At 41.8% G+C, this 101,711-nt stretch overlaps 1 protein-coding gene across 1 annotated transcript; it reads left to right on the plus strand.

Moving 5' to 3' along the window:
* Positions 1 to 2,587: 2,587 nt before the first annotated feature.
* Positions 2,588 to 95,988, plus strand: nell2a (neural EGFL like 2a). The gene is made up of 20 exons (XM_085778703.1): positions 2,588 to 3,011; positions 3,276 to 3,404; positions 13,922 to 14,072; positions 15,910 to 16,083; positions 19,217 to 19,313; positions 23,080 to 23,152; positions 24,494 to 24,576; positions 24,840 to 24,968; positions 28,456 to 28,558; positions 30,975 to 31,066; positions 32,721 to 32,826; positions 34,031 to 34,159; positions 53,611 to 53,736; positions 65,112 to 65,234; positions 66,717 to 66,812; positions 82,057 to 82,197; positions 83,612 to 83,805; positions 87,293 to 87,469; positions 92,010 to 92,234; positions 95,183 to 95,988. Exons 1-20 carry the CDS (start codon positions 2,960 to 2,962, stop codon positions 95,222 to 95,224), a joined length of 2,442 nt encoding a protein of 813 aa, XP_085634829.1. The 5' UTR covers positions 2,588 to 2,959; the 3' UTR covers positions 95,225 to 95,988.
* Positions 95,989 to 101,711: the final 5,723 nt, after the last annotated feature.

Here is a 101,711-nt window from a genome sequence, read left to right on the forward strand (position 1 = left end):
ACATGTACAGTAGCATTGTTGTCATGAGAGTAAGCCACTGCTGTGGCTGTCGAAGCAGCACATGATATGAGGATGTGGGGATTCCTAGGGCAGGTGAGCTGTGAACTGCTCTCCCAAGTGCAAAAGCACCTCAGGGTTGATCTGTCCATTCTCTGATATTCTGGCAAGGGCTTTTGTTTGATGCCCCAAAACACCAGTTAGGCTTTGGCTGCTGCATTGGAACATGACGTAATTTTCCCCCCTCTGATTCGCACTGATATCAAAGCAGGGTGATTCCGCATCAGCCAAAAAAAAGAGAGCAAGTTGTCTTGTCCTCCTGTTTCATCACACTATCATGTGTGTCCAGGATCCCTGGACAATTTCTCTGTGAGAAACAAACCACTTATACCCACAGAAACAGGGTTAAAGCAGGCCACTCGGGCAGAGGAGAGTACCTGTGGGTTCTTCATATTGAGGCTTGTGTTTCTCTTTGGAAATCAATTGAAACCATCGGGTGACCGTGCCTGGAAATAAAGGGGATTGGCCTCCGCTAATAGAATAATGGTGACAACAGCTCATATCTCTGGTTCTCTCACAGGGAACTCTCTGACTGATAGCTGGGCCTTGTTGACTTGTTGGGGAATTCTGGACTTATTCCAGGCAATGCGCCACAGCCTTATATCGACCCCCCTTCATATCACACACCTCTGCAGATTGCAGCTGATAGCTGGATGTCCCAAGCCCCGGCCAAGAACCTGAACCTGATCCCCCCTGTGTCTCCCCTGTATCCGTACAAAGTGGCTTCCTTCACCCTGTAACTTTCCACTTGGATTTTTTCCTTGCTGTTTATTTGTTCTGGTAACACTTTACAATAAGGGTCTCTTAATTAACGTTAGTTAGTACATTATTAAAGCAGAAGTAAGTGATATATTTGTGTTAATATAAGTCTTAAATAGTTATATCTTCCGACAGCAATCACTTACATAGAGTGTTTGGACCGAAACACAGGTCTCTCAGTCACTCTGCTCTGCTCTGAGCCGAAGAGAAAACATTTCTCGTATCCTACAGTTTTTATCCAATGAGGAGAGAGAACGGCATGCAGGGCTGTGTGTGCAGCCCGTAACTCGTGTTTTTCCGACCTGTGAAGTTGTACCAGTTCGATCTGGTACGAGTTCACGGGTCGGAAGTTACGAGTGGCCGTTATAGTGACTTTCACAGGTAAAACAGGTCGGAAAAACACGAGTGGGTTGCCTGGAACGCTACAAAGTCGTAAGTTGTGACTTGAAGCTGTAATTTACGGTTTCAAAAGCCTGCCTGGAACGCAGCATTAGCCAAAACGACCGGATCGCTTACTTCTGCTTTAAGCATTTGTTTACAGATATATTAACAATCATTATTATGTATTAGTTAGGAAACACATTAATTAATGTATTAGTAAGCAGTAGTGTTCTGTGTATATGTGTATGTGTGTTCTGTTTTGTTTTTATTGTTCTATGGACCGCCGCTGTGTCCGTAATAAAGTATTGAATTGAATTGAATGTTTACTATATAAATGATTAAGTCATAATAAAAGTTGAATAATAATTAGTTATCATTATGTATGCATTACTCAACATTAATTAACACATTAGTTTATATATTAATGTTTAATAATGTACTAACGTTAATTAAGGGACCCTTATTGTAAAGTCTTTCCCAGGGTCCTCCAATTTTCTCTCTTCTCTCTTCAATTGAAAAAAAAAGTTAAAGGGGACATGTTATGGAAATATCACTTTTTGAAGACTCTTTAACATATATTTGGGTGTTTATCTTGCCTTCAGGCCCCCGGAATGTGAGGATTGACAAATAAATCTGTAATGTGCAGACTTCCTAGGTTGAAATCCATGTGGTTTTACGAGCTGTTCCCTCAGTTATCGTCTAGTGCTGTAACTAGGATTCAAATTTGCATAATACCACCCCTACCTGGGACCGGTAGAAGGGGTGGGGCGGGGCAAGCAGTGGTTAATTTGCATTTGGGACAGACACTGAAACCAGCCAGGGCTGTTTTGAGAGTATGAAAAGAGCTGTGATGTTTGATCCTTGGGGTAGCATGTCACAGATATGTCTTTCAGACCCCAGGGAACTATTTAATTTGTGGAAATGAGGCATAATATGTCTCCTTTAAAAAAAAACAAAAAAACCTCAATTGCATATTTATCATATCCCATAGGAAACATCATTATTGTAATGTGTATTCATGTGGACAAACAGCTTATCTTAAGATGCTGTGAATCACTGAGTCTGTTTCATCAAATTAAATAGTTTCCAGGAGAATTCTGTGAAATCTGATAAATTTCCAGGCCCATTCTAACATGAATATTTTTCCCCCCATCATGGATTAATGCACACTGTGGACATTTTTCTTTCTTGGCAATAGGCGTGGTTGCAATCAATACCGGTGGGTTATTTTGAATCCATCACGGCTATTCTCGTCTCGGGCCACGAGGGGGCTTCATCGTGCCTCTTTCCCTCCCTCCCTCCCTCCCTCTCTCGCTCCTCGACAGGTCTTCCTGCTCTCCCCTCCTCTCTCTCTCTCTCTCCTCTCTTCTCTCCTCCTTCAGCAGCAGGCGGCTCTCATTCACTCTGCTGAGAGGAGCGTCTAGTGGAGCCGGAGAAGCAGCTTTCGCTTTGTGCAGCCTCCCGTTTACCCACCTGTGCCGCGATCGGTGCCGATGGAGCAGACCGCGCGTTACATGGACTAATTTCTTCACTGTTCCATCTTTTTTCCTCCCCACTCTCCCACCACTCCTCTATCCGGATTTTTGCTTTCAGCATCATTTTTTTGGGCATCCAAAGTTGTGATGATGCCTCCGCTCAACATTTGGGATTGGTAATAGCCTCCTGCGCGAGGGTGACAACATCATTCGCGTGCGACTGAACAGTATTGAATCTGGGAAGTGGACAAAACATGGACTAATTTTTTTTTATATATACATTCACCATGGGATTATTACAGCTATTTCTGGTTCTCAGCATATTTTGCGCCTCCTCAGGTAGGACACAGGGCTGTCAATGATGATACTCTAACCATATCTTGCATCATAAGATGAGATACAGTATTAAATTGTATGTTTTGTATGATTTGCCACCAAATATAATCACACCTTCTTAATTAATCAGCTTGTACATTGTAGCCTACACAGTACACTAACCCCCCCTCCCTTCCCACTGACATCAGCAGAGATATCTTACAGCATCACAGGTAACCTTCCCCTGCTCCGTACAGTGACAATAATGTTTTTGTGTTTGCATATTAGTTTTAGGTTTTGGGATTGACCCTGCCCTGCGCATCAGCGTGTTTGATGAACTAACACTTGGAGAAGGCTTTGATGGAGTTACTCAGGTCCAGGGCTTCCACAGCGAGTCTAGAGCTTTCCACTTCCAAGGTACAGTAACACACACACACACATGCACACTCCTAATATATTTGTTCAGATGAGATAAGAGATAAATGTGTTGTTCTATGTGAAGCAATGTTGAGTAAACTGCTTCTAATGAAAACCGACCCACACAAACATAGCTGTGCTTTGTTTGTTTTTGTTTTATCAACTTGGAGGAGTGGATGAACAGGATGCAGTGCTGTAATCCACGGACCTGCTGTTCTAGTGAGATGCCCAACACTGAGTTTTTTTTTTTTTTTTTTCTGAAAATGTCAGATCATCTGATAATGCTGTAGCCTGCATGCCTGTATATGGCTCTCTCACTGTCCATAGCACACAACAGCGCGAGGGACCGCCGGTGGAGAGCGGATTCTCAGCTCTCCTTCGTAACGGGACTGAGCTCGGGGGGGCCCTCAGACTGCCACCTGCCTGAACAATAGGCTGTGTTGGGTCCTCTTGAAGAAGTGGGGTGAGCAGGGCGAAGCAGAGGGGGGGAGACGGGTGAATCATGCAAAAGAATCATAGAAAGACTGAGCATAATCAGATTAGGCAGGGACAAAACCCGGCGTTCACGGAGATGTATGATGTCAGTCTGGAGGGTGAATGGCCCCCCCTGCTAGACTATACCCCATGGTGATCCTCTGGAGTGTGCACCCAGTTTGAACATTTTTCCTCTCGCCAAAAAATATGAATGGGTCAGAGAAGTGAATCAGATGTCCCTGTTGTCAGTTGTTAGGCAGTGATTAGGCTAAATATGTTATCTATGGCATTTAGCAAAATGGCACTGTGCAAAATGGAGTTGTCAAAGCTGCTTGACTTTACTTCTATAGGCTCTGTTTTGCCAGTGTTACATCTTTGTCATTTTGATGTCAGATACTTATTACAGTCCAAAATGAAACTGTTAACAGTCCCATCACAGGGGTGGAGATGTCTATCATAACCAAGCCAAAAGTAGCAACAGAGGGGAAATTGCCTTTGGCTCCCAGATCAGTGGCAAACACCAAAAGACGTGGCATCATTCAGATCTTCACAAGGAGGATCTCAACACGGATCACATAATGTACCAAAGTGACGGCGTTGTTTTGGAACAGAGAGACGGCGCAATAATTTGTCGACATTTCCCTCCTCCTTGCTGATATCTTCTAATCTCCCCGCACAGCCGCTGAGACAGCAGCACTTCTGCATGGAGCAGCAACTCCAGCATCTCTGTGTGCTGTGAATGCAGGCCATTTGATGTCCTCTGTGTAGACAACACTCAGAAGTGCTTTACCTAGGTAGGTAGTGGGAGGGAGGGAGAGAGAGAGGGCGAGAGAGAGACCACAAGGAAGAGTTAGATGTAGAGAGAGAGAGAGAATAGGAGCAACAAAGACAGTTACAGAAAGAAGCGCCTACAGCTTTTATCATGAAATGAAAAAACATGACGGTTCGGCGGCTGGCACCCCTCCGTCATTACTCTCTGTTATTCCTCTGCATTACCTTTACTAAGTACATTCAGTTACGCAGGCGGAGCAGGCAGCATGTTATTTATGGCGGCGCTCGCCTCCATCCTTCATTTGGGATGTCTATGTTAAGTCAATGATGTTGGGTGAGGGGGAGGCAGGGAGCGGCGTATATACCGGCAAAGCAGACCTGGGCCTCTGCTTGTTTGTGATCAGAAATAGACAGGGGAGGGAGGAGGGGTGGGGGTGGGGGTGGGGGGGGCTAGGCACATACAGTACTGCACAGAGAGTGAGGAGAAGAAGATAGAAGCAGAGATAGAAATAATAATAATAAAAAAAAAAACAGGAAGAAAGAAAGAAACAGGGAGCAGAGCTGTCTGCCAGCTGTTTGATAGACTGCGCCGATTCCACATGTGCAAGTCGCTCGGCTGGGCTGGGACCAGCAGACAGGCCCACGGTGACATTCCGACGCTCATTAGATAGCAGGCAGAACATATCCATGGCTGTCCCCTCCACTGCCTGCCCGCCCGAAGGGATGGTTGTTATCGCTGGGTGCTGGGTGGAGGCAGGAGGAGAGGGGGGGGGGGGTATATACTGTAGAAGAAGGAGCAGGGAGAAGAGTGTAATTCATATTATGGGAATGTGTGTATGTGCACGTGTGTGTCTGTGTGGGGATAAGCAATTGTGGTGTGCACATTGCTGCTCACTCTATCTGCCAAAACATGTTGTTTTTTGTGTCTGAGAAAGAGGAGAGCAGCGTGCAGGGGAGGGATTGCTGTTTAGCGCACCCCTGCTGATGCTTTTGAAGGTAGCTGTCAATGCTACATTGCATGGCATTAGGAGAGGTGGACCTCAGGGACAGGCATAATAGAGGAGGGGGAGAGGGGGGGGGAGAAAAGCCCCGGGGCTGTGCTCCTCCTCCTACGTCCCCGTGGCAGGTGATGCTAAGCCACGCCGCAAAAAAATCACGGCATCATCATTAGCACTCACCCCCCCCACACTTTTTTAATATCGAGACATTAAGATATCTATCTGTCTCCGCTGTATAAACAAGCACAGGGGCCACACCCAGAAGTACTCCCTTCCCCCAACACACACACATACACACAAGCACCAACACTCTCCCTCTCCGGCTACAAGCTACAAGGACCAAACTCATTCTAAGTGCAAACAACACAATTGATAGAAGCATCCTTTCAACTGCAGCGCAAGACTCCCCTGTAATTGTATCTCTGTGTGTGTGTGTATGTGTGCGTTTTGTGTGTGTGAATCCTGCCTGTCTCAGAGGCATGTTCTTGCTCAGACTGTTTGAACACTGCCAGTGAGGTGTTTCTCTGTATGTTGTGGTGATTATGTCCCAGACTGCAGCGACACTGAAGTGTAACAGGATGGAAGAGACTCATTTATAATAGAGCAAAGCTTTGTGTGTGTGTGTGTGTCTGCTTTTGTGAGTAGAGGAAGACAGAAGGATGGCGTGTGTGAACGTTGTCCTGCATTAATGTATGTGTAGGTTATAGTTACAAGTTTCTTACTTGTAACCAGGAGTTCATGCGCTACCATGCGAGGATGTAATGCGATGGGTGAAGAGGGCAGCTTGGCCTCACCGCTGTAGAGCCCGAATCGCCTTGTTGTTTACTTCCGGGTAGAAAACCAGCACGTCACTATATCACCGTTTAGACTAATCTGATGTTTGAAAAGTTCATAAAACCAATGACTAGACAAACATTACTATTTATTTGTGCACATTTTTGTAATTAGTCATGGTTATCATAGATTAGCCGGGCCGTTACCTGTTTAACTTTAATAACTCAGTGACTCAATAAACAGTCCATGAATAAATACTTTCTCCAGCGGATATCTTACATCTTAGTTACAACATGATTGAGCTAACTGGAGTGTCCGACAACGGGAGGGTTTTAACAGCTGATGTTAGCTTAGCTACCACCGTTAGCTGTCCATGTCAGCCTTTCTAGGCACAGTGATTCCCTAAAACTGAATAAATACCACACATAGCTACACAAAACACACACAGAGAAATAGTAATGCTTCCTTAATCATTTCAGATTTGTCTAAATGGTGATAGGACGTGAAAAATATGATAGCTAAACTCTCGTTCGTTACTACTGTTCTCATTCAAATTACGTTCTGGTTTTCTACCCAGAAGTAGTTGTAAACAACAAGGCGATTCGGTCTATTTGGTGAGCTGTTGTCTGTTCTCTCTGCTGGGTTGTATCGAGCAGGTTCAGAGGGTTTCATTCTGGAGCTAACCCCACACTTATAGGAAAGACAAGAAAGCGAAATGGAAATTTACCAGGATCAATACAGCAATTAACACTGACAATAGAGCTTAGTGCGACAGTCATTCTAAAACTTCTGTGCTTCCTTTATGCTGTGGATAATAGCATGGAGCAAAAAATCATACTTTACTGTTTGTTTTCCTTGCAGTTCATGTTGCATCATGCGGGTGCAAATCTCCCATGATAGAAAAACTCAAAGCGATATCTGAAAGAGAGAGAAAGGCTAGTGTCATGCAAATAAATACATATAAACTACATAGAGTGGATAAATATTCTGCCAGTGGGGTAAAACGGGGGAAAAAATAGTTGATTTTTAAAAAACCAGCACAAAAATTTAGCCTTGACCCTGGCTATAAATTGTTAAAAAGGTTTAAAATATTAATGTTATAGATTTGCACCTCCGTAAAATGGGGTAACTTGCAAGAGAGAGATGGATGTTGAAAATGGAAGCAGCAAAAACTGAGATATCCCAGTCTTTAGTCATTATTATCCACAAACAGCTTGGGCTGCTTCCCATAATGCTAGCTGCCTGGAAGAGCCCTATATAATTTTCAATTTACCAACCACCAATTTGTCACAAAGGTTCTGTCTAGACTTCTCCTCATCTGTTTCATATTCACATGAAAAAATAAATTGACCTGAACTTGTAAAACTAGTGCAGATCTAAGCATTTTTGTATTTGAATATAAGCAATCTCAAAAAAGTCAAGTTTAAAGTGCTCAATGTATTTTCTTCAGTTCAACATGGTTTAGGAGTTCCCATTTATACCCTGATGATGAAGGCCATACTGTTATGTCCAAATGTATGTTAAAAGCAATATTGGTTCATCCTTTCTGTACTGGCAACAAAGAGCTTCCTCCCTAAAGTGATTTCAAGATAATAGATATAAACAGAGAGATCATTTGGGCTTCATTCCAAAGTAAGACTTTTTAGTATCTTTATGCATCTACATATGATGTTTCCTTAGTCAACCACCACAACACAAAGCAAAATTTGGTACTAATTAGATTTTAATTTGAAAAATACCCAGCTGATTCATCTAACTAAGACTGCAGAGGTAACACATTAGTTTAGAACAGTGGACTTGTTTGCACAGAAAGAGGACAGACAGCAGAGTTGGTCCCCTGTCACTTGCATTATGACAGTTATGTTCCACATAAAGGCATATGTGTGCTGTAATAGGATAGACTTGAAAAACTGGAACCAAATCACATTGATTTTGTTGCAGTTATATACTATAACAAATATTACTTCTAAAAACCTAACTCCTATTTCAAGAGAATGTTTGCCAGTTTACATGCTGAAATATTTGTACTGTGTAAGATCTTTTTAATTATGATTCTGGACTTGTCCCAGCAGTATTTTATGGTCAGCCCTCCTTCCATATGTCCATCCCAGGCTTGTGAACGTGTTATCTCAGCAGCACCTTGATGAAATTTCTTCCAATTTGGCACCAACATTCAATTGAACTGAAGAATGATTCGATTTTGCCGGGCAGAGGTTAAAGGTCAAGGTCATAGTGACCTCGCCCTCTTGTGAATGCAATATATCAGGAACACCAAGGTGGAATTTCATTTTATCTAGCACAAAAATTCACTCAGACCCCATGATGAACTGATTACAATCTGATGGTCAAAGGTCACTTTTGACTCACAAAACATGTATTTGGTCACAACACATATATTCATATGCTGATTATGACATTGTTAAACGTCTAATCAGACATAATGGTAAGTCTGTGACATCTGTGGCATTTTGTATCTAAATTCTAAATGATCAAAGGTCAACATCACTGTGACCATCATAATGATCAGCAAAAACACATCTGGTTATAATGCAACGCTGGGACTCTGAGACAATTGTGCTTAAAGGGATAGTTCAACATTTTGGCAAATTGGCCCATTGGAATGTGCAGGTCACAACTCGTCCACGAGAGCATTTTGGCATTGTTGGATTGTGTATTTGTTGAGTTTGATGAGGGAAACCAAGAAATCCCATTAGCCTCCGTAGCGTAGCTCTGAGCAGCTCACAGCTCTGCTCCACCGTTCTAAAAATAGCTTGCACCGACAATTATAGATAACCTACTGTTATAACTATAGGGATTATAGCAATGGGCCAATTTGCCAAAATGTATGTAAACGATCCCTTTAAACTTGTTGTAACCTGTTTAGTTGGTGGAGACATACAACCACTAGTTTGATAAGAATGAGACTCAGTGATAGACAAAATAAATTGAAGGAATATTTGTGGGTGGTCTTGTGATGGATCTTTGAATGACATCACATTTTTCTGTTTTAACAACCTACAAACAAATATACAAGGCAGGTGACAGACACTTGAAATAATTAGCACCAGCTAATCCAGTCCACCTGGATTTAATGTCTAAATATAGGATTATCCCATTTCCTTCAGCATGTACTTTTGCATCTGTCGCATTGCCCCAAAACTTCCCCAGCCTTTTTCCAAACTGTTGACTGACATTATCCCCAGCCCCATGTGGTCAAGGTCTGTTTTGCTCGCTGCCTTCTGAGGCGAGGCTGATCCCACGTTCCACACAGGAGCACCGGTGACCATGGAGAGAGAGAGAGATATTTCTATCCCCCCAGGGCTGTTATACAGTTGGGCGGCTGGAAGGCTGTCATTAGCTCTGTGTATGTGTGAATGTCAGACAGGCGGTCACTGAGGAGGAGATCTGAGAATTGGGGGAGAAATTGCTGGCCAAAGCAGTCCTGGAGGTGCCCTTGGCTCAGTTTAGTATTTGTTCCAGGAGAGTGGAGACACAGTGGGGGGAGACGGGGCGGCGAATGCAGATTGACTGAGTGCAGTGGAATATTCAGGAGGTGTAAAGAGCAGCTTTTGGGGGTCGGTTTGTGTGTATGTGTATGTGGGTGTATATTTGTGTGCATACATCTTCATGGTAGCCCATGCCTATGAATATCTCTGCAGCCATCTCCCTCTTTGTATTGACTTACATGGAGCTGTGGACTTGCCAAGATGTTTGTGTTATAGAGTCTGTGTGTTTGTAGGTGTATTCCTATACACCTGTTTGTGCATGTGTTCTCACACTCGTATGTGTGTGCGAGTGTGTTGACAGTAATGAAAGGTTTTGTGTTTGCTGCCAGTGGAGAGTTTATCATTACTCTAATCCCTCTGGAGCGATATTCTCTTGCCTATCCCTCCCACACGTGTGCCTCTCTGCTCATGCCAGCAAATAAAATGTGTTGTTTGAAATATGCTCTGTCATTTTTTAAAATAGAAAACATTGTGCAATAGGAGAACGGCACAGTTTTTACTCAGTGTGTCGTAATATTGTGTTCTTTCCTCTGCTGATTGGATCACAGTGTTTATTCTGACCCCTCTTGGCTCTTTGTGCTTATTGCATCCCATGGCTCGCTCACTCTTCACCGGCGGAAAGATAGCTTCACTTATTTGCAAAATGTTGTTGAAGAGTTTGTTGCAGAGACGTAGGAGGTGTTATTTTGTTCTGGCAATCCACAAGAGACCAAAGAATAAAAGTCCTGATTATTCACATACAAAAGTAGCTATGATCTTCTCATCTCGTATCAGTTATGCTGTTTTTAGGCACAGCTTCCTCTGGGAAATAATTAAATTAGAAACCAAAAAAATGTAATGAGCAGAAAATATGAACTCCACTATGTTCCCTTTTGCTGCAAAAAGGGGGAAATTATCTCTTTCCAGTACAAAACTCCCATTCTGTAAATACAGGTGGAAGTGAAAGCGGTGTGTGAGAAAAGGATTGTGTCAAAGCTGGGTGTATCTGGACTCTCAAGCTTTGCTGCAGGGCACCTGCTCTAAATGCTAAATGTGTGAGCAAGCGACTGGTGCAGCACTATATAGCTACCTATATACCTCCACCAGAATGCAGTGATGGGAGAGAGTTGGTGGTGGTGGTGGTGGGAGGAGGGGGGATTACAGCTGTGTTTGTACTAAGGGTCAGACAAAATAAGACCACATTAGGCAGTTTAAGATTAGAAACGAAGCTGAGGGATGGAAATCGTGGCCGGAGTGTAACCATTAAAGCACAGCGTATCCAGAAGATAAGATTAGGCTGTAGCCCAAAGCTGCGCTTCCTAGGGATGCTGTTGAGCCTGAGGCTTTTGAAGAGCTTTAGTCAGCTGATACAACTTTGTATGTCTCAAAAACACACTTTTTTTTCTCACAATCAGCCGGTGCTCATATCCTGTAAACAACGTGGTTCCACCGTGTTATTGTGCTGAAAAGTGCGCTGATTACAATTTTATGCTGGGTCATCATTTCCAAACCATTTTGTGTCAGTATCTCACATCATAGTGGTAGTTAGGAGCAGGTGGCTGCCCCATCCGGGCGCCTGCCAATAGATAATCGACCAAAGGCCCCCCCTCAGCAGGGCCACATTGATTTGGCAGGGAGGAAAGCTGGCCCTCTCTCCACACAGCGCCAACGCTTTTTCATGTATGTTTTAGTGAACTCAAGAGATGTTCCTGCTATAGCTGCCTTAATCTTGGTTTGAGTGGCTTTTGAAGAGAGATCATCACACTTTTCATAAGGACGACTCCACGGACCGGTCTCATCACTCCATCCGTACGAGAAGATGCCTCCGCCCTCCAATCCCCCACAGTCCCATTTGAAGGCAGCCCCCTTCCCCTCAGAGCAGAAAGGCTGGTGATGAGAGTCATCCACTCATAGATCAAAGGCTCATGGCTGCCAAGCGCTGGAGCAGCCCAGTGGTAGTGGTTCCTCAGTCGTCCTCACCATCCCCCCTCCCCCTTCGCCTCATCAACCTTCTCTCAGTGTGGACCCCGCCCTGACACCTGCTCCCACTGCGCTCATTTTGCCCATGATTGAAATGTCAGCGTATTTTGTTCAACACATGGCACGGCCATAGACAGACCAACACATAGGCTATTGTCATAGAAATCATAAATCCAGTAGGAAATTATAATCTGGATAAACATTATTAAAAAAAAGTATATAAAAAGACAATTAGTTATAAATTTAGCTGCAATTCAGTCATTTGGATCAAAGCAGGACTAATTTCCAATGGCGGTGATTTGGATTTGGTTATTAAGTGGGATCTGTTGATGACAGCAGATTACTGCAAGGCAGAACTCCTGTTGCAGTCATTGGACCATCTGTCCCACCTCAGCCAATGACACTGGAATGATACCGCACTGGCAAATGCAAAATGCATGAGACGGTGCCTCGTGCATCTCTTCTGCTGGGCAACAAATCGAGTGAGCAATTTTGTTTAGACAGAAATGACTCAAAATACGTCCCTGATGGGCTTAAAAGCCCACATCAGGAGGAGGCTAATGCTAGCCGGTAAGTGCCCTGCTGAAAGTTTCAGAGGAGCAGTATATAAAAAAAAAGCAGGCCTCTGTTTAGACTGAGCATGCTGTCATTGTGCGGTCTGTGAGCGGTGAGTTCATCAGTCTTCGTCATGCTGTTGCTCGCTGTTTCATGTTGCATTGTGTTAATTGGCTTCTCCCACCAGCTGGAAGTAATGTTAATACACTGAGGAAAAGCCACCACGCTAGCTTCCTGGAGCGCTTAAATGTACCAGGGCATTTGCATGCATCCCATAGCTGGAAGTGAACTCTTTGATGTGATTGCTTCTGAGAAACGTCATCATTTATTGATGCTTCCATTAAAGTAGCATAGACGTCTGCGTGGAGTTGGCGAAGAGGAAGGGGGCCACACCGGTGGGAACAGGAGCTAGCTTACAAGCTAACTACACAGAAAATGCCCCACACCGACAGCACCATTAGCCTCTCACTCCCTCTCCCCAAATCTGCAGGTTCACGTCTGTATAGTCCTACTCAAGGCCGAGAAGAAACAGGTTGATCCATTGATCTGCGAGTTTTGTTTTAATGTGAACGACCTGACCTCATCTTCAAAGCACCGAAGCTTCAAAATGGCCGCCAGCTAAGTTTCCTAATACCTTAATCTGTCAGAGAGCCTCCTCGTCATCTCAAGGTGTCTTGATGTGACACAAACCTTTATCACTTTGACATCAAAATTAAGTTTTAAAAACGGAGCAAAATAAAATTACACTTGCACCTTCCTAATGTGTTGGTGAAATAGCAACACAGTTTGAAGCACCGTGAAATATGTTGATGTTGTATATAAACAGCCAGGAAACATTTTTACAGGAAATATGAAACATTTTCTTAAAATATTTTTTTCTTACCAGTAAGCATGTTTAGTGGGTTTAGTGTTAATTTTACATTTATGAATTCAAATTCGTCCAGAGAGTGAAGACATCAAATATTTAGAGCATATGCCCTGTGAAATCCCAACCGAATGCTCCGTAGTTTTGTACAGCAAATTCTTCTGTTTAATGACTTGTATCCCTAAAATGTCAGTTCTGCATTTCATTTCAGCTGCAGCATATTTTAACATCTCACAGTTAAATTGTTGTGTGTAATTAGAAGTATTATATCTGCCATTACATCTGTCATTGTTTTCATTTCCAGACATGCTATGCTTAAATAAAGCAAAGCCGACGGTGCTTGTTTACCAAGACAAGGAAATAATTAAGTCTGATGAAAATAGATCTTGTTGAAGAGATTGATAAGGAGATGAAATGTATATTTGTGTCCATATAAAGTTGCAATCTGTTTAAATATTGTTGTCTTATGTAATTACATATGATTGATGTTTAGTTTGTTACAATTTAACACAAATGATTGATTCTATCTTTTTCATCGACAGAAGACTCGGTCTTGACGAGTGAGCTGGCGTTTACTGCTGTTACTGATGATGTGATATTTATGTTTTCATTCAGGATCCTCCAGGGAAGTGAAGGCTCCTGTTGAGGTCTCCCAGCAAATGGTGCAGAAGCTGAGAGGCAAGAATGAGTTTACCGTGCTGGCGACGCTCAAACAGGATCATCTCAACTCTGGGGTCATCCTCTCCATCCATCAGTCTGAGCACAGGTACCATGTGTTCACACCGTGTTATGTTCAGGATATGTTTTTTTTAATGCACAGGATGAGGATATATCAGGTCATTTCAAATACAATATTTTTTTAATTTACACTTTATATATATGCAGAACAGAAATGCATACAGGAAAAAAACAAAAAGGAATCACTGATACATAGTAGATTTGACAAGTGCCTTTTTTGTAAACATAATATTGTGAAGTTAATTTTGACATGCGTGTTTTTAGCAGCGCAGCACGAAATGTCACACGGAGTGCAGTGAAGCTGTTAAACCATAAAGAAGACGTTTTGTTTTTAATTTCATCCTGCTGCCCGTTTTGTTGCTTCAGCAGTCTGTGATGTGTTGATTGAAACCCGAATATTTGTATTTGATGAGCACTGTAGATGCTTTACATGGCAGCAAACAAAGCAAATCACCCCTGTATGCCAATGTATTATTCACAGTCCATCAACGATCCAAACATTGAGTCTGTAATCGTGGATCGAAAACTAACGACGCCCTATCCGCAGTTAGCATGCTAATGTTTTCCATTAGTTTGTGGTAGCTGAGCCGTTGGATGATCAGAACAGCAATCTGAATTCCACATAATGCGTTGATTGAACAGTTTGTACATTAAAGTCAGTTCTGAGAAGAGAGCTCATAGGGTTGTTAATGACTTTCCCCGCCGCTGATTAGCTTTCCCAGCCATTCATATGCAACTAAGCAGCACTGCATGGTTTCATTTGGAGACATGGCGAGGGCTAATTCAGCGTCAGAAGTGTTAGAAGGTGCATTTATAGAACGGGGATGAATGTGCATGCATGGCTGGGCGAGAGTAAATCTATTAGATGTGGTTTGCAGATAAGTCAGTTCCATCGCTTCACTTGCAAGTGTGGTTTTTTTTTTCTTCTTTTGAATATTTTTTCCGGCAAATGACTTTAGTTTAAATATGTCTTTAAAGGCAGAGGTGATGAGTGTGTATCAGCAGCTCTATCCATTAGTGTCACTATGCTGGGGTGAGCCTCAGTGGTGTGGAGAAGAGGATTCTCCCAGAATACTAATACTCCAATGTAAAGAGCTGAACCTCCACATGTGTGCCATTGTTGTGCGTTGCTGATGTTGCACTTAACAGCTATATAGTACCATTATGCTTGACTACCGATGTGATTAAATTCTAAATGGTGTTGCAAACCTGGGGAGATGTGTGTGAGTGCACAGCTTGGAAATGAGTGACACGTTTACCTCTCAGCGCTGTTGCCAAGAGGAGCCCCGACTTCAGACACTTTGGTGATGCGTGTGAGAACAGAAATAAGAATTCACTTCCAGTAATGAGACTTAAAATGCATCAAGGGTGTGCTATACAATGTAAGGAAAGTACATTCTCAGAGAGGCTGTCTGGTTTAAAGGGGAACTATGCAAGTCCGCTCGCTTTTCCGCTGTTTTGTTTACGCTCCTCTCGACCATGTGCATTTGTTTACAACAAAGCCGGCAAAAAATCAATAAATGGAGCGGTGGATAACGTTACATAACATATACGATGTGTGTGTTTGTGTAGTCTTGACCGTTATGAACAAAAGATTACGGGTTACGGAGCAAGTTTGTGTCGCGGTGTGCATAGACGAGGGCTGGGACACCGGGGCGGCGGCCAGGTACTACACTGATGTTGCAAAGTTGGTTTTCAGCCGTGAGATGCCAGGTGAAGCCTCCGTTGTCACTCCTAACAAGTCACAAGTCATGTAGTTAACTTATCACAATTACTCCAGAGCTTTTTAATGAAGGTAAAAATGTAGCATCGCCACGGGAGAAATCCTGCTTAGTTCCTCTTTAACCGCTGCTTGCATCCTGCAGGTTCCTGGAGCTGGAGAGCAGCGGCCAGCGCAGCGAGGTGCGTCTTCACTATCGCACCAAAGGCCAGCAGGCCCACACCGAGGTGTTCCCCTACAGCCTGGCCGACGACCAGTGGCACAAGGTCTCGGTGGCCGTCAGCGCCTCTCATGTCATACTACACGTTGACTGCAACAGGTAAGACGTCGCCACTTTGCTGTACGTGCATGAGACAAAGAGGAACTTTGCAGTTTTACACTTCAAAGTCTGTTTCGCAGGTTTTAGGAGAAATTCTGCACATGTGAAAGAAGTTTGATAAAGCCTTATTAGGCTCTGAGGGGAGCTGTGTGAGTTCTGATAATTTGCCACGAGTGATGTCACTCTAGTCGGCATCCTGTGGGGCTGGAGAGTACGATGCGATAATTCGAAAACAGAGAGAGGAATTTGGGAGCATGCAGTCTGGAAGAAATGAGGTTGCCAGACATCTGTGGCTGCTGCTCCTCGCCTCTGTATGAGGCAAAAGGCCTGGAACACACTGGATGCTTGGCTGCGCCGCTGTGGAGAATCACACCTGTGTGTTCACACTGGACGTGTCTCTGCTGCTGCTGCTGCTGCTGCTGCTGCTGCTGCTGCTGCTGCTGCTGCTGCTGCAGAGGCTCTGTCTGTTACATAGAGTTTGTAGGTTACTGGAATGTGGGATTTATCTGCATTGTGAATACATTTTTGATCCATTTTCTGACAGGAAATGTCAGTCAAGTGCTGCGTCTCCACACGCAGAAGCTGCAGTGGTTAAAAAAAAAAAATCTATAATATTATTTTTATCTGTGACAGATTCAGATTCAGTCTAGACATAGAAAACCATAGTGTTAGCTGTCAGTTGCTGCTGTGATGTGATGACTGTTCTTGCATCCACTGTGTTCCTGGCCTACTGGCTGGAGGCTGCATTAGGTGCTACTGTATTAACATATCACACCTGAATCTCTGACCAATCTGCCGTTGCACAAGATGCATTGTGGGTAATGTAAGTGCTGGTTTCTGATAAGGAAGAAGAATGTGTGGAATAAAAAAGCATATCTGTAGTTCTGCTCCGATGTATGTGGGAGAAACCTGGTGATGGGGGAGGTTGTCCAGTTTCATCTGTGAATACAACAGAAAAAAACAGCTACGATCTGCTCCTGTGTTTCAAAAAATAAGTATTCAGGGATGCACCAGACTGATATCAGTCATGACATGACCAAATAATGCTGATATCATCATAGATTCACATTCACATCTATTTAACCATGGCAACCCGTCAACTTAGTTTTCTAATACCACAGCGTTACCTTATATGACCTTACATAAATGCTTCCTGTGCGTCACACAGTGAGGGATGCACATGTCAGATTTGGGCAAAATGGAGCATTAGTGTTGGATCAGTGCTATTTATTGGCAGATATACTGAATCGTGGTATTGAATCATCATCAGAAGAGAAAAGGCTGGATTTATAGTTGAACCTGTCAAATGTGTTATTATTATATCCGTCACATCTATTTTCATGAAACTATCCTTGCTCAACAAGTAAGAAAAGTTAGAGATGGAAAAAGAGACGATACAGCAGCACTGTCATCTTCAAAAGGTTTTAGACTCACTCATGCAGATAGACAGAGAATGAAAATGTGAGCTTATTTTTGGTAACTTTTAATTGAATGTGAGTGTTTGTTGGTGGGAAGGAGTTTAGGGGTCAGGTCCAGTCAGACCAGCAGTCCATCAGAGTGATTCAACCTGCCTTCATTACCCTCCTCTCAGTCAGTTTAATGAGGGTTGGGGGGCTCCCCTCCTTTGGTGAACTGGCCTTTCCTTCAGCGATTAAATAAATAAAAATGAAAAATATTTCCATCAGATCACAGCTGAACCGTCAGTAACTAACGTACCCGAAAGCGGAGGGAGAAAAGTAACAGCAGAAAGAAGCGAGGAACAGCATGCGCACTCGTGTGGGAAAGCGAGAGAGTGTTTGTGTGGACTGAAAAACAAAACTCAATTTGGTAATTACTCTGTGTAATTTAGTGTATTGCTGCTGTTTAGCACTTAAGTGCACGGAATGACACTGCAGACTGTGGCCCCCGCTGACGGCAGCTCGGGTCGCTGCACCCAAATTATACATGCATCTGCTGTACGACAGGGGCGTCGCTGTGTATGTGCTGGGATCTTCCTTGGCACAGTGAATGAGGCAGACGGCGACACCGTGTGCATCGCAGAGAGCATGTGGATATCTATACCCACCTCAGTGAAAGAGTTAACAGGGGGATTTAACAGGGCAAAGCCTGCAGGGTGTGTGTGTGTATGGGAGGGGAGCTGTAAAACTAGCATTAGAAAACAGTAACATGACAGCATATACACACATCTCTCTGCATCAGACAGGGCTTGATTCAATTTAAAGAGGATCTATGCAAGTCTGGTCGCTTTTCCTCTGTTTTGCTAACCCTCCTCTCGACCATGTGCATTTGTTTACAAGGCAGCCAGCCAGAAATCAATCAATAGAGCTGTAAATAATGTCATATATCTTATACAATGTTAGGATGTGTATATTTGTGTAGGTTTATCTGTCATAAATAGGAGATTACGGGTTACGTGGTGCATTTGTGTCACAGTGTGCAGACGAGAGCTGGGACACCAGGGCAGTTGTTTTTCAGCCAAGAGATGCTAGGTGGAAGGCAGAGAGCCTCCATTCTCCCTGAAACAAGTTACATGTCATTTATTAAACCATCACAATTACTCCAAAGCTATTTAATTAAGGTAAAACTGTAGCAAAGCTAAGCTAACAAATCCTGCATAGTTCCTCTTTAAGGTTGTTCACAGGTTGCATTATTCTAATGACAGACTGTCTGAATTAATTAGGAGATGTCAATATTCTCCTGTTCATTTGGGACACATGTTTTGGTCATGTCCATCTTTGTTTGGTTTCTGGTCTTCAATCTTCCAATCACTCACAGCGATACCTGGCAAAATACCGCTGCCTGACCCTTTGATAGCTATCTACGGTGTAGTTAGTGATGAGCTAAAGTTGTCCCGCCACATGCCCGCCGTCTGCTGATACTACTGAACTGGAAGGGGAGGAACCCTGCCTTCTTTCTTTCTTTCTTTCTTTCTTTCTTTCTTATTTCTTATGCCAGAGGTCCAGAGTGTTGGTGTTATGGCCATAATGGTCAATGCTGGATGGGGGGGCAGGGTTCACACCTTTTGTAAGAAATGCATAACCAATCATATCAATGTTTTTGATATGGAAAAATTATAAATAAAGATAAACAATAACATGCATGGATTCCTAAAACTATTTTCTGTGTGTTGCAGGATCTATGAGCGGGTGGTGGAGGTGCCCTACATGGACATACCTGAGGATGCCTCCTTCTGGCTGGGACAGAGAAATGCTGCTCATGGCTTCTTCAAGGTTAGCATGGCCTGCCATCTGCGATATCGGCTAAGCAGCGGATGATTCTGAGTGGCAGGATGAAGTCATGGCTCTCAGCTGTTGCACCGGCTTTTTTTCCTCCACACTCAATCTTGTTTTAAACTGTATCCTCTTCCTCTTTGTTTTGGCTTGTTTGGTTTTATTTATTATAGCTGCTGGATTTAATTGTGTGCATTTCTCATGGATTACCATTTTAATTCGAGGGGTTTGCTCTGCCTATCCTAAGAATTGACTTTTTTTTTTACTGTGTGTCATTGTTGCTTCCTCTCCCTTCGTCTGCAGCTAAGCCCAGTGCAATTATCTCAGCAACCCCCTCAACGCTGATTTCGGAGAAATCATTAAATAGCCTCTGGACTATGCTCATTAAACTTAGTATATAGCTTTGTTTATCAGACAGGGAGACATATATCGCTGCTCCCAGACTGAACCCAGCTCCAAAAAATTTCCCACCTGGGGAGACACGTTGGGGCAAAATGTCAGCTTACCGGCAGCTAGAACTGTTTTAATCAGTCTGGCTCTGTGTTTGATGGTGTGTTGGTGTTTGTGCACGTGTGTGTGTGTGTGTGTGTGTGTGTGTGTGTGTGTGTGAGAATGAGTGTGTGTGTGTGTGGGGGAGGCTGTTAATGCTTTACACATTGTGTCCTGGCTGTTGAATTTCCTCTGTGTTAATTGGTAGATGAAAGAAGCCTCGGAGGTCACCCTACTAATCTTGTCACGTAGCAGCATCTCTCCTCGCCGCTCTGTGAAGCCTTGATTAGTGGCGAGGAAGGCACGTCTCCTTTTCAAACACACGCCTTCATCAGCACACGCACGCTCAAACACACACACACAGAAACAGTCCGTGTGCGCGCGTGTACGTGGGTGTCAGCTGTAGAATATCACGGCCGTAGCAGCGATAGTAAAAGACTTGAGTCAGAATAAATGCATCTGCACCTGCATATCTCAAGATATATGCACGGTTTACACACTTCAGAGATAAATCTGTTGTGTGTAACACATCTAGTGACACCATTTCTTATTAGAGATATGTTAGCCTATTTGTAGTAGATTGCTATGGTAATGTGGCAAATGTAACTTAAAAGGCTGGAAGAAAAACTACTGTTAATTTGGGTAATCCCAAATGCAACAAGATTCCGGGGCTGTTGAAACATGCAAATCAGTTTTTACTCCACAGTTAGATTTCATTCTCATGTTAGTTTTCTTTCTTTTTTTTTTAGCCTGGCAGGATATCTGTATGATATCTATATAACTGCGTCTGAAATGATTCTGTCGCCAACTGTTTTCCCCACAAATTCACGTTTCCTGCACGGATGAGGCAGCTGTCGACGTCCCGCTGCACACATGCTGCAGTAAACAGAGTCTCTGACACGGAGGAGTCACTTTTTGGAAATTCTAAATGTACCTCTGTATTTCTTTCTTTTTCTTTTCACTCGCCAGAAGGTGCAAAGCAAAGTCTGACAACTGGCTGTTTAGATAGCGCTGCGTTACAACACAGGCTCTGCTCAAAGGCACTAAAATAAAGAATAGGTTTTTCCATTTCTAATCCTTCATCCCTGTCTTGAAATTTCAGTTCAATCTCTCATCACATTCTATAATACGATTATCATTTTTTGACGATTTTAAATATTGTTTGAACTGAGGAACAGGATGTACATATACACACATACTATATCTAACCATCTATCACCGATCATATAAATCTATACATCACTTGGCCATTACCTAATAGTAGGACATCTTAAAGGGAGACACTAGAGGTGAATAGGGAAAAAAAAATTAACTAACAGATATCACCATGAAACTTAACAAGTTTATCACTTACATTAAGACAAATATTTTTTTTAATTACAAGTTTTGTCAACTTTTATGTTTAAATGTGTAAATGAGGCAATATCTGATGAAATATGTGCTATTTTGCATACATTTCCAGAACCGAAATCTGAACAATGGATAAAGCCCCTTTCAAAACTCTTGTTTTATTTTGTTGACATATTAGAGTCAGAAGTTTCTACAGAGGGGGGTTTGGATATCTCTTTTATCACTCTGTAAATGAGAAAATACTGTCACCAGCCCTAAAAAATGTAATTTTGCCCTGTTTTTAGGGACAAAACGTTGTATAAATCAATCTAACCCTCTGTAAAAACCTTCAGAATATAGAAAGGGATCAAACTGGAAGGTTTGGTATCTCTAAGTGTTGCTGAAGTGGAGATTTCGGGCCCAGATTATGAGGAAAAACTCATTTTGAGAAAACGGCCTTTAAAGACTTGTACTGTAAAATTCCATAGATTGTTAATGTAAATCGTACTTTTACGATTGGTTGCAGATACGGAGGAAACAACAATTTTTGGAGCCTACATCATTGTGAAAGAGCTTTACAATGATACCTGACATGACATGTGTCAGACAACAGGCACAGCAAAGTGTCACAGTACCATGTTAACTTTTTGTAAATTTAGGAGAAATCTACTGACGATAGAAGACAAAATGAAGTAAAAGAAAACACCTTAATGTGGATTTTCTACCATTTCTTTCCACTTTTCTGAAAGAATACATGTTCAGGAAGAAAAATAGCCCAAAATCTCAAAATTGATCAGTGCATGAAAAAACAGTGTGTTTGCCTTTAGTGTCTCGCCATAAGAAGTGGGTTCATTGATATCAGTGATGTCCATGTACTGTATATAGCTGGACTGAGGTCTGATTTATTCAATTAGATAATTGATGGCTCTCAATGTGTCTTCAGCTCGGTATCAAGCCACAGTCGCCTAAAAGTAGCTGAATCTCACCTCTACATTTCACTTCACTCTGAAATATCTGACATTACTGAAAACAAATAACTATTCTCTGACTTAAATCACATTTGTTTTAAAAGTTAACAGCGCAGGTGAAGTTTGCGGCGGCTGCAGATATGTGTATAGTCTTATGTTTCAGCTACAAGTTTGATCGACACAGCTCTATCTGCCTCCATTTCAGCGCGTCGCCATGAAAAATCAGCACATCATTACCGCAGGATTTTAAATTTATGGCCGGTAAATTGAAGTGGCAGGACAATTTAAAAAACAATTTCTCCTAAGTTGCACCGCTCCACTTCTGTATGGGAAATAATGCACTCAAGGAATGAAATGGGGCCGGGTTACCATGGCGACGGAGCATCCGTGTGTATGTGTACACGTGTGTGTGTGTTTGTGTGTGTGTTTGTGTGTGTGTTCGGGGTTTGGACACAGGACGAAAGGCTACCAATTGGGACTTATGAATCAAATTGAATCTGTATCTCCTGTTTATGCCTATCAGAGGAGATTGGAAGCAAAAATAAAAATTCCATCTACTACTAAAACCCCCACATCACTAGTTCACTTAACGTCCTGCTGGTGCCCGGTTATGAGATGATTCATCTGAATCACAGCCGGTGAGATGTATTACCTCAGAACTAACTTCCCTGTCTCTCACTCCCTACTTAGAAAAATACATTTTCTCTCAATTGGACGGCGGTTTCACGGAGTTCAGTTTTTATGATTGCAGCAGTGACTCCCAGGCTTCTCATAATCAGGGTTGTTGATTTTTGTGCTTGCATGTCCTGCCTACGCCCGGGTTTGCATGTTATCTGGCGTGGAAAATGTACGACGTGTGCGCTCAAGACGCCGCCGCCGCCCCTCTGGGTCCTCATGTTAACATGCTTCACCTCATCTCTGCTCTCTGTTAGTTATTATTCTCCCTGATCAGAAAGTTTGCTGTGTGTCTGTGTGTTCAGGGGGTGATGCAGGACGTGGAGATCGTGGTGATGCCACAGGGTTACATCTCACAGTGTCCAGACCTGAACAGAAGTGAGTGAAATCCTACTTAACACACTGAAGAAGCTGTTTGGTTACGTTTAAATGACAACATTTTGATATTTGATTGCACTGATTTGTTTTTCTATTTAAACGCTTCAGACACTACACTCAGTGAAGTAAAACAGCGGTCCTTCAGTGAAACTCTGGATAATAACGTTTTTGCTAAATCAATAAATCAGTAAAAGTCCTTGAAGAGAGTTTCTTTTGAATTCACACATAAAACTCTAACATCAGTGCACAAATCCTCTTTCATCTGTGTTAATATAATACTATGTGGCAGCAGGTTGAACTTCACTCATATGAAGAAAATAATTTATGTCCCTCACTTAATTAACTTATCTTTAAAGGGATAGTTTAACATTTTGGCAAATTGGCCCATTACCATAACCCCTATAGTTATAGCAGTAGGTTCGTTACCTTTAATTGTCGGTGCAAGCTATTTTTAGAATGGCGGAGCAGAGCCACGAGCTGCTCAGAGCTACGCTACGGAGGCTCATGGGATTTCTTGGTTTCCTTCAACAAACTCATCAAATACACAATCCAACAACTCCAAAACGCTCTGGTGGTCAAGTTGTGACCTGCACATTCACCACGTTATGAGATAGTAACGGAACGTTACAAGACAGAGTTGTCTTCAAGGCAAATGCAGAGACTGCTTGCCGAAAAACTGCCCCCGATGGGAACGCATTGTGGTTTTGCATGAATTTACCTCGTAGCGTAGCTCTAAGCAGCTCACGGCTCTGCTCCGCCGTTCTAAAAATAGCTTGCACCGACAATTAAAGATAACAAATGTACTCCTAACACTATAGGGATTATGGCAATGGGCCAATTTGCCAAAATGTTGAACTATCCCTTTATACCCTTCAGACACTAAACAGCTGTCCTTCAGTGAAACTTTGGATAATAACGTTTTTGCAAAATCAATCAATCAAGTCCTTGAAGAGAGTTTCTTTTTTCACACACAAACTCTAACATCAGTGCACAAATCCTCTTTCATCTGTGTTAATATAATACTATGTGGCAGCAGGTTGAACTTCACACATATGAAGAAAATGATTCATGTCCCTCACTTAATTAACTTATCTTAAAGAGGTGATCTTTAAGACTCTTGGAGTTGGCGAACATGATGATGCTGTTGCTATTTTTGCAATTTAGTTACTTACCAGTAAAGTGATGAATATTTTTTCTTTATGATGGTACATTATTCTTTATGTTTATTGGAGTTTTTTCCATCTACTATTCAAACTGCATGATAAAAAATACATTTTTTAAGATTGTTGGTTATATCGCAAATTTGAAGTAAATGACAGTTGATTGTGTCTTGTTTCCCAGCATGCCCAACTTGCAACGACTTCCATGGACTTGTGCAGAAAATCATGGAGCTGCAGGACATCCTCGCTAAAACATCCAGCAAGGTAGTGTGACAGAGTGTAAACTGTGCTGTTTTGACATTTAATCAACAATTCCAGTGTTATTTAAAAAGAACACATTTGTTAACATGAATCCCAGCAGGCGTGTTGATGTGAGACATCAGCTATTGTTGTAGTTACATGTGTATAGGTGCTCAGACTTTCTTGCTGCCACTGGTTTCCTTACGTGTGAAGATATAGACACACACAGAAGCTCACTCTTGTCTTCTCCTCGTCTTGTCTTTTGTTTTTTGTGGGGGGGTGAGCAGCTGTCCAGGGCGGAGGAGAAGATGAATGGGCTGGATGGCTGCTATTGTGAGAGAACCTGCAGCGTCAAGGGGGTCGTCTACAGGGAGGACGAAGGCTGGACAGATGGCTGCAGGAACTGCACATGCACGGTGGGGCTTCACACACGGGTGTGCGACGGTGTCTGTGTGTGTGTGTGTGTGTGTGCGCGCGCACTAGGCTCGGGTGTGCATGTTAGAGTAATAAAGACCAAGGGAGGGCATTCAGTTTTAATTAAATGTGTGTATGTGTGTGTTTCTCTCTGTATGTGTGTGTCTGTGTGAACACTCTGAACCTGAAATGATGTTCTCGTCATACTGCATGTGTGTGTGCAGTTGTATGTCCACAGGCATGTGGATATGTCATAAAATAAATACTGCCCTACAAAGGCAAAGTGCAGTATCTGTAAAAATGCCATACTGAGAAAAACAGCTTTTTGTGTTTTTCATTGTCAGGTTTAAGCATCAAATTATGAATAACTACCAAGTCTATAATTGATTAGATAAAGTTGGACTGAATTAAATGTATTTTGTAGTTTGTCTTTCTGATCATTTTGCCTTGGTTTTGGTTCAGATACTGCATTTTGCCTTGGTTTTACTCCAATGGAATTATAGAGTAAATTCTAGAATGTAGGGAGTACAGTTACTCTTTGCAGATACTGCACTTTGCCTTGGCTTCACAGTGCTTTTTTGATGGACAGCAAAATAAAAAGCCCAATAACTCTGGAAATTTTAGTAGTACCAATATCAAATTCTACCAGATTGAAGAGAATATGCCACACTTTTGATTGGTCAAAAAAAAAAAAATGAAAAAATGCAGATACTGCACTTTCCCTTTGTAGGGCAGAATAGGTGTGTGTACAGACATGTTTTTGTCTGTGTGTGTATGTGTGAGTGTTAGAGAAAGAGAAGGGAAAAAATCCACTTCACTGCGCCTGTATCGCAGTATGTTCACATTTGTCTGCATGTCTCCGGTTGTGTGTGTGTGTCTACAACATGTACACACACATCCATTGCTTCCATTGTCAGTTTTGCTTTTTGTGTTCATCAAGTGTGTGAAGGCTGGGGTGGGGGTGGGGGGGGTGTGTGTGGGTGTGAGTGTATGGGTGGGGTGGAGGTGCAGAGTGGAGTATGAGGGCCTCCATTGTCGACAGCTTGTATTCTCATTATTTCCTTGCATTAGGAGAAGGTTGCCCCAGTTACCCGAGAGAACAGATCCTGTATTGAAACCTCCACAGTGCTCAGGATTAGACGCATCAACAACAGTGCTTAGTGATGCTCGATTCTTCCAAGGATCTACTTTGTGCTGCATAAACTGTAAATAATCGCACAAAAAAAAGAGAATTAGAAGCAATCGGCGATCGGGAGCTGGTACGCCCTGTCAACGTCCTCAGCTGTGGAACAGGAAAACTCATACGCTGCTACCAAAGCTCTCCAACCAGCCAATGAGATGCCATCGCGCACCGCTACCCAGAAAAAAAAAAAGAAAGAAATCACATATCTCTCAGTGCACCGCACCTAATTGCTCTTGACAGATGATAATTATCATCAGGGATTTGTTCTGCCCACTATGCCCACATCCTATGAAATCGCTCCATTCGCCCTGAACAGTGTGTTGCCATTCCTGGGATGCAATTAAGGAATTAGTTGGGATATGTTCCTTACCGTATGTGTGGCAATTAGCCGTGACCTTTAAAATGCAAAGGTCGAGCATTAAGATGTTATCAATTATGTGTATCAGCTTCATAGATGTTGCTGTCACAGAGCTTTCATCCGTGGAAGCAATGTTAATTACATGCACAGCTGGGGAGAAGGAGATAGCATTTGAATGTATTATATATAGGTGTTGGTGTTGAAATCTACTGCAGGTGATGGGTAGATTTACAACAGTGGCTTCTGACATTTAAATGAGTAAACACTCACTCTCTCTCCCAGGATGTTTAATAACTGCAGCTGAGGAGTGGCGGATAGGCAGGGGGCAAATATTTGTACAGAGGGGCCTTGACACTCATAATGGAAATGTTAAGACTAAAATCAACTCATTCTCACCATTGACAATTTAATAAAACAGTAGTACTGATGTTGGTCCAAAATAAAATAAAAAAGTTCTCAAGAAGCAGTGTCTCCAGAGAAGAGATGCAGCTAATGGTAGGATTACACAGACTACCTTATTTTCCAATTTATAACTGCAATCACTTGACGGCCAGTCAACGCTGAACTGTGTGTCACCTAACTCAATTTCACCACCTACGTACAGCAAAGATTTTCCACGTCGGTCCACTTAGCGATGACAAAAACAAGGGCAAAGAGTCGACAGCCACTCGAATGTAAAATGGAACTCGTGGTTGAATTGTACTGAATCATGATCTTTTAAAACCACTGGTCACTTTATCAACCTGCCTTTATACTCAGTAAACTCATGTACTGTATGTAGTGCAGAATACCTTCTTGGCAACATTTTTTTAATCTTAACTCAAGGCTATTTTCTGGGTCTTTCACCAGCATCTTGTGGTCTTCCTTTTGGTTGTTTAATTTTTCTTTTAGATATTTTTGGGTGTTTTTTTGCCTTTATTTAATAGGACAGTGTAGAGAGACAGGAAAGCAGGACTGGGGAAATGACATGCGCTACAGATCGTCAAATCTGTCGAACCTGTGATCAGTGCTTCAGGGATATGCCAACAAGACATCGACTCTCGAACCACTTGACCACTGAGCACCCCCTTGATTGTTAAAGGGATAGTTCAACATTTTGGCAAATGGGCCCATTGCCATAATCCCTATAGTTTTAGCAGTAGGTTCGTTACCTTTATTTGTTGGTGCAATCTATTTTTAGAATGGCGGAGCAGAATCGTGAGGCAAATGCAGAGACTGCTTGTCTATAAACTGCCCTCGACAGGAACCCACATAAGTGGTTTTGCATGAATTTACCTTGACAACATCTCCGTCTCATCATGTTCCATTATTATCTCATAGCGTGGTGAATGTGTAGGTCAAAACTTGTCCATGAGAGCGTTTTGGAGTTGTTGGATTGTGTATTTGATGAGTTTGATGAGGGAACCCAAGAAATCCCATTAGCCTCCGTAACGTAGCTCTGAGCAGCTCGCCGCTCGGCTCGGCCATTCTAAAAAATTGCTTGCACTGACAATTAAAGGTAACAAACCTACTGCTAAGACTATAGGGATTATGGCAATGGGCCAATTTGCCAAAATGTTGAACTATCCCTTTGAAATTTTAATGGTTGAGAGAGCATAAAAGTGTTTTACTCTATTGCTTATGTCAAATTATAAGGAGGTTTACTACTCAAAGCGATTGTGTGTGTGTGTGTGTGTGTGTGTGTGTGTGGGGGGGGGGGGCTGACACAATCGTATCTCACTTAGATCAGTATTAATGTATATTGGCCAGTAAGCTGAAGTGCATAAATGCCAAAGCTCCATCCTCTCATTATCCTCTCAGATACTTATAAGTGTATTTTTCTACCGTTAAATCTTATTGTCATAAGGTTTAATTACCTAATGTAAGCTATTAGTGTAATATCTGTCCAGGATCGGCCTGACTGAAGCAGTTTGCCTTTAAACAACTCATGTTTGCATCTCTCCACCAGAATGGCACGGTGCTGTGTGAGGCCATCTCCTGCCCTCCCCCTCAGTGCCCGGCGGGCACAGCGCCTGCCTACGTGAAGGGGGCCTGCTGCAAGGAGTGCCAGCGTAAGTGGAGCACCCCTTGACCCCATCGCCCTCCCACACTCACGCAATCACGGACACAATTGTACACAAACAACGTCCACAAACCTCCACTACCATCACCAGATTTAGAGCCGCACATCACGCCTCCACAAGGGCTGTCTAACAATTGACCAGGGCTCCGCTGTGTTGCTAAGCTACCTCCTAACATGCCTCTTGAGATGGGTCCGTCCTTTTGCATATACATGCGGCCGATCAATTATTCACTAGCTGGCTTCAAAACACAGATGGCCACCAGTCACACAGACATGAGCCAGTAGATCTGCGACGGCTGCGTGTGATGTAAAGTGGTTCCTGCTTCTGATGAACGCGGCTGAGGGAACAGCGAGGAGGAGGAGGGGAAAAAAAGAGGTGGTGAACGCCTGAGATGACGCACGCTCTCACATGACGAGTGTCTTCTTAAGTGTCTATTTGAAACTTTTGAATTCTGGCTGGATAAATAATGCTGTTTAATCCTGTATCTACACAGAGGTTCTGTTATTTCTTTCTTTTTTTATGTTTTGTTTCAAAAATGACTCCGAGTTCAGCAATGAACTCTTATTAGCCTCCTCACCGCAGCGCTCTGCATCTCATATTCTCTCAATTTCCCTCCCAATAAAAATGGATTTCAGAGGACATTAGCTTTTCTCACCCCGACATTCTTCAGATATTAACCCAAATGAGATGCGATGTATGCTTTTAAAATGCAGAAAGAGCTGCCTGTCGGTGTTTAGAACAAAATCTAGTATGCAGGAGATTTATTATCTGGGCTCTGTGTTTTTAATAGTCGGATGTTCTCAACCTTACAGAGGGTTACGCACCATGTGAATGATAAAAAAACTGCAGCAGACTTTACGTGCGCATAGTATTTCTCTGCAAATTTAACTCCACATCTTGTGTGCGAGCTGACTCCGCTCGAGAACTTTCTCACCACACACTCCCACACACTGCTGCCGTTGCTCCTGCTTCCCATGCGAAGCAAATAATAGAGGAGATTTAACTCTTTATCAGAGGGGAAACCATTAGTCCTGGATTGTAATCAGCTCGCGTCGGCATCATTTCCACTGACCCGTGGGTCAGGGATGCTGCACAAGGGGTTTAGGAAATGCGCTGCTGTGTTACACAAATATAAACACGTAGCAGGTAATCCCCTTAAACTCAACACCCCCGTGCTCACTTATCTCAACGAGGTAGACAAACACACAGCTAATTACGCATGCTCTGGCTTTGGAGAGAAGAGTGCCGCAAGTTTCCCTACTACAAAGACATGATTCGCTCTCCAAATTAAAGCCTTATCTTGCAGCACAGGACCTTGCAGGGAGGAGTTCCAAGTCTGCTTCTTTTTTTCTTTTTTTGATGGTCTGTCAAGTAGAACGTCAAATGGCTGTTTTCTGAAGTCCTTCACTTTCATGATGCGCTGCTTTGTGATAGGGCCTGAGCTGCGGTGTCAATCATCTCTCCTCCTGGTATCAGTCTGAATCTGTCTGACCCCACCTGCTCATCAAACACACACACTTTCTGCCCACGTGATCATTTTTGCAGCAGCAGCAGCAGCAGCACAAACCAGGTCTCTGCCTGCTCTCTTTACATGTTAATTATTGCATCACTTTCTCAGTAGCATTGCTTAATTGGGTTTGATATGCTTGATTTGGTTTGACTCAATTCACCTGAGGACTTCAGAAAAGAAGAAAAAAAGCTGGAAATAATAAGGACAGATTGTATCATACAACTGGACTGTTATATAAGAGCACTGGTGTTTGTCCACAACCTGCAGGCAGCAGGATTAAAATACATGTAATGATTTCAGTTAATTGACTGTTAGGTTGAAAAAATGTTTTTGATGAAGGCAAATCAATTATCTAGTGATTGTTTGGGTCAGAAAACACATCATTCATTTGCTTTTCTTTGTTTCTGGTTATTTGTTAATTGAATGCATTTGGATTCCCGACATTACGAGACGCATTAGCTGCTACTCTATGATTCATTACTGTATTTAGTTGAGTATTGGTAGATAAAGTTTGTTTTTTTAACACCAGAGAATGAAACATTTTCTCTGTTATTCAGAGAAGAAACATTTTCTCTTATTTCAGCTCCAATAAAACTCATCACAAAGTTGTAATTTTTAAAATAAAGACAAATAAATAGAGGTTTAACACACCAGGAATTACTTCAGTAACAGATCAAAGTTAAATATCTTACAAATCTGAAAAGTCTCAGAGCAACACATCATTTCAGATGTGCACACGATGGTTTATTCTGGGATAATGCATTAAAGATAAGCTACTGTATAGTCGGTACAGAAAACAAACAGATCCTTATGCAGACCAAGATACAGAAAGAAATACATTTCTCAGTTTGCTTCCATGCGTATATATCTGTCTTTTCTGTGTTTTCCTACCAGCTGTCTGCCTGTTCGGCGGTAGAGAGCTGGTGGAGGGGGATCAGAAGGCTGTGCGCGACTCCTCTGGCAGGTGTCTGCTGTTTGAATGCAGGGTAAGTCGTGTCAACACACACACACACACACACACACACGTAGAGACTTGAAACGCGCTTAAATGCTTTTATTCAAAAGGGTTTTTTAACCAGAGCCCTCACCAGAACGAGTCGACACAATGTAATGTAACCGAACCCTTCGGCTCTGTTCATTTCCATGTCGTGTCGCAGCGCCTGACAGCTCGCTAAATACTCATTCCCCCCCTCGCAGGATAAATCAAGCCCCCATGAGCCAGAGTGCGAAATTGTCCACTCCAACTGAATTTCATTGATCTGACTTGCCATTGTTTTCTTTGTAATCTAAATAAATTGGCCGAATCCTTCTAATTAAGTTTACATTCGGAGGCCAGGAGCGGCACACTCGTCAATCACGGGATGCCGTGGCCATTCTTCAGCACCAATCATCAGATACCACACTGGTCCCAAATCAGATTCATTTCCCAATTATTCATAGTATTTGCTTTTGTCTGCATGGCGCAGCAGATGGGTGGGCCGCTACACTTTTGGGAGTAATTCACTTGATGACATTATGCCAGGCAGGCCCAATCAATCACAGAAAAATGATTTGAAGTTTTAATCACCCAACTCTATCATATCAACCTCGGCTTCCTCCATGAATTCTGCAAAGCTCCATTAGAATCTGCGGTTTCAGACAGCTGTCTGGCTTGCTTGCCCACACCTGGCCCATCTGTAGTCCCAGTTTACTGACTGGCAGTCCCAGGCAGATCAAAGAAACGGGGACGCGGAGTTCTGTCAGTCAGCCCACTGCTGCACACTCCTGCAGGCTTCCCCTGACAGCTGCTTGTCACGCCTCTGATCTTCTGTCTGCCTGCTGGCTGCAGGGGAGGGTGTGTGTGTGTGTGTGTGTGTGTGTGTGTGTGTGTGTGTGTGTTGTGTGTGTTGTGTGTGTGTGTGTGTGTTGTGTGTGTTGTGTGTGTGTGTGTGTGTGTGTGTGTATGTGTATGTGTGTGTGCAGATTTTGGGTGGTGGGTGGCAAGAAGTCGATGGTGAGGCTTGTTCGGAAAGTTGTTTGTGGAGTTTTAGGTAGAAGTTTGTTCTGTAATTTCACATGAGAATGCCCAGCCTATGTACAGGTGGAGGTTATGGGATGTCTAAGGAACAGACCAGTTTAAGTCTACAAATAGACAGAGACTAGGTCTATTGTTTCTGTCCAACTGTGTCTGGTGTTAATGACTCTAAATTAGCATCAGTCAGAGGGACTGAGATGAGATCATTAGAGAGACCTGCCAAAGGCATGCTGGGAAAAAGGAACCCCCTAATCAGGTTTTACACTCTGACTAAACACACATGCAGGGATAATCCAGAAGATTGATTCACTGTTTGTATAATAAAGCTGCGTCATGAATCACAATGTAAATGATTGTGGAGAAGGAGACAAAAGAAGAAGAAAGCTCCTTTTCCCCCCTCCCACAAGTCGTTTAGAAAAAAATAACTGCTATTGACCGAATGAGTAATTGGTTTGTAATGAACACACAGGGAGGAGGGAAAGTCGGGGAGTGAGAGAGGAAACACAATAGATGAATAATTACCTTCATAATTACATCCAAACCTTTAGCAAATGAATGGAGAATGTGTGAGGGGGGATTGGACCCAGAGAGACGCTCATAGTGTATTTTGTCTTTACCCATCACAGGACAGGACGATGCATCGAGTGGTTCCCACCGAGCCCTGTCCTGAGCTCAGCTGCCCTGAGTCGGAGCAGATCACCCTGAGCGACAGATGCTGTAAAGTGTGCAGAGGTATGTCGGAAACATCATCTTGTAGTACAGTGTTCTCACTATCCCGTCTTACCTTTGTTTGATGCTGGAAATCCTCAGATTTCAAAATAAAGTACATATATACAGTGTTTTAGTTTGGTTTTAGTTTAATTTATTTATTTGTTTCATTCATTGAAAAAAAGAAAAGGAAAAACAGTTTAATACTAAATGTATAATGCAACTTCTGGATGAAAACTCCTTTTTTTTCTCCAAGAAATCCTTTCACAAATTAGATAATGTATGTATCAAAACAAAAGAAGAACAAGAAAAACTAGAGAATGCATTTCCTGAAGGAAATACGGGTGAATGCTGAAAGCTGGAAGCTGAATAAATTGTTGAAACAATGCTGAATCAAGTGAAGAAATTGTTGAATCAATCTTGAAAAGATGAAACAATATCTTTAGAGTAAAACTAAAACATGTAACAATAAAATAAATAAAAATAATGGCTGCAGACCAGCCATCAGCCCACCATCCTACTACATTCTTACTGTAGGTCTGAAACATATGTTGCCATGCAACATTTGTTTATATCAGTCTTGAACACCTATTTTTACAAATATATAGTACAAACCTATCCACATATATACATATGCAAACATATGTATCTATCTCTCACTACATTTGTCAGCAAGAAATGGCTGCTGGCAAATGTAGTGAGATAAACAAGGAACCACACAATTCACATGATTCCTTTCATACTTTGTTTTGGTGCTAAGTTGTGTGCTCTCTACATACACTTTCAAGTGGCTGGACAAAACACCATTGTGTGTGATCGATTACCATTGCAAAGAAAAAAAAATCTGCAGGTCAATTTTTTATGCATTTTTTTCTGCTTTTTGTTATTGCACAGAATAAACTGAAAATCAATGGCTGTCTGTAAGGTAGAAAATCAGCCTAGAAATGGTATTAATACAAACTGAGGAGTAGTTTTCCTTTAAATTGTTGCTTTCTCATTTACAGTTTGTACTTCAGCTGTATCAACACGTGTTTGTTTTTAAGATGTCAAATGCATCAGTGTTAATGAATGTTGTTTTGTTCGAACATACCTTGGAAAGAAGCAGCATTAAAAAGATACAGTGTGAAAAGGTTGTGGTGCTATGACCCCAACCTTTCCAAACATCATTCCTCTCCTCTTCTCTCCTCTCCTCTGGGTCTCAACCTTTTCCTCCCTGCTTCTCCTGCAGGTCATGACTTCTGCTCAGAGGGTCACAGCTGCGTGGAGCACTCAGACTGTGTGAACCTGGAGGCAGGAGACTGCTGTGTGTGTAAGGACGGCTTCCGCCCACTTCGAGACGATAATGCCTACTGTGAAGGTAAGGCATGGCTCTGAATAACAAAACCCTGACTTTAAGCTGAAGTTTCTTCAACCTCAGAGAGTGGATGTGTGGTTGATTTTCTTGTGAATGTGCCTGGGCAGAGAAGAACCAGACCTTTTTATTCAGTCTTATACTTTACAGTGTAAATGAGGTGGACTCAGTCTGATGCCATTCAGTTTTGCGGAAATGACCACACAGATATCATGTTTCCTGACTCAGACTCACACGTCTTCACTAAATATAGGATCATACAGACAAGGTGTCTTACAATGAAATACTACAGCGAGACGTGATAACATGGAGGTCAGGGCAGTGAATGACTCTCTACATCGATCTTGAGCTTAAGTTTCACACGATCCCCTTCACTTGGCATTAGTCTAAGTGATTTCTTTATATTTATTCTTTTTCTTCCTGCTGAACCTGTTCCAGTCACAGTTGGAGTTGTCATGCCGCATTTTACCACCTTTCAAAACATACTATTTGCTGATTTTTAGTCTAGAACTACAACAAAAGAACCAACTGACACAGACCTGCTGCAATAAATACAAAGACATGAGATCAGTGTTTCACTGTTGTGGCTGAATTTCTTTTATCCCCGTTTTCATTTTCATTTTCTCCATCCAATGGAAACGCTCATTGCTCTGTTGACCTGACACTTGGAAGATTGTGACCGATGAACTTGTTTTTCATTTAAGTGCCATGTTTTGTAATATTAAAATTTGGAAACACATAGACTTGCAAAATAATGTCAGCATTTTGCTAAATAACCCTGACAACACATTGCTGAATTCAGACTTTTATCACATAATCCTTTTGTGATGGGAGACTGTAATCCTCTCATTATTTCTGTCCACGATATATAATAACTGCTTTTCAGAATGCATTTGGAGAGACTAATGTTTCTCTTCTCCGTCAGCTGATTAATTTGTGGTATAAAACATGCTGATGGTCTTTATGTTTGCATGTATTAAGTGTTGCTTTGCTGCGGCAGCGATTAAAGCCGCGCCATCCATCATCAGCTGGGTCATTCATTACTGATTGCATGCAAAGACTCAGATGTCTCTAGCCATGTTACACTTATAAGCAAAACACAATGCAATTTATTATATCAGCAGGGCTCCCTCATGAAAACAGACAATGTTTTACATGATTGCCTTTGGAATGTCCCACATTGCATGATGGAAAAACATGCTCTCGCTGAGCAGGTCACTTCAGGCTGATGGTGAAGAGATTGCACAGTTCAAACTCACTCGACGGAGGGTGCTTCAGCTGAATTCCTCATATCACGTCTTGGCTGAATTTTTACCAGATGCATCATTAAAAAATGATGACTTTATCATCTCCGATGCGATCCTGTAGTAAAATATGTAGTAAACATCATGTCATAACTGCCACGCCTGTGCAGCTCTGGTATTAATGAGCAAACATGGCATCAAAGTTATTCAGATTCTTCAGCGTGTGACCTTGACAGCTGCTCCGTCGATCTACAGCCTTCTTGATCTTCTCTTTTCATTGTGTGTGTGCAGTTTTAGAGCATGTGTTTGCGAGCACATGCCTTGGCCTATTTCCTTTTTATCTACAGTTCACACACCGCCTGCAATGTATTTTCTGTCACCTCCATCGAGATCAGGCGAAAGTAGCGAGTGGAGCCGCGGTGGAGCTTTTTGTTACTGTAACCAGGTTGTTAAATGAAAGAGTAAAAGTTCACGGTTTCTGCAGATCTCATGTTAATTTACACATGTGAGCGGTTGTCCAGGTTATTTGTCTCAGCCAATCTGTGTAATTAAAGATGCTATCACTGCTAATTTAATGGGACATAGTGCAGGAGGTTGTAGGTGATCCAGTGGACAGTAACGGTGTCTAACCATGGTCTCTTTGGAAGAGTATTCCAGGCACTGGTGGAAGTGATTAACATTTACTGAAGCACTGTTCAAGTACTTTCTGTAAGTACTGTTTGGTGGCACTTGTACTGAAGTATTTGTACTCATGGACTACCATGGTTCAGATTTTTATCAAACATAGTGTTCCATTTTTTTCAGTCACGTCAATTTGACAGCTACAATATTGTGAGTAGCTAACATCTGCTCCATTCATACTAATTGCACTTTAACAATTGTAATAGGTATTTTCCATTCTTCTTCTTCTTCTTCTTATTCATCTTCTTAGATAAATATGCAAATAGATATAATGGTTTGTTACACCCTCATTACTGATAAGTAAAATGACCACGTGTTATGTAAAGGATGTCTCTCTATGAGACATAATGAGAATCATGTCCTGTCTCTGAAAAGCCCTCCAGCTCAATGCAGCGTAGCGTTGTAGCATCTCTCAGCTGAGCGATTGGACTCTCAGGACCATCATCTTGGCTATTTTGGTTCATTCCCACTGCTCTCATCAACCCATTTTTGGCAACAGCATGCAGCTTTTCTCAGGGAAAAATCTGTGATTGTCTACCTGTCAATCAGCAAACAGCAGGCAGACAAGAATTACCTACCTACATTTAGCATTCAGCTAAAGAGCTGCATATTTTCCTATGAGAATAGATCAAAACAGAGCTAAAAGGAGATAAATCAGAAGGTCACAAACACTGCTCCAAATAATTGCTAATGCAGCTCTGTGTCTACATGATGTTGTTAATAATGAGTTTATAAAGTATTAATATGTCAATGTTGTGCACAAAACCAAGGCAGACAAAAGAAAAGAAAGAAGAAAAAAAACAGTGAATCCATGTTTAAAAATGTGGATTCTTCTCCACCCAGGTGCCTGAGGGTGGTTCTAATGTACGTAATTCTTTGAAAATACATTCAAACATCCATTTATTTCAAGTGTCAAAGGGAAAGATAAAGAATAATAGGACTTGTCTGGCCCTTAATTGGTCTTGAGTCAAGGCTACATTTCTTTCCACTCGCACGTTGACTTTTTTTTTTTTCCTTGACAAACCATCCTTTTCTGGAGCTCCGCTGTTTTGTTTATGTCATTGTGTCAGCAGCCTAAAGACTTTCAGCAGTCGACTGTTGTAGAAATAAGGATGGGTAGCCCATCAGGACTGTGTGAAAGTAAGTACAGGGGCAGACAGACTTGTGCCTCCAAGATCAACACTTCAGACCCAGACCATTCATCTCAAGAGCAGCCCCGACTCTCGCTATGAAATTGGATGGCAGTGTCTGTGCTGAGTGTTTGCATCAGAGACTGCACAGAGAAACCTGAAATTGACTCAATTTGCTGATGGACTTCTCTCAAAAGCAATTGATTTTCCGTGTGTCTCTGTAACTCACTTACCACGTATGATTGTGAGCGTGTGTTTACCTGTGTGTTCGTGTGTCCTGTGAAGAAAATAAAAGAACCGTTGTGCCAAAACAGTGAGGTATCCTGCGTATGGATGAGAGAATGTTTGTATTCATGTAATGGATACACCATTTTGTGTCTGCGACGAGACGCACAGGAAGATGAGATGCCCGCTTTCGCTTCTGGATGAGTCTCAACTCAGTGGGATGAGTGAGAAGAGATGTCCGAGTTAGAGCAGATTTTGTGTAATGAACGCGGCAGGGAGACTGTGATGCCGAGAAGTAGAGGCAAACACACCAACGTAGATGCTTCTACACACACACACAATATTTTTTGGGTGTTGTCGAATGTAAAGGCAAACATCGCAAAAAAAACACAGACGGATACCAGCTCTTTAAAAACATTCCTAGGTCAGAGATGGGCTCAAAATAGCCGATGAGATCACTCCTGTGTAAATTTTTCATAGAAGCAGCAGTAGGGAAAACTCAGGGGGATACTAACCCTGCCTTTGTGTAAGTCTGTGTGTGTGTGCAGGTGCATGGTGTATGTGTGGTATTTGAGCACTGAGTTCTCCAACAGAAAAAGAGCCCAGTTTTTTTTTCCTCTCCATCCTCAGAGCACAGTCAGGCTGAGGGCCTATTTTGCTACATGCATGCGTGTGTTTAGGACAGAATTAGACAGAGGGGCGAGCAGTGGAGAAGTGACAGACTGTGTGATTGTCTCCAAATTGAACAATCAGTATAGTTCAACGTGTTGAGATAATACCATTATTCATCGCAGCATTGTAGAGGACTGCAGGCAGAAAGGCATCTCCCATTGTTGTCTGGTTTTGAAATGCCCTACTTCAGATTTTCTCCGTCAGGATTGCTCAGACAGAAGGACTGCCTGGGTGTGTTTTTTTGTGGCATCCGTTGGGGAGATGTGAAATACAAAATGATGCTCTGTAAAATAGATGAAATAGAAAGGGACAAAGTATGCAACAGGATTTTATTTTTATGCACAACCTTTCATAGAGAGCAATAACTCACTTTATTTATTATGGACACTGCACATTATGCCATTGGTTATAGAAAGATGTACAGTAGTGTTCAACATAAACTTTAAAGGGTTCTTCACCCAAATTTAACATATTTTCAATTGTCTTTTTTTGAACATAGTTCTGATTTGATTTATCTACCTCAGTGTTCTATAGTTTTTGTATCCAGCAAATCCCAACACAAGACTGAGGCTGTGACCGAAATCACCCCCTACTCACTATATAGTGCACTATATAGTGACCACGCCATTTTGTAGTGGTGTCCGAATGTTCACTATATAGTGCACTGAATGTTTCCCACAATTCACCACGAAATGTAGTGAACATCCGATGGTCAGTAACCGGAGCAAGATATCCCATCATGCATTGCAGTCACGGATTGCCGTTACCGGCCGTTACGATCGCGGTCGGAACGTTTTAATTACAAGGTGGAGTAGTGTCCGAAAGTGTTTTTCATTTAACCAGTGAGTTCACTATATAGGCCACTATATTGAATTCACTATACAGTGAGTAGGGAGTAGGGAATGAGTGAGTGATTTCGGACACACCCTGAAACTACAAGGGACAACGAGGAGTTATGGAAAAGCGAAGCGTTTTCACACTACATTTATGAGCCTCCGCGCGCACCGTGAAATTCTTTGACCGGTGCAAGACAGACTCATGTTTTCATTCATCAAGAATTCATAAAGAAACCGCCACCACTAATAATAACAAAATAACGATAGAGACAAAACAATATATTTATCGAAAATGGGCCCATTAACAAGTGTGGGTAGCGTAGATTCATCCACATTAATGTGAGACTTCACCCTCTGACTTCCTGGCCTGCCTGTGGGTCTCAGGCCTGCAAGAGTTAGTCCCTATTGATGATGTAAATCTTTAAAAATGGGTCACAAATTTATACTTTCCATTTTAGCAAATGCTAAGACAACTCCCAAAACAACTAGACGCTTTAGCTCTCAGTGAACACTAAGTAGATTAAAATTGCACTTTTGCTGTCATCTTATATTATTATTTGGACTGTTTTCTTTTTTTGTTGCAGACTTAGAACATTTTGAAAAAATGTTGTTTTAGAGGTAAATTCATGCAAAACCGCTGACGCGCGTTGCCTTCAGGGACAGTTTTTAAGCAAGCAGTCTCTGTATTTGCCTCTAAAACAACTCTGTCTCATAATGTTCCGTTATTACCTCATAGCGTGGTGAGTGTGCAGGTCACAACTTGTCCACCAGAGCATTGTAGAGTTGTTGGATTGTGTATTTGATCAGTTTGATGAGGGAAACCAAGAAATCCCATTAGCCTCCGTGGCGTAGCTCTGAGCAGCTCACGGCTCTGCTCCGCCCTTCTAAAAATAGCTTGCACCGACAAATAAAGGTAACGAACTTACTGCTAAAACTATAGGGATTATGGCAATGGGCCAATTTGCAAAAATGTTGAACTATCCCTTTAACAATCAAGGGGGTGCTCAGTGGTCAAGTTGTTTGAGAGTCGATGTCTTGTTGGCATATCCCTGAAGCACTGATCACAGGTTCGACAGATTTGACGATCTGTAGCGCATGTCATTTCCCCAGTCCTGCTTTTCTGTCTCTCTACACTGTCCTATTAAATAAAGGCAAAAAAACACCCAAAAATATCTAAAAGAAAAATTAAACAACCAAAAGGAAGACCACAAGATGCTGGTGAAAGACCCAGAAAATAGCCTTGAGTTAAGATAAAAAAATGTTGCCAAGAAAGTATTCTGCACTACATACAGTACATGAGTTTACTGAGTATAAAGGCAGGTTGATAAAGTGACCAGTGGTTTTAAAAGATCATAATTCAGGACAATTCAACCACGAGTTCCATTTTACATTCGAGTGGCTGTCGACTCTTTGCCCTTGTTTTTGTCATCGCTAAGTGGACCGACGTGGAAAATCTTTTGCTGTACGTAGGTGGTGAAATTGAGTTAGGTGACACACAGTTCAGCGTTGACTGGCCGTCAAGTGATTGCCATTCCTGTGAGCGTCCATAGCGTAGCTCTGAGCAGCTCACGGCTCTGCTCCGCCGTTCTAAAAATATCTTGCACCGGCAAATGGTCACCCTCTGACTTCCTGGCCTGCCCCTGTCCCTATTGATGATGTAAATCTTTAAAAATGGGTCACAAATTTATACTTTCCATTTTAGCAAATGCTAAGACAACTCCCAAAACAACTAGACGCTTTAGCGCTCAGTGAACACTAAGTAGATTAAAATTGCACTTTTGCTGTCATCTTATATTATTATTTGGACTGTTTTCTTTTTTTTGTTGCAGAATAAGAACATTTTGAAAAAATGCAGCATAAAAAAACCAAATGAATAACACTGAATAGCTAATGTGACAGACAGCCAGTAAACAGACATGTCAGGTGTTGAAGGGCAGAGAGGCAGAGGTGTCGTTAAAGCTGATCCGCACTGACACAGGTGTTATCAATTATTTACTGATTAGACCTCTCACCAGGCAGGGCTTTGCTGGAAATCACATGATGTCACAAAACCGTTCGGACCAATCAGAATAATAACACGGGAAGATGTCCCGCCCTAATCGATGCAACAGGAGGATGTCAATCGAGCTGTTTGTACACAGAATTGAAAACACCTGTGTGGGTGTGCGGCGGCTTCTAGTGTCATCACACATTAGTTTGTCCAATAGTCACGTTTCTGACTTATTAATGGAGTTAATGCAGGTCTCATAATGTATGTAGTATAAATGATTAAAAAGGTCAATGCTGTTTGAACACAGAATGAGGTTGAATCACCTTTAAGGCATGACTGAGTGTGTGTTAGCATATTGTGTGTGAACACGGACTGATTGCCGCTGCTATCTTTTGAATGTCACAAGGTAGCAGCAGGCTAATTGGCACTGACTGAAGAGCATGGCCCGCTCCAAAACCCCATCACTGTCGGGATGAGCCTGGAGCCTCTGGGCTCCCCACCTGCCAGGGTCCTGACCCCCTACCCACACACCCACACACACACACACACACACACACACACCCCTCCTACACACACAGATGAATCACATACACACAGGGGAACCACGCACACATTATGACTGGCTGTGTGTTTGTTTACACACATCTCACCTCTGTGACCCTCCTGAAATGTCACCCAAAACAGACAATCCCACCATCACCCAGACAGTCTGTCTCCAGTGTAAATAACAGTAACCAATATCCTTCAAATGCCACATGGGAGAGGTTTCCTCTCTGCTGCTTGTCCGGATAGGATCACACTTAATTCATCGACTGCCTTATGCTCAGGTGGAGTTCTTCCATTTATGGCACTAAAAACATCCTCATCACTACATCTCAGACACAGTACTGTAGCAAGACTCTATGCTTGTTAATCTGCATTACTGTATAGTCACTCATTCATGTGCAAATTCTTCATAAACAAATATATAATGCAGAAAAAAGAATAACACTGGAGTGCTTCAGGGGTCCCCCAAACCATCGGTGCTCATGGAAGAGAAATAATGCAATAATTCATGCAACATTAAAATGATGCTGTGGTAATAAACCCATGCTGTAGATTAATATTATAAATGGAATATTATATAATCTAAACAAATACAACAAAAAAAGAAGTGGAAAATATATGTAGCAACACATGTTTTTAATAAGTCGACAGCTTCTCATAAAGCTCTGCTTGCTGTTTCTGCTGTTTGCTACTTATTGTTTAGACCTCTAGCCTACAGGCTGCCCTCGGTCACAGACTGAAGAGTGATGGATGATGATGCTCCATCGATTTACCCGTGGTTGAAACTCTTATCCCAGATTAATGAGAGCTGTGATGGAGAGCAAAACCCCATTCACGCAAACAAGGCAGCTTGCTTTATAAGACTCAATGGCTTTCATTTAACACGCGCCAAATCGAAGCATGTTAAGTGCGTGTTTAATGTGGCACATAGACACCCGCGCGCGCATGCACTTGTTATGCACTTATCTGAGGCCTGGTAGATGTTTGCATGAAAGGATCCTTGCGTGTTGTTAAATTGGATGGAACTTTATCCCCATGCGGAGACTGTGAGGTTGTCATGTGTCGAACATACTGGGATCGAACACATTCACACAACTTGCAACTCCACCAGCAGACACACACACACACACACACACACACACACACACACACACACACTTCTCCTCCTCCCCCTTTCTTATTTGACGTTCATTGTTCTAAGTCAGGTAGCAGGCTTCTAAGTGTTTACAGTGATTGATCACAGTGTGAGTGTCTGGTATTTAGACAATGACTGTGCTCTCAGAATTTAGATCTTCACTCTTGTTGCCTCCTAATGGGATTCTTTCCACTCAGTCATCTTAATTGGCTCCTGCTCTCGCCCAAATTGGCAGTGACGTTTTGCATATTTGTTTTGGGTGTTTGTGAGCCTGTTTATTTAGGAGCGATTGTTCAGTTTGGTTAGGTGAAGGAAAGAGTTTCCTCTTAAGAAAGTATATTTGTGGCTCCTGTTCAGGTAATGACCCAGAAAAAGAAACTGTGAGCTGCTCACTTTCACTTGAGGGAAATTCATTTTGCCTCATTTTATTTTCCATTGTGATTTCCTTTCAAGCAGATATGAAAATAATGATTGCACCAAAAGATTGCAGCAGTAATGAAGCAAACTGATTAAAAGACAGCTTGCTCTTTTATCATTTACCTCCATTTCCATCTGAATGAAAGAAAAATTTAATGTACTCAGAGTAATTAAGCTTGTTAAACCTTCTTTCCATTACACTGCATCAATATAACTTGTCTTGGTCCTGCCGGTATAGACTTTAAGCAGCAATGTTTAGAGTTTGACTTTATTCTCAACACTTCCTACCAGACGTTTTGCTGCAATAGTCACCATAGAATATATGACAATTGTCCTTCAACTGTCCTTGCTTTAAATTCAACTGATCAATCTCCTCATCTAACATTTGACAAAAAAGGCAAATAAGTGTATCTGCCAAACTTTAAATTATTCAATTAGAGCAACTATGTAAGTCCATGTGATTTTCTGCTGTTTCGCTAACCCGACCCCTGGCCATGTGCATTTGTTTACAACAAGGCCAACGAAAAATCAATCAATAGATCGGTAGATAACGTTATATATCATATCCGATGTTGTGATGTGTGTATTTGTGTCTTATCTGTGATAAACAAGAGATTATGGATTATGGGGCGCGTGAGAGCTGGGACACCGGGGCGGCAGCGCTAATTGCAAAGTTTGTTTTCAAAACAGAGACACAATAAGTGACACGCAAGGGGAAGACAGAGAGCATCCGTTCTCCCTTGTAACAAGTTAAGATTAAACCATCACAATTACTCTGAAGCTGTTTTGTAATTAAGGTAAAAATGTAGCATAGTTAAGCTACAAATCCTGCATAGTTCCTCTTTAAAGCCAGAATATTTATAATTGGAACATTTGCAGCGTTGGTTGCTCACAGTATTTTTCTAAAATAAAATAAAAAACTTTCTTTCTTACTTTCAGAGACTTGATGATGGCATAAAAAATGTATCCCACTGGCAGCTTTTACATTGATTGACATTTCTCTGAACCAAAACACATCCTGAGCACCAGCTACAATTCAATATTTGACCCAATCGCACCACCATATACCAGAAGAGGCATTGCATTACGTCCTCTGACACCTTTCTCCACCGGTGAGGAACCAAGGCCAGCTGTGGAGACTATCTGCTGAGTGGCGCACTGTTTTGGCCGGCAGGGACAGCTCTGTCTCTTCACTCTTCCCTTTGGCTGCTATATATCTGACCACGAGGGAACTTGCTACTCAGTAATAGACAGACAATGTTTTGGCAAGCCCCGTCCCTCTGCCATTTATTGAAAACCATCTGCTTGAGTGAGTGAGCTGTTTGCGGAAGGGATGGATAGATGAGGAAAAGACAGAAAGAAGGAGAGATAAAGCGAAAGGCCGCTAGTGGAATGGCAGAGATTCGGGTGTCTTTGTGGGACATCCAAAGGCAATGGCGGTGTTATCTCCCTACTCCCAGACCTCGGTGTACTGCAGTATGAAACACAGATAGTGAGGATGCTCCCTATTAGAAACTACGTGCCATACAAGCGAAGAGGGATAAGCTGTTATTCCCTATGTATATAGCTGTGGTAATACTTTGATGAACAATAACTGGAATATGAAAAACGTCAGTTGTGACCTTCAACAGTATACTGACAGCTGGGGATAGCATGTGTAAATCTGTGCTTGAATGCAAAGATATTTATTCTACTCTATGAGCAAACAGGTCTGATAGATTACATCTTTCTTTAGAGAAGAGTAGTCCTGATATGACACCTCTGCATTATCCTCTGCTTTAAAAAAAAAATTAAATATGAATTTGTGTGTCCATGCTCTAAGACAGACTTTCTTAATCTAAATTGGCTACAAATGCATTGTGGGCTGACAATCGGAACAATTTTGGTAAAAGAAAATATGTCATAAAAATAGAAATTACATTTTTAAAATATTCAAATGTTTTAATAAACAAGATAAAGACAAAATTAACTTTTTGAAAAACAACTATTTTTAAGGCCAATAAGCCAATGAGCCACTGTATGTTATTATACTTGTTTATTATCTGAGTATGATTTTGTGCTAAAAGTTTAGTAATTCTATGACAAAAACTGAACTATTAAAATGGAGACAGGAAGCAACATGAGGAATTAACACGAATTATAGGGAATATGGGGAATGAATCCCATAATGCTCTAAGAAGTTATTGTTTGGATTCCATATTGTTACAGGATGTGTGCCACCAGCATTTTGAGTTGTTGTGACTTTAGCTATGCTATAGTTCCGGTGATGTCAGCTGGTCAGATCTGTCAGTTTGGTTCCTTCAGTGTCACCAGCAGGTCGACAATTTTGTTTTATTCTATTGGATATAATAGAATATTTGGTTTTATTTCAAAATAATTGTATACAACTTTCTATATACTGCAGTGACTCGTGTTTTTTAAGATCTCCCTCCTGATGCACAAAAGCATGTTTTTAGTCCAGATCCTACAGCAGTGCCCTCCCTCCTCAGGTATGACCATGATTGATTTAGTGCTCATGCAGGAATGCATAAAGGTGAGGGAAAAAAAGAACACCGCCATTTTCTAGTCATCCATCGTGGCGTGGCAACAGCTTGACCCCGATCTCTTCATTCAGGGATAAAAGCCGCCGCTGACTCCAGGCCAGCAGTCTTTGCCTGCCGCATCACGTGTGTCCATGTGACAGGCCAATCAAGGAAATGGAGTGCGTTAATGGAGATGGAGATGGTTGCCCCCTCCCCACACGCGTGTGCGCTGCCCCTCATCATCTCACCTCCTAACATATTGTTTTAGCAAACGTAACTGCTGTCACCGAGGGCGGGATGGATGGTGTCTTACAGTTAATAGGCTCTAAATCAAAGCTGCGGAGCGGATAGCCAATCAGAAGGCAAGCTCATTGTCACCTAAGACCTCCGCTCAAGGTTACCATTGTGACTGTGGACGGACTGTCTTTTCTCTTTTACTTTCTGTCTCTTAGCGACAGTTAATACTCGCTAAGAGAATTGCTGCTTTCTCTGCACTTGTGATCCATCTAAAATCTCTTTTCTCCTTCCAAATTGTTCACTCTCACATACACACTCCTCACGTTTCACCTTTTTTTTTTTTTTTTTTTTTTACTTCAAACAGACTCTCCCTTATTCTTCATCGTTCTGTTTAATCCACTACTTTACCTGCTCCTTTCTCCCCTCCTCCCTCCATATCACTCACTTCATATGTCAGTCATTCACCCCAGCTGTCTTATCTCCCCTTTTCTATCAGGCACTACAGTATAGCTTGTCATGACTCTGCCATTGTCTCTAATCCACTTCTTTTTTACCTGTGCTGTCTGCCCTTTCTTTTTGCCTCCCATTTTCTTCCTACCAGCACCAAAAGTCTATGGTTTTTCTCTCTCTCTGTCAAAGCCAGTCACAGGGTTTAATTAGCCTCCATTCATTTAGTGAAGGACACATGTACTTTCATAGATGGCCGCTGATTGTCTGCCTGCTTCACTTACCCGTGAAGCTTTTGAATAGCTGGAGGCAGCAAGTATTGATGAAAGTGTGAAAGGAAGACGACCAAGGAAATGTGAATGCCACAGTTGTAGGTAGGTGCTAAGCTCTTAGTTTGTCAGGATGGTGGGCGGTGCTCTACCCAAGGACATGCGAGCTGAGTGAATGCCAATGCAAATCTATTGAAATTCAATTTCAAGTACTCTTTGCAAAGGCATCTGGCACAGAACATATTCAGGGGTGAATGTCTTCTTGGGCTCTCACAGACACCGAATACTGTGAATGAATAATAAATTGATAATGCCCAGGACTATGTTGCTTGTCTCTCAAAAAGTGCCTACGTTTGACCTGCACTATCAATGGGAGCGAAGCCCCCGGAGCGTGTAACGCAGCCCGGTTCGTTTGGTTCGACTTGGATTTGCATCGAATTGCATTCAGTTGCATCACATTATCAAGATTATTTTGTTTACCCTGGCTGTGTTGTGCATCTTCTGTGTGATGGTTTGGCATGCAGTTAGACCCCAGGAATAGCTGTTGCTAAGGCAACAGCTAATATGGATCCAAATATGGAATCGTGAGAATGAGAAGGAAAAACAAAGGACAATCTAATAAATGATATGCTGCACTAACTCACTTTTAATAACCCAGGCACAGAAACACAGCCCGGACACTCTGCTCCTTTATCAAGTTCTTGTTGTAGCGTGTTAGTGAAAAACTTACTGCACACATCCAGTGGACCAGAGCAACATGAGCATTAGCCTGGTTCCAGACGGCTGAGTCACATCCTACATGGCTTTCTATGTATTAAGCTAAAATGATGAGAAATAGAAACAGAAAAAGCAGCTGCACAGGTTCTTATTGAGCTGGCAGAAATAACAACTCACATTAACTTATTTCTATGATCAATGTTGAAAAATGTTCATTGCTTCCATCATAAAACCACACAGGAAGGAGAGATACTCCAGTATGTTATTGTTTACTGATTAGTTAGAGGACAGGATATCTACCTGAATAAATACAGTTGAACAAAACAGCAATTCAGTCTAATTACCAGAGTACATAAGCATCCCAGTGGGGTAAAAGTTTTGGCAATTTGATGAATATTCAGTTGTCTTCAGTTTTTAGCTCTAGTTTGGTTCAGCAGTTTCCATATACCAGAAGACTGCAGTGTCTGTTCACCATCACTCCTTCAACGCTACTGGTGTTTTATGTTAGGCAGTAAAGGTACACTCTGCTTATCCAAGCCTGTTTGTTGGAAATCGCTGCCGAGGATTTTATACTGGGGAAACATTAAGACTCAGCCTTTTACAGCATCTGCACACCAGTAAGCTAAGAGTAGCTAAGTGTGCATAAAAAGCTGAGGGGCTGGTTATTTATTCTTAGTGGGTCTGGTGCTGCTAATGACTGTTACACACACATTACGCAGCAAGTGCAGACCCACATACATGTGTTTACAGTTATCCTGGCTGAGTGGACCTGTGCACATATTAACATTGGGTAGAGCTGTGTTCATAAAGATTGTTGACTCTAAGGAGTTCAAAAAGGAACAGAAGAACAAGAGACCAGAACAGGCCCTTTAGTTTTATTTCACAAAACCAAGCTTTAAAATCTCCAGGGGAAATGTTAAGTCAAGTCTAGTTTGAGGGCAGTTTGCAGTTCATTCCATTTAATTGGTGCATAGTACTTGAAACAGTTGTGCCAATAATGAATACATAGTGAACACCTGAGGGAACTGAGGGTTAAGTAGTTACTGGATCATGCTCTCTTGGTACCAGATTTACATGGGAGATGTGAGGTTATTTGGAAGCTTTATAAATGAATAACATCAGATGTCTGTTTCTTCTTGTCTGTAGGGACCAATGTGTGTAGTATTTGTCATTTTTGATAAAGCACAATTAATGATACATTGAGGCTTGACTGCTGGAGTGTTGATGGGGCAGCACAACAATTCAGAGCATCTCCACAGTCAAGGACAAACATGAATGTTGACTACACAATAGTTTAGTACAGCTGAAAGAAGATAGACAACAAAAAAACTAGTTTGGTTTTTACTTTGAATTGAAAACTTAGATGATGTTGTATGCTACTTAGAGTTTTAATGTCAGAGTCAGAGTCACTGCTGCAGGTGGAGAAAACCATGTGCTTGTTTTATTCTGCATTCAAGAGTAATCTGTTGTTAAGGAGAAACCGAGGCATATAAAAGTGTATCACCAGTAAACAAGTGACCACTGGGAGCATTAATCAGGAAGGAACAATTATGAGTAACACTCTAAAGGGTTTAGTTACAAGTTTAATTCCTCCCGGCCAGTAGGTGTTGCACTCACACTCGCCTGCTTTCGCTCCAACCTTCAGTTGTACTGGTTGCCAGGTACTAACTCACCTGCAGAGAAACCCGGCAAACACCAGCATCACGCCTACACCTGCACCGGAAACGTTACAGTACCGGCTGACCGTTAGTTAGCATTAGCATTAGCACAAGCACTCAGTCATTTTCTCCACAGTGTTATCACGATCTGACACCTGAGCTCCGCCTCACGTGACATCAACGTACTAATGCTGTTGGCGCAGAAATAATTTAATACTAAAAGGCTGCCAACATAACCAGATGTAAATATTTATATATTTTGGACCCGTCAAAATTTATAAAACAATTATTTCTATACTTTATGTAAAATTAATACTTGCATTCCTCTAGACGTTCTGTGTATGTAGGCTATTATTTTTGAAAAATTTATCGTTTCAATTAAAAAGTTGTAGCTATAACCTTTAATCATTAGTTAAGCATTTATAAATACTTAATTCTGTATTTATAATGCATGAATACTCATAAGTATGTCGTTTATAAATAGGCTACTTTAGTGTTTATCAATGATAAGTAAAACATTTTTAACTGTGTTTATAAACTATTTACTAATGAGTGTTCATGTGTTATAAATGATGAATTCAGTATTTTATGCTTGACTAATGCTTAATAGTGTGTACTTATTATGCTATTTATGTGTAGGCCTAATGTAGACATCAATGCACCAAGGATAAACCTAGATTGTTTGGCTTCATTGGGCCAACACTGGCCATCCTGGGTACCATGTATTACAAGATGGGTCTCAACTAGTTCAGTTAAACCTGGGTTTTCCAATCCAGCTATTAGCAAGTTCGGGTGAAAAGGACAGAATTGTTAGTTATAAACAACATTGTCAGTACTGGGAATAAAGTAGTTACTTAATTTGAAGGACAGGATATGAAACAAAAAAGTTTTCAAACTTTTTCAAAAAAACAAAGTTGCCTGCCAGGACAGAGAGGAGAAAATCAGTAGATTGACTGATGAGGTCAATGTGACCGAAATGTTCATTTATAATCACGGAATTATTTAAGAGTGTGTGGGTATTTTTTCTAATAAAAGACATCTGAGGGTTTTAACGTTTATTCCCAGTTATCATCACAGTCTCCTCATGTTATTCTGAGCTGCAGTGATGGAGTGAGATTAAAAACATCAACGCTGTCAGAAATCCTGTCTGGAATCAAAGAATCTTTGTTCAATTAAAATGAAGCTCTATTAGATGTTATGTAGTTACTTAGTGTGATAAACTCTCCCTCTGTTTGTTGAATGCTCTGTTTTCAAACCATGAGCAGAGTCAAACAGCAAAACAGTTCTACTGATTTAATATTTTTTCACTTGTAAATGCAAACTGTTTTTGTTCCTATCTTGACCTTGGTTTTCCAGTAATCTGATTGGTCAGTAGTTTGGTTCTTGTCAGGTTTTGATCTCATCCTCTCAAGTTACCCTGATCTGAAGCAGGTGAACTGTGAAAGCCCAGAGCAGAGAATAAAAACAAGCCATGCATCATAACACATAGAGTCATAGATATGGCAAACTGTTTTTTTAAGATAAAAGTTTAAAATAAAATTAAACATTTGGATGACACATTCTTGTCTTAAAATCCTCATTAATATGGCATGAAGCAGTGAAAGGTACGGTATAGTCTTTTTGGTTCAGCAGAAGGCAGCGTTCAACAGGACTGAGATCTGGTCTGCTGAGCAGTGGTTTGAAGTTTGAGACGAAAGGCGATACACTGTGGCAGCTTTTGCAGATGATTGTCAATGAATAGAAATGAAGGAATATGGTTTTCTTCTTGCTTGCTTTTTTCTTCGACTTGCTGGAGAGGACCAGCTTTTTTAAAATAAAGTTCACAGATATTGGAATATATATACAGTGTACATATATATATGTTTATATTTTTATCTCTGGAGTGCAATAAGACGCAAACATGTAATCCAGCGACTGCCAGAGAAAGTTTGACTCAAGGTCCATGCATAAGTTTGCTGATGATTGTGTTAAAGTTAGCATCCTACAGAACCATGAGTCCTGTCCTTTATAGTCTTATCCACTGGTGTCAGGACTTTCTTCATCTCAAAAACAAAAGAGAAACCTAATGATTTTCACAGCTAACCTCCTGACCCGTCACTCATTCTTATTAACGGTGTAATAACGGTAAAGCTGAGGGGCTTTCACGTCGACAGGTCACTTATGAAAATGTTTTACTCCTCCTTCATAGTTAATTTTTGCAATGAATATCTTGGTTTTAACTCAACCTCAGTATGGCTAATGAAAATAGGCTGGGAGGCATTATTAAAGTTTGCCAAAAGATTATTGGAATTAACTTGAATAATCTGAACCATGTCTATCAAGTGAAAGCCACTCAGAAAGCAGTGGAACCTCATCATCACCCTCTCCACACAGCTTTTACTCTTCAGCAGTAAGGAGCTACTCTTTCCACAGGAAGGTGAAATCAGATAGATGAGATAATCTTTTTCCTGAGCCGTTGGATTTTTGAACCAACTTAAGGTCGTTGTTGCTATTATGTGTTTTGTAGCACATTGATGATATTTATTATCAGGTTTTAATGCATTAAGGTTTTATTTATTTCGTGGTTTAAGCTGGCTGGGTTGTGTCTTACTACTGTTTCAAGTCATATTGCCCCTCGATCACAACAAAGTCTTCTGTGAGACTGTGAGACTCCTTTGTTGCACCTGTTAAGAAGGAACGGCGCGCTCCCTCGTCGTTGTTGCTCGTACTTAAAGTTTGGTGACCTCATATAGCGCTTCCCAAGAATGATTAAAAACACTCATGCCTGTGTTCAGAGACTTTTTAAATGAACTCTTCTAGTGGCATAATTCTCTCCCGTCACTATCTGTGCACAGCATACAACATTTAAAAATATGCTTAGAGCACAGAGATTAACTGAATGGCCAGTAGTAGTCTGGAGAAAAGCAGCTAAGCCACTATGTGGAGTGCTTTACTTTAAAATAGATTGAAAATCGAGTGGTGCAGCCTTAAGTGCCTCAGTGCCCACCTCTCATGGACCTTCTGCATTTCGACCTCTGTCTCCAACTGATGAAGACAAATGGCCCCTTTCCCTTTGCTGCGCAGGAGCCTTTATAGCGGCAGGGGCCTTCTGTAGCCAGGACTGTATGAGGCGGTTCCCAAAATGGGGCTGACACCCGAAATAGGGCGCAGTAAAGAGTGGGGGGATGTTGGCGTTAACAGAGCTGTAAAGATGCTTCCTTCTCCATAAACATGGAGCCTCCTAGTCAAAGCTTAACTATAGTGTGTCATAAAAATGGATTTAGTTTTCAACAGGGACTTGTGTGTGTGGGCGTCAGATCAAACAGTGCTCCTGTGTGTGACTATAGAGGCCACGGGCAAACATCAGATTTCATTGTTCAATTTGGAAGACTTGAAAAAATCAGTTAAAAAAAAGTTTCTTTTTTGTTAGTTTTTTCTAAAGAGATCAGCAGAGCAGTTACTGCACCAAGCATTCATGTCATCTCACCCATAATTAGAAATTAATGAAAGCCAAAGTCAATTATGGCTCCAACATCTTTGATGAATTCAGGAAGCTCGACACCAACTTCGCAGAATGAGACAAGACGACACGATGCCGCCGTCAGGTCATTTATTCCTATAATAAAAAGGCGTTGCCGTTGCAACGCTGACAAATACGTGCATCAACAAAATATGATAAATCAGCTTAATATTTGTGACTACACACACAAGTGTGAACTAATTATCTCTGTTTATGTGCATATATTAATTTAATTCCGTCCTTTCTTTCTTTTTTTCTCTCTCTGCCAGTTTCTTTGCTCTTTGCATTTGTTTCTCTCTCCATGGAAACATCATACAATATGTCATGGGATGTATTCTTCATACCTTTAGCTATTTAACACCACATATATCATATATACATATATATACTGTTTATATAAATCCAACTCTGACACAAACAATACTTTTGCACATGTAACATTCTAATTTGCATCTCCTGTTAAGAGGGAGAGTGGATGGAGTTGTTGAACGTCACCTGGCTGCAGGGGTCTGAGCAAATAAACAAGCAAATCAAAATCCATCAAGAGGTTTGAAGTGGAGGTCCGAGGCGTGAGCTGTCCTTGCAGCAGAGTGATTTACAAATGACAAGATTATGTTTGATCTGCACCACAAGAGGGTGTTGATAATCTAGAAACTAATGTTTTTGTAAAATTTTATGTGTGGATTTTTCTATTTATTTAGTGAGTTTATTTAACAGGGACAATGCTTAATACATATAATAATATTATGCCAGATTTAGCTATAAGCTAATTTTCATTCATTAAAAACCAAAATTTGAGATTCCACACCGAAAAATTAGAAGAATAGCTCGTTACACTTCAATTTCGGATCCTACCATACATTTCATTGCCTATCATACAGTCACAGTCATACATGCATGCACACACACACACACACACAGCCACTGCCACTTCACAAATACATTAGAAATCTTCAGGACTGTTTTTCTTTCAGCCACTTTTTAATACTATCTTAAAAGCTGCTCAGTGTACTGCACTCTCTGATACTGGCTGGCAAGGTTCATTCATATCTGTGACAAAATTGACTATACTTATATAATATTGACCTTTTAATGAAAAGAAGTCTCAAAAGAAATCATCAGACGATTGTTGTAAAAATGTTCGTTCACAGATTCGCCGAAATAGTGCGCGACAGCGATCCACATCTAACCCAGCTTTGTTCTCCTTCTCTCTCTCTGTTGCTTCTTTTCAGATATTGATGAGTGCGCTGAGGGGAAGCACTACTGCAGGGAGAACACCATGTGCGTCAACACCCCTGGCTCCTTCATGTGCATCTGCCATACGGGCTACATCAGGATCGATGACTATTCCTGCACAGGTGAGCTTCAGCTCCTCTTGCCATTTGACGGGCTTGAGCTGGAACCACGTAGTTAGCTTTCGCTTGGGCCTCCAGAGCAGCCATTTTGTTTTTGAATAGTGCAAATAAAGAATAGATTTGGTCGTGATGTCGGTGCGGAGATGAGGAGAGCTACTGTATGTAGATACAAGGAGATGTCTTCACTGCAGGTGTTCCCACCACAGGAGGGGGTCACAGAGAGGCATTTTATATAACAACAGTAAGTTATTGCCAGTTAGAAAATGATTTAATTTGCATCTTTAGTCATACGCTGGAGGATGATATTTGATTTCATCGTGATAAATTCTGCTGCCAGGAGACGCACAGGCCTCCACAGACGAGGGGGGGAGAGGAAAGAGGCAGCCAGACATCCTGATATAAATATTGTGAGTTATCAGTGTCAGGGTGTAGTGCGAGACAGAATAAAGAAGCAGTGCAATAGAAAACCAGAGAGTATAGGAAAACATAAAGGTGCAGAAGCCTTGTAGACCTGCTGTAGTTACCAAACAACACCTGTAAAACACCGTCGCCACGTGCTACACTTACAGTACTTGCTGTTTTTTTTTCTTCCTCATCATATTCCAAGCGGCACCTGCTTAGACACACTTGTCTTTCAATCTGTCACCCTGCAATTACGCTCGGCCCGTTCATTTAATATGCACAGAGATGGATGTCAGAGTTTGATTTGCTGCTATTGGTTTTGCTCCGATTATGAGCGCCACATTAAAATAAAACACACACACAGACGCACAAATCAATAGCAGCCTTATGATTCAGCAGAGCTGGCAGTTAGCAGCCCAATCAATTTTGGATTGGTTTTTTGCTTTGTGTAGATTACGAAGCAAATCTGTCTGCGCTTTGTTAAAACTTTTGATAAACTCCATAATTGCATTTATTTAATTAATGTACCGGCACAAATGAAAAGTTCACAAGCGAATGGGAAAGTGTGGTTGTTGTACTTGATATCTCTCCACTCTTATTTCATGAGACAAGTCAGTTGTTTGTTATCTGACATATTTGAAACTGTGAGCTTTGGAAAAGCAATTCCCATGGATCATGTAAAGACTTTTATCCTTTGAAAACTTCACAGAAAATCATAGATTAACTTCAGGCCTCTTTGGAGGTGTCAAGGTGTCTGTGGACTCTCTGTTTTCTTTGTGTGCGTGAGAGTGTGTGAATGTGTATAGTCTTCATCTGCTGTGCAAATGTACTCTGTGTGTGTGTGATGAGGAGGAAGAAAGTGGCTGAGAACCTGAGAAACAGAGAGAGCGTGAGTGGAGGCAGCAGACCCATTTGTTCCTGATCAAAGTTGAAACCAAAGTCAATTTCAAAAGCAAACCGAATCAATCTGTGGGAGGGATTGTGTGGACGAATCACTTTCTTTGTTCTCTCCCTCTGTGTTGAGGTGGTTGTGCTTGTAGGCTGAGATGTTCCTAACAGCTTCCCCCACCATAGTAGTTTGTTGGTAACTTTAAGACATCTGTTCACTGATGCATTGAAAATGTAGCACTTTTTATAAAAGCAACAGTTATCTTACAGAGGACAGGGCCCAGCGTTTGGTTGATGAGCGAAGACATTGCCTTGATTTACTCTCAGTAGGATGAACAAAGCTGTTTATAACCAATTACATGGCAGTCAGTTAGAAACAGACAGCCTAGTCTCCAAAACACCGCGCTCTTCGAGTTTGTGCTCAACACCATATGATTGATGTTTTTTTGATTTAAAAGACTGGGTAGATGAGAGAGACTCTGCTTCAGAGGGAACTTTAGCTGACAGTGCAGAAACTGGCAGTCACAATGTTCTCAAGGTAACAATTGTGTTTTTGGACGAATCACCAGCCAGAGGAGTATAAGGTCTGACAAGGAAGAGGTGATAATGTAAAAGAATTATGTTTATGCCTTTATCAGATATGAAAGTAAGGGAGAGAAGGTTAAAGGGATAGTTCCACATTTTGGCAAATTCGCCTATTGCCATAACCCCTATAGTCATAGCAGTAGGTTCATTGCCTTTAATTATCAGTGCATGTTGTTTTGAGATACGCAGTGCAGAGATGTGAGCTGCTCAGATAACACAATGGAGGTGAATGGTACAGTTCCCCTGTCCCTCATCAAACTCATCAAATACACAATCCTACAACTCCAAAACACCTACTGTACCACTATCACTATAGGGACTATGGCAATAGGAGAATTTGCCAAAATTGAACTATCCCTTTAAACAGCAAACTGGATTGGACTGAATATTTCAATATTTCTAATGCTGCTGAAAATCACACAATTCTTGGTAGTTTTTCCAGCTTCTGAGTATGATAATTGGACATTTTCTTGACTTTTTTTTTTTTTTAGAAATATGTTTATTGATTTTCAATGTAGAGAAAAATGAAAAATAATATAAAATAAAGAAAAAAGAGAGAGAAAAAATAAGTAGAGGAAAAAGAGAAGAGAAGAAAAAAGGAAAGAACACAGCACATCAAGCAACGATATTTCATGGTCATAAAATGAGTATCTACTCTAGGCAGAATATAAAAGCAGAAAAAAAAAGTAAAATAAATAGGTTGGTAGACATATACAAGATCATACTCTTGTTTGCACAATAGCCAGTGGGCTCACATTTTTAACGTAATTCAGTACTGGGTCCCATGTTTTATCAAACGTGTCTCCTCTATCTTCATTGTAGAATCTCAGATGATCTCTCCAGATGTAAAGTGTTTGATAATTCTCCCAACCATAAGTTGTGGTAGGGGAATCATTTTTTTTTTTTTTAAGTTGTTGCTCTCCACAAAAGTCTCATGACACGTTGGATCAAAAACTTGACTGTGAAAGAACCAAGAAATCTCTGTCGATCCCTCATCCTCACTTCATTTATGCTTCAGTCCTCAGAACTTTATCTGATCACATATAGACGAGAACTGTACCTGTTGAGCCACTGCAGTGTGTCGGGGATCTCGGTCTTCTCACAGTCAAAGCTCAAGGGAATCTGTAACAGAACAGAGATATTGGTTTTGATTTGATTTATGTCTTGATGTCTATTGACAGAAACTGATGGAATTTTCTTCTATATCATCCACGGCCAATCTTCTCCAAATATTAGACCTAAGTAAGCAAAAAATCTACACAGAAACCTAATGGGAGCAAATCAAAGTCAGACTGTAACTTTAGTGTAAAATTAAATGTCAGTGTTTCTAGGAAGAAAACTAAAGTTTGTGCTTTAGATGCATTTTAATGTCAGGGATCAAGGCTGCTGGCTTCAGCACCAGGCCAACCTGTGTGTCTATTGAAAGTCATGGCTGTCTGCCAGATTCACAACCAAACATAGAGAATAAAAGACATAAGTGAAATGTGAGTCAGTAATCCTGCTGTAATGAAATGTCCCTGTCCGTCTAGAAGAACACAGTGTCACTCCACGGCGACGAGCAGCGGATCCTGCCTCACCCCTCATGAGTTGTTTGCAGCTTGTGAGACATGATGCTAAGTAGCTCTGTGTGTGAATCATCTCCGAAAGAGGCGGCGGTGGCGGCGGCGTGCTGCATTTTCCTCCGTGTCTGTAATTAAAAAAAGCAATTTGCACCAATGCAAACTGACTCAGCTGGTGGCGGAGTGAAGGGGCTGGCGCTGCTGCTGCTGCTGCCTGCGCCATACGCCGCGCGGCTGAGGCCCGCAGCCTTCCTGCGGTGCCATTGCTGTTTGAATTAAAGCCGTGAGACTCGACAACACGATGAGCACCTGCTTGAAAACTCCCATTTCCTGCTCCCCCGCCCCCCCTGCCGAGCGTCTCTTTTCATTCGTCAATGGAAATCAGGAAATAATAGAGCAAAGTTAAGGATTTGTGACTTTGTATCTGATTATGAACAGGCCTCTCCGAAATCCACATCAAGTATAGAATAGAGATTGAGGAACAGTGATTTAAGTGGAGTAACAAAGCACATTCATCTCTTTTTCTTGTGCCCGGTGTGATTTATACACAGACAGAAACCTCACTGCTTACTAAGTCCTTTTTCCATATTGTCTTCAGACAGCCACTGCACCTTATGTGATTTCACTCACTGTGTTTCCTCTAATCTTCTGAGCTGCGGGGCCAGTTTTATTGTTTTACTCATTTGTCTTTCTTCCACTGTGTGCTCATTCCCTAGATTCACAATGAAGATTAATACCCCCACCCCCCAACACCCAGTGGATTAAACTGTGTCGCTATATTTTATGTAGCTTCCTATTAAAATGCCTTCAAGTCAGTGTAGTGGAATACACAGCTATGCTTCTCCTTATAAAAGTCAATTTGTGTGATTAAACCGAGGCTTATGCAGAGGCTTGATGTAATGACTTTTTCCCTGCTTCAGTCAAATTACTGTTGTAATCTTTCCACTGAGTTGCTGGACTATCGGCTCTGACAGAACTCGGTACCTGCGGACTCCTCGGTGGGAACATCTCAGCTCTTAGCCCAATCTGAGAGAGAGATGAATTATGGCCCAAATTAGGTGTCAGCCTTTAACAATAACACTCAGGGTACCTTGAATGGAAAATATAATTAATGCTGGAGTACACAAGTGGGTGCCTCTTCCTTTTTCCATATTGCTTAGTGTCACCTCTGTGGCAGTAATTGACAATAAAAATGGGAGGATGCTAACCTGCTAGCTGCAGGAATCTGTTGCTTATTAATAGCGATTGAACATCTGCTTGTGTTTGAAAGGAGTCCACTGGGAGTGCTGATCCCTCCAAGTTGGCCACAGAAGAAATATTACAGCAGTGGAAGGAAACATTAAACCCCCCCACCCCTTTCACTAGCTATTGACATCCTACATTTGCATGATATACGAGTGTCTTTATTATCCTCAATGGCTTCCACCAATTAACAAAATAGCAAACTCAGCAGGAGCACTGTCCGGTATTGATAGCCATATTTCCACATGTATTACTGTGGTTTATGTGAAGTGGCCTGCCTGGTAAAGAGGATTAAGTTGACTGTAGTTCATTTCATGGCTCAGTGTTTATGTGCAGAATAGTGGATTAAAGGACTGATCTGCAGATTTAAGTCTGGGTGAAACAGCATGGAGCCCTGGTTATATTTCTGCTCAGCTTGTCAGGGGGTCAGCTAGCTCAGACAGAAGTCGGCATTTTTACATGGAGGCCCCCCCCTCCTCCCCCCCTCCCACGCGTGCGGAGAGTGAGGTTGCGGGTTCACATCCCAGCTGGTGGTAGACTGGAACATGTAGACTCTGTGTACTTGTTTAAATGAAATATGTACGAGCGAATGTCCCGACACAACTCAGGCTCCGTATCCAGTGGAGCCTTTAGCAAAAGAAACAACCCCCCGCCCCCCTCCCAACCCCCACAACTTTCTTTTGCCCCTTTCTTTGACTAGTATTTTACCTTGATCTTGAAGGTCAAGAATCCTCCTCTTTTCATCCCCTCTACTCTCCGTCTTTTCCCCAAAGTGCCCGAGGTGCTCCTCGCTCTGTGAGATTAGCAGCTAATCCATGAAAGGTAGCGGATTGGTTGTGCTCTCCCTTTGAATGTTATTAAAGAAGGCTGTCCTGAGGTGTGTGTGTGTGTGTGTCTTTGGTGTACGCCCATGCTTGTGCCCGAAGTGTGTGCGCGGGGTGTGTGTCCTTCGTCCTAATCCTGTGATAACCAGACCCGGACCCCTGAGGCCGAGGAGCGGAAGGAGGGCTGGACGGACGGGGGGAAGCAGAGATGGACAGAGGCCAGAGGTGGAGCAGGGGGTTTGTCAACAACGGAGATCAGAAAAGATGACTTCAACTGATGGTTCAAAGGGTCTGGTACATGTGGGGGTGTTTGGGCTCTAACCTCAGCTTTTGCCTCTTTTTTCATGATATCCAAGAATTCGGCTTGAACTCTGCAACTTGGACTTAAACTTTTTTACTTCTGTTGATGTAAAAGCGAACGGTGCTGCTCTGTATTTGTGAAGCTCTGCGATGCAACTTTTGGCTCCCACAGTAAAAACTCAGTCTAGATGCTTCAAGGCTGCTGTTCTTTCAAGCAGTAGTTTTGCTTGTTATATAAACTGGATAAATCCAATTTAATGTGTTAATAATCAGCTTTTGGTGCCTTGAGAAAATGTATCAACAGTTTAAAGCAGATTTTAAAGTATAATGAAACGAGTCACACTGGATTTAACTAAGCAGAAGAAAACAAATAATCAGAATTTCATGTACCATAATGTGCTACTATTTGGTCGTCAGTGGTTTTACATTTTACGTCCTGTTTTATCATTCTGGAGGATTTGTGTTTCACCTTATACAGCAGGGTTCCTACACAAGTATGGAATAGAGTGGAATTTAATTTTGTACTTTTCCAGGTCTGAAAAATGGAAACTATTATATAGAAATATATTTATCTTAATACTTATCTGGGTTTGATCTTATCTGAAGTTATTTGGGCTAATAATTTTGTATGCGCTATTGTACCAAGCTGCATTCTCCTGGAAATTATTTGGTGACATAATGGCACACACATTCAGAATAATAAAAACAAAAGATTAATTGTATTTTTTTTTCATGATATACATTTAATTACTCAAATGTTACAAATTATATATATATATATATAAAAAAAAATTTCAGAAAAGTCTGGTAATTAAGGTCTGGAAAAAGTGTGGATAGCAGATAGATAGATAGATAGATAGATAGATAGATAGATAGATAGATAGATAGATAGATAGATAGATAGATAGATAGATAGCAAAATAGCAAATAAAATGTAATGTACGAAAGTATATACAACAATGTATATACTTGTCAATGTCAAATGTGTAGGAACCCTGATATTAGGTACATTATCATAAGATCCTCTCAAAGGCCTGTTACTGTGAAGTAGTTGTCGTGGTTACGGTTTTTTGAGGACAGTTAGTCTGAGGTCAGACTTTGCTGATGCTGGTGTTGTTTTGGCAGAAGGCGGAGGGAGTCAAAGCGGGAGAGGAGACGGACAGCTCCAGAGAGATCCCTGGTGACAGGCTGTACATAATTGATTGCTTATCTGTCTGCAGGCTGAGCCGCAGCACACAGCCAGGAAATACCTCGCTCATGCTAACACACACATGCACGCACACACACACACACACACAACACGCAACGTTTTAGGTTTTAGTTGAGTGACTGAGTGATTCAATTTAGAGTCTTTTACACTAAGTGCAGGAGTGTAGGAAGCCTAAATTCCTAAATAACCCAAATGACAACTAACCAGTGCTAAACTCAAAGGTCAAGGCAACAATACACACTGTGTTTTGCACACACATACACATGCAGACACACCACACACACACACACACAGCACCTGGTGGCTTCGCTGTCCTGTCTGTTCAGACTGACGGCTGGCAGATGTGACCTTGGGTGAAAAAACAAAGTGAAAAAAAATAAATAAATAAATCGCACTGTATTCTCTTTCCTCTCTCCTGTGTTCCTTTTTACTGTTTTTATATGCCTATGAGCGGACTTTAATTCTGCCTAACAGCAGGTGTGTGTGCGTGCGTGTGTGTGTGTGTGATGCAGTAGCAATAAAAGAGCAGAGTAGCGAGCCCTCCTAAAGTGCCCTTCAACCCATCTCACACACACACATGCACATACATCATACTCCTGGTGGAGGAGCTCATCACAATGTCACTTTCAATTTGGATGAGCCTACGGTCTGTTCAGGAGATATAATGGATTGGATGATGGCAGGAAAATGGATGTTGCGGCTCAGGTCTCCTGCAACAAGCATTCAGGTTTCTGATCCTCTCACTCTTCAGGTGCCATCTCTCTGTCCTCACATCTCCCTGTCTTTCATAACTGCATGCATTTAAAAAGCTCCATGTTGTGGGAAAAATAGCTGATGAGTAGGCACTACATAAAAATATTGTATCTCCATCGGCGAGGAAGGCTTCAGAGAGCTGACTAATGCCTGAAGAGCGAAGAAAAAATGAATATATTTCCATTCCCCACCAGTGAGGCCCAGAAATTCCCAAACTGTTGCTCCCAGATTAGCACTGAAGTCTTTGTCTTTGTCTCAACCTTTCCTGGAGCCTCTAGAAGTTTTGGCTGCACTTGAATTATGTGGTAATACTAAAAATAAAAAATAAAAAACTGTCTGACTAAATTAAATGTTTTTGAAACACAGACAGCTCTGTAGCCAAAGGATGGACCATCTTTTATTGGTTTCTGTTTTTGCATCCTTTTGTAGCATGACTGGATGCAGAGCTTTGAAACTACAGAAGGTTAAAACAAGTCCAGAAAGTTTTCCTGCACTGCAGCTGATGCAGTTTTCAATAAGCAAGCGCTTATCAGAAAGCAATATTTATGTGGATCGCTAGAAATTCGATTTTGAAAGTGCGATAAGTATTCTTCTTTTGTGCGTCTCGGAGGGATAAAGATCTGCCTTTGTGTTCAGGGGCAGATGAAGGGCGTGCATTAAAGTGCCTGTTCGCACCGCAAGGGAGAGGTAATTCTTTAAAAAGTTGAGTTCAAGTCTTAAAAAGCCGGCATCAGATGTTTCCCATTGCCTTTGCAGTTGGAGTTGCTTGTTTTCAGCTGGGCTTCAGAAGAAACCCTTAAGAAACATCTCTCTGTGTAAACAAACATGGTGGAGGCCCCAGAGGAAAATGCCCAAAGGATTTGATAAGTCAACACAGTCTGATGGTTAAGGAGGTTAATCGTTTATTACTACTGCAAAATGTGGGTTTGCAAGTGAGACATGCAACAGTAGTAAAGCTAAAAACAGAGGGCCACCTCAAAAAGAGGTTCAGGCTAGAAGCTGCTGATTGAGATGAGAGGTAAACAGTGTTACGTCAGATCAGTGAAGTGAGATCCAGCAGTGTCCAGACAGATCAAAAACCACACAAACTCATTTCTCCTTCACTAAAATATGAGGTAGAAACGCTGGGTGCGATTTTAACATAAAAATAAGGAAAATTCTCTGCAGCTTCAAATTGGCTCATTAACAGCATTTAATTTCCAAAGAGGCTTATTTATGAGCTGGTTTCCCTCAGTGAAGAAAAACTGATCAAGGATGAAATGATGAAATTCAAGCTATTATATTTATGTCTTACGAAGGTAACACAAGATGTGGGCTATATAATGACGAGTGGACATTTTAAACATGTACTAATATACTTAAAGTGGTCTCCATCATATGGCTCATATACATACAACAGTGTCAGGGACACTGACATCTTACCTTGTCTCACACTCTCTACCTTTGATTTTATTTTTTTCAAAGGGATAGTTCAACATTTTGGCAAATTGGCCCATTGCCATAATCCCTATAGTTTTAGCAGTAGGTTTGTTACCTTTAATTGTCGGTGCAAGCTATTTTTAGAACGGCGGAGCAGAGCCAGAGACATTCGCCATGCACGCTATGAGATAATAACAGAACGTTATGAGACAGAGTCTCTGAATTTACCTTGAAAACAACTCTGTCTCATAACGTTCCGTTATTATCTCATAGTGTGGTGAATGTGCAGGTCACAACTTGTCCACGAGAGTGTTTTGGAGTTGTTTGATTGTGTATTTGATGAGTTTGATGAGGGAAACCAAGAAATTCCATTAGCTTCCATAGCGTAGGCCTGAGTAGCTCACGGCTCTGCTCCGCCGTTCCAAAAATAGCTTGCACCAACAAATAAAGGTTACAAACCTACTCCTAACACTACAGGGATTATGCCAATGGGCCAATTTGCCAAAATGTTGAATTATCCCTTTAACATATCTGCAGGGCCTTGCATTGTTCATAGTAGCTGGATTAGTAATATGTCTTAAATTTCCCTGCATATGTGCACTTCAAATGTAATATTATCATTTTCTTAAGTACCTGATGTTTCTCTGGCAGTAAATATTGATTTTACTATGTAAGTGTGAAAATGTTGTCACACTTTTCCCTCTATTTTTCTCATACAACAGCTGTTAAAACTTAACAAAGTTTGTATTATTTGTCCATGCGGTGTCGTGGCTGTATTATTATGTAGCAGTGTGTCCTCTGAGCTGTTATTGCATTGTATTGGGGGCTCCTCAGTCTGCATCCTATCCCCAGATTCTCCACACAGAGGGGAAGAGATTTGTTTGCCAGTTGGACACAGTGCGCCGTCATGGGCTGTGGCCATTAGTCAAGCTTGTAGTGATTCATAACTCACCATATCACTAACTCCACAGCAGCAGCGATGAGAGCTTGGGAGTCCTGGCTCTAAAGGACCATTCTGTTAGTGCCTGTGCAAAACTTACAGAAAACGTCTCTTTTGGTATTTAATGGGCATTTGTGCCAATTTACAACAGTCAAACTAAAGGCCGAGGGTTAATAGATGCAAAGTACAACACAAGATGTCGCCTCAGTAATGAATAAATGAGTTTATTTTCATCTATTAAAAAGCTTAAATTCATCAGTGAGACTGTTACAGCCTCATGTCAGGCAGAGCAAAGAACAAATAACAGCAAAACACTGAAGACAATGTCAGATCATGATGAGAGATATAGAAATGGCTTGTCCTCCAGTTGGCTGTGTGTCACTGATGTCTTATTACTAGATTCCCAGCTGTGTAACGATCAAGTCATTTAATCTCAGACTGAGTTTGAAATCTTATTTCAGCATAGTTAAACAAACTACCAGCTGGCAGTGATCGTTCCTCATATTTACCAGGAAAACAAACATTCAGCTTTCTCTAATCAAGTCTTATTTTTTGACAGTATGCTGATTAGCATATCTGATGTGTGAACTGTTGCTGTTGTTTCACTTGTCTATTTAAATATATTTTTCACATATACAGTATATGACTACAGAGCTCCTTTAAATGCATGCGTACTGTGTTGTCTTGCTTTTACACCATTGACCCCTCTATTCTATTCTATATTCATCAGATAGGAGTCTTTCTGTAGATACTGCTGATTATCGGCTCCACTGACTTGAGGTGTGCCTCAGGGCTCTATCCTTGTTCCCTCTCCTTTCCGTCTCTACAATGGCAGCTCAATAACTTTAGAATTGGTTTTAGGAATCATCTAATCACCTACTAAGCTTACATAGATAGTGTGTCCACATGGCTCAAATGAGACCAGAGATGGCTCAAGTCTTCTGATTGTACCACAACCTATGGCCAAGTTTTTACAGTTTAGCTGTTTATATAGGTAGATATCTCCTCTGCTTGTATATTGTACGGTGTTGTTTAACTCTTCTTTATATATATATATATATATATATATATATATATATATATACAGTCAGTATAGTAGTTTAAAAGATCTTGTTTGTTTAAGATGCACTTTGTTTCGTAATGTTTGCCTCACTTTAAAATTGCTGTCTCATTCTGTTTGTATATTGTACGGTGTTGTTTGAATCTTCTTTGAAAGGCCCTTTACAAGTGAATGAACCTTGCTTTACCTCCTGCAGAGCATGATGAGTGCCTCAGTGGACTCCACAACTGCGACGAGAATGCCTTGTGCTTCAACATGGTTGGAGGACACAGCTGCTCCTGTAAGCCTGGCTACACCGGTAATGGAACAGTCTGCAAAGGTGAGCATTACTTTATTATTATGCTGCTGTTTAGTGTGTCACGTGCACAGCCCACTTGGACTTTAAACACACCACAAATAACATTTGCAGTGGTGAAACATTTGTCAGACATAAACTATCCCCTTACATTACATTGTACACAGAGTTTTTTTTTTGTAGATGTACGAATAAAATCTGACAAGAAGAAGACGTTTTCTTTCTTTAAATTACTTGAACCCCTTCCTCCTTCAGGTAATTTAAATCATTCGCCCAGAAGATTTTGCAGTTGTTATTCATGAGAGAAGTTGTTCCGTATTGACGTTTTGTGGTAAACACCAACAGAACATCCTCTCTTATACGTATATAAACAGTTTGCTCTGTTAAATAAGAAATGAACAAGTCACACAAAGTAAAGATTTAACCTCACTAATCCAGCGATATCTATATAAAAAAATAGAATGATATAATGAAGAAAATAAAAAATCAAAGTTCAAGGATATTCACATGTATCACCACCATGTAAACTGTATTGTGTTGGTATTCTTGGCAGCACCTAGTGAAAAGCTTTCTGTGGCCCCGGTTTAATGGGTGCTTCTCTCTGTTTGCTTTTCTGTTTGTAATTAATCCCTTGATTAGAAATCTATTTAAAGTGGGACTGCATCGGTTTTTCACATAAAGATACGTTTACTCGTCACGGGGGCTATAACAAATCCTGTGAAAACAGTTTTACAGTGTCTCATGTGGCTCGGGAGCAGCACTCTAAAATTGAATTAACTGCTGCTGTGAGAACAAAGTCATATTTTCATTATCAATTAATCTTCTAATTATTTTCCAGATAAGTCGCTAAATCTAAAAGAATATTAGAAAATAGCCCACATGAAAGTTTAATGAAGGCTAAGGTGATGCCATCAAATAGTTACTCTAACCTCTAACAAAGATTATTCTGTTTTCCATTGAATAAGATGAGGAGCCTATGAAACTGATTCTACTAAAATTGATTTAGGATTAATAAATTATTACAACAGGTACCAATTATTATTCTGTCAGTCGACCAATCGATTAATCAGATAATCAGCTCATTGTGGTGGTATTGGGAAGTCATTAGGGTTATTCTGGGTTGTTTAGCATTATGTGAAATTTCAGAGACAAGTAGAAGTCAGGATATATTTGCCTGTTTTGCTTCAATTCTCTGTTCTGAGCAAAATTACTTTTTTTGTCTTTTTACATTTACTTCCATTGCATTCTGTCAACCTCAGTGACTTTTCTGTGTTTTGGCGACACATTAACTAACAGTCTGCCAATGGATAATGAACATTTTTGAATTAACCAGGGAGAGATACATTAATCACGCATAATAATTTTGTGCGAGTCCTGTAATGAATCACATCACAAAATTAGCTCTTATTCTGTATGCAAATACATATGCTGCTGCTGGTCTAATTACATAGTTAATGCTCGTTAATCTCAGTGAGAAATGGCTCTTCTCCTCTGGTCTACCTCTAGCTATGTGTGATGGATTGTGCCAGAATGGGGGGACGTGCGTCTCACCAAACAACTGTGTTTGCCAGCAGGGATTTACTGGGAAGAGATGCGAGACAGGTAAGAGTTAATTTTAGTCTCCCTCCTACGTTTCTCTCTGCAAAAATAGCTCAAGGAGCACTTTTGACTGAATGTTTAAGAAGGGACGAGAAGCAGTGAGATGAGGTGACGTCAAGTGAGGGGGTTGTTTTACGTTCTTCAGATCCAGCAGGAGAAGGACAAATAGGAAAGAGGAGGAGAGTTGTTAGTTATCCTGGCACATCTGGGCTCTTGATTTAAAAAAGACGGTGATTATTCTCACTTTGTGGGGCTGTCTTTGCTCTGACCTCACCGAAACAGCTGATCTGTAAATGCCGAGACGTTCTCAGAGCTTCGCACTCTGCCGTATTAGCTGTGTGAGCGTTTGATTGTGTTTGTGGCTGTGTGAGTGTGTGTCCGTGCCTGCGTCACACTGTGTAGGCCTGTGCTCCATGGTGAATAATGAGCTTGTACCTCTTCCAATGGCCCGATGGAGGATTTGAACTGCAGTTGCAGCAGTATGGGAATTACCCCATATCACAGCCCATATTAATCAGCGTGGCATTCCTCCTCACAGGCTCCATGCCACATCCGAATTACGACTGCACAAACTCCTGATGCACAATATCCGATAGGCCATGAGAGCTTAACCAAGTATTAAGTCAGCTTGTGTTTATAGCAGTGACTATATTACCACTTGCTCTTATGCATGGAAATATATCAGCTACCATATTATTATGATAAGACTTCAGGTCCAGCTCAGTGTGTTTACTCCTACGGTGCTGGTGATTTAAGGCAACCAAGAAAGACTGTATTTCAGCAGCAGCACCCTTTGCCATAACCTGCTTCAACCCTCCGTGGAGTGTCCTTCAGGAGACAAGCTGCCGAGCTAATAGAAAGTCAAGTCATCACAGTTCTCAGTGTGTGCGCTTGTGTTTGAGCGAAGCAAACTGAGCCTCTCTGCCTCTCGGTATTGATTGCACATAAAGGACCTTTTTTTTTTTACGAGGCGTCCTTTTTACTGCCTGTCTTAAAGTAAATGAATTTCCTCATGGTACTGCACTGAGATGCTGAGGAAGGAGAGAGAGTGAATGTGTGTGTTTGTGTGTGTGTGTGTGTGTGTTTGAAGGAGTAAGACAGAGCTACAGAGAAAGTGTTAACACACCTAAGCTGTAATGACTTATCCTCCTCCCCATTTTGCAGTAGAAAAAGGCTTCTGAGGACCTGGTCCCTTAGTAATGCCACAATCCAGGCAATCACACATTTCATTACCTTCAATACGGTTTTAGATCCCGCCTTCTTCTTTCTGTCTTCCTTTTCCAAAATGCTTTCCTTTGTGAGTGTTCTGCATCTCTTTAAAAAAAAAAAAACAGAATAGAATAGTCCATCAAAGGAGAATTCTCACAATAGCTCCGCTCCCAAAGTTTTGTCCAGGGTAATTCTTTTCATTGCTCCGTACCCCGAAAGTACAGATCTACAAATACATTTGTTTTGTTGGAAACATGTATTTGTAATAGACAAAGTTGTTTTTTGTTTTTTTCCCCACACTGACATTTTTTCATCCCATCAATCATATCAAGCTTACATGAAGGTTTTTGTTCTTAAATGGTGAATATACGTATGCTCACAGTAAATAGGGAGTGCATTCCCTAAGAGCTCTGGTTTGTTATGGTACAGAAAGGAGCAGTGTGTATTGGATCTAGGCCCTGTCTGATGGTTTGTCCATTTCCTGGCTCATTCAGAGCTTACGGTGACACAGTGATTCTTAGTTTCTGGTGATTATAGACTAATGAAAACCGATCATCCAGTATCCTATATGTCCTGTCTTATAATGGCTACATGATTAAAAAGGAGTATCAGTGACACAGTGTCAGAGCAGTGAATTAAGTACAACCTTCAATTACATACATGAGAATTTTCACAGCCCCCTCAATCCACCTTTACTCAAACCGTAATGAACGTAGCATCAGATAATAAAAATGAAGAGGTCTGTTGTACCAGTAAATACATGCCAGAAATGCCCTTTAGCATCGGCTTGTTTTTATTTGTCCAGACTCCAATTAAACACAGGGGAATCACATATTGTATGTGATGCCCACAGTCATTTCTGCAATTTCAATAAACAAGATGCGTTGTGGGGACATAATATGGGAATATCACTTTTTGAAGGCTCTTTAACATGTATTTGGGTGTTTAACTTGCCAGCCCCCAAATGTGAGAATTGCTCAAAAAAATCTGTAATGTGACTCCTGAGTTTAAAATCCATGTGGTTTTACGAGCTGTTCCCTCAGTTGTCAAATAATGTCATTAGTTTTTGAATTTGCATAATACCACCCCTACCTGTGACTACCGAGGGGGCAGGGCGGGGTGGCCAGTGGCTCATTTGCATTTAAAGGGACAGGCACTGAACCAACCGTTCTGAACAGGGCTGTTTTGAGTTCTGTGATCCTTGGGGTATTTTGACCAAAGCATGTCACAGACATGTCTTTAAGACACATGGGAACTATTTTAATTTGTGGACAATGGGCATAATATGTCTCCTTTAATTTCTACGATTCAGAGTTGACTGTTTGACTCAACAAGGCCAGACGATTCACTCTCATACTCCCTATGCTAAATGAAGCTTTGTGTCTCCTGGTTAGAGCTTAGAATACCTCCATTGTATTAAGATGGAGACAGATATCTTGAATTTGAAGAAGTGAAACCAAAACAATGTCAATGGATAGAGACCATGACATCTAAGTGAGGAAGTATGCTTTATTCTAGTTTGGGTTAAGTGAACGTGAAGGATGTGACTGAAAATACAATTGTTAGCGTAAATACAGTTGTCTGTTTCTTAATCACACTACGAGGGGAAGCCGAGGACGACTGGTTGGGGATCAGTCTGTTTTTAGGCTCTCTCGCTTTTTCATTCAGTCTGATTAGAATTCGAGGTTCGGGGACGCAAACACAACCCAGTGCTCACATGCACGCCAAAAATCCTGCACGCTCCCCATGCCTCAGGCGACACGATGTTTGTCACCACAGCTGTTGTTACTGTGTGCATGTCTCTCTCTCTCTCCTTCCTCCCACAATCCCTCTCCATCTCATCCCAGTCAGCTCTGTGACAGCTAGCATCCTTGTGTGCATAGTTTTTTTTTTTTCTCCTTGTGGTTTTTGTTAGTGCAGGACCACCGTCAGGGTCCCTCGCTACAGGACAAAAACCTCTGACACTGTTTAGAGACTTCACCAGTCACTCAGTGCGAAGGGGAGGCCCATCTCACTGTTTCCTCCCTGTGACAGGAGCTCCCAGTGAGGGAGGTGTCTACATGAGAAGCTCACAAAGATGTATAGAGGTTAATGTAGTGTTGGACATGGTGCTCTGGCATGGGGGAGGTGGGGCAGGACGGGAAGGACGGGGAAGGAAGGAGGGGAGACACGACGGCTTGGGGAAGATGGAGATGTATGGGAAGAGTGACAGTTTCCAAATTCGAAGAGAGAGAGGAAAGAGAGATAACGGCTGGGAAGAGAGAAGGGGGGTGGGGGGGTTGAGAGGAGATGAAGTGGAAAGGAAGATACAGAGATGTTGGTTAAAAAAAAAATGACAGATGCAGCGATGGAATGGGAAATGGAAGGAGAGAGATGAGTGGTTCGAGGGCTGGGGTTAGTGAGTTTCCTCTGCATTTGGATGCGGAATGAGGCTGGTTGGAGTCGGTGCTGCAGGAGGAGGAGGAGGAGGAGGAGGAGAAGCAGAGCTGGGTGGATGAACATGGAAAAGCTTTCACTAAGTCTGGGCTCCCCCACCCCCAGAACCCTGTGAGCTTTTAGAGGCCTCCCAAGGGACTCCAGCACTTCTGCTGCTGCAGCGGCAGACTGACGGCCTGTCATAAGACACCCAACAGCAGCTCTTCAAGGCGAGCGCGGCTTATGCGCGTGCACCTCCGAGAACTCACACACACAAACACACACACACACACACACACGTATACGTCTGCATGTGAGAGGACTGGAACAGTTTGCGGATTGTCAACTTGACGTCCCATTTAAGTTTCTCCGTGTACTGAGGTGTACGTACATGTAATATTTTGTTTATATTTGTGTGTAATTGTACAAGTACGTGGATGCGTGTTAATGTGTTAATGCGTTTACCGTCTCTGTGTGTCTGTGGCTGTTGGTATTTTGGTCTTTTTGTGGCTCTATGTGTGTGTGTGCTTGCTTACTTGTCATTACCATTCAGGGGGAATGGATGGGGAGGGACAGGGGACATGCCGTGCTGACAGACAGACACCAGCTAGTGGAGAACTCTGACACATCATGAATTATGCAGGATACAGCTGCGGCAGGGCACATGCACTTCAGTCATGGATATAAATGTACGCAGGGCCAGCCATGTAATGTGTGTCCTGAACATGCAGCACAGTCAATGTCGTAGCCCCAGGCTAGCGTTATTCCATATACTGTATGGCCTGGGTGAGAGATGGGTAAGTGTTGTAATATTCTGTTTATTTTTCATCAACATAGACCTCCATTTTCTTCCAGAGCATTCAGAGACTGAGGAAGAAAATGTGCAATAATAGCCATGACGCTGTATGGAGTTCAAACTAAATGACTGTTATTCAATACCAATAAGCGCACTTGAAAGAATTAGGAGGTCATTATGTCGTGATCGGTCACTGGCCTGCGACTGATGCTGTGTGATGTGCTAAAACCAACTTGCACTGTGTCTTGCTGAAGTACAAGAACATAAAAATGCAGCTGCTGTGACTCCGTTTAGTTTTATTTTCAGTCTGTGCTGCAGAATAATTTATTTCTCGTAACATCAACATTTGCGATATGCAGAGGAACAGAGTTACTTATATAACAAAGTCCTGGCTGCCTTGTTTCCAGCTTAAATTGGTTTTAGTGATAGGTATTGGTTAATCTCTCTGATGTTTGTTCCCTCTCTTGATTTCAGCACTGGAACTTGTGTATCGTTTAAAGGGATAGTTCAACATTTTGGCAAATTGGCCCATTGCCATAATCCCTATAGTTTTAGGTGTAGGTTCGTTACCTTTAATTGTCGGTGCATGCTATTTTTAGATGGAATGTTATGAGACTGAGTTGTTTTCGAGGTAAATTCATGCAAAACCGCGTTCCTGTCGGGGACAGTTTTTCTGCAAGCAGTCTCTGCATTTGCCTCGACAACTCTGTCTCGTAACGTTCCGTTATTATCTCATAGCGTGGTGAATGTGCAGGTCACAACTAGAGCGTTTTGGAGTTGTTGGATTGTGTATTTGATGAGTTTGATGAGGGAAACCCAGAAATTCCATTAGCCTCCGTAGCGTAGCTCTAAGCAGCTCGCTGCTCTGCTTCACCGTTCTAAAAATAGCTTGCACTGACAATTAAAGGTAACGGGGATTATGGCCATTTGCCAAAACATTGAACTATCCCTTTAAGACTAATAATTGGTCCAATGCAATTCAGTTTTTTTTTAAACCTCTAACCCTGTATGGGTGTAATATTGCTGTCATTGTTATTTGAAAAGCATCAGCTTTCAGGGAGGGACCCTTCGTAAATCATTAACAAATCCACAAATGTCATATAATATTTTTTTCATTATCTAATTTCATCGTCATACAGTCATAACTTGCAGTTCCTAACTGTCTTAATAGTGCCCCATCTTAAAATTCAAGTCTCACATTGCGTAGCCTAAGTGTTGCCTTGTCACTGCTGAACTCAATGTTAGTAATTGCTGACATTTTGCTAACAGTCAGCTACAGTCACATTAGCTTCCAGTGGCTGCACAGATCAACTGTGTAGGCTATAAAACTGATAATGAAATTAATAAATCAGCCGCTATCAGACTGGTGCATAGATTTGCATCCTCTCCAATACCTGATACATGTTTGAGGCAGTATCATATTTCATGTTAAGACAGTAACTCTACTGTCCTTAAATGAAACAGAACACATATCGAAGACACAGTAAGGAAAAATTGCACATGAGAAAACAGATAATTATTGAGTAGATGACAAAAGCAAAGCTTTAAAGCCAACAATCAGATCTTCCAGCCTGCAGTATTTTCTATAATAAATGCTTCTTGGGGAATGTGTGCTTCAAACAAATGAGCTGCTACATATTGCACTTAAACCCAAACTGCTTCAAATTGAATGGTCAGCTAAAAGAAAAACATAGGCAACTAATGCACAGGAAAGAGGTAATTTAAAGTGGAAAACACAACATCAGGAAAAGTGGCTCTTCAGCAAGGCAAGATTAATATAATATTGAAAGCATAGGCTACAGTATGTGAGCAAAAAAAACATCTCCTTCAAGGCTGCACTGAAAAATAAGAGTAGAGTTGTTTTTATTGTATTGTATATAACAACTCTGTCCATCAAAATGCCGTCCTCATCTTGGAAGCTTCTGCATATCTGATGAATAAGAGAGCAGCAACGATTTCATGAATGTTTCCTTGACTAGGAGGTTCAAGAAATTCTTCTTATCCTGCGTAATTACCTCTTCCCCTGTTGTGGCCTATAGGGTTGTTTGTTTATACAGTGTTTGCACCTAAATAACCTCACTCAACACACTATAAAAGACTAAACTGTTAAATATACTAAACAAATCCATACGCTGCCAAATGAACAATGCTGCAGCTTTGTCTGACAGAAGTTGAACAGCATCTTTACTGATAATACTTTTTGCATGTAACTAAGAAGAATTCTAACACAGGCATTAGTATCATCTTAACTCTTAGAAGCTCCAAGGAAACAGGGCCTGGGGCTGTTAAAACATTTTCACCAGCTCTTAGTCCTTGCACAAAATAATTGGACATAACGTCTGTGAACATCCTCTCTCCTGTTTGGGTCTCAGATGCATGTTTATTGACTGAATTGCTGAACTGTTCCTGTGAGATGAATGGGTAGGTAGCCATTGTATTGTATCCTTTATTTTCAGCTCATTATCTTCTCCTTTCAAGCCCCTATAAGCTTATTAGGATGCCGGGCCACTAGTTAAAATTTTCTGTCACTATGCTGTCGGTTCTGTATCTAATGGCCATCTCTGCTGTCCTTGGCCGGCCCCTTGCTAGCTTCTCAAAGGATGCAGTGGGCTGCTGGAGGGGGAAGAGGATTTGATCAGATGTTGTGGATGGACACCTCTCACTTTCATCTTTTTAATTCATCTGCAGTCCGAAGTCCCGTCAAGCATTTTTAATCAGCGGTGAAGACTCTTACACGGGGTAGTTTAGCGTCAACAATGTTCTTTAAGGACAAGTAGAGAGAAATGAAAGATTTTTTTTGTTTGGTGTTAATGATGCAATTCAAATTTGTGACTCCTACACACTGCTGGAGGGTTATGTTCAAGAGCGCCATCGGGGAGTCCTTGTGCATTACACCTACACAGTAAATTGATGTTTTATCAGTAGGCAAAACTCTCATTTTCTCAAGTCGAGATCATTTACCAGCACATTTTGTCTTCCCAATTGATGCTCTCATAAAAGAGACGTGATCTAAGGAGGAGAACGTTTATGTTTATGCGAACGAAATGGCGCCTTTTTCATCAGAGCTTCAATATTCTTTGTTTCCCCAATGAAATATTCAATAAGTTTTTATACCCTTTCCTAAGTTATGTGGATAGATGAAAGAGAAGGGACAGGAAGAATGTGCAGTATATGGACAAAGACAGGGGAGAAGTGCAGAAAGAATAGGATTTTTAATTACTTGGTAACAGCAGATGCGAGGAGATAGGAGAGGAGAAAGGGGATGGGGAGAAAAAGGAAGCTAAAAGGTGGTGATTTATAATGAGGTATAAAAATGGAAGAGGAAAAATAGCATTGAAGAGGAGGAGGAGGAAGTGGAGGATTGGAGGAGACAAGTGGATGGCCAGTGAGTTCATGAAGAAACTTTGAAGGCAGTGAGAGGAGAGGAGTGTTAAGCCCTGAGGTCACGCTGGCATATTGACTAGGACAGAGAGCAGAACGGGGCCAGACAAACAATTTGTTCCCTCAGACCTCATTTACATTGATGTCGAGCTCCAGGAAGCTTGTCAGTTTTAGACAGAAAGACACACCAGACAGACAAAAAAAAAACTCAGAGGGCAGACAAAAACAACAAAACAAAACAAAAAAAGATAAAAGTAGAGACAGACCAGTAAACAAGCAGCCAGGGCCATACAGCCAGGGGGATAAATAGCAAACAGAAATAAATAAGGATTAACAGAGGGACAGGGGCTTTATAGGCCTGTGCATGTTGGACTAAAAATGTCCAGGAGAGTTGCTATCAGTTGTTAATGCTTTGCTCTTGTGTAATTTTAAATAGCAAGTGTGTCTTATACAAAAGTTGGCAAGAAAAAAAAGGAAAAAACTTCACAACCTCAGCACAGTTGAAGTCTCCCCCAGGGCACCTCCCACCCGACACTCAGGCACAGGTAGTGAATATTTAAAACCATATTAATTTTTTCACCCCTTGACAGCTCCCATGATGCATCGCTGCAGCTCTCCTCCTCTTCCCTCCTTTGCTCCACGATTTACCCACAAGGCCTGGGGGGGCTGTGACTGTTTAAGCTCAAGCGGCTTGTTTAAGCACAATGATTATGTATTCATTATTTATTTAGAGACGGCCTTACAAAGCACTCACTCCATCACCCATAATTAGTGTGTCTTAATTAGGCCCTGCTAATGGCTGGGACTGGCGTTTAGCTGAGCGCAACCTGCTGCTTCTACCTAAATGACACATCTCCCAGGGATAGCTTTGCTGCTGTAGCTGCTGTAGCTGCTGCAGTGCAGTGAGCTGCGCTGGGCACTGGTCAGCTCCATTGCCTCAGAGGCCGGGGGAATTTAAACTGCTGCAACTTACAGATCTGTTTTTTTTTCTAACACGTCCTCTGCTCTACTCTGAGGAGACATCAGTGCCCAAAAGTGAAAGATGATGTTTTCATGATGGAACTCAACTGACTCTAATGTATTTATGGTGTAGCAGCCTACTGCACACAAAAGAGATTTTGACAACCCGCATTAGCTTTCTAGCTAAGGTCTCACACACATGCAGAATGTCATGGAAAAGTCAATGCAGAGTGCATATAGATGGACATACGTTTCAAAAGGCCAACATTTCCATATTAAAAATGCTTTTTTTAATTGGTCTTTTGTAATGTTCACATTTTTGAGATACTGAATTTTAGGTCTTCATTAAATGTAAGACATAATTACAATTAAAAGAAAGTAAATAAATAAAGACATAAAATGTTTCATTCTGTGTAATGGTCCTGGATCCATATAATGTATTAGTTTCACTTTTTGAATTGAATTACTGACGTGAATAAACTTCTCCATGACATTCTAATTTATTGAGATGCACATATGTCTGAAAATACCATCATAACGACCATAATCAGCTCACATCCAGGCTTCAAATGCACTGGCATGTTAGCGTGACCCTTTCTCGTAATTGCCCATTCTTTTTCTGTATTTTAATTTTCTTAATTGTCATATGGACTATGTGTCTGAAATAAAGAATTATACCTATCGAATGTTGCACCTCAGCTTGCCGTACGAGCAACCAAACAACTATCTTCAGTTTGAGAAATTAGCCATATAGCACATTAAAAACGTAACAGCAAATATCAACTGGAGTCATTTTAGCTACTAAATCAAGTGTAGCGTTAGTTCTGGCAGGCCATGATGTCAAGCTCTAATCAGCACAGCGTAGCTGTCTTCACCGGTGCAGATCAGCTGATGGCTCAGCTGACTCTCCGTGGCTGCTTCCTATTGGGGAACTGCATTCAGAGCGCGCTATTTAAACTGCTCTAGCCCGACGTCACCTCCCTTGCTGCTGCTGCTTCCTCTGCCGGCTTTTTTGCAACCCACCTCCACCCCAGCTCCTCCTGTCATTGTATTCATGTTGGTTGCTCTGCTCTGTCTGGGTTTTCTTGGCTGCTGCGCTCCCTGCTTATGCCGTTCATGATGGCTCGTGAAGGGCAGGGAGGTGCTCTTCCTGCCTCAGGCTTTCCACGCAAGCGCGTGGAAGAGCAGGGGTCCCAGAACAGTACCATACCGCCAAATAAAACTTGTGCAAGTAAATTATTATTATTTTGACATAGTGGTCCTGACAGAAATGTTGTTTCTAACTGATGTTGTGGCTACTTGGAGCAAGATTGTCAAGTTAGCACAGTCAACAAGTTGCATATTTACACATCTGTGAGACACTGGGTTATATTGTCATTCATTTGTTGTGTTTCTGGTGATTGCAAGTGCATTTGTTCCACTCCTCTAACTCTGTGTTTCTATCACCTCCTCAGAAACAAATATTAGCTTTCTCGCTGAGAACAGCTGTCTGCTGTGGTTGGAGAGGAGGTTGATAAGAAAATGAAGAGAGGGGAGAGAGCGAACCAATACAGAGAAATTGTGGGCTAGAAAACCCGAGCCACTGAGCTGAAGGACACTGAAATACTTCACAGAGCTGAGGAAAACTGCAGCGTTGGGTGATGTGTCTCTGTGGGTTTGCCACAACGAGCGACTCGTTTTCTATTAATTTTGTAATTGATGATATAAAAATAGTGCTTCAGATGTCACAGTGGGTATAGCCTTTACCAGATTAAGCTGCATTGTGTCTCAGTCTCCACTGGCTGATGATGCATCCGTCCTCCCATTTAGATGCTAAAAAAAGCATTTCTCAAAACAATCATCCTCAAATTCACTTCTTTTAACCAGAGAGAGCAGCTGACAAATTTTTGATTTCACTTGTACTTTAAAAGCTTGGATGAATCTTACAGTTATAGGTAATTGATTGAATTGAAAATCAAATTGAATTGAAAATCTTTATTGTCCACTGTTGTGGGAATTCATCTTTGGCCTCATAAAAAAAGACATATAATACTCAGTCAAAACAACACAGCACATACAACATAAAAGAGCTTTAAAGGGGACATATTATGGAAATATCACTTTTTGAAGGCTTTAACATTTATTTGGGTGTTTGTCTTGCCTTCCAGCCCCCAAATGTGAGAATTGACAAGAAAATCTGTAATGTGCAGGCTCCCTAGGTTGAAATCCATGTGGTTTTACGAGCTGTTCCCTCAGTTGTCTTCCAGTGATGTAACTAGGACTCAAATTTGCATAATACCACCCCTACCTGGGACCTGTAGAAGGGGTGGGGCAGGGCAAACTGTGTTTCATTTGCATTTAAAGGGACAGGCTCTGAAACCAGCCGTTCTGAACAGGGCTGTTTTGAGAGGATGAAAAGAGCTGTGATGTTTGATCCTTGGAATATTTTGACCAACAGTAAGTAAATGTCTTTAAGACACCTGGGAACTATTTTAATTTGTGGAAAGGGGGCATCATATGTCTCCTTTAAACACAGCAGATTGATAAACAGAGATGTAGCATAGAAATATGCAAAAGACAACTTTGTGTCTAAAAAGTATAGGCTAAATAAATAATCAAAGTAAATAAATAAGTAGCTCCCAAATACTGTATCAGTGGTTCAATGAGAGGGAGGTTGAAGGGGTTAAAAATACATACTGTAGTGTAATACTCAGTGATTGCATTCTGTGTGCACTCACAGCTACCGGTTGTTCACGAGGTTTGTTTCCAATTTTCCATGATTACTCATCCACTCTCCCACTCAAGTGCTCGCAGATATGGATTTGTGTTTCAGTGTCTGTTTCATCTTCAGGAACCGCGTGTGTAACTCAATTTGCCCCAGGTTTCATGATGATTGATTGATTATTTGAGTTTGCCTCTTCTCTTAATGAAGACTGAGGAGCAGCGACAATCACTCAATTACACTTTACTGTACATAAAAGAGCACCGATCCGCTGTCCATGTCTCTCCGTATCGCTGTGTCGTGCACATGTCAATAACTGCTCTGTATGCACGCTATCATCGACCTGAACGCTGTGCGGTCTGTTCTCAGGGATCGCCGTGAATGTGATCTGACATGACAAAGTCTGCTCATTTCAAGAAATCCACTTATACAGTTCTCACATGTGACTCGGGAGCAGGAGGAAAAGGTTCAGTTGAGATCCAGAGATGTTTCTGAATAATTCCTCCTGAAGCCTATATCAGGGTTATCACGTAGACCCCAGTGGAATTGGAAACCAGTCTGAATGAGATTACCGTACGGGTGAATGTACGTGTGGCAGCAGGAGCTGGTTCTGCACTGAGTGATGCAACGCAGCAGAACTGTATCCAAACCCCTGGGGGCCGTCTGTCAGTCAGAGTAGAGAGAAGATACGGGGAGGGAAGTGACAGTGCAGGAAGGAAAGAGAGGAAGGAAGGAAGGGAATGAACGTAGGAAGGGGTCAAAGCACAGAAGTGTACCTGTCAAGGATCAGAATAGGCAACAAGGGCCATGTTAAGAGGTGGAGGGAAACGGGGACGATAAAAGGGAGGGATGAAGAAGCAGAGGGCAGGGAAGACTGAACTCTATCCTCTTCCTTTTTCTGCTCAGGGAGAGCAAACTGCAGGGATGAAGGGAGGTGATGAAGAGGGCAGCCCTGTTTTTGCCTCAGCTTTAAGACGCAGACAGACAGGTGAAGTGAAAGAGGAATACATGGAAAGGTGACGGCAGAGGATAAAGAAAGAGAGGGGAGAGAGAGAGAGGGGGGGGGGGGGGGGGCTGGTGTCAGAGCAGCATACAAGCCCAGGAGAGCAGAGGAAAGACCGTCGGCCTGCTCCTGACTTCCTTAATAGAGCTCTTGTCTCCGGCTCTCAGGAAACGAGCAGTAGCGTCCTTCCATCGTCTCTCTTTCTCCTCCTTCGCCTGTTACTCCCCCTCTCCCTGCTTATTCCTTTTACTCCTCTTTGTCTCCTCCACCTCCTCTTTTTTCTCTAACAAGCCCATTCTCCTCATCTTCATCCTCCTCTCTGTGCGTAGGTATTTCTCTGTCAGTCTCTCAGTCACCGAGGTAACTCCAAAATAACTGTTATTCCGTGGCCTCGACCTCTCGAAGCGGTGGAGACACAAAGCCTTTTTTAAAATTTTGTTTGTGTAGTCTTTTTTCTTTCTTCCCAAGAGCAGAGAGAGGAAAGACAGGGTTTAACAAGAGAAAATACTGCGCCATCCACCATCCATGATTCAACAAAAGCAAATGCCTCATGATTCAGAGCTTTCAGGCGGCGCCCTTGTCTGATTGTCATTGCTGATGATTTAATTACAATGATCTTCCATTATCATTTACGCCCGATGATAAAAGAGAGGAGGGAGACGTGTGCGAGCGTGTCGTAGCTCTGCTGTATACCTCACACGTTCAGTCATCGTCGAGTCCGAGAGTTGCGACAACGGTGACTTTCACCGTCCTAAAACGCAGCAGCACTTTAAAAAGTTGATTTGACAGCGGGGCTGAGAAGCGTCGTGCGGTAATTGTAGCTGACAGGTTTGGCTGAGATAAAAGAGGAGAGCGACAGATCTTTTGTTGAGGGTGTAACCCGCTGTTGTTACAGCCCGACAGTCGAGCTTTTAAAACGCCTGAATGAAACTGGCTGAAAATAACCCATTTGCATATTTTTAGACTTACTTCACCATCAGTGTCTGTTATAAATAGTATCTAAACTGCTCAGTTGTACTTTGAACATTTCCATACAACCTTATTGGGGAGAAAAGGATGATTCAAACTAATTCAGTCAATAGTGGCAAGACCCCCCCACCCCCCACCCCCCTTTAAAGCATCTCTGTGCTTTTATCGCACTGAAATTCACAGGCAACAAAGAGCATTGGATATTTCTCTTCAGCAGTGGGGAGAATGTATATTAATTTTCAAAGATAGGCTAGTTATAGCATTTGCTGTAGACTCATGATTTTTAAGCAGTGTCCTTTTAACCCAGCTTTGCTGTCCTAAGGGGGTAAAATGAGGTGCTCTGCTCTCACCAAACTAATGCAATTAGTGAAATGAGCGCTTTAAAGTCTGCCACTGCAAAAGGGAGCGAGAGAGCTGAACCTGACCAATGTGGAAAACAGGGAAAAAAATTATGCTTTAGGTTTTTTTTTTTATTTTTTTTTTAGCAAACCTGCATTTGGAGTCAGACAAATGCGGATAATTTTTAAATAGATAAGGCCCTAATCTGCGGGACATTTGATCAACGGTTAATCTGCTGCAGAAATTCTATTAAAAGGCTGAGGGCTCATTAGCCAATAGATCTTAATCCCATTACTGCCTGGGCGGTGGGGGACCATGAGCCCGTCTGTCTGTCGCTCTGTGGGGGATACTGTTGCAGGCAATCGTAGAGAAGGTCAGACACGGCACACAGCCATTTTCATAATGAGCGAAGAGCATCATGCATCATGCGCAATCATAAAAAAGCCATCAGTGGCTATGCAGACACATTTAATCACGGTGCATGTCTGGGCCTAACATATTTAGCCCTACTGTGTAATAACAGGCTGTATTTCCTCTCTGGTGTGGGTCTGGTCCTCAGTTTAATTAAATATAATCTGAAACATCAGAGTGATCTGTTTCTCTGCGCCTATTAGGCTCATTGTTTAAAATCATGTGGGGTTGTTCTTGGTTGACGTCGACTTACAAAAGATGCAGCGTTGCTCCCTGGAAACAAGTTAACACGGACAAAGAAGAGACTAATAAAGGAGAGGACGGAGGTGGAAAAAGAAAAAAAAACTCACTCTTGTTTTAAAGACAAGAGCTGAAGAAGGAGGCAGAGGCAGAGATGTTTCTAAGTGGAGCTCTGTGAAAACAAGCACCAGCTCCCTGTATTTACAACCGCCCACAGGCTGTGGTAGAAGATGTGTCAAAGCCTTTTGCTGAGCCTCTTCACATCACCTCATAGAAACTCTTTTATGTCCAAGCAAAGTTCAATCTAAGTGTGTGCTCACCTCTGGATTTCTTTGTGTGCCTTGATGTGTTGGTGGATTACACTGTATTAGACTTTTTACTGCTATTTCACAACACAAGTTTGTTGCATCTCTGCCTTCTCAGAATAGGCTTTTTTATATTAGATTCATTCATTCCCTGCTATCTTTTATTGATGCAGATGTCCTTCTATGGCTATGCTTGATCAATAAATCCTATGGAGAAGATTCACTCAAATGCTAGACACGTTGTTTTATCAATTATGAATCAGTCAATTCTGAATTTGCCTACCAGGCAAGAATGGAGCTCAATAGCCCATTGAATGTAATGAGGGTATTTTGAAACCAACATGATACTGATTGTGTATCTTCTCTTCTCTTCTCTTCTCTTCTCTTCTCTTCTCTTCTCTTCTCTTCTCTTCTCTTCTCTTCTCTTCTCTTCTCTTCTCTTCTCTTCTCTTCTCCTCTCCTCTCCTCTCCTCTCCTCTCCTCTCCTCTCCTCTCCTCTCCTCTCATCCTTCCCTCAGATATTGATGAGTGTGCCGATGGCTTTGTCGAGTGTGATAGTAAATCCACTTGTGTCAACTTGCCCGGCTGGTACCACTGTGAGTGTCGCGATGGCTACCATGACAACGGCTTGTTTTCTGCCAATGGGGAATCATGTGTAGGTGAGTGTGCCACCTCTGCTTTACATAAATGTTTAAAATATGGTGAAGAAAAGTGTGAATTTACATCCAGTTTTTTTTTTAATTGCAGCTTTGATAAAAATAACTTTTTTTTAAAACATTTGACACAAAAAGAAAAACCACCAAAAATCACAAATCTGACTTCATCAAATGTAAACCACAGGGTTAGGGTTAAACTTTAGCTTCACATGTGTTCAATGTATAAAGGACACACATTTCACTTCATTACATATAGAACAACATGTTGTATATAAGAATTCACACTGTTTGGATATAATAAAATGAATGACAACAATAAACATTTTAAGGGGTTTCAGGGGATGATTCATCAAAGATTTTAAATAGAAATAATTTCTTTTCTATTTTTTTTCCCTTTCTTACATTTCTAAATCAATATTTACATCTTTAAATGTCTCTTATGTTTTGAAGCTGGGCTCTTGTTGATGTTCTTTTCTTCCATTTAAAGCCTGAGCTTACCTTTTAGTGTGGTAACAATGTCGCCTTTCTTTTTGCATCCTCTAGCTCCACAAAGTCCCATTACTGCAAACACACCATTACTCTTCCTTTGAATGGCTGTTAATTGTACATCTATGTCTTTTTCTCAGTCTTCTCTTTGATTTCTGTCCTTTAATTAGCCTAAACCTTGTTGAAATATGTGAGTCATGCTTCATCGAAACCCTAGTTTTACAAGATGTTTTGTTACTCTAGTGTAAGTGTTGATATGGCAGGATAGGTATGTCATTACCAGTGTGTTTGTCTCAAAAAAACATCAGCTTTCTTTTCGCTGCCTGTTCATTTCCTGGAACGGTGTCTCTGATACATCCTGTCAGGAGAAGTGTCAGCTGTCAAAATGGAAACCCTCAATCTACAGTAACATCGAAGCGTCGCCTTTAACAATAGTGCTTGCGCTGCTCCACTCGTTGACCCCATCGTGGCTGACAGTTTGAGCTGAGAGAGAACAGGGAGGGAGAAAAAAAAAAGCACATAAAGGCACTCTCACAAAACGGAGCCTGTCTGCGTCTAACAAAGCAAAGATATAATTTGACCAAAAATGGGTTTCTGGGTTACATTATAGTTGTAAACTCCATGTGGAAACTGTTTAGTCGCTGTATTCTACAGTGCAAAGTTGGAAGCTGTGCCACTGTTATGGTGAGCGATTTACAGGAGCAGAGGGTGGGTCAGTATTCTGTTCAGGAAAGAAACATCGACTGCACATCGACTCAATGACACATGTTGAATTTGTAACCATATTGCGACAGGACAGGCTCTCTCAACTACCCCGTGTCGTTAAAGCAGAAATACCAGGGTTGTAATGAAAAAACCCAGAACTCATGCAGAAACTGTGTAATCTGCATGGAGCATATGTGTGATGTCATATTTTTTGTGCTCTTCATAGACATTAATGAATGCAAGACGGGGAGGAACACCTGTGCCAACGACACTGTGTGCTTCAACCTGGAGGGAGGCTATGACTGCAGGTGCCCCCACGGGCACAATTGTACCGGTGACTGTATCCATGACAACAAGGTCAAGCACAGTGGACAGATCTGGGTGTTGGACAGCGATAGGTGCTCTGTTTGCTCCTGTCAGGTAAGAGACTGGGGACGATGGACACAGAGAACATGGAGACAAAGAAAGCTGAGAGAGAAATACCCAGATAGACAGAGAGGAACAAAGCAGAGGTATATAGCCTACATGTAGCTCAGTTGTAACAGACAGAGACAGACAAGTGGAACAAAGAACAACAAAGCGACCTTACCCCTCTTCTTCCCCATGAATGATGCCATCTCCCACAGGGCCAATCAGCAACAAATGTCACCTTGTCTTGTCCTGTAAACAGACTGCTCCACTTTAACCAATCACTGACATTTTGAAAAATGCTGAATCACAGAAAATGATTCGATTCATCGATTGAAGTCACAACAATCAATTGTTGTGAAGCATTCTCAAGGTCAGATGTTGTAACTTTGATATGTGGATTTTGTTGCTAATTGACCTTTAAGGGCTATTCACAAAAAAGCCAAAAGCTATTATTTCCTTGGGGAATGTTGTTCATTCATTCATGATTGACTCACTACCTGTCATGATACATGATGAACTCAATGATGTAACTGCATTGTCTTAAACCAGTGGCATGTTCAGGGAGAGGCCTGGGGCATTTTATACATTGTTTATACCTACTGGCTTTTGCCAAGGGTTTTTTTTTTTTTTTTTCAAAAATAAAATATTAAGGTTTTCTATCACAATTGTATGTTGCCACTACTGTACTAGTAGTTTTATGTAGTATTAATAATACCCCAATAGATTCACATCTTACATCTTAAGATAAACAGAAGCAGAAGCAGAAATTACCAGGCTTTTCTTGTCATTTATTCTTACCCGTAGATATCAGAAAGCTAGTGTAGTTATTGTGTTAGCTGGTAGCTAATGAGCTAGTTTCTGCTACTGCCTATAATAAAGGAATAATCTATAACATTGCAAATTTAAATCTTTTGACTTTCTTGGAGGTTATATTATCAGCGAGCTGCTGGGTGGTAGCTAGCTAGTTTCTGCTACTGCCTATAATAAGTAAATAAATAAATAATGTATAACTTAGCAAATTTAGATAATTTGACTTTATTTTTAGGGTTGTCAAGGAGCTTTTTTTTTGTCAGCCAGCCATAGGCCGTTGTGCTAGGTGGTAGCTAATGAGCTATACTGCCCGGTTATAAATAATGTAATGTATAATAACATAACAAATTTAAATCATTTGGCTTTATTTGTAGTTTTCTTGTTGGCTAGCTTGCCAATTGTGCTAGCTGCTAATGTAGCTAGTGAGCCAGCTTCTGCTACTGTCTGACTATGAAACACTGGGGAATTAGGCTCTGCCAATTTTTGGAGTAACTGGGCTTTTTAAAATCCACTGCTATATTAAATGTCACAAGTGAACAAACAAAACCATGCAGAGAGGGTGAGTCGTGCCCACAGAGTTAATCCAGTTGTACTCAAAATGAAAGACAGTGCAAGTTTTTACTGCTTATCCATGTTGTTGAATAAATCAGGAGATTTGTAGGATAAAAGTGACATGGAAAGATTCAGTGCGGAAAGTATCACTGGCACGAGAAGACCCTGATGTGGCAGTGCTGTTGACAATGACGGTGATGCCACAGTGGCGAGAAATTTAATTAAAGTACACGAGCTATACATAGTGATTTTTAAAGGTCTAGCTGAGTGACTGGGGCCTTTGATGTTGCTGTTTTGATTGATTTCTGACACCAAAGTGACAAGGCTTTTGGGAACAGTTGGTCCAGAAAACTCATTCCATCATCCCAAAAACATTTTTCCTTCATGATTATCAGGTCACGGACCAGTCATACTTTGCATTTCAGCTTTTCACTCAATCTAATACCAAGTGTCTGGCGGTAGTGGAAGGTGATTATAGTGGATTAGTGTCGGTAGTGAATGATCAAGCAGCAAATTATTCATTTGATTACAAAGGACCAGGGCAGAAATGGGTCCCTAATTAAATGAGTCATATTAATTGATTTGAGAGATGGAAGAGCTGCCTGTCAAAATTAGTCATATCGAGCGGTTGAAGGAGCAGGGGAGTAAACATGTTATTGTTTTGGAGGTGGGCGGACACAGCTGGATATTAGATGGAGAGCTGCAACTAAGTGACGAGGGAACCCAAGGTCAAACATCTCAGAGGAGACAGACTGCGTGGTGTCCAGACTGAGGTCATGCAATATGCAAATGCGTCATTGTTTCAGTCTGCGTGGAGCTGCAGATGGGTGGGGTTTACCGCATCAGTAAGTTTGTCTTTGCGGGTTGCTAATTTCTAAAACATTTCAAATATTAAAATACTTTTGATTAATCAGCGTGACAAAAAAAAACAATTTACAGAAACTCTAGGTATCGCTGCGGTTCATGGGCACTGAAGTGGTCCAGAATCCTAAATGAGGCGGCAATAAATTTAACACTGTGCACACACTGTGCAGTTTCAAGTCAATTAACTGTCATCTATTTTGTAAATTTAAATTTAAATGAAGGAATTCCCACTAAGACTTATTGTTGAAAGATTTTTTTTTTCTACATTTTGTTTAACCAGGTACTAAACTGGTTTGCCACATGCCTTTCCTCGCATCCCTCATCTTTCCCCTTCTAATTGAGGCATACAAGTAAATGCATTAAGTTTTCCTAGGGGGGTTATGTGTTTCGGCCAGTATTGGCTGTTTTCTCCATGTTACAGTGAGGACTCCTTTGATGTGTTCCCATGTGATAGCATGTGATTTAATAATGGATGCAGTCGGCGTCAATACTGTATGATCATTGACACGGCAGAGCCCTAAAACATCGATATCCTAACCCTCTCAATATATATTCACATCTCATTTTGCCTGACCATGGCTCTCAATCCAAAAGATGTTTAGGTTTAATATCACAGAGGCCCCACGAGACCCAACAAATATTTACTTTTAAGAAGCTGTAACCAAAGGATTCGGGGCGTATTTGCTTTAAGAAAATGACTTTAATCGATTCAGCATCGAGACAAAGGCAGTTGCTAATGAATCATTTTCATGTGTCTGGCCAGCATTGTGTCTGAAATAAACATCACTAAATTTATTTCCTTTATGGCCTGCAGAGTTACTCATAAAAGCAGTGACAGCAGTGAGCAGGAGAGAAATATGTGACAAAAATTGAATCCAGACCCAGAGCGGCTCTCATATGTGGAAGGGACCTTAAATCACTGAGACAACAAGACAGCAAAGTAACACTTCTTCAAACAGCACGCTGATGAACAGGAACCCCTGAAGAACTGCCGTTCATCAGTATTCAAGAAGTATATCTCAGTGTTGGTGTCTTCTCCGTGGTACGAGCCGAGGCCGATTAACCGTGAAACACAGCTTCAGAACAGTAGCCGGGGACGAGCCAGGCAGCCGTCTGTACAATATTTACGATCAACATACATGTTTAATGATCCCATTATACAAATGGCTTTGTCTGTGCATGCATGTATATGATTGTGTGCTCATGCATTGTGTGTTCAATGTTTAATTCCCGCCCCGTGTGTTCTGTGCTCCGCTCCTCTCCCCGCTAGGCCGGCCAAGTCATGTGCCGCAGGATGGTGTGCGACTGCGACAACCCCAACGCCGACCTGTTCTGCTGCCCGGAGTGCGACCCTCGTCTGAGCAGCCAGTGTCTGCACCAGAACGGTCTGCTCACCTATGGCAGCGGGGACACGTGGGTGGAGAACTGCCAGCAGTGCCAGTGCCTGGTGAGTAGAGACGCATACATTAAAGGGATAGTTCAACATTTTGGCAAATTGGCCCATTGCCATAATCCCTGTAGTCATAGCAGTAGGTTTGTTACCTTTAATTGTCGGTGCAAGCTATTTTTAGAACGGCAGAGCTGCCAGCTGCTCAGAGCTACGCTACAGAGGCTAATGGGATTTCTTGGGTTCCCTCATCAAACTCATCAAATACACAATCCAACAACTCCAAAACGCTCTGGTGGACAAGTTGTGACCTGCACATGCACCACGCTATGAGATAATAACAGAACGTTACGAGACAGAGTCGTTTTAGAGGTAAATTCATGCAAAACAGCAGATGCGCTTTCCCGTCAGGGGCAGTTTTTCAGCACGCAGTCTCTGCATTTGCCCCGGAAACAACTCCATCTCATAATGTTCCATTATTATCTCATAGCGTGGTGAATGACTGTGCAGGTCACAACTTGTCCACCAGAGCGTTTTGGAGTTGTTGGATTGTGTATTTGATGAGTTTGATGAGGGAAACCAAGAAATCCCATTAGCCTCAGCAGCACACGGCTCTGCTCCACCGTTCTAAACATAGCTTGCACCGACAATTAAAGGTAACAAACCTACTGCTATGACTATAGGGATTATGACAATGGGCCAATTTGCCAAAATGTTGAACTATCCCTTTAACAACCAATCCCCCCCGCCCCTCCTCCTCCTCCACCTCGTGTTTATGAAATTTTCACATAGCAGGAATTTTAGTCGACGCTTAAATCCACAGCCATTTTACCATGAAAAGTTAAAACACTGTTTATTCAATGCTGTGCCACTGAGCCTGCATGATAAATGTAACAAATGTGCCGGGCTCTGCAGAAATGCTCACGAATGAGAGATGGGCTCTGCAAAGAAAGTCAAGGGGAGAAGTTTTGTGGCCAGAGAGGGGGAGTGATTAAGAGGTGAATAGGAAGTCAGCAGAGAGGAGAAAATGAAGATTGGTTTTCATCTGGTGGCAGAAGAAAAGGGGGAGTGAGTGATTAGTGAGATTTTAAAGAATTCAAAAGGAGCCTCTGCACTGTTCTCTGCTGTGATGGAATTACACATTTTTTATTTGAAGGATACTTCCAAGGTTAAGAGAACTGGAGGAAATGGTATGTGTGTGTGTGTGTGCCATCTGTGTGAGCTCGTGCAAAGTGCGTGCTTTTGTTTGATTGATGAGTTATTTGTTGTTTCCGTGGCTTCCAGTGTCCTCTGCATGCCGTCCTATTTCTCATACTAAAACAAAACAACGTTTGCGTTTTCCACATGAATATTTCACAGTGAGACATATGCACTGTTCTCCTGATGTTGACATCTTCAGCTGTGGAGGGGGGGGGCTGTGGAACAGTTTCCGAGGGGGTTACACCGTGCATTTCATCAGCGTTTCCCCAATCAGCTTGATAAAAAACACTACATCTTCTACCTGTGTTGCCCCTCCCCCACTGTAGATATATACATATATGCACATGAAATGCAAATAACATGCTTTACATTCTGTGTCTCACTCACCCTCCACTGTAACACACTCTCACACCACAGTGTCACCCCCTCCGTTCAAGTGACTCACAAATCATCTTGACTGTGGATCTCAGACAAGCACTTTACAACTCCTTTTTCTTTTCCCTTGCTTTTTGTTGCCTTTAAAGATCAGTCATACTCGTAGCTAATATAAGTTGGCTCCGGTCTGATGGATTTATGGTTTGAGCAGTAACAGCAATGCCACTTCTCTAACCCCCTACCCTCCACACCACACACACTCTCTCTCTCTCTTCTTGCCATTGTAATGCTGCCCCGATGCTCGGACCTGAGGGCTGATTTTTTTTTTGGATTTCTTACAGAAAGCCATTACAGGAGAGTTTGAAAATCACTGCTCAGCTGAGAAAGCGGCGGGGAAGCACAGCCGGCTGAAAATGGGTTCGCTCGGCTTCACTCCGGCTGAGGCTCCCGCTCACCATAAGCACTTATATATGTTGACACAAGCAGACACAAACACATTTGAGAACAAGGGGGCTCGTCTGTCGAGGCGACGACACGGCAGCAACAGGCAACACCGACAACACATATATACAAACATAAGTACGTACACATGTAAACACGTGTGTACTTGCACCTGTCGCCGCAGCAACATCCTCTCATACATCCATGCATACGCGGCAGACAGACGTAAATACACTGGATTAAAGATGCACAGAGAGGAGAAGACACGCGAAGCTAAAGGACCACCAGCCAGCGAGAAGAAAGAGCGAGCACTTGAAAGGGCGGCGAGGGAGAAGGCTGCGGCGCGATACCATACAGGGACTCCAGTGGCGTGACAGGGACGTGAAATGAACCTTGAATGCTCCCACACTTAACAGAGCCGCGGCTGTCCGCTGGCTCAGCGTGGGGCCTTAAAATACACAGCGACAGCAGGCAGATGGGGCAAAAACATTCTCTCAAGACCGAGATGTGAATCCTTCTCCGGTTGGCCGTGCAATCATTTGAAATCAAGATTGTGGCCCTTTGCGGAGAGAGAGAGAGAGAGACTGCATGAGCCACTTGTGATTTGCTATCTTGTTAAATCACCAGAAGATCAAAAAAAGAGCAAAAGCATTGAGTTCCTTAGCCATAGGTTGTGCTTTAGGTTGAGGCACATAAAAGAAAGAGCGTGATCATTGCCGCCTCATTCCCAGGCAAAGATAAATGTCACCACTTTTTAATATCCTGGAGGCATTTTGTTACAGCAAATCCTTACATCTGTCCGCGTAAAGGCAAAGAGATTAAATTACAGAGATACCGGTGGACACTGAATGCAAATTCAGATTTAAATAATAACCTCCCGAAATATCACAAAGGAATGAAAAAGAAGCCTCAGTTTTGCACTTTGATCAAGTTAACACATCCACACTGTTTCTGTGTGAAAGGCAAATAAAAGCTGATTGTTTGGCAAATCTCTTCCTCCTTTGTGATCATAGGCCACGTCTGCATAAACAGACAGAGAGGACAGCGTTCCCTTATCGCAGAGTAGGACAGATACCCCAGGCTGCATCCCATCCCTCCCTCTGGCTGCAGGCAGAGAGTTGCCACTCGGGGGGATTTCCCCACTTCAAATGTTTACACACTACATGGACGCAGGGAGTGGGCATTAGCGCTGCATGAGGCTGGGCTTTATAGCCCAGCTAATTTGCAACAACGTATCTGAAAAGCTGAACCGCACAATTTTCAGTAATATTAAATATCCCCTGCGGGAAACATTGTGCATTGAGCCTCTTATAACTCTGTGTGTGTGTGTGTGTGTGTTTTGCATCTCCTCCTGTGTTTAAAGGGATAGTTCATCATATTGGCAAATTGGCCCATTGCCATAATCCCTATAGTCTTAGCAGTAGGTTCATTACCTTTAATTGTCAGTGCAAGCTGTTTTTAGAACGGCGGAGCAGAGCCACGAGCTGCTCAGAGCTACGCTACGGAGGCTAATGGGATTTCTTGGGTTCAAATACACAATCCAACAACTCCAAAACGCTCTCGTGGACAAGTTGTGACCTGCACATTCACCACACTATGAGATGATAACAGAACGTTACGAGACAGAGTTGTTTTCGAGGCAAATGCAGAGACTGCTTGCTGAAAAACTGCCCCCGACAGGAACATGCATCAGCGGTTTTGCATGAATTTACCTCCGTTTGTAACATTCCATTATTATCACATAGCGTGGTGAATGTGCAGGTCACAACTTGTCCACCAGAGCGTTTTGGAGTTGTTGGATTGTGTATTTGGTGTATTTGATGAGTTTGATGAGGGAAACCAAGAAATCCCATTAGCCTCGGTAGCGTAGCTCTGAGCAGCTAATGGCTCTGCTCCACACCGACAATTAAAGGTGACGAACATACTCCTAAAACTATAGGGATCATGGCAATGGGCCAATTTGCCAAAATGTTGAACTATCCCTTTAAACTCACATTTTATTTGCTGCTAAGGTGCGTAGCAGAAACATTCCCGGATGACAGTAGAAGAAGAAGTGGGTCAGGCCAGTAAAACCTCACATACAGGAGGCAGGATGTGTCAAGTTGGCCAAAATACAGATATGATTGTTTTCTGGCTGGAAGACAGCAGCAGGAGAAATCCAATAAGGCTTTCTGCGCTGAAAGTTTGCCGTGAGATTAATATTGGAACAACAATAAGAGAGTGGGACTAGAACAAGTCAATTAAAAAGCTGCAGCATTTACCTCCACAGTCTGAAAAAAAAACTGCTGACTATGTTGGAAGATTGCTCCGCTCATCTATATTTTCTAGGTACTTTAACAACTTCTCTCTCTTTTTTTTTAATCAAGCAGGGACGCTCCCTCTAGCATGCAAACACAAAGCGTCAGGAGAAATATGTGTATTTGCATGGTAATTTGTGGAGGCGCGGAAAATGTACGAGTGCCTCAGCAGAGATTATTCTCAACTTTCTCTCCTCTTTTCTCTCTCTCTCTCTCTCTCTCTCTCTCTCTCTCTCCGTCCGTCTGTCCGTCCATCACAAATCCTCCCTCTCTCTCCGCCCTCGCAGCAGGGGCAGGTGGACTGCTGGCCTCTGCCGTGCCCGCCCGTGGACTGTGAGTTTACCGTGGTGCCTGAGGGCGAGTGCTGTCCCCGCTGTGTCACCGACCCCTGCCAGGCCGACACCATCCGCAACGACATCACCAAGACGTGCACGGACGAGCACAACATCTCACGCTTCAGCGGCTCCTCCTGGATTAAACACGGCACCGAGTGCACCCTGTGCCAGTGCAAGGTAAGGCTCCAGGCTCGGCTGGCAGACGCGCAAACTAGTCCTCCTATTGCTTTCCAGAAGAAGGGAAAAAAAAGAGTGCACGGTGGTCGGGACTTTGCATTGTGGAGGCAATTTGTGCATCTTTAACACCTCATTGCTGTTTTTATTACACATAGTGATAAATATGCCTAGAGGTGTCGATGCAGCTGTTGGTGTGCTGATACTGATCTGCTCACACACCTTATGCTCACAGGAAAGACACATTTCACCAAATGTATAAGAGCAGTGATAAAAGCTGGCAAAAATGCAGAAATGAGCACCCACCACTATATTTACCAAACTAAGACACGACAGTGAGTGTCTCAAGGGAGAGAATATATGTTGTTCTTATTCTACGGAGGTGACAGCTGCTGTTTTTTGTCAAAACCATAATAGAGGGCAGAGAGGATGATGAATAAGATGCTCCGTCTGAGAATTATTCACTTTCAAATGTCTAAGTGTGATGTTATTAGTGACCATAGATTGTGTACCATCATGTCTCATTTATATTTCCTCACAATAATATGATAGATATTCCATCAGTGCTCGTTCTTAAAACAGTAATTTGACATTTTGACATAATAAACCCTGGTCGTTCTACACAGGTTCTCTAATTCTGGGTCGGCCCAGGAGATTCTGATTTTGTAGCAAGACAGCAAAAGCTTAAGGTCTAAGGATTTTAAGTTGATCATTGAGGCACCAATGTTGCTGTTGGTTGTTTTTAACCCTTTGTGGCATACATTCTTTTTATTCGGGGAAAAAAATAACTTTGGGGGGAGCTTGGCAATAATTGATAATGCATCAAAAATTGTTCCTGCATCCATTTCCTGTAAGGACTAGTAGATGGTACAGCAAAAGCATTGATTGTGGTGACAGTTACATCCCACCACATCTCATTTGCATGTTATCATCCAAACAGAAGTGTTCCAACTGCGCATTGCCCTGAATGAGAAACCACAGTTATAGTATATAAATATGAACAAAAAGCGTCTTTACTTAATTAAATATGTTTCTTCGCATACTTTTTCTACATTCTTATTCAAATTCAGACATGTTAAAAAGTGATATTTATTCCACCATTTGCTGGTAGCCTACTGTGTCCCGTCTAGGTTTAGTTCCAGTAAGAACTGCTTCAGCCCCTGAGGACACAGTCAAACTCCAGTCCCACATTTCATTGGTCACAGAATTGTCATGTTTCTTTCTAAGTGATATTTTATTTTGAGAATATATAAGGGGCCATGAGGGCACCATAAAAGTGGTTTGTTGCCTGAGAGCAACACTATGCCACAGAGGGCTCACAGTGCATTTAGATCTATGGGAGAGACGGTAGTAAATATGGCAATGTCTCCATCCATAGGGCATGAGGGGTTACTGAATGGTTTGATAAGTATGGAAACTATGTGAATCCTATTCTATGACCAGCTGAGCACCTTAGGACTTACACAGTAAACGTCCCTCTCCACCACCATCAGGAAAACACTTATAAGTAGAGTTCAGAGACTTGTGTGCCAAGGAGTACTGAAACTGTATGTCACACGCTGTCCCAACACCTTACTGAGACACTTTGTTTAGTTTTTTCCTCTAATTTGTCACCACCTGTGTCTGACCGCTAAATATGAAGCTACAGACACTTAGATGAGTTTAGATTGGGAACAGGAGGACAGAGCTATCCTGGCTCTGTCCGAAGGTATCAACCTCACCTGTAAAATATCCATCCAAAAAAAACTAAGTGTTAAAATAATTGGTGATGTCACTTTCCCAAGTCTCTGCCTGTTGCCTGGCAACAACAGTAATGACAAGACAGCTGTTTCCATGCGTTACGCTGGGCTGTGTTAGCCCGGGTTCTGGCTGCAACTCCCTGTTCTATGGACAAAGAACGTGGTATCGATCTTCTCATCTCATTCTGGGCAGTAAGCAGATTTTCCCAGAGTGTTGAATCCTTTAAATAAAAATGAAAGTGAAACCTTGGACCAGGAGAAACCTGCACTGAGCAAACATCTGTCAGCCCCTCGTCTCTTGGCCTCTGGTTCAGTTACAGCAGGGAGTCACAGTCTGCTCTCCCCTCTGCACTGTGTTAAACAAGCACACGTGTTTTCACACACAGTACTTACAGGATACAGAGCCTCAGATTGTCTGTCTAGAGAACTGGAACAAACTGGTGAAATAAGTTCTAGTAAATGAGGTGGAGAAATCTGCCCTCCACAACTTTTTTATGCTTTAGGAGTTTGGGAGTTTTGTAGAACAGTCACACAGAGAGTAAACTATGCAGTCGAATTTCCTCTTCATTACCAATTGTGAGTGTAAATTGTTTGCCTCAGCTTTAGGACTAATCCACCAACCAAGTCTGCCTCGCTCTCCAGCGTTTCTAGGATAACATATTCTCCCCCTGCCTGCCTGGCAATGATGTCCACATCTTAGACAAAAGACTGCAGCATTTCTCAAGGGATGAACTGATAAATATTCAAAGTCTTTATGCCATCTTTTCAAAAAATGTCAAAGATTTACACTGAATTCAAATGCACGAATGCAGACTTAGTGTTTTGGAACGGTGCTTCTTCCAGCGCAGTCTGTTCCGTAGCATTCTGATTAGGGTCCGTGCAGGCGGTTTGAGTTTATACGGCGCTGTCCCCCTGTGAACCTTTGAGGATCCAGAGAGTTTATCACAGTCTAGAGCAGAATATCTTCTGTGACCATTCACATTTGTATTCCTCTGAGAATATCGCTGCCTTGGATCAGTTGGTGCCAGAATGATTCCCAGAGCAATCCTTAATGTCAAACTCAGTCTCAGTCAGGATGCTGCACCGCCACCGCCACCTGAAAATAAGATCCGCTGAGCTTCAGAAAGGTTTTTTTTTTTTCATTTTACCTGAGGTTAAAGTGTGACGATAATCTACTCATGTGCCTTCTCTTTTTTTTTCTCTCATTTCCAGAATGGACACATCTGTTGCTCAGTGGACCCCATGTGCCTTTAGTCCTGGCAGATCTGAAGGCACCTGTACAGTGTTCTCCATGTAAAAAAAAAACAACAAAAAAAGTAACACCACCCCTATGTCTCTTCACTGTCCTCCTCACAGGGGTGGGTCACATAGTGTTTGCATAGTTTGCATTTGATTTAGCCTGCTAACCAGATGGATGGTGGTTACTCATCAGGATAACATATGACACGTTGTCAGATACGGACAATTGTACAAAATTAACCTTCAGGTACTTTCCACTGATTTCTAGCTCTTGTACTATATTCTATATGGTGAACTCCACCCACCTGGTGCCCTGGTAAAAGTGTTTTTTGCAAATGCTGTGTGACCCACGTCTGCCTCCTCAACTCCTCTTTATACCAAATACAAACCTATATCATACCAAACAGATGATGGACTACAGTTTCCTCAAACCCACTCTCTTTGTTCTGTCTCACCACTAAGTGTGAACCTTTAAGGATCACCGTCCCCCACTCCGAGTCATCGCTACATGAATCTGTAAGATATTACTATTACTGGCATGACTGTGCTTGATGTCCAAACATTTTTGCTGATTTCTAAATTCTCAATGATGATGATGATGATGATGATAACTTAGGTAGAGTACAGGCAGTTAGCATAAGGTTTCGTTGCCACATTTATGAGTCGTCTATATTATGTGGTGCTTTGTAGCATTTTGTTCCATTTCTCTCTTTTGTAATTTTTCTTTCCAAGCTTGTTATTGTGTAATAGTGAAATAAAGTATTTCCATTTACATTTAATTCTTGTCTTTTGGCTTGTGTATGGGTTTCATTTATTCATGTACATTGTGTTTGAAGACTACTGTAAGACCACATTTAAAGAGATAGTTCAACATTTTGGCAAATTGGCCCATTGCCATAATCCCTATAGTTTTAGGAGTAGCTTTGTTTCCTTTAATTGTCGGTGCAAGCTATTTTTAGAACAGAGCCACAAGCTCTCAGTGAGTGGACAAGTTGTGACCTGCACATTCACCACGCTATGAGATAATAACGGAACGTTACGAGATGGAGTTGTTTTCGAGGCAAATGCAGAGACTGCTTGCCGAAGAACTGCCCTTGACGGGAACGCGCATCAGCGATTTTGCATGTATTAACCTGGAAAACAACTCTGTCTCGTAACACTCTGTTATTATCTCATAGCGTGGTGAATGTGCAGGTCACAACTTGTCCACCAGAGCGTTTTGGAGTTGTTGGATTGTGTATTTGATGAGTTTGATGAGGGAAACCAAGAAATCCCATTAGCCTCCGTAGTGTAGCTCTAAACAGCTCACGGCTCTGCTCCGTCGTTCTAAAAATAGCTTGCACCAACAAATAAAGGTAACAAACCTACTCCTAAGACTATAAGGATTATGGCAATGGGCCAATTTACCAAAATGTTGAACTATCCCTTTAAGAAGCTGCATCCATGTTGGCCTGAAGGTGGAGTTTAAAGGGATAGTTCAACATTTTGGCAAATTGGCCCATTGCCATAATCGCTATAGTCATAGCAGTAGGTTCATTACCTTTAATTGTAGGTGTAAGCTATTTTCAGTACGGCGGAGCGCAGCAGCTGGCTGCTCAGAGCTACGCTATGGAGGCTAAGGGAATTTCTTGGTTTCCCTCATTAAACTCATCAAATTCAACATCCCAAAACTCCACAGCGCTTTTGTAGACAAGTTGTGACCTGCACAACCACCACGCTATGAGATAATGACGGAACGATACGAAACGGAGCCGTTTTCGAGGTAAATTCATACAAAACCGCTGATGCGCGTTGCGTTCAGGGACAGTTTTTCAGCAAGCAGTCTCCGTATTTACCCTGTATTTACCTCGAAAACGGCTCCGTTTCGTATCGTTCCGTCATTATCTCATAGCGTGGTGGTTGTGCAGGTCACAACTTGGGATTTTGTATTTGATGAGTTTAATGAGGGAAACCAAGAAATTCCCTTAGCCTCCATAGCGTAGCTCTGAGCAGCCTGTTGCTGCGCTCCGCTGTACTGAAAATAGCTTACACCTACAATTAAAGGTAATGAACCTACTGCTATGACTATAGCAATTATGGCAATGGGCCAATTTGCCAAAATGTTGAACTATCCCTTTAACAATTGAGGAAACTCAATCTGCTCATGAAGCTCACACAGCGACTAAAAGGAGCTTGAGCTAAGATTATTTAAGTCAACTGCTGTTTCCAGGGCCAAGAATGAAACTTCACTTTTAAACCATCATGAACAAGAACAAAAGACAGAATACAACTAAATGACATTTTAATTGTATATTATTTTTTTCATGATTCAATGATTATATAGGACAATTGTTAAAATACATTGTGTACAATTTTCTTCCTTATTTGATACATAACTAGTTGTGGAAACGACAGCAGGTTTCCTTAAGTCCTCTGTTTGGGTACTTGAGCTACTTGTGTTTCTATTTCAACCTCCTACAATTTATAGAAGTGATACCGTTCCTTTTCACTTTAGAGGTAATACTAAGGCAACAATAAACTATGTAATAGTATAACACTCACAATTGGCATTTTGCTGCGTTGTGTTTATATAAGTAGATTTTGCTGATACATTCTTTGTATTTTACTCAAATGGTGCATCAAGGAGGGCAAGGAACTTTGTGGAATTGCTGCTATTACTTAAAGGGGTAATTTCAGGTTTTTGTCATGGGGCTGTGTGTGTGTGTGTGTGTGTAGTCATGCACTGTTGGTACATTACCTGTATTATCACTGAGCAGCACTCCCAGTCAGGAGATCTGCCCAGGAGCACCAGCAGCTAAGGAATACATTACGCCACAGCTGCAGGTCACCTGAGTGAATCACAGAGCATCCTAATGCAGTCTGCTCCATATGTGCACTTGCGCGTCAGAATGTAGAAACACAGCACCTGAAAAAAATGTAGTTTTCTGTATGAAGCATACATCTAAAGGGATATTGGATTGTTTTGGTGCCATTTTTATCTACCAGCTATACAACCACATCTTCTTATCATAAAATGTGTTGTTTTATATTGTTATATTGTTGTTATTATCAATATTTATTATCGCATGCTGGGATTAGATCATGCCTCTGGCTGTCAGATCCTTACCTATAGGTGACATACACATTGATGCAGTATTGATAAGTAAAAGCAAATTCATGGCTCACATTGATCCAGGACTGGTGGGCTTCTTCTAACATGATATGGACTTTCAAATGCAGTCACTTGTGTTGAATACACTTCAACATCCACGTATTGAGATGCAGAGCGATGGCTCTTCCCGTTGTAGCACACAGATTCCTCTCCTCCCTGCTTTTGTCCTGCGCCTCTGGAGATGGTAGTAATACTTGTATCGCAGAAGAGCACTTAAAGCTCCTAATATAATTATCTATCAGTTCACAGCAACAGACAAATGAGTTCAGCCTGGAGATGACTTTATTTCCCTGTGGAGCAGTCGCTCTCTTACCAACTGATTCCCCGACTCTACCTCGCAGCTGCTTACATTAACAAACACGTAACGTAATGGGATCTATTTATATTCCAACACACACTCTCCGCTCCACTTGAGTTTTTTCCCCTGCACCTTACTCCCCCCCACCTAGAGAAAAAAAAAACTTTTTACCTCAGGTTATCATGACTCTAAACTCATCCCTGAGTTGAATGATAGGACGAGGGACAGTGGACAGTTCACAGCGGCTGCTCGTAGGTTGGCAAGGGCACCATCTGGCCTGCTTTGGTCCAGTGGCTTCTAGCTGGTGGTGGCACCAAGCCAGTGGGCACCTGAGTAGTGGTGGCACAGCAGGGCAGACTGGTCCTCCAGCTGGCTCCTAAATGTCCAATTTTCCATGGCAGTGCTGAACCCTCTGCAACAGATGCTTGGACCTACAGGGAGTCCACTTCACTGCCTGTCCTATATTCCCTGTTAATGACCACACATATCATTGCAATTGTGGCTGGTGGAGCAAGGCGACGGAGAAAAGTCACTTTTACTTTAGTGTGGAGTTTAAATTGAAAAAAATGCATTAGCCAGCAATACACTGTGCCCGCACACCAATTTATTTCATGATTACTTCTGTCAAAAAAGAGAGAACAGAGAGCACGCAGTTACTCACAAAGTATTCATATGTTTTGGCTTTCACCATCTTTGCAGCAAAGAACAAGATTACGCGGATATATGAGGTTCAGACTAGAGCAACACGTAGAATGTTTACATTTCATCTCTGCAGTGTTAACTCTCTTTTCTATGTATTCGTCAGTTTGCAGCAACATGCAGGACTGACTGACTAACACACAAACATGGAGCCTCAAACGAAACACAAGGAGAAGCCACTTTGAATAGAAATTACAGAGATCAGTTAAAAAAAAGGCTTTACACTCTTTGTGATTTAACTGGGGCTGCAATCACAATTCATCAGGAACCAATTTGCTCCATCACACTGAAACTATGACTATTTGTCAAAAAGAAAAAGAAATTCCAATTTAATAAGTCAAACTGTTTGTTTGAATTGTTATTTATAAAATTCTACAGTTGTAGCCGAGACTCGCTGCTACTAACTACATCTGGGAGCCAGATGTTTGCTGGTGCTGATAAACAGGATGTGCTCCGTCAATTACTGTAGTCGAATTATACAAAAACAAAATGTGTTTGTTCTGTCATTGAAAAAGAACAAGTTTGTTGGAAGACTTTGTAGTGATGGAAAGACAGGTTATTGCATGTAGTTTATTGGACAATGGCAAACAATTCCTAGTTTAATCAAACATTTATTTGTTATTAGCACATGGAATTAACACACATTTTAGCACATGGAAATATATAGGAATGTATGAATTAAGATTTTTTCTGATATTAACTCCTAATTATCGCTTATTCATTGTAAATTAATGCATTGTTGTTTCTGAATAATGATGTGAATAACCAGTGGGTTATTGGGGCCTTGTACAGGGGCAGTATCACTCTGAATTAGTATAGCATTAATACATTAATTTACAATGAATAAGCGATAATTAGGAGTTAATATCAGGAGAAATCTTAATTCATGAGGTAGAATAAGGCTATGTAGAATAAGGTGCTTAATAATTACTAATAAGGAGCAAGTAAGCGACTTATATGCATATTAATAAGCACCTAGTTAATGGTGAATATGTGTTCCCTAATCTAAAGTGTTACCGTATATATATAACTAATGGTAACAGCATGATAAAAGAGTAGAATGAGGATAAAAAAACATACTATGTATACAATAGATAAATGTGCAAGAGAAACCAAAAAAAAATAACCTAGGGCTTGTCAAGTGGTCCTCCTAAACACAAACAATCAACATGAAAAATAAGATTTACAGTAATGTGAAGAACAACATAAAACAGTTAGAAAGGAGAGAGAGAGAGAGAGAGAGAGAGACTGCATCACAGTTTCTTCCACAGTGGCTGGAAATGATCTCAGTTGCCATGAAGATCGCAAACTCTGCTGAGAGAGACTGGACAATGCAACAAAAAGCTCAGAAGAATGAAGAAAGTCTCTTTTAAGTTAAGAAAAACATTACTTATATGTGAATTCATCACTGACTTATCCGATGATGCCAAAATGTTACAGTAAGTCTTTAAAACGCGGTTTCCAAAAAGAAGGACAAAACTTCACCCTGGTGTGAGGAATAGTACTGTAAGGCAGACATCATTATCACAAACCCTCGTCTGGGGATTCAGAGCGCCAAGTGAGATGTTGGATGTGCTGAGAGATTTATCCAACCCACATGTTCCTCTGTAAGTATCAGAAACCTGCAGAAGGGGCTGGTGATGAATTCTGTTTCCAGAGTGGCCACTGGGGACAGGAACCATTGGGATTAGTGGAGGGACTGAGGGAGAGAGCGACGAGCTGGCTGGGACTGACTGCACTGATAAATTTCACAGGGTCTCCCAGAGTCACGGAGCTGTCAACATGGAGTGATGGGCAATGCCAGGACATGATGCAGTGATCTAATTGGAGGATAGCTCAAAGACAGTGGAGAAGATTCCAGTTGATAAGTTGCTGTGGCTTCCTCCTCTGGGGAATTGCTCTGGTTTATATTTAGCTGTAGGGATAACATTAGCTGTTGTTGTTTTTTAAACTAGTGCTTGTGTCTTTTTCCGATTCTGGGGTGAAAGATCTGTTCAAACACCTCGTAGTGAAGAATGTGAAAAAAGAGAGAAGGTTTTAACCCAAACACAAGAAAAAAGGAAGCGTCCTGAAAAAAAAAATTAAATTAAGAGCAGAGCATCATCGATCGTGAATGCTGCCAATATGAATGTATCCACACTGCATTGTGGAGAAGGTCAATACAGTGGTAACACAACATTGGCATCAGGATCCAACACCCCACAAACATTTTTGAAACTCCAGTTTTTGATGTGTTCTCTCAATTACTGCATGGTCCTTCAGGAATCAATATCTCATTTCTCAGTTCAGTGGCAGACTTGGAAGAGGCCTCAGTCAAACTGCTAATACTCTGTGGCAATGAGAGATTTTCCAGA

The sequence above is a fragment of the Trachurus japonicus genome, chromosome 6 (genome assembly GCF_045865225.1).
Source record: "Trachurus japonicus isolate A0001 chromosome 6, Traja_1.0".
Taxonomy (NCBI): domain Eukaryota; kingdom Metazoa; phylum Chordata; class Actinopteri; order Carangiformes; family Carangidae; genus Trachurus; species Trachurus japonicus.

Coding starts and splice junctions, on each gene's coding strand:
- nell2a (XM_085778703.1), top strand. CDS start 2,960: ATGGGATTATTACAGCTATTTCTGGTTCTCAGCATATTTTGCGCCTCC. Junction 28,559..30,974: donor CTGCTGCAAGGAGTGCCAGC/GTAAGTGGAGCA, acceptor TTTTCCTACCAG/CTGTCTGCCTGTTCGGCGGT. Junction 82,198..83,611: donor CAATGGGGAATCATGTGTAG/GTGAGTGTGCCA, acceptor TGCTCTTCATAG/ACATTAATGAATGCAAGACG.